The sequence below is a fragment of the Capra hircus genome, chromosome 7 (genome assembly GCF_001704415.2).
Source record: "Capra hircus breed San Clemente chromosome 7, ASM170441v1, whole genome shotgun sequence".
Taxonomy (NCBI): Eukaryota; Metazoa; Chordata; class Mammalia; order Artiodactyla; family Bovidae; genus Capra; species Capra hircus.
The window spans coordinates 101,823,494-101,927,989 of NC_030814.1; the positions used below are offsets into that span (position 1 = coordinate 101,823,494).

At 50.6% G+C, this 104,496-nt stretch overlaps 4 protein-coding genes across 7 annotated transcripts; 3 read left to right on the top strand and 1 right to left on the bottom strand.

Annotated features, from left to right (window-relative positions):
• TPM4 (tropomyosin 4) lies at positions 18,742 to 43,603 on the top strand. Of its 2 annotated transcripts, XM_005682147.2 has the most exons (9): positions 18,742 to 19,024; positions 25,225 to 25,350; positions 29,868 to 30,001; positions 33,522 to 33,639; positions 34,199 to 34,269; positions 35,253 to 35,328; positions 37,569 to 37,631; positions 37,718 to 37,787; positions 42,171 to 43,603. In XM_005682147.2, the coding sequence occupies exons 1-9, from the start codon at positions 18,911 to 18,913 to the stop codon at positions 42,251 to 42,253; spliced, it is 855 nt and encodes a 284-aa protein (XP_005682204.1). In that variant the 5' UTR covers positions 18,742 to 18,910; the 3' UTR covers positions 42,254 to 43,603. The 2 variants fall into 2 exon arrangements, with proteins under 2 accessions (XP_005682204.1, XP_017906820.1); XM_018051331.1 differs by lacking the exons at positions 18,742 to 19,024; positions 25,225 to 25,350 and adding an exon at positions 25,540 to 25,890.
• On the top strand, positions 47,732 to 66,950 carry RAB8A (RAB8A, member RAS oncogene family). The gene is made up of 8 exons (NM_001287569.1): positions 47,732 to 47,855; positions 53,188 to 53,248; positions 55,476 to 55,536; positions 59,616 to 59,693; positions 61,889 to 61,978; positions 62,536 to 62,601; positions 64,107 to 64,157; positions 66,858 to 66,950. Exons 1-8 carry the CDS (start codon positions 47,732 to 47,734, stop codon positions 66,948 to 66,950), a joined length of 624 nt encoding a protein of 207 aa, NP_001274498.1.
• HSH2D (hematopoietic SH2 domain containing) lies at positions 72,132 to 80,713 on the top strand. 3 transcript variants are annotated; one of them, XM_005682142.3, is made up of 6 exons: positions 72,132 to 72,395; positions 74,556 to 74,703; positions 76,793 to 76,882; positions 78,496 to 78,661; positions 79,125 to 79,259; positions 80,064 to 80,713. In XM_005682142.3, exons 1-6 carry the CDS (start codon positions 72,317 to 72,319, stop codon positions 80,574 to 80,576), a joined length of 1,131 nt encoding a protein of 376 aa, XP_005682199.2. In that variant the 5' UTR covers positions 72,132 to 72,316; the 3' UTR covers positions 80,577 to 80,713. The 3 variants fall into 3 exon arrangements, with proteins under 3 accessions (XP_005682199.2, XP_005682200.2, XP_017906821.1); XM_005682143.3 differs by having other exon boundaries at positions 72,132 to 72,271; XM_018051332.1 differs by lacking the exon at positions 72,132 to 72,395 and adding an exon at positions 74,257 to 74,270.
• Positions 82,907 to 93,343, bottom strand: CIB3 (calcium and integrin binding family member 3). The gene is made up of 6 exons (XM_018051750.1): positions 93,284 to 93,343; positions 93,005 to 93,039; positions 90,970 to 91,081; positions 89,672 to 89,819; positions 88,449 to 88,644; positions 82,907 to 83,038 (listed from the first exon to the last, which is right to left on the bottom strand). Exons 1-6 carry the CDS (start codon positions 93,332 to 93,334, stop codon positions 83,017 to 83,019), a joined length of 564 nt encoding a protein of 187 aa, XP_017907239.1. The 5' UTR covers positions 93,335 to 93,343; the 3' UTR covers positions 82,907 to 83,016.

Here is a 104,496-nt window from a genome sequence, read left to right on the forward strand (position 1 = left end):
AAAATTTTGTAAGTATGTCTGGTGATGGTTGGGTCTTTTTGCTTGTTTTTATTATAGTTGATCATGTTAGTTTCAAGTATACCGCAAAATGATTCCATTATACACATATATGTATGTTACGTATCAGTTATGAGGTAGGAGATAGATGGGCTCCAGGTTGGACACTTACAATCAGCCAGTCTCCTCCTTGTATTTCCTGAGGCAAGAAGAGATAGGCGGGCTCCAACTGAGGAATTTACAACCAGCCCCTTGTTTGCTTTCAGAAATGGAAGTAACAACAGAAACAGGGTAAATAGCCATTAAAGAATGTTTACAGGTCTCCTGCAAACATCTCAGCGGAAAAATTATGGCAAAGATAAAGAGAGGGGAAAAAACCTGGTCTGAGTAAAGGATAAGGGAGACACACAAGGGCTCCTTGGAGTCAAAAGTCAGGGGATAACTCCAGGCCATGAAGAGTCTTGCTCCTCCCAGAAGCCTTCACTTCAAGATCCCTCTTAGCTGAGGGGTGTGTGTGTGCCCCAGGAGAGGGTCCCAGGGTAGAGCAGGTGTGGAAGAAGAAACCAGATAACTGGCCTGAAGGAAGACAAAGACCAGAAGAACCGACCTATATAAATGACTTAACCGCCTCTTTGCTGTGCGCCTCCTCACCAAGGGGAATGCCCACACCCTTCCGTCTGGCTGTGCATCTCTGCCTTGCTTCTGTCTCAGCTAAACAAGCTCTTTCTCTCTGTGCTCTCCCACTTGTTGTGCCGCTGCTGCTGCTGCTGCTAAGTCGCTTCAGTCGTGCCCGACTCTGCGCGACCCCATAGACGGCAGCCCACCAGGCTCCCCCGGCCCTGGGATTCTCCAGCCAAGAACACTGGAGCGGGTTGCCATTTCCTTCTGTGCTATGTCTCTAATAATAAACTTTGTATCTGCATTCACAGTTTCTGCCTCCACGATAAATGCATTTGGGGACAAATATGCAGAGAAAATTATCTTTTAGCTTGTAGCCCTTGCTGGTCTGGTGGCTAGGATTCCTGGTTCTCATCCAGACTACCCAGGTTCAATTCCTGGGCAGGGAATTAGGATCTCGCTTCATGCCACTGCTCCCTGCTGCCTCATTGAGATCAGTTATACATGTATATCTATATTGTTTTAATTCTTTTCCATTATAGTTTATGGGGATGGTTGTTAACTAGACCTATTGTGGTGGTCATTTGGTAATACATACAAATATGAAATCATGATGTGCACCTGAGTGTCACCTAGGATATGTCATTTCACCCTCTAAGCTCCGGTTGTCTCATGTATAAAATAAGGGTAATGACACCTAGTGTACAGGGATGTTGCTGCTGCTGCTGCCAAGTCGCTTCAGTCATGTCCGACTCTGTGGGACCCCATAGATGGCAACCCACCAGGCTCCCCCGTCCCTGGGATTCTCCAGGCAAGAACACTGGAGTGGGTTGCCAGTTCCTTCTCCAATGCATGAAAGTAAAAAGTGAAAGTAAAGTTGCTCAGTCGTGTCCGACTCTTCGCAACCCCATGGACCGCAGCCTACCAGGCTCCTCCATCCATGGATTTTCCAGGCAAGAGTACTGGAGTGGGGTGCTGTTAGAAGGAGTGAATAAGATAATATGGTTCATGAATGACAGGCAAGCAAGGTGATTTTAGGTGTGGAATGAGGACTTCTTGGAAGTCCAACGGTTAAGACTCCACACTTCCACTGCAGGGCACAAAGGCTTGATCCCTGGTAGAGGAGCTAACATTCCATGTGCTATGCATCTTGGCCAAAAAAATTTTTTTTAATTTTTTAAAAGTGTGAAAGAGATAAACATATTTTACTTAAATGTAAATCAGGAGAAAACACAATTGGCACCTAGAGCCTGCACTATGTTGAGGCCAAAGAATTTATGTGAGATTATTTTTAATTGTCATATGGTAATAATATGGTGGTGCTTTAGTCACTAAGTCGTGTCTGACTCTTGTGACCCCATAGATTGTAGCCCACCAGGCTCCTCTATCCATGGGATTCTCCAGGCAAGAGTACTGGAGGGGGTTGCCATTTCCTTCTCTGAGGTATCTTCCCAACCCAGGAATCACACCCAGGTCTTCTGCCTTGCAGGCAGATTCTTTACCAACAGAGCTACAAGGGGTAATCAAAACAATGTAAACAAGTGTTTTACAACCACAGTCCCAACAAAGAATACCTAAAAAGACAAATTTCATTGCCTTCTCAACAGTTTGTCACTTCACTAATCATTTCTAGTTGGAGACACTTTTTTTTTAAAAACTTTTTAAAAGACGTGTTTGTTGAAATGGGATTTGCATTCAGTAAGACTTGGTTTGAAGTTTGACAAACACAGTCATCATCATAGTTAAAATGTAGAACAATTCTTCAGCCCTATAAACTTAAAAAAAATATTCACATCCCAAAAGCTGAGAACTACATTTTACTGGGTGTGAGTTTTCAAGATAGCATCTCAAGTAACCCTGAGAGAACTGCTGTGAAGAAGCAAGGGGGGAGCCAGGATATATAGAAGCTTTGCAGTGAAGGATAGGTAGTCTGAACATCAAACGGTTATTGTTGATGAAAGAAAACCAGGCATGACAACTTAGGGAACTTAGCGCTTTTCTTTGTATGGGAAGATGCAAGAGCCTGATCTCACTGAAGTCATTCATTTGATAAACACCTTAGCTATCTAGGGCCAGGATCTTGGGTTCTCACATCCTGAGTTCCTCCGGGCTCACCATAGGGAGTGGCTGTGGTCTGATGGCTGCTAGATGGCAAGTATTCTTTCCTTCCTGAGTTCCCTTAGAGCTCACCAGATCATGTTGGAGGGCTGTAATTGCTGATGACTGTGACATCCTTTGTTTACCGATATGGCAGCCAATATTCCATTTATAAGCCCGCCCCCAACCCCCACCCCAAAACCCTATGCAACCAACTCTTCCCTGATTCTTAGGGATCCAAAGAATTTTTGACAAATCCCTGATTTGTCAAAGGCATCAAGTTTAATCATTAAACTACAGGAAAAAAAAAATTGTAAGCACAAAAAACAAGTTTTTAAAAGGATCCTTTGAAACATACAATCCTTGGCATAGTCAAAAGAATGGAATTTAAATATAACCTTTGTAAATTAAAGCAGGTGACAGACTTATCTTAAGATAGTGGTGGGATAAATAGCTAAACTAGTTATTGCATCCTACTTCAGGCTGGGGTTGGTTGGTAGAGAAACTATTTTAACTAATGGAGTTGAATTCTACAGAAATTCTCTCAGGGACAGATACACGTTCTTAGATATTTGGCACCTTCTCAAAAGTTCACCCTGCTACCACCGTGAAAGGACAAATGATAACAAGCGGGGTCCTATGGGGTTCCTGGGCACGAAACCTTTCTGCTTACAGGAAATAGCTTTCATTCAGCCTCCAGCACCTTCCCCGAGGTCCAAGGCGCAGATTCAATCTGTTGCTAATTAGGGAAGAGAGGAGAGGCAAGACCAGGGAGAAATAGTCAAGAGAAACTACGGTACAGCTTTGGGGAAAGGCCCTGTCTCTCCATCAGTGGATACACACACAGCATCTTTGAGCTGTTTTGCAGATACTGAAATGCCCTCCCGGTGGGAGAAGTTAAGAATGGTTTGCTGCTCACAAGCACATAGACCCCAGACCAGTTGGAACCTGAAGGTTGATGATGCTGAGTTCTACTTACCTAACCCCCAACCAATCAGAGAAATGTGCACACAAGCTGATCACACCCTCTTTGAACCATTACTGTAAAACTTCTCATTATCCTCTCCAAGTTGGGACACATGATTTTGAGGGCATTAGCTTGCTATGGCCCCCTTTGTCTGGCAAAACAATAAAGCTATTCTTTTCTATTTCACCGAAAACTCTGTCTCCAAGATTTAATTCAGTATGGGCTTACAGAGGCCAGAATTGGCTTTACAAAGAAAGCAAATCATCTATTCTATATATATCGGTCATCACATCTTGAGATACACCTCATCTCCTTGGAAAGCTTCTTTCAAGCACCAGCCTTGAAGTTTGTCAGCATCTTAAAATTAGACTAAATCAAGTTACAAGCCGCTGCCGAAAAAGATCTAGCTGAAGCTGTTATGTTACGCTTTGTTTTAACTTTATTGAAGTGTGAAGGTGAAGGTGAAGTCACTCAGTCATGTCCAACTCTTTGCGACCCCGTGGACTGTAACCTACTAGGCTTCTCCGTCCATGGGATTCTCCAGGCAAGAATACTGGAGTGGATTGCCATTTCCTTCTCCAGGGGATATTCCAGACCCAGGGATCGAACCCGGGTCTCCCGCATTGGAGGCAGATGCTTTAACCTCTGAGCCACCAGGGAAGCCATTGACTTATAATCCTGTGTTCAGTTCAGTTCAGTTCAGTTCAGTCACTCAGTCGTGTCCGACTCTTTGCGACCCCATGAATCGCAACACGCCAGGCCTCTCTGTCCATCACCAACTCCCGGAGTTCACTCAGACTCAAGTCCATCGAGTCAGTGATGCCATCCAGCCATCTCATCTTCTGTTGTCCCCTTCTTCTCCTGCCCCCAATCCCTCCCAGCATCAGAGTCTTTCCCAATGAGTCAACTCTTCGATGAGGTGGCCAAAGTACTGGAGTTTCAGCTTCAGCATCAGTCCTTCCAAAGAAATCCCAGGGCTGATCTCCTTCAGAATGGACTGGTTGGATCTCCTTGCAGTCCAAGGGACTCTCAAGAGTCTTCTCCAACACCACAGTTCAAAAGCATCAATTCTTCGGCGCTCAGCCTTCTTCACAGTCCAACTCTCACATCCATACATGATCACAGGAAAAACCATAGCCTTGACTAGACGGACCTTACTCAGCAAAGTAATGTCTCTGCTTTTGAATATACTATCTAGGTTGGTCATAACTTTTCTTCCAAGGAGTAAGCGTCTTTTAATTTCATGGCTGCAGTCACCATCTGCAGTGATTTTGGAGCCCCCAAAAATAAAGTCTGACACTGTTTCCACTGTTTCCCCATCTGTTTCCCATGAAGTGATGGGACCAGATGCCATGATCTTCGTTTTCTGAATGTTGAGCTTAAAGCCAACTTTTTCACTCTTCTCTTTCACTTTCATCAAGAGGCTTTTTAATTCCTCATCACTTTCTGCCATAAGGGTGGTGTCATCTGCATATCTGAGGTTATTGATATTTCTCCCGGCAATCTTGATTCCAGCTCGTGTTTCTTCCAGTCCAGCGTTTCTCATGATGTACTCTGCATAGAGGTTAAATAAGCAGGGTGACAATATACAGCCTTGACGTACTCCTTTTCCTATTTGGAACCAGTCTGTTGTTCCATGTCCAGTTCTAACTGTTGCTTCCTGACCTGCATACAGATTTCTCAAGAGGCAGGTCAGGTGGTCTGGTATTCCCATCTCTTGAAGAATTTTCCACAGTTTATTGTGATCCACACAGTCAAAGGCTTCAGCATAGTCACTAAAGCAGAAATAGATGTTTTTCTGGAACTCTCTTGCTTTTTCCATGATCCAGCAGATGTTGTCAATTTGATCTCTGGTTCCTCCGCCTTTTCTAAAACCAGCTTGAACATCAGGAAGTTCACGGTTCACGTATTGCTGAACCCTGGCTTGGAGAATTTTGAGCATGACTTTACTAGCATGTGAGATGAGTGCAATTGTGTGGTAGTTTGAGCCTTCTTTGGCATTGCCTTTCTTTGGGATTGGAATGAAAACTGACCTTTTCCAGTCCTGTGGCCACCGCTGAGTTTTCCAAACTTGTTGGCATATTGAGTGCAGCACTTTCACAGCATCATCTTTCAGGATTTGAAATAGCTTTACTGGAATTCCATCAGTTGCTGTCATATAGCAAAGTAATTCAGTTATGCTTATATATATTCTTTTTCATGTTCTTTTCCATTATGGCTTATCACAGGGTATTGAATACAGTTTGCTGTGCTGTGCAGCAGGACCTTGTTGTTTATCCATTCTTTATATAACCTTTACTTCTGCTGACTCTCCATCCATCCTTGCCCCACTCCTCCTCCCTCTTGGAAACCACAAGCCTGTTCCTACATCTGTGGCTCTATTTCTGAAAAGTTCATTTATGTTATATTTTAGATTCCACATATAAGTGATATCATATGTTTTTTGTCTTTCTGACTTAATTCACTTAGTATAATCATCTCTAGGTCTACCCTTGGCATTATTTTATTCTTTTTATGGCTGAGTAGTGTTTTAATATTCTAGTTAGAGACACTTTGGAGCAGAACAGAATTACCTCCATTAAGCATCATCCATCCCAGTTGGTTTTTTTTTTACTTTGTTTTAGAATGACTCCCTCTTCATCATCTAATACAAGGTTTTTGTGGTGCTGGAAAAGACTCTTGAGAGTCCCTTAGACTGCAAGAAGGTCAAACCAGTCAATCCTGAAGGAAATCAACCCTGAACATTCATTGGAAGGACTGATATGGAAGCTGAAGCTCCAATACTTTGGCCACCCTGATGCATAGAACCAACTCATTTTAAAAAGACTCTGATGCTGGGAAAGTTCAAAAGCAAGAGGAGAAGCAGATGACAGAGGTTGAGATGGCTGAGTGGCATCACTGACTCAATGGACGTGAGTTTGAGCAAACTCCTGAAGATAGTGAAGGACAGGGAAGCCTGGCGTGCTGCAGTCCATGAGGTTGCCAAGAATTGGACACAACTTGGCAACTGAATAACAGCAAAGGTTTCTATACTCGTCAAAACTAATGACACAGCCCTCTGTCTGTACACTCACTTGCTCATAAAGTCACACGTGAACCTGAGATCTCTTTTGAAGATGATGCGCTCCGCCATCACTTTCTGAGGGTTTTGGCTCTGACCACAGCACACGATGGGCTTCCCTGGTGGCTGAGACAGTAAAGAATCCCCCTGCAATTTAGGAGACTAGGGTTCAATCCCTGGGTTGGGAAGATCCCCTAGAGAAGGGAATGGCTACCCACTCCAGTATTCTTGCCGGGGGAATTCCATGGACAGAGAGGAGCCTGGCAGGTAACAGTGCATGGGGTCACAGGGTCAGACACAACTGAGCAACTAAGACACACACAAAAGCAGTACATGATAGTTTAGCTCAGTTCAGTCGCTCAGTCGTGTCCGACTCTTTGTGACCCCTTGAATCGCAGCATGCCAGGCCTCCCTGTCCATCACCATCTCCCAGAGTTCACTCAGACTCATGTCCATCGAGTCAGTGATGCCATCCAGCCATCTCATCCTCGGTCGTCCCCTTCTCCTCCTGCACCCAATCCCTCCCAGCATCAGAGTCTTTTTCAATGAGTCAACTCTTCGCATGAGGTGGCCAAAGTACTGGAGTTTCAGCTTTAGCATCAGTCCTTCCAAAGAAATCCCAGGGCTGATCTCCTTCAGAATGGACTAGTTGGATCTCCTTGCAGTCCAAGGGACTCTCAAGAGTCTTCTCCAACACCACAGTTCAAAAGCATCAATTCTCCGGCATTCAGCCTTCTTCACAGTCCAACTCTCATATCCATATTTGACCACAGGAAAAACCATAGCCTTGACTAGACGGACCTTACTCAGCAAAGTAATGTCTCTGCTTTTGAATATGCTATCTAGATTGGTCATAACTTTTCTTCCAAGGAGTAAGCGTCTTTTAATTTCATGGCTGCAGTCACCATCTGCAGTGATTTTGGAGCCCAAAAAAATAAAGTCTGACACTGTTTCCACTGTTTCCCCATCTATTTCCCATGGAGTGATGGGACCAGATGCCATGATCTTCGTTTTCTGAATGTTGAGCTTTAAGCCAACTTTTTCACTCTCCTCTTTCACTTTCATCAAGAGGCTTTTTAATTCCTCTTCACTTTCTGCCATAAGGGTGGTGTCATCTGCATATCTGAGGTTATTGATATTTCTCCCGGCAATCTTGATTCCAACTTGTGTTTCTTCCAGTCCAGCGTTTCTCATGATGTACTCTGCATATAAGTTAAATAAGCAGGGTGACAATATACAGCCTTGATGTACTCCTTTTCATATTTGGAACCAGCCCACAAAGACTAACCCACCTGAGTGTTTCTTTTTAATGGTAGATTTCAAGAAAAAGAACAGAGAAGGAAATGGCAACTCACTCCAGTATTCCTGCCTGGGAAATCCCATGGACAGAGGGGCCTGGTGGGCTGCTGTCCATAGGGTTGCACAGAGTTGGACACGACTGAAGTGTCTTAGCATGCATGCATGCATAAAGAAAAAAAATATCAAAGAGGCCTTGCCTGGTGGTCCAATGGTTGAGAATCTGCCTGTCAAGGCAGGGTATACAAGTTCAGTCTCTGGTCCAGGAAGGTCCCACGTGCTGCAACGCAAATAAGGCCATGTGCCGCGAGTACTGAGCCTGCGCTGTAAGGCCTGTGCTCCACAGCCAGAGAAGCCACCACAACGAGAAACTCATGAGCTCAGTCATTCAGTCATGCCCAGCTCTGTGACCCTCTGGACTGTAGCCCACCATTCTCCTCTGCCCGTGAAAATTTCCAGGCAAGAACACTGGGGTGGGTTGCCATTTCCTCCTCCAGAGAAGCCCAGGCACCACAGCATAGAGTAGCTCCCCTTCTGTCAGGGAGAGAAAGCCTACACACAGGAGCAGCCAATAAATAAATAAATAAATAAAATTTTAAAAAATCTTTTAAATAGCAAGGAAGTGATAGTACCTTTGATAGACATGGCCTTAGCAGCCACTGCTGAGGACCCCGCTCTTCAACCGCTTCAGACACTTCCCATCACATGCCAACAGCTTCTGATACAGAGTGTTCTTGTTTTCATGTAGGGCTGACCAGACACACTAGGGTGTTAATGTCCAGATAGTAGCCATCAATCACTGAGGGTCAAGCGTTGGTGGGCGGGGCTTCCCTGGTGGCGCAGGGGTAAAGAATCCGCCTGGTACTGCAGGAGACCCGGGTTGAATCCCTGGTCCAGGAAGATCCCACATGCCGCAGAGCTACTAAGCCCTTTCGCCACAGCTGCTGAGCCCGTGCTCTGGAACCCCGGAGCCACACCTGCCGAAGCCTCCTGTCCTGGAGCCTGTGCTCTGCAACAAGAGAAGCCACTGCAACGAGACGCCCGTGCACGAGGAGGACGAGCCCCCGCTGGTTTCTCTAGCCAAAACTAGAGAAAGCCCAGGCACAGGGATCAAGACCCAGCACGGCCAAAACTAAATTTCAAAAATTAAATAACTTAAAAAAAGAGTTGGCAAATATTCCCAGCTTCCTGACCCGTCAGCTGGATGACTCTCAGACGTCTTTAGAGCAGATGTCAGCAGTGGTTCAGAAGATCCTGAGTGGAACCAACCCCTGGCTGCCCGCAGACTAGCCTCTCAAGAATATGCCTCCTCTCCCTGACTTCTTTCCCCACCCCCTCACCAGACTTCCAGAAACTGTTGCTGGCCAAAATCCTGGCCTTCTCTGCCCGCAGAAGCCAAAGAAAAGAATAGGGAGACAAGAGTTTGGAGGAAATAGACAGGCGCTTTAATCCTCAGCAGGCAGGGAGGGGAACACAGCAGGCTCATGCCTCCAGAGCTGTGCCCTCCCCCATCCCTGAGGCCTCTAGGGGCTTATGTAAGGCTAGGGCTTGCCGTAGGAGTCAGTGAAGAGGGAAAAAGGTGATAGGACCTTGACCGCTTCCTCTTGCGTTGTTTCAAAGACAGTCATAAACTGGCATCAGTAACCCAGTAACTGAGCCTGGCAGTTCAGGACCTCTGCACCTTCTTTCTGATATGTAAAGGGTGTTGCAAGGATAAACACCAGAGAGGCGATGTACTTAGCACAGAGTCAAAGGGAAAAAATGTGAATTGTAGCTCCTGTACAGTTGGGGGACAGAAAAGCGAACATGGTTACAGATATGCAGAGTTAGGAGCAGTTAAAGCAAAAAAAAAACTAGGAATGTTCAAGGCTGCTCACTGTTCTCTTAATCTTCTTTGTTCTCAGGAAAGGGAAAGAGAAAAACTCATTCCTCTTTTTTGCCTTTCACTGCAACAGAACCACCTCCCACACATCCTTACTTTGGGTCTTCTTTGGGAGAAACCCAGAGTAAAGCATGGACAAAAGCGTAGAGGTAATGTGGGAATGACTGAAGTTTGTAAACCCTGAAACAGCGCATGGAAAACACTCGGTGCCGGGTGCATAATGAATACTTCACTGATGCTATTAGTTGCTTTGTTGTTAATTTTTAAAATTGGGATAAAACACACAAAACATAAGATTGACCATCTTTATCTTTTGTAAGTGTACCGTTAAGGAGCATTAAGTATCTTCATGTTACTGTGCAGCCATCACCACCAACCATCTCCCGAACTCTTTTCATCTTGCAAAACTGGGACTGTCTCCATCAAAACCTTGCTCCTCATTTCCACCCCTTAGCCCCTGGCACCCACCATTCTGCTTTCTTCCATCTCTGAGAATTTGACTATCTAGGAGCCTCATGGGCTTCCAACACGGCGCAGGAGTAAATCCACTCGCCAGTGCAGGAGATACAAGAGACCTGAGTTTGACCCCTTGGTCGGGAAGATCGCCTGGAGTAGGAAATGGCAACTCACGCCACATTCTTGCCTGGAAAATTCCAGGACAGAGGAGCCTGGCGGGCTACAGTCCATGGGTCACAAAGAGTCAGACACGACCGACTGACGGAGCGCGCACACACACACAGGGACCTTTTATAAGATGAATCAGGGATTTCCCTGGAGCTCCAGTGGCTAAGACTGTTTCCCCTGCAGGAACCCAGGTTCAAGCCTTGGTCAGAGAACTAAGATCCTTCACGAATCATACCATACTTCTCCTTTCTTTGACTGGCTTATTTCACCTTAGCATAATGTCCTCAAGTGTCATTTACATTGCAGCAAGTGTCAGAATTCCCTTCCCTTTTTAAGGGTGTGGCTTCCACTGTGTGGACGAACCACGTTCTGTTCATCCATCCATTCATCAGTGGTCACTAGGGTTGTCCCCACCACTTAGGTCTTATGCATCACGCCGCCATGAAAGTGGGTGTACAGTTCCATTGTTACTTTTTATCACTTACCCATTAACTCATTCATTCATTCAAAGTTCCAGGACTTCCAACATGCCCGTGTTCAAACTGAGAGTATTGTAAGTATTCCATATAATTGGGGAATAAAACAAACAAACTAACCCCTCAAAAACAGACCCCCTAAGACAAAAGAAGGCAGCTTTTCAGTGGTAAAGAATCCGCCTGCCCATGCAGAAGACGCGGGTTCGATCCCCGATCTGGGAAGATCCCACAGGCCTCAGAGCAACTAAGTCAGTGCGCCACAACTATTGAGCCTGTGCCCTAGGGCCTGGGAACCACAACTCCTGAACCCTCATGCCTGAAGTCTGTGCTCCACAACAAGAGAAGCCACCGCAACGAGAAGCCTGAGCATCTCAACGAAGAATAGCCCCTGCTCGTGGCACCTAAAGAAAAGCTGACACCACAGCGAAGACCCAGCACAACCAAAACTAAATAAATATATATTTTTTAAGAAGGCAGATTTGCTTGATGCCCCAATGTCAGGCCTTCCTAAAAGGAGTGATTCTCAATGAGCAGGAGGATTTAACCCACCGTGGCTCAGACAGTAAAGAATCTGCTTCCAATGCAGGAGACAAGCGTTCGATCCCTGGATCGGGAAGATCCCCTGGAGAAGGGAGTGGCTACCCACTCCAGAATTCTTGCCTGGAGAATCCCATGGACAGAGAGGAGCCTGGCAGGCTACAGTCCGTGGGGTCGCAAAGGGTTGGACACAACTGAAGCAATTTAACACACGTGAAACACGCACACATGCAACACGCACGCACAAGGAACATTGCCAATGCATGGAAACATTTTGTGTTGTTAGTCCTGGGGGTGAGGGGCTAATGGCACCCAGTGGGTGGAATCCAGGGATGCTACTCAACATCCCACAGTGCACAAGATAGACTTATACTATAAAGAATTCCAGTCCAAAATGTGAATAGCACCAAGACTAGGAAACCAACCTGAAAGGATGACATGTGTTAACTCTTTACCACCCCATTCTTCATCAGGTCAGAAAGACAGCAGCAGAGGTGCTTAGATAGGCTAAATCCAGGATCCCAGGTGAGACATCTTGGTGTCAGGTAACATCACAGAGAGAGAGTAAATAGGTATCTAGAAATGTGAAGGGTCTGAGACTTTACTTACAAGCTCACAGTTTTTTTTGTTTTAGTTTTTGAGACTTGGTAATTTATAAAGTACCATATAGGCTTCCCTGGTGAAAGCGAAGTCGCTCGGTCGTGTCCAGCTCTTTGCAACCCCATGGACTGTAGCCTACCAGGCTCCTCCGTCCATGGGATTTTCCAGGCAAGAGTACTGGAGTGGGTTGCCATTTCCTTCTCCTGGTGACTCAGTAGTAAAGAATCCATCTGCCAAGGTAGGAGACTCAAGTTCAGTCCCTGGGTCAGGAAGATCCCCTGGAGGAGGAAATAGCAACCCTCTCAAGTATTCAGTTCAGTTCAGTTCGGTTCAGTCGCTCAGTCGTGTCCGACTCTTTGTGACCCCATGAATCGCAGCACACCAGGCCTCCCTGTCCATCACCATCTCCCTGAGTTCACTCAGACTCACGTCCATCGAGTCCGTGATGCCATCCAGCCATCTCATCCTCTGTCGTCCCCTTCTCCTCCTGCCCCCAATCCCTCCCAGCATCAGAGTCTTCTCCAGTGAGTCAACTCTTCGCATGAGGTGGCCAATACTCAAGAATACTCAAGTATTCGCCCCCAGGGAAATCCCATGGACAGAGGAACCTGCAGGCTACAGTCCATGAGATTGCAAAAGAGTTTGATCTTCCAGACCCAGGGATTGAACCCGCATCTCCTACGTCTCCTGCATTGCAGGTGGATTCCTTCACTGCTGAGCCACCAGGGAAGCCCCATATAATTATGTCTCTATCTTCCTAATCTTGACTATATGTGTCTTTTAAAATTGCTCACTTATTGAATTTTATTTTGAATTATATTGTAAATATTATAAATATATTTTCTTTAACTTTATTGATTATTTAATCTCTATTTTCCTTTTTTTTTCCCCCAAAAAGCTTAAGCTTTTTATTTAACCTGCTAGTTTCATGGATGTTGACAGAAGACATAAGACTCCAGGCTCAGAGATCAAGGACTTTTATTTCTCACAGCACAGCAGGCAGCATGAACTTCACGTTTTTGCTTTTTCCTCCAAGTGCCCAACAGGGACGGCCCAGGTGCACACTGGGTTTGCACCATGGCTGAGTAACTCTGAGTTTAGAAGCGTCTGTCTTTTCTGTGGACCATGAACAAACCTGTCCTACATTTATGTCAGAAGGAAGCATTAACCTTATTATATGGACAGCAAACAAACCTGCTCTCTGCTCCAGAGCAAGAAATCCTGTCTTCCAGGGCTGTTTGCTCTACAAACATCCTTGAAAAGATAGCCAGAAGGCAAGCCGTCCACATCCTTGCTCGCAAGCTGTATAGAAATACCTGGGACTCACAGAGGATCCTCTCCCGATAGCAGTAGCTCTGATACCCAATGGGCAGTGGTTGTTGTCTGTGAAGGTAATTTGGGCTGGACACCAAACATATGAGGTGGCTCTTCAGTATAGGTGATCAGCGTGGAAACTGTAGTCAGACAAGCCTAAGTTCAAATCTTGCTTTTCCCGCTTTTCAGCTGTGTGACCTTGAGCAACTTTCTTGCCCTCTCTGTGCTCCAGTTTCTCCTGCTGTAAAAATGGGACTAATAACAGCCCCTATCATAGGTTTATTGTGAAAATTAATATATGAGCTTATATATGTGAGGCACTCAGCGCAGGCAGATTGAGGGCCGTGTCAGTGTTCACAGTAATTATGATTCATTATTATGACGATGCCTTAAAGCTTGTGGTCATGCCTGTTTTTCAGCATTTGTGGGCAAGCTCTGTAACCCACACAGTTCCCTTAGAGTCAGTCTGCAAGAATTTGGGGAGGACACAGAGCCCTTTGCTCCCTCCTCCCCACACTGGCTCCTCCCCCAATGATTCTTAATGAACAAGGGAGTAGGCCCGAAGCAGTGTTGGTTTTAGAGTCCAGGGAAATCAGACAGACTCAAATTCAGATCCTGACTTTGGGATGTGAAAGCTGAGCAGGTTCTCTGCTGAGGGGACTCCAAGTCCACACAGCACAAGGCTCTCAGTGAAGGGTGAGTGAGTCCTCCATTTCTGCCCACCCCCACATGCTGCACACGACCCACTCAGCACACGCTCTGGGTCGTCTTTAGCCAGCGTCATTTCAGTCATTAACATTTTCATGTTATTACTGAACGAGCAAGACTCCATCGGATGCAACCTAAGAACATCTTTGCTCTTTTCCTTCAGTAGTCCCTAAATTCAGTCTAGCCCCTCACTCTCTCTGTGTGTCTCAAATTCCAGCAGAGATCTTGGGAGGAGCAGGGGCAACCCCTTTACAGTCCTCCTTCAGACCTCACCTCTACCGCCACCTCCTCAGGGAAGCCTTCCCTGATTTCCACCCAAAACTAATCAAGGTTTCAAAAAGACACATGTCTCTCTATGTTCATCATAGCACTACTTACAGTAGCCAGGACATGGAAGCAACCTAAATGTCCAAAGGCAGATGAATGGATAAAGAAGATGTGGTCCGTATATATACAATGGAATATCACTCATCTATGAAAAGGAATGAAATCGGGTCATTTGTAGAAGATGTAGCTGGACCTAGTGTCTGTCAAACAAAGTGAAGTAAGTCAGAAAGAGAAAAATAAATATTGCATAGTAACAGATATATGTGAAATCTAGAAAAATGGCACAGATGAATCTATTTCCAGGGCAGGAACAGAGACACACAGACAGACAGGTGGACAGGGTGGGAGGAGAGAGTGGGATGAATTGGGAGATTAGAACTGACATATACACACTACCATGTGTGCAATAGATAGTGGGAAGCTGCTATAAACCATAGGAAGCTCAGTCCGACGCTCTGTGATGGCCTAGATTGGTGAGATGGGGGGCAGGGCGGCCGGGTTCAAGAGGGAGGGGATATATGTACACATACAGCAGGTTCACTTCACTGCACAGCAGAAACTAACAGAGCATTGTAAAGCAATTATCCTCCAGTTCTAAAGAAAAAAAAGCTAATTAGGTTCCTACACCAAGGGCTTCCTTCTCCCAGCACTTATGCAGGGGCAGAGAAGCAAGGGAAGGGTCTTTCTGCAGCTGCTGAAGCTGGAGGTGGCCCACACAAAGGCCAGATAGAAGGCTGGCATATCAGCACACCCAGGGGCTGCCTTCAACTGATGAGGACGGGAATTGGATAAATGCTCCAGCTCCTTCCCCTGTTGGGTCCTCAAACTCCAAAAGGCATGCTCTCTGCTGCCCTCTAGAGGTCCCTTGTGGGACTGTGCCCCAATCTCAAGAGTGGTAACTGGCTTCCCCATAAAGGAGACTTTATCAGCCTCCTTCCTTTCTGTCCACTTTCCCACCCCTTATCTATGTGTCTTTGCATAACCTCCCAAATAAAGTAATTGCTCTTGACTTTTTGTCTCAGAATCCGCTTCTGGGGAATCCCAACCTAAGACAGAAGTTTGCCCTATCCTACCTAACAAATTCGTCAATGGTTTGCAGATATTGGTCTCTCCCCACTGGGCTGAGTCATGTCCTTGCCTCCAAACCCTGCACAGTGCCTGCATGTAGTAGGTGCTCAATAAGTGACCCCAAGTCTCAGGGATGTGGGGTCGCCAGGTGGCAGCATGGAGCGCTGCCCCCATCCCAGTCCTCAGGACCCCCAGTTGGAGAGTGAGGTTCAAGAAGGGAGCTCACTCCTTCTAAGCTATAAATGTCAGGTTTCATCCACCCCATGCCCCAGGCCACACAGTCTGGAGAGCTGGACCACGGCCTCCAGGGGCCAGGAACCCCAGATGACCCTTCCGGCCCTGCCCAGGACTTCTGGGGTGTCCCTGGGGCAGATACACAGAGAACATGTAAGTCCAGTCTTAAGGCTGCAGGGCAGGGGCCAGGGCTGGGCTCTAACACCATTCCTGACCGCCTTGTCCCTTCCTTGGCATCGGATTCCACCTGCGGGAGCTCCCTGAACAAGTGGCTCTTCCAGGGACAAGAGTCTACCCTACTCAGCACCTGCGATGAGGCTGGGTCCCAGGGTCTCCCTGGGGGACATCAGGGGTGTAGAGAGCTGACCTCTGATGACCTGCCCTGAGACAGTCAGAGGATGGGAGCCGGGGCATTTGAAGATACAGTGGAAGGGTAGGGTCTTAGGACTTCAGAGTCAGTGGGATCCAGTGACTCGCAAGCTCGAGGACCCTGCATGGGCCACTCTGGGCCTCAGGTTCCTTTTCTATAAAACGGGAATAAAAACAGTCCTCTACTTCTTAAGGTTCAGGGAGGCTGACATGTACACACTGCTGTATTTGAAATGGATAACCAGCAGGGACTGGCTGTGTGGCAAGGGGAACTCTGCCCAATATTATGTAACAACCTAAGTGGGGAAAGGAATTTTTTTAACTTAATTAATTATTTATTTATGGCTGTGCTGGGTGATTGTTGCTGAGGGCTTTCTCTTGTTGCGGCGAGTGGGGGCTACTCTCTAGCTGCAGGGGCACAGGCTCCGTGAGGCGGCTTCCTCCGTTGCGCAGCACAGGCTCTAGGCGTGTGGGCTTGGTAGCTGCAGCTTATGGGCTTAGTTGCCCCACAGCATGTCGGCTCTTCCCAGACCAAGGACTGAACCTGTGTCTCCTGCATTAGCAGGTGGATTCTTAACCACTGGACCATCAGGGAAGTCCAGGGGAAAGAATTTGCTAAAGAACTGATACATGTATGTGTATAACTGAATCACTTCGTGGTACAGCTGAAACTAACACAACACTGCTAATCAACTCCAACATGAAACAAAAAGCCAAATTCTACAATTCTTAAAAAAAAAAAAGTCAGTTCCCTAACTCTTAGGGTTCAGGGAGGTTTCAGTGAGACACTGTGAGTCTGATGCTGAGTATGGTGTCCCACACGTGGAGTACAATTAATGAGCGGTATTCCGTGATTTATCTAGTGTCTGTTAATCGTCACTCAATTTTTCAAGATGCAATTATGACGGTATGCTTCTATCATAAGGGAAAGCATTCGGCACAGCCAGGACATAGGGCTGGGTGAGATAAGGGAGGTGGATGAAGAGAGTTGAGGAGGGGTCTGGGTTGAGCATCTCAGCTCCTGAACATGGGGAGAAACATGTATTTGGAGCATGAGAAAGGTTCTAGAATATTCTGTGTGCTACCATTTTGGCCTTTGTGCCAATGGGGGTGGGGGGTGTATGCAGGGGAGATGGTCTCACCCTGATCTCACCATGACAAAGAAAAGAAAGCTGGTTTAAGAGGCAGTGAAGGAATCAGGAGGTGGCAGAGAAGTGCTGGGGACTCTAGATCTTAGCCTGACCCCCACACTCCCCAGTGGTGCTGCCTACTGCCCAATGCCTTTATTTCACTCCCTCTGCAGTCCCTACCTCTGCTCAATCCCATATAGAAGTCTTGATGCTGGGCTGGGGGTCCAGAGCTTTGTCTAGAGTATAGGAGGGCTTCCTGGAGGAAGGGGCCATCTGATCTGGGCTTTGCAGGATGAATAGAAGTTTCCTAGTTAGAGATGTGTCTGTGTGTGAATGTATGAGCGAGTGCATGACTGTACAGAGGGAACTGCTCATTTGAATTAATAAGGACTTTCTGATCTTCCAGGGGTGCATTCAGAGGGCCACAGACAAGACTCAGGCAACAGGCCTGCCCCAAAGCTGCTCACAGTCCAAAACAGATGATCAAATAATAACAATAATAAATGCCCTACTGGGGAAGCAGTGGAGGAGCTGAGTTGAGTGAGGGGAGAGCTAGGGGTGGGAGTGGGCAGGAGTCCTGAGTGAGAGGCTGAGGAGGTAAGCCACTTCCTGTCCCTGCCAGTGCTGGAGAGCCGTGGCCAGATTCTGAGCAGGGGAGGGAGAGGGCGAGAGTCAAGGAAGGCGTCCAGAGTCTGGTCTGGGCCTGCCTTGGCCTCCCAGAGATTCCCAGGGAAAGACAGCCCGGGTCCATCTAGCCCTGGTGAGTCAGATCCGCAGGGGCAGGTGAGACGACAGAGGGAGACAGAGTCGTAGAGAAAGAGACGGTGGGTGGGCGGGGAGAGACAAAGAGATGCAGAGAAAGTCCAAGGAGGGAGAGACCCAAAGAGACGGGGAGACAGGAAGAGGAAAAGGGAGAAAGACGCAGAGAGACAGAGAGACACAGAGACAAAACGAGATGGAGAGAGACACAAAGGCAGGAGAGAGAGACACGAGACAGTCACCCAAAGGAAGACAAGATAAATGCAAGGAGACAGACTGGGCAGATGGAGGTGGGAGTTATCCAGGGAGGCCTCCAGGGGTGGCGGAAGATGGGGTGCAGCCCTGATCCCCAGTACCTGGAGGGACCCAGAAGCAGCGGGGAGAAGGGAGAAAAGGAGCCTCCTCTGCCCACCTCACTCCAACTCTTACCAACCCACCAGCCCTCTTCAGCCCACCCAACCACAGATGGGGACACTGAGGCCGGTACACAGGCCAGCCTCATCCTCCTGAGCCAGCCCTGTGCCCGCTTGCCCACACGGGACCTGTATCACCAGGTTAAAAATGGAAATGGGTCTGGCTTTTTTTTTTTTTTCCCTTTGAGAAAATCCTAGGCCCAAATAAGGCGAGGGCTGCAGGGAGGCCGGTGAGCTGGCCAAGTCCTCCTGAGCAAGCAAGCAAGTGGCGGCTGGCCCAGGCGGCCTGCGTTTGGGCCTCCTCCAAGACTCACCCCGAAGCAGGGCGGCGCACCCCAGGAGCCTATAAGGGCCTCTCCGCCGCCCTGGCTGCTCACTTGACGCCACAGCCGCCGCAGCCCCCTCTGCACCCACGGCCCCCCCCCACCCAGCCATGGAGGCCATCAAGAAGAAGATGCAGATGCTGAAGCTGGACAAGGAGAACGCCATCGACCGGGCCGAGCAGGCGGAGTCGGATAAGAAAGCTGCCGAGGAGAAGTGCAAGCAGGTGATGTACCTCCGCTGGGCCGCGCCAAGGCTGCCCAGCACCCTCTCTGAGCTGGTGAAGTTCTGGGGTGGAGGGTGGGAATCTCAGGAAACCTTAGGACTTGGGAGACCGAGGCTGAGACAGGGGGTGATGCTCTGGCTGAGAGAGAGTAAGGGGACTATTGTCTTCCCTGGAGGGGTTCCTGGGCTGGGAGAGAGGGGGCCGACTGCACCCGCTTCCAGCAAGGCCAGTGGAAGCAAAGTGAGTGAGAGAGAGAGTGGGAAAGCGTGTAAGAAAGGGAGGGGCATTTGTGTGGGCTGCTTGTGTGTGTGTGTGCAAAGACGAGAGTCTGAGGAGGTGTGTTGGGGTGAGGGGATCACCATGCGGGGTGTGTTAGCAGGGGTGGTTTAGGGCTGCTGTGTGTATGTGAAAGGTATTTGTGTACATCTGAGCATTTGTGTGTCTACATCTGTTGTGTGTGTTCTGGCTGTGTGGAGACCTGAAGGTGGCTGAGAATATGTGCCGAGGAAGGCCTGAGTGTGTAGCTGTTGACAGTGGGTGTGAAAAAGTATGGATGTGTTTGTGAGTCTGAGCGAGTATTGATGGTGGTATTGCCCTGGGTTTTACCAACAGGGGAAGAGACTAGCTGTGTGTTCTTGTACAAATGTTGACATGATGTTGATGAAATTGTGTGTGTCAGGGTGAGTGTGTGTGTGTTGAGGTGACTGCATCTGGGCTGGCGTGGGTGCGTGCATGTTTGTCAGGGTACGTGTGCGCCTATCGCATGATTGTGTTTAAGTTGGGGTATCTGTGTGTGAGTGTGGGTGACAGATTGGGAAGTGTGGCCGAAGGTATGGGTGTGTGGTGGGGCAGCTGTGACTGGCTGCAACGGCAGCTGATGAGGGTTTGGGGACTGGGGTGGGTAGAGATTTCAGGGTGAACTTGAGAATCTCAATGTGTCTCTGAGGGTGCCCTTGCTGTGAGCCTGGCAGGGGAAGGTGGGGCGCCTCTGGCAGGCAGAGGCCCTGGATTCAGAGCTTTGGGGATAAGATTCCCAGGGGCTGGGACAACAGGGGTCCATTAGAGAGCCAATGGAAGGGAGCTGGGCTGGACAGTCCCAAGACCTTGGCTTGGGGCAGAGAACAGGAGTCAGTTGTCTGGGTCTGGGTGGTCCGAGCAGCCAGTAAGAGGAGGGAAGGGAGTCTTGATCCCTCCCACAGTAGCCTGCCCCACCTGGGGTCAACTGCCAGGCCCTGGGGAGCTTCAGGGTCTCTGATAAGCCCCAGGAGACGCCCAGGATGGTGACACCAAGTGCCCAGCCCTGCCCATCCTGGGCGCCAGGCCAGCTCAGCAGGTAAAAGTGCAGGCTCTGAGCTCAGATTGGCCAGGTTCACAGTTCAGGCATTGGGCATGCTTGCTGCATGCTAGGTCACCTCAGTTGTGTCTGACTCTTTGTGACCCTGTGGACTGTAGCCCACCAGGCTCCTGTCTGTGGGATTCTCCAGGCAAGAACACTGGAGTGGGTTGCCATGCCCTCCTCCAGGGGGTTCTTCCCAACCCAGGGCTCAAACCCAGGTTTCCCGCATCGCAGGCAGATGCTTTGCCGCTGGGCCACCAGGGAAGCCAGCTTCACCTCTCTGTGCTTCTGCGGCTACATGTGTGAAATGAGGAAGTGACAGCGCTGCTTCCCTTACCACCGTGGGAGGACTAGAGGTGACGAGGCAGGTGGAGCCCTTGGCGTGGTACCCGGTGCACTGTAAGCGCTCCAGTAACTCAGGATTTTTTCCTACCCCACCCTACTTCCCCTTTGGGCTCCCCATCCCCCAGTGTCCCGGAGCTACCCTAAGTGCGCCGTAACATATCCGCACAGGACAGCCCCACCCTCAGTGCTCCCTGCCACAAACCCTCCTCCCTCCCTGGCAAACACAAACGCCCATCCTGTGCTGGCTCTGAGCTGCGGCCTCCATCCATCATTTAGCACTTACCATGAGGGCTTTGCGGCAAGGCATGGCAACCCACTCCAGTATTCTTGCCTGGAGAATCCCCATGGACGGAGGAGCCTGGCGGGCTACATTCCATGGGGTTGCAAAGAGTTGGACACAACCGAGCGACTAAGCGTTCAGCATGAGGGCTTTAGCCAGGGATTCAGATAAAAGCAATTCAATGGCTCTAACTCGCACTAAAGTGTGAGTGACTGATACAGCATATTCTACCAAAGCAGTTGTTCAGTTGCTCGGTCCTGTATGACTCTTTTGTGACCCCATGGACTATAGCCCGCCAGGCTCCTCTGTCCATGGGATTTTCCAGGCAAGAATACTGGAGTGGGTTGTCATTTCCTTCTCCAGGGGATCTTCCCAACTCAGGGATCAAACCCAAATTACCTGAATCGCAGGAGAATTTTTTTACCACCGAACCACGAGGGAAGCCCCAGGGCAGACACAAGTCCAAAAGGGAATGCTCCTCCAAGCATCCCACCAGCTGCAGGGCCAAGGAGGTGGGGATAGGGTCTCTGATCTCCAATTGGATTTTCATTCTGGTTTTTTTTTTTTTTTTTTGCCCAAAGCTTCTACTAGGGTGGTTCACGCATGCGTGCTCAGTCATGTCCAACTCTTTGCTACCCCATGGACTTGTGCTCACATCCAGTCCAGATCATCTAACTCTGTAACCAGGGCACATTGCTGCTGCTCTTTCACTGAGCTCCTTCAGTGTTCTCATCTGAGAAATGGGGGCAAATGATGCCTTCTGATAGAGGGTACGTAAGATGCCAGAGGTGCAAAGCAGAAGCCTGAGCCCTATAGAGCAGATAGCCCATTCTGCCTGGGAACAAAGGCAGGAGATCACGAAAGGCTAAGCTTATTCGGAGTGCCTTATGCTTCAGGAGGCCAGAGAGCATGGGTCTTGGGCCAGCCTGACCCTCAGGGATCCTGCAGCAAAGCCCCCGTTCCAAACCCTCTCTGCACAGTATGGGAATGGGCCGGGCCTCCCTGGCCTGCTTCCTGACCACGCCCCTCGCAGGGCAGTGACATCCGCCCCAACTGGCCTTTGACCCCACATCCTGCCTCAGCCCAGCCCAAAGGCCCCATTTGCAGGGACTAAGGTCTGCCATCCATGACATTCCTGGCCATTTTACAGGCAGAGAAACTGAGGCTCCAAGAAGGAAGTGACTTGAGGGAGACCTTGGAGAGCCAGTGTGAGGCTCAGCCTCCCCAGCAAGACACCACACATCCTAGGTGCTTTGTGTGTGTGCAGTTCAGAGGGACAGGAACCCGACCCGTGTCAGCTTTATTTTTTCAGACCTGGCTCCAACCACTGAGGGACTTGCAATTGTATCATTGATTCATTCTGCAAACTTCCCCCGGGGTTCCATGGTGAACATTGAGCCCAGTTCTGTGCTGGGCGATACTGGAGCCCAGAGTGACGTAGGCCTGTTTCACTAAGGGCCCCAGCAGCCCCAGGGTGTGTGCTTAGTCACTCAGTCGAATCCGACTCTTTGCAACCATTTGAACTGTAGCCGCCAGGTTTCTCTGTCCAGGGGATTCTCCAGGAAAGAATACTGGAGAATTTCCTCCTCCAGGGGATTTTCCCAACCCAGGGATTGAACCCACATCTCCTGGGTCTCCTGGACTGCAGGTGGATTCTTTACCAGCTGAGCCATCGGGAAAATCCCTAAGGGAGACAGCGCCAAACACAGAGGCGTACCCCTGCCCCAGGGGTCAGGGTGGGGCCAGAGGGTGGGACAGGGACTAGGGGCCCAGTGCAACAGTGCAGACCACCCAGGGAAGGGACCTGGGTGGGGAGGTCAAAAGGAGGAGGGCTTGCTGGGCCGTGCGCACAGCCTAGCCTAGAGGTCAAGCAAACCAGCTTTGAAGTCAGTCTGACAAGGGTTCAAATGCCCTCTCTGAAGGGCCTCAGGCAGGTCCCATTTTCATTTAGGGACTGTTTACCCTTTTGAGCTTCCCTGGTGGCTCAGATGGTAAAGTGTCTGCTTGCAATGCGGGAGACTTGGGTTCGATCCCTGGGTTGGGAAGATCTCCTGGAGAAGGAAATGGCAACCCACTCCAGTACTCTTGCCTGGAGAATCCCACAGACGGAAGAGTCTGGTGGGCCATAGTCCATGGGGTCGCAAAGAGTCGGAGACGACTTCACTTTCACTTTCCCCTTTTGTGACACCGGCATTCTAACTGCTTCATAGCCCCCTGCCCAACTTATCACAGTCCCCACCCTTTATTGTCCAGAAAAAGTCATCAAAAACAATCTTGACACCCACCAAATGAGCCTGACGCTGTAGAATCTGCCCTCAGTCTTTCATGTTAAAAGAGCATTGCGCCTGGCACACAGCACCAAGGAAATGCTGCTATAGAAAAAAAATTTTTTGGCCACCACAGGCAGGACCTTAGTTCCCTGACCAGGGATCGAACCCATGCCCTGTAGTGGAAGCACAGAGTCTGGACCGCTGGACTGTCAGGGGAAGTCCTAGCACCTAGGAAATGCTGCACTGTACAGGGCTGGAAGGAAGTCAGGTGGATGTTGGGTCAGGCTGACCTGTTTCTTTAAGGAAACTGGCTCATTTTCTCCGTGAAAGCGGAAGTTCAAAAGCAGCTGCCAGGGTGCTGGGAGACCACCAGGTCAAGGCTTCCATTTTGCAGATGACGACAGAGGCCAGAAAGGGGGACAGGGTCAGACTTCGGGGATTTGGAGCCTTCCGGGCTCCTTGCCTAGATGTCAAGGTCAGGGCTGGTGAGCCCTGTTATAGGCGGAAGCTGCAGCCACCCTCCTCCTCCTCAGATCCCCCACCCCTTTTCCATTCCTCAGCTCATCAGTAAGACTCTCAGAAGTCCTGGGAATGGGAGGCTGGAATAGCAGCCCTTTTAAGAATATGCATGTGCGCACACACACATATGTGAAACACGTACACAACACACATAGCACCTGGCACATTTTGCACATCGTCTCAGGACTGAACAGGAGCAAGCCACGGGAGGCTGCAGAAAAGTAGGTCGGTTAGGAGGGCTTGTTCAGATGTGGATTCAAATCCAGTGCTGTGTGATCCACGGATAGTCACTCCACCTCTCTGGGCTTCCTGCTATGAGGAGGAAGCAGGAGGAGGATGCAGGGCCCAAGAGGGCTGTCTGCTCACCTTGGCAGCATGAATAGGACCAGGGGTCAAATCACCTGAGACATAAAGTCAGATCAAAACTTGAGCGGGACTGAGCACCCCAGCCCAAAGTTAGGGGCAGGAAGGGGAGGTGCAGAGGGAAGGAAGGTGACAGAGCTTTCTGAGTTGACCCTTGACTGGTGTGGTGAGGGGTGATGGAAAGGTTAAGGGGTCTTTGTATTCCATAGGACTTCTCAAACTGGGAGTGCCGGGAGGGGGCAAGACTCTCTGGATAAATGAAAAGGACTGAAAATTTGGGGAGTGTTGGGGACATTTTTATTAAACACAAGCCAGACTGCAAGAACTGAAAAGCCCTAACCTGAATCTTCCAAGAAAGTGATCTTTAAGGAGTAGCTCTCTTCCAGTAAGCTTCACAAAGTCCCAGGAGTGGGGGACAGGGGCAGCGGTTGAGCCTTTCAAACCTTCAGGGTATTTTGTGAGAACCACTCTCTTGGGCAATAGGGAACCATGGCAGGTTCCAGGTTGGCTCCTTGGGTCAGGAAGATCCCCTAGACAAGGGAATGGCAACCCACTCCAGTATTCTTGCCTGGAGAATTCCATGGACAGAGGGGCCTGGTGGGCTATACAGTTCATGGGGTCACAAAGAGTGGGACACGACTGAGTGGCTAACACTTTCATTTTTTCACCCTTTTGGGCAATAGGGAGCCATGGCAGGTTCTCCCCAGAGGTAGGGTCTGGCTGCCAGTGTTGGGAAGGTTGAGGGTAGGGGGATGGTCCAGGCCAGAGTATGAGACTCCACCGGGGAGGCTGCAAACTTGACCCCGAGTTTCTAGAAAACGTGTCGGGACTTGTTTCTCAAAAGCTGTGATAGATTCTGCAAGAGTACTGGGAGCCCCCAAAAAGATAAACACAGCTGGTCCCAGGACAAGGGAAGGATGTGAAAGCCGTGTTAATAGGTATGAGTGTTGCATTGAGTGAGTGGGGCAGAACATTTTTCTCCCTGTTTCACAGATCAGGAAACGTGGATTCTTGTGAGTGTGGGGGGCGCGTCTGCACCGCGAGGACGGGGCCCCCTAGGCTGATGCGTCCCCCGATCTGTCCCCAGGTGGAGGAGGAACTGACCCACCTCCAGAAGAAGCTTAAGGGGACCGAGGACGAGCTGGACAAATACTCCGAGAACCTGAAAGACGCGCAGGAGAAGCTGGAGCTGACAGAGAAGAAAGCCTCCGACGTACGTGCCCAGTAACGGGGGCGCCCGCGGCCGGGCCCGGCCGGGCCGGGCCGGGCAGGAGCCCGGGGGCCGGGCGGGCGGGAAGCGCTCGAGGAAGAGGAGGAGGAAGAGGAGAAGGCGGTGCCTCCCGGCGCTTTCTCCAAATAAGTCCCGAAAAGGGGCACTTTCCAGCAGCTGCGGCCAGCGGTGCCGACGTCAGGCCCTCCCCCAGCGGTGCTGACGTCGGCTGCCCGGCCGGGTGACCTCATCGCCCCGACGGCGGCCGGGCCGGGGGCGGGGAGAGGCGGGGGCGGCCCCGGTGCAGGCAAAGGCTCGGGGCCCGGGGCGCGGCTGCTGCAGCTCTTGCCGGAGCCGAGCCGAACCGAGCGCCCGCCGCTGCCCGCCGCCCGCTGCGTGCGCCTCCGCGCCATGGCTGGCCTCAACTCCCTGGAGGCGGTGAAACGCAAGATCCAGGCCCTGCAGCAGCAAGCAGATGAGGCGGAGGACCGCGCGCAGGGCCTGCAGCGCGAGCTGGACGGCGAGCGCGAGCGGCGCGAGAAAGTGAGAGCCCGCGCCCTGGCCCCGCGCGCCCGGGCTCCCGCACCCCCGGCCCCGCCGTCACCCTCCTTTCTTCCCTTTTCCCGGTGCCACCCGCTTCTCGCGCTCCCCGCCCGCCATCCGCTGTCGCCCCCTCCTGATCCCACTTTCGCACCCTCGGACCCCAGCGCTCCGGATCGCGGACCGGCTGCAGAGACCCCATCCTCCACCGCCATTCTCCTTCCCTGGCCTGGGACGGGGGGAGGGGGCGCCGCATCCGGGTCGGGCGGGGCTGGTGGAGCGGGAAATGGGGGAGATGTAAGGGGGGGGGTGCGCGATCCAGGAGTGGGGAGTGGAGGTAGGGGGCACCCTGCTGCCTTCCGACTCGCCGCCGCCGGCGCCTGGGTCCGGGCGGGAGAGGGCGGGGAGCTGCGGCTCCACCTAGGAGCGGGAAGTGAGAGTGAAAACGTTGAGCTTCCATTGTCTGGGGTTGGACCGGCCGATACTGGGGGTGGGGGTGGGGGCGCCGCACTTTCTCGCCACCTCCAGGGCTTCCCGGTTCCTGCCGAACTTTCCCAGCTGTTCCCAGGGGCGCGGCGGCGACGTGTCTGCTCCAGGCGGGGGGCGGAAGTTCAGTTCCCGAGCCGCCGGCCTTTCCCTCCCCAGCTGGTCCCCTGCGGGAACGAGGGCCGCGGGACCCTGCCTGGCTCGCGAAGCCCCTTGGAATGTTAGCTCGGGGCCCTCGACCCACGGCCGTTTTGTGTGCGGCCGCTGCAAAATGCGAGGCCTGGGGCTGAATGGGGGCAGGGGGGCTCACCGCCCTCTCTCCGTCCCTTGATGACCCTTGGGACTGGACAGGTGGTGGCCACCTCTGGAACTGGAGAGAGATCTGTATTCCAGTCCCATCCCATCCCATCCCACTTGGTACTTGACTCCTAGGAGGAGCGTGTCTCCAAAGTCGGGGTGACAATAATGCCCCCCGCTCCTCCGGAGGATTGCTGAGAGGGATTGTGGAGGAAAACCTCTCTGCCTGGCACCTACTAGGTGCTCTATTCTTGCGCTTTTCTCCCCGCATTCTACCCTTAGAGGGGCTCACAGCCTAGTGGGGGCAAGGGGAGTCAGACAGATAAGGCTGATTACCATGGCGGTGGCGGGAGTTTGTGTTCTGTTAACTGGGAGCATGACAGAAAGAACCAGCCAGTGGGATAAGCTTCAATATGGAGGCTGAGCAGTCTTAGAATAAGTAAGAGTTTGCTGGGACAAGAGACTGCAAAGACTCAGAAAGAAAGTTGGGGGAAGAGTGTGGAGGCCCAGGGTCTCGGAAAGCTGGAGTGTTGAGACTCAGGGTGGGACCCCAGAAGTGGAAAAGATGCCCAGGCAGAGGGCACTGCTGTGGGGATCGATAGATCTGGGTAAGAACCGCCCCCCACGTCCCCAAAGACTTGTTTCCGTGCTGGCTGGAGTCAAAGCCTTTAATCCTGCAAGGGCCGCCTTGGCGTGAAGAGCCCTTAGAAACCTGGTGTAAGCCTCCCAACAGTAGCTGGCTCGGCCTCTTTCACACACGTAACCGGCATAACCCTCCCTCTGATCTCATCCCAAGCCATCTCGCTGGAGGACAATTACTCCTGCTTAAAAATGGCCCTCAGCTTGGAGCCAAGACTCAGGAATGGGACCATCCAGTTGGGAGGAAAGATGTTTTTGGAAAAGTTTCGAACTTCTTAAAAAGTTCACTTTTCAAAGCATGCTTCTCTTGGTCAGGAAAAGGGGAGAAAGCCTTAAGAAGGTTCCTGGTTAGAAGGAATGAAGCCCAGGGGGGAGGGGAGGCCTTTTTCAGGCTCTTGTAGAGCAAGCCAAGAGCCGGCGTGTGGCAGACTTCTGGGTCTGCCTCCCGACAGCTGGTTTAGATTTTTGTGTGATTAACCGACATCTTCCTGTTGCTTTGCCACATGTATCTAGCAAGCCTCTTTTACCTTATAAGGAAAATCCTTTGTAGCGTGTAGAAGCTTTGATTGCAGGAAGGGGTGGAGCCCAAAATGACTAGCAGTGACTAGCAGTTTTTCAAGAAATATATATATGTATATCTGTACATAGAAGAATGTATCTCAGAACTATTTCCGTTCCAGATAGTTGAAAATGTGCCAAAAGCATGGTTGTCGGGATTCAGAATCCTCCATAAAAGGAGGGGCACTTTTAAAAAACACAAAACCTCCTCATGAATCAGGCTCCGCCGCGTGATCTGAAAAATCAGTGCCTTGACTACTGATGGGTGTGAGGTTTCTTTTTGGGGTGACAAAGCTTTTGGAATTAGATGGTGGTGTTGGTTACACAATTTTGTGAGTGTACTAAAAAAAAAAACGTTGAGGGGAGGAGTCCATTCCTGCCCCAGTTGCTGAAGGAGTGAAGATTCATCTAATTTTAAGAAGAAAAAGCACCCACTCTTTGGAAGGAGTGGGTGACATTTCTTAAAATAGCTCATCAGTGGTTTAAATGGATTCTCCAAACTGGTGTTCCGAAGGAAGCTGTGATCCGAAACACCTGGGGGAATTTCCTCTTCTTCCGCAATTAGGATAGTGGAGCTGAGAAAAGTTTCCTGAGTCTGTGTTTTTTCAGCAACTCTGGCCTCATTCTGTTACTCCACTAATTTTTTACAGCCCTCCCCCCATTCGGAGATTCTTTGTCTTGTTCTGAAGAAGCCAGGGTGACTATACTTCTCCCGTCGGTTGGGCCCCGTTTTAACCAGTTCCCAGTATTCCTAAGTGTGAGGCCTCAAAGCCCCCACAGGACCCGAGGGTGTAGATCTATCTGGCAATGGAAGAACCCTGGTCTAGGGCTCAAGAATCTGTGCCCTGCCAGCTGTGGGACACTGAAAAAGACTGTTTCGCCTCTCCTGCATCTCAGTTTTCCCAACTGTAAAATGGGTGAGATCCACGAGGATTAAATGGGGGAGAAATCATGGCAGCAAGAGCTGCCCTTTGTGGGGCTTCCCACAAGCCAGCTGCAATGCCACCCCCTTGCATTACAGTCCCCAGAAAGGTATGAAGGAAACAGCCCCTGGGATAGGCTCAGAGCAAGCAGGGAGGCTGCCTGCTCCGTGCCACACGGCCGAACGCAGGCGGAGCAAGGATTCTGACCAGTACGTTTCGATCCTTGAATTGTTGCTCTTATGCATGCCAACGTATTTATTACCTTCCTTGTAGGTGAAAAGCCAGTAAAACCGTTCCGCCATCTCTCTGTGCCTGTAACCAAATTTGCTTTGCTTTCTTGTATCATTTTGTCCCCACATCTCTCAGCCAGCCTTGATTAAGGATGGAGTTCCATCGGGCTGCCCCTACTCAGCACCCCAACCCCCCACTGCCCCCACTGTACGGTCAGCGTATAACTGAGGCGTCTAGAGTCTTGCATTTGTCTTACCGTTCAGGTGGCTAGGAGCAGACCTAACATGACAGTGAGCCCGTTGATTGGTGGCCTTGCTCTCTAGAAGTCCCATGGAGAGGCCAGCACCATCCTCTTGGAAGATACAGCTTACTTCTCTCTCTGTCCTGTATTGACTTGAGTGTTGGGCTCACTCGTGTTCAACTCTTTGCAACCCCATGGACTGTAGCCCGCCAGGCTGCTCTGTCCATGGGGATTCTCCAGGCAAGAATCCTGGAGCGGGTTGCCATTTCCTCCTCCAGGGGAGCTTCCTGACCCAGGATTGAACCCACGTCTCTTGCATCTCCTGCATTGGCAGATGGGTTCTTTACCACTAGCGCCACGCCAGGGAAGCCCGTAATGACTTCACAGCCTGTCCTACTGTGGGGAGTGTTCACTGACATTTGGCAGAAAAGATCATATGGAAAATTCACATTGTCCAGAAGAGACAGTCTGAATTCCTTACCGCCTGGATTCCTGGGTGGGCTTTGGCGGGGGAAGCGTGTTAGCTGGAGAAAAGCGCGCTGTGTGAGTGGAAGGCTGGCTGACCTGTTTCCTTCTTAACCTGGTCCCACCTCTTACCTCCCTAGGCCGAAGGTGATGTGGCGGCTCTCAATCGACGCATCCAGCTCGTCGAGGAGGAGTTGGACAGGGCTCAGGAACGACTGGCCACAGCCCTGCAGAAGCTGGAGGAGGCAGAAAAGGCTGCAGATGAGAGTGAGAGGTAAGGGCGCTTTGAGCCCGGTGGCATGAGCGTTTACTGCAGGGACATTAGGGTCCTGCCATACTGCCAACCTCCCGGAGCTGGGGTGAGAGTCAGTGAGGTCCCAAGGACACACGTGTGTACACATACATACAGATGGGCAACCATACCTTGTAAACCATCATGCTATGTGTGGAGGCATTTGATGGGCGGTTATGAAGGAAAACTACCACCAGAAAGAGGAAGGCAAAAAACGGGCAGATGTAAGGCTGTAGCTGTGACTGTCGTCGGCAGTCAGTCTGCAGAGCGCTGTGTCTCCTGTTCTGTCTGAAAGTCACTGTGCGTCTGGTTGTCAGCATTCTCAAGACATCGGTTTCCAGGGTGACATGAGAAGACGGGGGATGAAAACTGGGAATGGGCTGTCTGCGTGAATGATTATTAGCAGTGCTTCAGGCCTTGGGTCACTGGACTGTGTATCAGGGACATGCACAAACCACTCCGATTAATGTATTTGCAACTGATAGCACTTCTTACCTCCAGGGCATTCTCCTGCTGCCTCCAGCAGGGTGCTATGTCCTCTCAAGCAGCACGCCTTGGTGCGGGCTCTGGAGGACTATGGGCAGATTGTGTAATTCACAGAAGTGGCCGTTTCTGTGTGATGGTCAGTGGGTTCCTTGTGTGGTGGTGGTGCAGGCTGGGCCAGTGGTCCTCACATGTCTGCCACAGCATCACACCAGAAATCTCACTGGACTCATCTACCATAGTTTTCAAGTTTGCCAGGTGGTGCTAGAACCCGCCTCCCAATGCAACTGATGCAGATTCGATCCCTGGGTCGGGAAGGTCCCCTGGAGGAGAGCATGGCAACCCCACTCTAGGATTCTTGCTTGGAGAATCTCATGGACAGAGGAGCCTGGCAGGCTACAGTCCATGGGGTCGCAAAGAGTGGGCCCCGACTGAAGCAACTTGGCACTCATGCACCATAGTTCTCTGGTATAAACTTCTCCCAAGGATCCATTCCTGATGTTTCTGTCACACCCTTACACTGGAGGGGCTAAACCAACTGGAGAATCTTGGAGACTGACTTTTGGAGTTGTCTAAGTGGGAAGTTTCTTTGCAGTACAGTAGAATGGCCCTTAGGGAGGCCGCAGCCACTTCATAGAGTGAGAGGGCGGTAGCTCAGGGCAGCCACGTGGAGGTCTGAAGGATCCAGTCACAAGTTGCTCACGGCTATGCCAGGGGCCTCAGCTAGGTGCTCCCCTTGTTCACCGCCAGACCGGCCTGGCCAGGTGTCTCACTCACTTCTCGCACCTCCCCAGGTCAGAAGGCCCCTCGCTTGTTGGTATCATGTTACCAGTAGCCTTTGATGGCACCCTTGTTAGAGACTGCTGTTTAGGTGGAAAGAATTCTGTACTTGGGAGCTGAAGAATCTAGATTGAAGTCCTTCCACTGCCATTTACTATGGGGCCTTGAGCTAGTCCCTTTGGTCGCTCCTTGACCGCAGAGGATTTTCCAAGCTTGCTGATCTCTGGGCCTGGTACAGGCGTGCATGCTCAGTTGTATCCAGCTCTTTGTGACCCCATGGACTGTGTAACCCGCCAGGCTCCTCTGTCCATGGAATTTTTCAGGCAAGAATAATGGAGTGGGTTGCCGTTTCCTATACTAGGGGATCTTCCCAACCCAGGGATCGAACCCAAGTCTCTTGCGCCTCCTGCATTGGCAGGCAGATTCTTTACCACTGTGCCACCTGGAAAGCCCATACGGGCCTGGAGAGCGTTTTGATAGTTAGCTGAGAAGGGCAGTGACGGTCGGAATGGAAGTGTTTATTAGAAGTGTAATAATGGTCCTCTGCTGTGGGCAGGCCTGATACACACTGATACATTATACTCAGTTGGCCTCTTCTTTGGAGATATCTGAGTTCACCGTGTCCACTCCGCACAGTGCAGGCCACAGTAAGCTCCATTTCATGGTCAGAAGTTGTAGGGCACTTCCAGCTGTTCCCAGGACACCGTCCTTCTCCCCAGTGGATGTATCCACTTCAGTTCAGGCCTTCCTCACCCATCACTCTGTGGATATCTGCCTCTTACCTGCTCTTCCCACTGAAGTGCCAGCCATCATTCTGCTTTCCATTCACCCTTGTTTTTGAAACCTTCCTGTGGTTCCCTGTTCCCTCGGTGCAAAACCCTTAGCCTGTCATTCAAGCGGCCTGTGGTGCAACCACCCTGACTTCCCTGCCATAGTCTTTCGTTCCTCTGGGGCTTTCTCTTTTTTTGTACTTTTTATTTTGTATTGGGGTATAGCCAATTCACAACGTTGTGATAGTTTCGAGTGGCTAGCCAAGGGACTCAGCCCTACATATACATGAATCCATTTTCCCCCAAACCCCCCTCCCTTCCAGGCTACCATGTAACATTGAGCAGAGTTCCCTGTGCTATACAAAAGGTCCTTGTTAGTTATCCATTTAAAATTTAGCAGTGTGTGTATGTCCATCCCAGACTCCCAAACTATCCCTTCCCCCCTAGCAACATAAGTGTGTTTTATAAGTCTGTGAGTCTCTTTCTGTTTTAGAAGTTGATTTGTATCACTTCTTTTTAGATTCCACATATAAGGGGCGTCATACAGTATTTTTCCTTTTCTGTCTGACTTCGGCTTCCCCTGTGACTCAGCTGGTAAAGAATCCACCTGCAATGTGGGATACCTGGGTTTGATCCCTGGGTTGGGAGGATCCCCTGGAGAAGGGAAAGGCTACCCGCTCCAGTATTCTGGCCTAGAGAATTCCATGGACTGTGTAGTCCATGGGGTCACAAAGAGTCGGACACGACTGAGCGACTTTCACATCTGTCTGACGTACTTCCCTGAATATGCCAACCACTAGGTCCATCTATCTTGCTGCAAACGGCATCATTTCATTCTTTTTAAAGGCTGAGTAATATTCCATTGTATGTGTATACTACATGTTCTTTATCCGTTCTCTGAGGCTTTCTTGTATAGCTCTCTCTCTCACTGAAGAATACCTTTCCTCTCCTTGTTCACTTGTGGACTCTCTTCTGGGAAGCCCCTTGTGACATACAAATACACCCTCCCTACCCCACTCCCCACCCCAGTGCAGCAGAATTCATCGTTGCACAGCCAGGCCAGCCCAGACCTTTGATCAGATCCGGGTAACTGTTGGCGTACAAGTCCCCCTCGTTACTAGTTAGTGAGAAACTGTAGGCGTGTGGACTCCAGAGCCACATCAGCAGGGTTTGAATCCCAGCTCTGCCTCTTACTGGCTGTGTAACCGTAAACAAGTTACTTAGCTCCTCTATGCCTCAGTTTCTTCCTCTGTAAAATGGGGGTACTGTACCTATTTCTAGGGACGGGGGTTGTGACATTTAAAAATGGTGCCTGGCGTCCAGCAAAGATGCACGTGAGTGTGAGCAGCTCTAGTTTCCTCTTTGGAGTGTGGTTCTTGGTAGGTGTCAGTGAAGTGTTTAGATGAGCAGATGCCTGGAAGTGCGCGGTGAGGTGGTGATGTGTGTTTGACAAGTTCTGCCCCTCGCAGGGGGATGAAGGTGATAGAAAACCGCGCCATGAAAGATGAGGAGAAGATGGAGATTCAGGAGATGCAGCTTAAAGAGGCCAAGCACATCGCCGAGGAGGCCGACCGCAAATACGAGGAGGTGAGTGGCGGGGCGTGGGGCTGGTGGATGGCAGTAGCAGGAAGCGGGGAAGAAATGGACCTGTGATAGGGAAGACCCTGGGGCCGCCTAAAGGAAGCTCTTGGTCAGCTCAGCTGTCCTGCATCCACATCTGTTTTTTTCCGAAGACAGCCACTTGGCTAGGAAACCGTATCTTCCACGATGCCAGAAGTCCTGGGAAATTCTGTGACACTCAGACAAGTGGGGACTCAGACTTAAAGGGGAAACGAAGTGATCAGATCCCCTTTCTTTGTCCTCCAGCTAGGCATTAGGCTAAAATGGGGACTTGCGGTCCCCGGCCATGGGTCTTCAGACCACAAAAGCTCAGTTCTCCTTCTGCCTGCCCCCATGGCCTCATCTCTTCCTTCCCCTTCCTGGGGCCCACAGGAGAGAATTTAGGTTTGGAAATTAGACTTGGAGCAGCAGCAGAAAGCCCCAAGGTTGCTGGACGTGGCCTTGCTGTTTGCACCGGGTAGGGATGGGGTATCCTATTAGATGTGGCTCTTGGGGGTGTCTTAATTGATCCTTCCTGTTTCTGCAGGTAGCTCGTAAGTTGGTCATCCTGGAGGGTGAGCTAGAGAGGGCAGAGGAGCGTGCCGAGGTGTCCGAACTGTGAGTGGCAGGGCGGGGTTGGGTGGTGCCCAGCTCAGCTCTGGATATGGTGGATGCGGGTTGGTAGGGGAGCTGGGAGGGAGTAAGTTATGTTGGGAATTGGTATCGACCAGGGCCTCTGGTCAAGTGGATGGGTGTCTGGGACTCATCCATCAGTCCCTCCTCTTTGCTTCCCTGGCTGACAAAGAGTGACAGGCAAATGTTTGTTCTCACCACCCTGGGAAGTACCGCCCACGTATTGACTCTCGCCACAAAGGTATTGGGAAATACAAATGTCGGGCAGTAGCTGAGAAGCCCAGAAGTCCCATTTTCCCAGAGAGGCATCCTCAGGAGGCTGTGCCTTCTTAAGGGAGCACTGAGGGCAGTCTGCCGTGTCTGTGTCTAAATGCCTTGTTCTTGATGTCATTGTTTGGCTAGGACACATTCTTGGTGGCGAGGAAAGGTGACAAGCTTGACCAGAGTCCCCATAAGCTCCCCTCCCCCCCTGCCACCTCAAAACCCCAAAAGCCTCTCCCCTCAGACTCGGGTGAGGAATCAAGCTCCCCAGAGCATTCCTGCAGTGCTGAGAGAGATCTGGTTTCCAAAATCCGTTCCAGGCCTGCTTCCTGGCGTGTCTGGTGTAAACTCGGATTGCCGTCTCCCAGCCTCCTGCACTGCGTCTCATTCTTAGACACCTTCCGGAGTCAGCCTCATCAATCGTGGATTTCACAAGTCCCTGTTGCCTCAGACTTGGCGGGAGCCCAAATCCCAAGAGCTTTACAAACCTCCCAAATACTCCTCGGCCTGCCGCGCCTTTGCCTGGCACGATGGGGTTTTGACGAGTACCCAGCACTGTGTCTCAGAGAAAGCCATTAACATTTTTCCCCACATTCCTTCTGGGGGCCCCTGACAGTGCGGATTCCTCCTTTTGAAAACTTCTTTTAGGAGACTGCAGTTTGTGCAAAAAGATAAGACACCAAAAATCCTCTTTTGTCTTTGGGCAGAAAATGTGGTGACCTGGAAGAAGAACTCAAGAATGTCACTAACAACCTTAAGTCACTAGAGGCTGCATCTGAAAAGGTTGGTGGTTGGCTTGAGCTGGAGGGTGATTTGCTGGACTTTTTTCTTCCCCCAAGGAATACAGGAGCATGCCAGCGTAGTGGGGATCTGACCTGTATTTGCTAACAGTAGCTTTGGCACCCAGCAGCCAGGTTTTTTTCCTCCTATAGAAAAGGGTGTCCGATGGCTAGATTTCCTTCTCTCATAGGGTCTTAATGCCAGCTTTTATCTCAGCCTCCTACGAAGGTGGACTTATTTATCTATTTATTTATTTTGGCCATATCAGGCAGCATGTGGGAACTTAGTTTCCCGACCAGGGATCAAACCTATACTCCCTGTAGCGGAAGCGAGGCGTCTTAACCTCTGGACCACCAGGGAAGTCCCCTGAAGATGAATTTAGAATCTGAGGTCGAGACCTGGTCAGGCTCATATTAGGGAATTCGGAGCCTCATATAAATACAGAGCCTACAGAGCCTCTCTCTCAACTGAATCCCCAGGTTCCTCCAGAAATACTTTCTAGAAGGTGGAGCAGCAGTCACAGTTGGAGTTGGGCTTTTTTGTTGTTGCTGCTGAAACAGTACCCAAAGCAGTCATTACGGGAGAGAGCATTAGTCATTACAGGAGAGAGAACGCACAGGCCCTTCCGTGACCTTCCTTCCCTCCCCTCCCAACCTCTGCTGTTGAGTTCCCCTTTCTCAGCTCTTCCTCACTCTCCCTCCTCCTACTCCCCTCCAGTTGCATTGAACTTCAGTTTCACAGACATTCCGTGTTGGTCACTTCCAGTGCTTTCTTTGAACCTTCTGTCCAGGCAGCCTGGAGTGGCTGCTGCCTTTTCTCTCTGCTTGGCAACCCCCTGTTCACCCCTCCTGGATTGCTCATCGAGCTTAGGTATTTCTCAGCTGCATAGCCCCACCTACTTCTTTCCCTATCGTGAGGGTTGATCACATTTATTATAATTAATTGCATGCCTTCCTCGCTAGATTGTAGAGACCGGGACTCTGTTGGTCTCGTTTAGAGCTGTGTCATTAGTCCCAGCATGGTGGCTGGCGGGTATTTCATGCTGGGATAGTTGGTGAGTAAATGTGGGCATGCCAGAGACTGGTCACTGGGAGAGACGCTGCAGTGATCTTCTGCTCTTCAAGAGCTTGTAGTCTAGTTGAGTAGAAGGGTGGACAAAGTAAGTAGGGTGTGGTAGGGCTTCCACAGAAGGACTTTGGAAAGCTGGGAAAGGGGTCGCAAGGAGGTGACCTTAGAAAAGACCGTAGCGGCTTCCCTGGTGGCTCAGTGGTAAAGAATCCGCCTGCCAGTGCGGGAGACAAGAGTTTGACCCCTGATCTGGGAAGATTGCACATGCAGCTACGTTTATGCACCACAGCTACTGAGCCTGCGCTCTAGAGTCAGGAGCTGCAAGTACTGAAGCCTGAGCACCCCAGAGGCTGTGCTCTGCAACACAAGAAGTCACCGCAGTAAGAAGCCTGTGCAGTGTACCTAGAGAGCAGCCCTCCTCACTTGCTACAACTGGAGAAAGCCCTCATGGCAAGGAAGACCCGGCACAGCCAAAAATAAATAAATAAAATTATTGGGGGGAAAAAACTATAGAGCAGGATGCCGGCCAGGAGCTCATATTCCAGAATCAGGTTCCAGTTGTGGCTTGGTCAGGTGGTAGCCATGTGACCCTTGACTAATTAGAAAGCTTCCATGACCCTTTCCTAATCTGTACACTGGGATTGGTGCTAACCACACAGCTGGCAGATGATAAAGGTTGGCTAAAACTCACCTGCGTTGAGCCTTAAAAGACAAACCTACCTTCTGACAGACAGCAGTGAGGAATGGGACGTTCCATGCCTGGGGGCCCAGACACAGGCAAGGGCTGGGACACCACAGAGTGCTCAGAAGAGGGTTAGGAAGTGGTGGGAAGCTGGTGGGAAGTGGGGTTGGAAACACAGACTAGGCCAGCTGCTGTGGAGGGCCTTGAGAGGCATGTTTCCATCATTCAGCTGCCTCCGTCTTCATCACACGTATATCTCGAGTTGTCAGCTCAGGTCTTGAGATCAGGCCCATCCCACAGGGATCCCCTCCCAGACTCTCTGTTTCCCACACATTTCATCCACCTGGAAAGGTGCCTGTCTCTACTTTGCTTCTTAGGCAGGTTCATAGCTTCAAGCATGCGCTTTTCTCCAAGCATCGGGGAATGTGCGTTCTCTTGTGCTTTCCTCCCGCTCCCTCCATTTTAAAAAGTAGTGTTTTGATCTCTCCCGCAGTATTCTGAAAAGGAGGACAAATACGAAGAAGAAATTAAACTTCTATCCGACAAACTGAAAGAGGTGAGTGTGAGTCCTACCCAGCTGGCTCAGGATTCTCCTGGGGTTGGTCTTGCAGCAGTCCTGGTGACTCCTTCCTTCTGCCCTAGGCTGAGACCCGTGCCGAATTTGCAGAGAGAACAGTTGCAAAACTGGAAAAGACAATTGATGACCTGGAAGGTATGAAATCACCATCTAATTGTGTTTGCTCTGTCTCCCCCTTACACGACACATCCACAGTCGGGGGAAATCTGGAAAGGCTGGTTTGGGCTTCATCCACGTCAGGAGAGCAGAGTGATGTCACTTCTGGAAGTCTGGAGCCCTGGGACGGGACAGTGCAAAATCAGATTCAAATTAGGGTTGCCATTTTTCCAGAACTAAAATATTTCTGCGTAATTAACTCCATATGTAAGTACAGAGATCCAAATATGGCTGATTTTTTAGCTCTTTAGAGTTTCTTTCAATTTGCTCATTTCTGAGATGCCTCGCATTTTTTAAATGCCTTGCATTTTTTATGGAAACTCTCTCCCAGAGAGCGCAAAGCTTATCACAATATGAGAAAATGGAAATTTAGAGACCGTAGAGACCTGAATAAAGACTCCAGTCTGTGAGTCTGGTGCCCACGTATCCCAGAATTTCTTGAAGTGTTTCGTCTTTAAAAAAAAATTCTGTCCTGTGCTCTTCGCGGAGTAACCCGGAAATTCCAGAATCCTGGAATTTCAGTTCTCCCAAACTGCCTGTCCCACCCAGAAAGGGTACAGAACTCGTTCTTCAGACCGTGTGTCCCAGTGTTTGGTTTGGGAAGTGAGGTTTCCATATAAGGCAAAATGCCCCCATTCCAAAGTATGACCTTTGGACTGGATGACATCACTGAAAGTCAAATAACCTGGGATGGGAGATTGGCGGGGAGAAGCTCTCACCATTTTCAGTCGCCACTCTTTCTAAAGTTTCACTATGGCTAATCCCCTGCAGAGCTTCACTCCACCTAGAAATCACCCTGTAGGGCTTACGTTTTCTCGTTTGTTTCACGTGAGACGCAACCCTGTCCTAGTTCGTGCTTTGTTCTCGAAGTTGTTTTCTTCGGCTCAACGTGTGGCTCTCCGTTCCAACCCTCACATTCTACCCCCTGTACCTCTTCTGAACTCTCTCCTTGGGGCCCTCTGCCCTCCAGACGAGCTGTAAGCTCAGATGCTCACATACAAAGCTGTCAGCGAGGAGCTGGCCCATGCTTTCACCGACACGACCTCTTTCTGAGAGGCAGCTGGGGTGCCACCCTCTGTCCTTGCAATACTGAAGTCTGCCTTCTCACTGTGGTGCGTCCACTCCTGTGGGCTTCTAGAAGCTCCAGTTTCCTGCCTCCTGGTTTGATCTTTCAAGCCTTCTGCTGCTGTGTCTGTGACTGTGTGACTGAAATAAAGACAGGCCGTCCTCATCTTCATGCCCTCTCATTTCCATTTTCTCCACTTGCTGCCTTTAAGCCGTAGCCTGAAGCCCTTGACCGTGATTGCAACCAAAAGTGAGTGGTTCACATGAAGAGCTGGTTTCAAAAAGAAGAAAATTATGCTCATGTGATTCTTCTCTGACAACATAAAAACAAAAGCCAACTTGGCCTGAGCTCTCAAATGCATTAGCTAACTGTATCTGCATGCCACTAGCAGTTTTCCCTTACATAGAAATTGTTTTCAATGGAGACTCATCCAACCTCTTGAGCAGCTTAAGAGAGTCAGCAGAACATGCAAAAACCAGCAGGCTTATCTCTAAACAGAAGCTACCTTGGGATGGAACTGCATCTGCGGATTCAGACAGCGGCAAATGGCATTTTGGCCTCCTTAGTCCTTTTCTCTTGTTTTCTCTGTTATACTTGAAGAATGGTGTCTGGGGTTCCCCATGTCTTCACTGTTCACGAAGCACCTCTTCAGCTCCCACTTCTGGGAGGCAGCTCACCAGAGAAGCTCACCTCTATTCCCTACCCTTAGAAAGCAACTCAGCAAGGAATTAAAGGGCGTCCTGTAGCAGGGCAAGGGAATGGAAGCTGCTAGAATGCCGAACAAAGGAAGTGAGGTGATTCTTGAGTTCCAAGGCAACTTTCCTGAGCAACACGTATCTCCCCTCATAGTTAACTAGAACCAGGAGCTTTGGTTTAGTGAGGGCTCATGAAGTTTGTGCAGAGAAGGCAATGGCACCGCACTCCAATACTCTTGCCTGGAAAATCCCACGGACGGAGGAGCCTAGTAGGCTGCAGACCATGGGGTTGCTAAGAGTCAGATATGACTGAGCGACTTCACTTTCACTTTTCACTTTCATGCATTGGAAAAGGAAATGGCAACCCACTGCAGTGTTCTTGCCTGGAGAATCCCAGGGACAAGGGAGCCTGGTGGGCTGCCGTCTATGGGGTCGCACAGAGTCAGACACGACTGAAGTGACTTAGCAGCAGCAGCAGCATGAAGTTTGTGGGTGGGTGTTAAAAACCTCTAGCAACCAAGAGCTCATCAGTTTCCCCAAGAGAATCCACAAATTTCAAATAATCTATCCGGTCCTCCCCTGTACCCCACCACCACCTCAAATTGTCCCAGAAACACTGACATTTTGAAGTCCAAGCCATCTTCTAGATTGCTCCTTGAACCTGAAAGTGGCATGAGAACCTCTGAGTAGATCATTTCTTTTTGGTCACCATAACTTATTCCTCATCTAGTAATTTTTTATTCAGGTGGGAACCTTTGTCACAATTCTTTATGTTCATTCCTGCGAAATAGAACTTTACTAAACTACCCACACCCTTCCACCCCCAACTTTCCTCTGTTCCTGGCTTCCCCCCTGAACTTCTGCATAAACCACTCCCCTCACATATTGCCATGAGTGTGACCCTGGAAAGATTAAACGGTGTAGCGGTGGGTGTTTTTTGTTTGCTCTCTCCAGGTATTTGTTCCTGGGATTTTTCCAGACATATGTAGCCTCCACCCTTTGAAATAACTGCAGCCCTGCCTATCCAGTCATTCCACCTAAGCGCCTAGGTGGAGCTTCAGAGATCAGGGCTATGCTAGATCTACTGCCTGTTGACAGTGTGATGGGGTGGGTGGACGGTGGGCTTTGCTGTCACCGTTGTCAAGGGCAAGTAACACTTTAACGGACTCTTACTTTCTCTCAGACCTAATAACAAAGTAGATGCCAGGGAATCCAAGTAGCAAGGTGAAGTGAGGTTGGGATTTGGAGTGGGGATACCTTGCTTTGCACCCCAGCTCTGCCATTTGAGCTGTCTAGCCCTTTCCTGCCAAAATAAAAGTGATAGCTGAGTTCTTGAGGAATAAATGTGATAACTGAGAACTAATGGGTTTGCATGCAGTAGGCACTCAGTTACTGTGTTAATCCAGACTCGACGGGCCCAGGTCACTATTCTCTGACAGAATCCTCCCAGACCATAAGTCACTAGTTTTTTCTTAAAGTATCACATCGCATGAAAGCTGCAGTAGTTGTAGTTGAAAGGTGGCCATCTTTTGCAGTCGATTTCTTTCTGAATATTTCGAAGCTGATCATATCACATTTTATGAGACATTTTGCTTTCCTCTGGTATTTTAATGAGTCTTGGCCTAGTCCCTTATCAGCTATCACTCCTTGCAAACCAGTTTTCTCTCCTGCTGTGTCATGCATCGCTCTGGGTGGCATCTTAGAGTTTTGCTGATTTGTTTAGTTTGGGAGGGGTTGTTTGTTTTTTCATTTGTTTCATCAGCTCAACCATTTAATAACATACCACAGAGTGGGACACGACTGAAGCAACTTAGCAGTAGCAGCAGTCTGGCTTAAATTTCAGTCATTCTGCATTTACCTGGAGTTTGACTGCTGTGGACACATAAATGGACATATAGGAACAGTAACACAGTTATTCCTGGAATTTGAACAGCTATTCTCAGAAGCTCCAAAGGAAAGATGGGTTACAGGATTATATTGCCCTTCCATAAGCTCAAGGACTAACCAGCACTGGAGAGAAAACGTATTAACACGTCCATATCTCAGACTAAAAGCTTTTGTTTGCGTAGCGTTTCCTAAGTTCTGAAGCATTTCTCATTTGTTTCTCATAATAACCCTCTGCCACACAATGGTGTTACCCTCATTTGACAGATGGGGAAACTGAGACCTAGAAAGTTTTAAATGACTTAGGTTAAGTGGCGTTTACTTCACGGGGCTTAAATCCAGGTGTTCTGCCTCTAGGATTGCCAGATTTCACATATTAAAATAGAAGGCACCCAGTTAAATTTTAATTTCAGACAGGCAGTGAATAAATTTTGAGCATAAGTGTATTTCAGGCAACATTTGCAATACGCTTCCATCAAAATTTTTGTTTATATGAAATTCAAATTTAACCGAGCACCCTGTATTTCACTTTCCAACCCTATCTAACTCCCAGATTTGGTATGTAGTATCTAGAAGTCCATGGTGTTCTGCTATGATTAGAATGCAGAGTACTTTCTCTGTTCTTTCACTCTGACAATGTAGAGTTTAAAAACTGCCCCCCCCCTTTAATAAAGGTGCTTATCAATTTGTTTTTCCCTCATTCTTAATTTTCACCAGAAAAACTTGCCCAGGCCAAAGAAGAGAACGTGGGCTTACATCAGACACTGGATCAGACACTAAACGAACTAAACTGTATATAACCGAAACAGAAGAGTCTTGTTCCAACAGAAGCTCCAGAGCGCCGTGTCTTTCTCTTCTCTTGTAAGAAGTTTCTTTTGTTATTGCCTCTTCGCTTTGCTGGAAATGTCAAGCAAATTATGAATTCATGACCAAATATTTTGTATCAGAGAAGCTTTGAGCACCAGTTAATCTGTTCCTTCCTGTTTTTCAAAATGACACGTTTTTTCAGCTCTATTTTTATCCTTAAATTGCATATATTCCTAAGGTAGGCAGGGTATTTCCTATTGAGCATACATACTCTCTTTTAAGACTGAGGGCATTTGGTTCCTGGGAGAATAGACAACCCCACACTTTCAAAAACACAGATCTGATGTCTAGTCATGGGTCAGTTTAAAAGGTTGGAGAATGTCCACCGTTGGTCATGTGGTAGGAGGCCAGGGATCATCACATTAAAATGGGTGGGGATTTTCCATCCAGACCAAAAAAGGGGGGGTGGGGTTACTGTGGGAAGTCATAAACCGCGGAGAGGTTAACTTGATCATCCCGGATGTTTTCCGCACTCCACCGTGCAGAACAGAACAGACATCCTCTGAGCAGTCAGCATGAGAATGCTTAGAAAAGAGTCAATTAGCCGAATGTGTTTTGACTAGATCCTTGATATGCTCTTCTATATGTTTCTTTCAATCTAAAGTTCTCTGAGGAGCTGACGTCTTATTCCAATAATGATCCATGCTTATCTGCTCTGATAGGAGGCCATCCACTCAGGAGGAGCGAATGTTGGAGCAGTCAGTCCTATTCAGAGAAGCAGTCTTTTTCAGAACCATCAGTAACTGAGCAAGACTGTTTTTCTGTGAACAAATATTAGGCAGAATGGCCCTCTCAGACAGCAAAGTAAAAACCAAAAAATTGGCGTAACTTCATCTCTATACTCGAGAGAATGGCAAATTGGAGATTTACTTATCTAGAATTTTAATTCCTTCAGGACCAAGTTAATGAAAGACCAAGAAACTCCTGATTAAACTGGATATGGAGTATTTTGTACACAGGGCTGCACATAATGTGTTGTATTTTGTTATATTTCTGCTTTCTCCGTTAACATCTCAGAGCTGGAACATTCCACATTCCCCAGCAGTGTGGGGGCCAACTCAAGTTTACAATTCTGACTCAAAAAATCACCCTGCTTCTAGCTTATCTGAATCCTCTGACCCTCACTCCTATTTATTAAGCGCCACACTACCCAGGAGATACACTAGCAAATTGTGCAATTGAATAAAACCCACACTTTCCATTTAGATTCTTGCAACTGTATCATATGTAATAGTATCACTTTTTCTACATTTTGGTCAAATAAATTTTTACATAAACTCCAATTTGTGTGAATTTTAGAATGTGTGGGGACATAACACAGCATTTTGGTTCAACCAATGTGAATGGGAAAATGCCAACAATTCAACAAATGTCATTTATTTGCTGTTTACATGACTACCTGATAAAAGGATTATGATCTCTATATTACAGGGGAGAGCTCTTTGCCTTAGTAACTCAAACCTCTGGTCCGCTGTCATCTCCAGTCCTGCCTGCACCAGACTAAAAGGATGAGAAAGGTTTTAGTAGGTAAGATAGCAGCAGGAAAGATGGTCCCTGTCGCTTGAGTCAGGAAAGCACAAGGCCGGCCTGAGTAAGGTTTTCTCTCTGTTAACACATATAAAGGAAAGGTGTAGGAAAGCTGGAAGGTAGGCAGGGTCCACGTTGATGAGAGCCTGAACTTAATTTGGTCAGGAGTGGAGAGCCACTGATCAGTAACCAATAAATTGAAGAAATTGCTTAATCATTACTTAGGAACATCCACTTAGCATTCATTGTCAGAGGACTAGAGTGAGGGTAGACTAGAGGCAGGAAGATCGGCTAGGACAATATTTCAGTTAACCCAGGATATAGTGCTTGCCATAACAGAAGAAGAAGGGAGAAGTGATATGAAGGAAAGTAACTGAAGACTTAGTTTATCAGTTGGCAGGAACGTGGAGAAGACCATAAAGGTGAAGACCCTTGAGAGTCCCTTGGACTGCAGGGAGATCCAACCAGTCCATCCTAAAGATCAGTCCTGGGTGTTCATTGGAAGGACTGACGCTGAAGCTGAAACTTCAGTACTTTGGCCACCTGATGCAAAGAACTGACTCACTAGAAAAGACCCTGATGATGGGCAAGATTGAAGGCAAGAGGAGAAGGGGACAACAGAGGATGAGATGGTTGGATGGCATCACCAACTCGATGGACATGGGTTTGGGTGGACTCCGGGAGTTGGTGATGGACAGGGAGGTGTGGCGTGCTGCGGTTCATGAGGTCGCAAAGAATCGGACATGACTGAGTGACTGAACTGAACTGAAAGAAGAAAAGGTCCAAGATGACTGCAGTTTCACTACCTGAATTGCTTTGATATTTGCTCTAAGATCTGATCTTGAGGAAGGAGAATAGGGAATCAAAAGGAGAAACGAAAGCCTTTAAGACATTAAGGCAAACAATTTTTTTTGTCACCTAGTACAATCAAAAACAACAGTTCCGCTGACACTGAGCTTGTTAAGCTGGTAGATCGAATGAAGTATAATGCAGTCCTCTAAGTGCCCGACCACTGCTAGACTGAAGTTCCTCATCTCCCCCCTCCCCCCTTGGGCTGTAATCTAATCTCAGTGTACCGTTTTAGTCATCCTGGTGCTTCAGCACTTAATACAACTGTTTGTTAAACTGACCTGTCTCAGCTCTTGGGGAGTACCCAATCCCATGAAGTGTGAGTGGGACAGAAGGTGAGGTTAGGACCAGATTGTGAGGACTTTATCCTGCCGATAGACCATGGATGGATATGGGATAAATGTTTTAGACTAAGCACACTGAAGGGCAGAATCTGGATTAGACAATGATCGGGGAGACTAGGGGAGAGATGTGATCTGACAAGCAACAGAGATAGAAGGACAAGGTTTAAGAGCCATTTAGAACCTCTAAAAACCAGGCTGTGAAGGATGAAAAAGTATCAAAGCAACTTAGGTCTCACTCAGAAGACAACTCAAGCTAGTATGAGTAGAAGATGACAAGTTCAGTTGTGGATATGATGAGTTTGAGGTATCTTTAACAGATACAAAGGCAGATACCCAAAAAGTAGTTGGGATGTGGAGGGATGGTTCAGCTCTGGGCTAGAAAATCACCCAGCATGGAGATAATAGGAGCCAAGGAAGTAAGATCACCCCGGAAGCAGGAACAGAGAGAGAACCATGAGGAACAGCAATATCTAAGAGACAAGCAAAAACCCCTCCAAAGACTGCAATGGACTCTGAGAAGCAGCACCCAGAGAAAACGCGGTGTGGGTAATAAAAAGAAACGGGGAAATAAAATGGGAACAGTACCAAGAAGAGGACCACCGGAGGATGTGGTCAATAGTAGCAAACAACACAGGCAGAAACCTGCGAAGTGGCCAATGGCTCCGGCTGAAGCTCTTCCTAACCATAGGAAGATTAGCAGAAAAATGTGCTGCAGTGGGTGGAAGAGGTAGGGGCCATCTTTTATAACTTCCTTGGGCAAGTCTCTAGGCATGATACCCCTAGAGCGACACCTAGCGGTGGCCATGCGAAGTGGTATGTGAGTGAGTGAAGTCGCTTAGTCGTATCCGACTCTGAGCCCCCGTTGACTGTAGCCCGCCAGGCTCCTCTGTCCATGGGATTCTCCAGGCAAGAATACTGGAGTGGGTTGCCATTTCCCTCTCCAGGGGATCTTCCCAACCCAAGGATCGAACCCGGGTCTCCTGCATTGCAGGCAGACGCTTCATCCTCTGAGCCGCCAGGGAAGCCCATGGCTCATCTCAACGATGCAGGAAAACATCGTGATCAAGACCGCAGCCTCCAGACTTCCCTGGCGAGCCAGTGGTTAAGGATCTGCACTCCCACTGCAGAGGCATACCCGGTCAGGGATCCAAGGTCTACACACGCAACATGTACGTGTGTGTAAGTTGCTCAAGTCATGTCGACTCTGTGCAAGCCCATGGACTGTAGCCCTCCAAGCTCCTCAGTCCACGGGGATTCTCCAGGCAAGAATACTGGAGTGGGTTGTTATTTCCTCCTCCAGGGGATCTTCCCCAGCCAGCGATCTAACTCAGGTCTTCCGCATTGCAGGCAGATTCTTTACCGTTTAAGCAACATGGTGGAGACCAAAAAAAAAAAAAAAAGACCTCAACCTCTGAAGCTGGTCCCTTTGAGTTCAAAATCCAGCCTACCTGGTTAGGACCCTGGGAAAGTCACTTAACCTATTTGGCCTCGGTTTCCTCATCATAATACCTACCTCAGTGGGTTGGGGTGGGGATAAAGTGAAAGTGAAGTCTGTCAGTCGTGTCCGACTCTTTGCGACCCCAAGGACTGTAGCCCACCAGGCTCCTCTGTCCATGGGATTTTCCAGGCAAGAGTACTGGAGTGGATTGCCATTTCCTTCTCCAGGGGATCTTCCCGACCCAGGGACTGAACCCGGGTCTCCCGCATTGTAGACGGACGCTTTACCACCAGGGAAGTCGGGGTGGGGATAAAACACTATGAAAATGCTGACAACACTGGCAGGCACAGAGCCAACGCCTGTTAAGTATTCCCTACAATTCACACTGCGCTAACTCCTTCAGAGGGTTCCGAAGCCCCCAGGTGCGCCTCAAAGAGCTGATTGGTTTGCCGCGGGCGAGGCTCCGGGTAAGACTTGGTTCTAAACAGGTTTGTGGGCCGGTCCTGAGGAGTCCTGCAGGCCTCAGGGCGCAGCTTGGCGAATGAGGTCTGGGTATCTCTAGGTAGGTCCCCTGGCCAGCGCCGAGGTCCCTCAGCAGGTCTCCAGGGGACCTCGCTTCGACTATCACTGCGCCCCTGTTCTCCTTTGCTCTTTGGCTCCCCTGGAACGACGCCGACGTCTCCACTCCGCACCATCACAGCCACGCTGCCTCCCAGCACTTGTCCGGGTACCAACTGAGGCTGCGCGGGTCTTGGAGCGCGGGCGCCAGAGACCCCACGCGCGTGCGCCCTCTGCTGGCACCAACGGTCTTCCCGGCGCGCGTGCGCACAAGCTCCAGACCGGCCCCTGGTTTGAGGGCGCGCGAAGCCGTTGACCAAGCTCCCGGCTTATCCCCATCCCATCGTGGGGCGGGGTCGCCCCAGAGTCGAGGGAAGAAGGCGGGGACAGGGGATGCCACGCCTCCTCCCTGTCCGTATTTGAAGCTCCTTGACGTCTCACCACTGGCCAATCGCAGCCCGCCTTATCCTGAGCGCCGGCCAATGAGCGGCGTGTTTGGGTCGCTTCCGGCTCTGCGCCCAGTTCGCCCCTTCCCCACGTCTTCCCGAGGCGGGCGGGGGTGCGGGGGCTGGCGTCGGCCGCGGTGACGCGGGTCGGGCCAGGAGCCAATCGGGGGCGGGATCGGCGCTGATGGACGGGGCTAGCGGCCAGTGGAGAGGCGCTAGCAGCACTTCCCGTCGGGGAGAGAGTGTAATATGGCGAAGACCTACGATTACCTGTTCAAGCTGCTGCTGATCGGGGACTCGGGGGTGGGGAAGACCTGTGTCCTGTTCCGCTTCTCCGAGGACGCCTTCAACTCCACTTTCATCTCCACCATAGGTAGCGGGGCTGGGGAGCGGCTGGGGACGCGAGAGGCCCGGGCCGGGCGCGCCCCTGAGGAGCTGGGGCTGAGGGAGCGGCCGGGCGGGATGGACCAGGGATCTCAGAGGATCTAAGGGAGGCGTAGGGTTAAAGAGCAGTCGCCTGCATTATCGTTTGGGGGTTCCCCGGACATGGGAGGGAATGGGGACCAGGTGCCCATTTTGCAGATGGGAAGACTGAGGTCCCAACCCTCAGCCTGCTCAGGGAGTATATGTCCTGGTTGAGGTCTTGGCCCCCGTCGTCTTGTTCTGTCTTTGCAGCAGCCCTTGAAGCAGTTTTTGGTTTCCTCGTCTTGCTAATTGGAAACAGGCATGGAGAATTTGTCCATGGGGAAAGGACAGCAACAAGTGACATCTGACCTTATTATGCATTTACTGTGTGCCAGGCGCTTTATGGTGCATTATCACACTTCCGAATGCTCTGTATTAGGTGCTGTTACTAGTTCATTTCACAAATGAGGAATTTGAGGCTCACAGAGCACACTAGACTTGCCTGTGGTCACACCGTCTACAGGTGGCAAAAATGGTATTTGTTCCCAGATATGTATGAAAATCCCATGGACGAAGGAGCCTGAAAGGTTACAGTCCGTGGGGTTGCAAAGAGTCAAACAGGACTGAGCGGCTTCACTTTCACTTTATGTCTGAACCCAGAAATCAAGGCTCAACCATCCCAGAGAGATGTGAGCACTCACCCCCAGGACAAGCACAGCTGATCCATCTCAAAGCCAGGACTCCAACCCAGACATCTCTTCTTTCCTCTGGAATATTCAGGGGTTGCACCCCTCTCCCTGACCTGTTTCCCCCGTGGATGAATTTCTTCTAGAAGGAATGGTGAGAGGGAGTGCAGAGACTTTCCCTGCCCGTGCCCAGGCTTCCATCCCACTCGAGGGTGACAGAAATGGCAATTGATAGCTGTCTGCTCTGGGACCTGTCATCTCGAGGCGGATGCCAGATAAAAGCTTCAGTGAGAAACCAAAATCAGCCGCTGCCACTGACAGCCCTGACTTCCCTATCGCTCGGCCCAGGACACTGGTTGTCACTTTGCAGAACAGCCCTTGCCTGCGGGGCCAACCCACATTGTGGTGGAACAGAGTTGTTGCTTCTCAGTTCTGACGTCCATGAAAGTGGAGCTGGCTTCTCCCCACCCCACCAAAATGACTGTTGTCCACATGAAAAGGTTTGACCTGAAAGTAACATCCATCAAGCCCATGGCCTGTAAATTATGCAGCCTTGCTGTAGGGTGGGGAACTGGGAGAAAGATCACTAAGCCCAGGGGTTGGGGAAAAAAACCTAGGAAATGGGCTTTGCTTTACCCATGTGTGCCCGATCTCCCTAATCCCCATAGTGAGCTGCCGATTCCATCTTTGCCTTCCTCCAGAGCTGCACTTTGCAAGACTCTTAGCTGCCAAATGGAAAGAGAATTGGACTGGCACTCATCATTCTGATGTCCAGGTGCTGTTTGCCCTTGAACAAGCACTTCACCTCTCCGAGCCCTGTCTATTCAGTTTAGGAGTGGTGTCTCTGTTTTGGCCAGCACCGGGATGGTGGAGGATCAGAGCTGTCCAATGAATAGCGGGCTTTCACCACTGTCAGTGGCCATCTAGAGGAAGCAGTGTCTCCTACCGTGACAGCATCCTTCCCTGGACACAGGTCCTTCTGATTCCTCCCCTTCGCTAACACCAAGGTCAGACTTTGGGGTTTACCTTTGCATCCCCACCAATCAGGAAGTGGTATTCACTCCTGGTAGACTGTGGCTCGCTCTCAGCCCAGACCTCGGTTTCCCAGAGTCAGAACCTTCCTAGTGAGAATTTGGGGGTTGAGTTTTTTGTTTGCTTCTTAGTTCTTGACGGGAAAACCCAATCTAGTCTCTGAGGAGGCCAGCCTCCACTTACAGATGAGGATGTCACTTGGGCAAGGTCATCTAAGGCGGTGGACGTGGCACTTAAACCCAGAATCCCGCCCCTGCACCCCGGGATCCTTATTACATGTGTAGCCTTCCTGCTGGCCTCTATTTTCTAGGAAAATTTAATTCCCCATGTCCTTGAAGTTATGGCCTCATAACTCTTAGGCCTTGTAAAATTTACACTTCCTAATTAAACTTTGTGTGTTAGTAAAACCCAAGAGGCAGCTAGAGTGGTGCTTTGGGTTCTGTCGATTGGACATTGCTTCTTGATTTCATACATTCATTCCCATGTATGTGGGCTTTGCTGGTGGCTCAGAAAGTAAAGAATCTGCCTTCAATGCAGGAGACCTGGGTTTGATCCCTGGATGGGGAAGGTCCTCTGGAGAAGGGAATGGCAACCCACTCCAGTATTCTTGCCTGGAGAATCCCGTGACTGGAGCCTGGAGGGTTACAGTCCATAGGGTCGCAAAGAACTGGACATGACTGAGCGACTCACACACGCACGCATGTATAACAGGAGTAAGGGATGTTTTAGGAAGACTTTAAGAATGCTTTAAGAAGCCACTTGCATGTGGCTTAGTCCTGAAATACAGCCTAATGCATAGAGGCGATTGGCACTGAGCGTACCTCTGTATTTTCTTTATAGATTGGGGATTAAGTGGCTGTTCATTTTCTGCCCAGGTTAACTTTTGCCAAAGCCTGCTCCCATAAGCTCCATCGATCATTTGTGGTGTAAACTTGGCCCCGTGGCTCCTGGAGTTAGCTCTCCCCAGCCTGGCTCAACCCCTGGCTTCTCCTTAGAGCCCCATTCATTCATTCCTTCAGGGAGATGGATGATGTACGTGAAAGTGCTTGCCAAACCACGCAGGACCACGTAGATCTATTGCTCTTCATTTTTTTTCACGCAGCCATCTTTTCCCCACTGCCTGCTGCGCACCAGGCATCTGGCTTAGTGTAGGAACCGGAGGGATGACTTGGATGGATCAGGAGGAAGCAGAACTGTTAACTAACTAGGCCTGCAGTCAGAGTTTGTGTGCAGGACTGGGTGATCAGCTTCTAGCAAATACGTACTCAACCCCTGCTGCACTTGGTCACTGGCAATGCAATCATAAATAAAAGAGCACCTGCCCTCCTGGAGCTTATGTTCTAAAGGCCAGTACTCAGATGCAGGCTTACCTTCCCTCTCGTCCACAGGACAGCTCCTAAGGCAGGCAAGGATGGGATTAGCGTGCCCCTGTGGGGTTCTAGGCTTCCCAGGTGGCTCAGTGGTTAAAGAATGCGCCTGCCGGCGCAGGAGACGCAAGAGACCCAGCTTCAGTCTCTGAGTCCGGAAGATCCCCTGGAGAAGGAAATAGTAACCTACTCCTGTATTCTTGCCTGGAGAATCCCTAAGAGGTATTCTAGCAGGCTACAGTCCGTGGGGTCAAAAAGAGTCCGACCCCAACTGAACAGCTGAGCACACGCGCATGAACCCTAGGTTCTAAGGAGTCAAGCTAGGCCTCAATCTCAAAGGTTCACAGGCGGAGATTAAAAATATATATATATTGATTGATTGATTTGGGTGTACCAGGGCTTAATTGCAGCATGTGAACTCGTAGTTGCTGTATGTGGGATCTAGTTCCCTGACCAGAGATCGAACCTGGGTCCCCTGCATTGGGAGTGCAGTCTCAGCCACAGGACTCCAGGGAAATCCCCACAGGTAGAGACTGAGAACAAACTCTTAGGGGCAAAGACTGCACTTAGCTGTTACTCCTCCACACAGGCCATTCAGATCATCATGTTTTGCTCCTAGCTTCATGGAGTGAATAAACAATGTGAGGGACAATACATGAAGAAGAGGAAGCAGGTTGGAGGAAAGAGGATGGTTAGGAAGGCTCCTCGAGGAGGTGACTGGAACAGAGACCTGAGTGAAGAGAGAGGGGAGCCAGGTGGCCATGGAATGAAAGAACATTCCCGGAGGGGAAAGAGCAGACCTAGAAGCCTTGTGGCTGAAACATGCTTGGGTGGTGTGGCCAGAGAGGAGGCTGAGAGCCATGGGTGCTGAGGGGGCCAGGTTAGAGCACTTGGGCAACTGTCTTCACTTTATTCTGGGGCCAGGGAGTCAGTGGGGAGCCACTGGAAGGTGTTGGGGGAAATTTTTAAACAGTCTTGCTTTGTGGAGTTCCCTGATGGTCTGGTGGTTAGGATCCCAGGCTTTCATTGCTGTGGCTCATTTCAGTCCCTGGTCGGGAAACTGAGATCCTGCACGTCATACGGCATGGCCAAAAAAAAAAAAAAGTTTTATTGACATATAATTCAACTCACCCATTTAAAGTGTATAAGTCAGTGGCTTCAGACCCATTTCCAGAGTTGTGCAGCCATCATCACAGTCAATTTGAGAACATTTTCATTATGACAGAAAGACAGCCCACACCCGCTGGTCAGACTTATTCCCCCACACCCATGGGCAACCAGTAGTCTCCTTTCTGTTGCTCTGGATTTGCCTTTTCTGGATGTTTCATGTGACTGGAATTGTATACTAGGTGACCTTTCCTGTCTGGCTTCTCTCATCCAGTGTCATATTTCCAAAGTTCATCTGCATAGCAGCGTGTGTCAAGGCTCCATTTCTTTTTATGGCTGAGTAATATTCCTCTGTAGGGACGGACTACGTTTTGTTTATCCACTCATGTGCTGGTGAACATACTGGAAGGTTTGGAGCCGAGGTTAGCTCAGTGACATGGTTGAGTGTGTGTTTGGGAAGCTAGGGAGGGGATTGAGGGAACAGTGGTGGGAGAGCCCGGAGGGCAGTTAAGAAGGCTGAGAGGTCGCCCTGATGCGGGGGAAAGGGGCCTAGGGCAGGAGGATGGGAGAGAAGGAGGGCGGGGTCAGGAAGGCTTCTGGGGAGGGGGCCTTTCCGCAGGTTTTGTCAGGCTAACTGGCCGGCGGGTGGGGGCCGCTCACAGGGAAGGGACTATGCGTGTAAATGCCAGCACTTCGTCTGCATCGGGCGCATCTCGGCCCAGCGCCCGTGTGCGCAGAGGGCCAGGTACGGGTGGCGGGAAGTGGGGGGCTCTGGCACCCACTCCATGAGGCCGCTGACCAGGGAAGGGAAGAGAGCAAGGCTCTGGCACCTGGGCTGTCTGGGTTTGCCCGCCAGCCCTGCGCCTCACCAGCTTCCTTCTGTGCAGCTCCGTTCTGTCCTCCGAGCCTCAGCCTCCCCTTCTGTGAGAGGAGAAAGCTCATCAGGCACCTCCAGATTTGTTTGAGGGCTGCAGAGATCCTGCGTGCCCGAGCGCCAGCAGGGCCCCCGAGGCCGCAGCAGCTGTTCTGGCACAGGCTGGCAGCGCCTGCCGTAGATGCAGCTTGGGGAGGAGGCTGACGGTGATGTGCCTTTTCTCTTTTCTCTCAGGAATTGACTTTAAAATTAGGACCATAGAGCTCGATGGCAAGAGGATTAAGCTACAGATATGGTAAGCATTGTGGCCTTCATCAGCCCCTCCACCAGCAAGTGCTTTGAGCTAGAAGCCCCTGGTTCCCCGCCACCCACACCCCCCAACCCCATGCCCCCCGACCATGGCCCTCATCTCTTTGTGCCTAGCCCAAACACTTTGGGCCTTCTTCAGAAGACCCAGGTGAAGGGACTTCCCCAGTGGTCCAGGGGTTAAGACTGCACTTCCACTGCACGGGACGTGGGCTCGATCCCTGGTCAGGGGACTAAGATCCCACGTGCCCAGAAACGTGAATGTTAGTCGCTCAGTCGTGTCTGACTCTTTGCAACCCCGTGGACTACTGCCCATGAGGCTTCTCTGTCCATGGGATTCTCCAGGCAAGAATACTGGAGTGGGTTGCCATTCCCTTCTCCAGGGGATCTTCCCGACCCAGGGTTGAACCCAAGTCTCCTGCATTGCAGGCAGATTCTTTCCCATCTGAGCCACTAGGGAAGCCCCATATCCCCAGGAAAAGAAAGGAGGAGCCAACAGAAGCCCCAGGAACAGTGCTCTGCTGGTTGGTGGGGCTTAGAGTCGGTGTCCACCCCCTCTGAGGACATAGCCACCAGACCCAGTTCACATGTGGGCACACACTGCGCCTCAGAGCAGCCGCTCCCCTGAGCTCACAGAGAACCCTCGTGGCAGCAGTGAAGGATACCTCTGCCCGGCCTCTCAATGAGCCCTTCAGCTTGATGAGGGAGGCCTAACATCACTTCCTCTTTTCTCTCCTGGGGACACCCGGGCCTCACTTCCTAACACGCAGACCTGAAACCCCAGAACCGAAAACGAGCTGAGGCCAGGCCCAGCAGGGAGATCTGTTTCTGTTTGGCTCACCTGGGACTGACTTCCTGTGCTCCATAAAATCAGAATTTGTGAGTCCCCATCACGGATTGTGGTCTGTAGGCCACCACCCTAGGAAGGCTGGGCTCAGGTGGTCAGATGTAGGAGGGCCTCGGCCTGCAGCCCCATCACAGGGGAAACGCAAACCCTGAACCACACAGAGAGAGGTCACATTGGGGAGGGCAACTCGGTCCTTCCAGTCCAAGCACGTGCCTGTGTGTGGGATGGGGGCTGTGAGATGGGCTGTGGAGCCCCCTCCCTGCAGCTCCTCTCCCCAGCTCAAGTCTCAGATGCTGAGCGCTGCCCCACCCACCTAGCGGGTCCCCTCAACTTCAGGGGTCTCTACCTCTGAGGCCGACTTCAGAACTGAAATCTGGGTGTGGCCTAACTGATCCTCCTGAGCTCGGGAGGCAGCCAGTCTCTGGCCGCCTCGTAAGTTACAGGCCGTTCAAGTTCCTCTATTTTACAACACGTTGGCTCCCTGCAGCCTCAGGGCCCAAGTTCAAAGGGACACTGCACCAGCAAGCAGAAGCTTTGCTTTCTTTTCCCCCCCTCCTCCTGCTTCTGCTCTCAGCAGTCACAGTGGGGTTAACGACTCTTAAAACTCCTCTAGAACAGTCGTAAAATAACCAATCATAACTGCTAGCGTCACCTGCTATTGGCGGCCAAAAGTCAGCATGGCCCCAAACCAGGTGTGTCTGTCTGGTCCGGACATGCCGAGCCCTGAGCAGAGGGTGGTGCAGGGTCGCAGGAGGAGCCCTGGGCCCAGAGACAAAAGCTGTGGTCTAGCCCTGGCTCTGCCACTGGCCAGTTGTCACCTTCAGACAGAATACTGAATACCCTCCGTGCCAGGAGTTGGGCTGGGCAGGGGCATATCTGACCCAGGTGTCGCCACCGTACCCACAAGGAAGGCCTTTCCCCTGGGGTCTCCACCAAGAATGGTGAGCAGGGATCTGCTTCCTGAGCTTCTCGGGGCTCCCCTAACTCAGCCCACCAACGAGGGCTGTGTCCCCCTGCCACCTGCCCAGCCCCTTCCACACACCTGGCCCGGGATTTTCACAGATAATACCACCCAGCCTTGGCTCTTCTGTGGCCCAGAAACCCTGGGGGAAATCCCCAGGAAGACAGGGTATGGAAGAGGAGCCATTCTGGCATATCCCCAGCCAGGAGACGTCAGACAGCTGCCCTGGCCGTGGTTCTTTCTCTAATGATGGGGGCCAGTACCCCGCAGCAGAGTAATGAATCAGAAGATGATGACCCACGAGAAAGCTGGCTGTCCGTCCTGGGTAAATGCCCCTCATTCTCACTGTGACAATTGTTCTTGTTCTGCATCACCGCTAATATCCCTTCTTCGCCTTCTCATCGGTAGGGACACAGCTGGTCAGGAGCGGTTTCGGACGATCACAACGGCCTACTACAGGGGTGCAATGGTATGTATTGGTTTGCGTGGGGTTTGGGGCTTTTCTCCTTCAAGTCAAATGAACATCTCGTCCTTAGACACTGACACCTGGAAGTTTCTGAAGAGCCCATGGTCTGGCTCCTCGGGGGTCCTTGGTCCCAGGTTAGTTTTAGGAAAAGGCTCTGTGCCCTACCTCCACCCCCTTGTCCATGCATCCCCTTCCAGCTCCAGAGACAATGCAGGGTTCAAGGAAACCTAATTCCCCAGGAGTGAAGGAAGACGCAGGAAGCCGGTTCTTCCAGGTGAGGTCAGGTGAAGCGGAGCTGGCATGCCCCAGCGCTGAGGCGCGCCCACGTGGCCCGCGTCAGTTTCTGTGGAATTTGCTACCGAAAGCTTGAAGATCTTTCAGGAGCTGACTTGCTCTGGGTTGTTGTCTGTTATATCTGTTTCCTGGGCCTGAGGCAGGATGAGGCGATTGGGGGGACTCACTCTTCATCCGTCAAATACTTTCACCAAGCACCTTCTCCAGGCCAGGCCCCAATCAGATGCAGAGGGCAACCTGTCCTGGGCCAGGGTCCTGTCCTCACGATCTGCAAACAGGTCCCACACCTGTGAGGAGTGTATACAAAGCAGGGTGCCCAGGGGCTGCGGGGAGTGGGAGGAAGGTCCCCAAGACCTACTCAGCCACCTGGGTCGCTCTCTGAGCACGTTCTCCTTACTTGGAAAGTGGTATAGAGAACAGGCAGTTGTGAGCATAGATGGCCAGTTCCCTGTTTCCAGCTCCAGCTTTGCCCCATCAGTCAGCTGCTTAGACCTGTTTGCTCCACTAGGCCAAAAGCTCCAAGAGGGCTGGGCTGCCTCTGGGTTCCCAGCACATGCCCAATGCCTGGGACCAAACTGAGGGTGCCAGGAGCTTGGGAAGTGCCGGCAGACAGCAGCAATGAATAGAAGCATTAAGTATTTAGAGCATCCTGCACAGCATCTGAACATAATAGAAACTCAATCATGTGGGATGCAACTGTAGTGCTCCTCATTAAAATTAATTTACTAATTTTCCCCTCACCTTGCTGTGCTGTGGTACAGCGAGGTCTTGGGGCACTTGGGTCCTGGGGGCACTTTTGATGTGTGGCCTCAGGCAGACCCTGTCCTTCTCTGGGCTGAAATAATACCCCCACCCACCATCCACTTGCCCCATTCACCAAACCCTTCTCTGCAGCTGGCAGGGGGCCTAGATCTTGACCATAAAGCCCTGAGTGTAAGTGCCATGATCGTCCCCATTTTACAGATGAGGAGCCTGAGGCTCGGCACCATTTCAGGCCCTGCTTAAATTCACACAGAACATAAATGTCTGGGCTGGTAGTGAGTGACTGGCTCTTCCAGCCCTCATGTCCTCAGCGAGCTCCCGACGAGGCAGGACTGAGCCATCTGTGAGACCCTGTCCAGTCCCACGGTGACCATGTCCTCCCAGACCTACGCTAACTCATACAGAAGCTGCCAGCTGAGTGTGGCCATTTGAATCTAAATCTGTTAACGCTGGCGACCCAGGCCCTCAGTCCCGCCTGCCGCACTTCCGGTGCCCCAGAGCCTTGTACAGCCAGGGGTGACCGTAAAAGATAGGGCGGGGAACGTTGCCACTGCTGCAGCCCTGTCATCACCTTCTCTTTGTCCTTGTGGCACTAGACCCTTGGGTCCAAAGTTTGGGGAGCATCGGACATCCGGTGTCCAGTTGTAAGCTTGCAGTCAGATCTGGGGCGCTGTGCCCTAACAGGCCAGGAAGATGCTCACTTGGAGCCTTGAGGGGAGCATCAGGGAGGACCAGAGATAGAGTGATCTTGTGTTTTGGGTTTCCCTGGTGACTTGGCGGTGAAAAATCCACCTGCCAATGTAGGAGACGCAGGTTCGAGCCCTTGCTTGGGAAGATGCCCTGGAGAAGGAAATGGCAACCCACTTCTTACACGAAAGACTTTTACCTTCTGTGGGAATGTAAGCAGGTCTTGCCTGGGAAATCCCATGGACAGAGGAGCCTGGAGGGTTGCAGTCCATGGGGTCAGAAGAGTCACACATGACGGAGCAACAACAGTTGCTTTCCAGGGCCTCCTGTGCCTTCCTGATAGAGTTGTATTCATATCCCCCACACCCCCCTCCCCGCCAAGCCCCTGCAGGTAAAAATCTGGACCTTGGAACCTTGCATCCATGGCACCAACCTAGCAGTGGTGGCAGCAGAATCCTAGGCCATCAAGGGGCCAGTCCCTGAATAAAGAGGCAGAAAGGCCTCCCAGGCCTGTGGGGTTTCTTGCCCCGTGGGTAGAGGCCCCAGTGATGCCCGATTCAGAGTGTCCACCCGCCGGAGTCGTCTTCTCACGCTCACCTTGGCTGGAGCGTGGCACACATCACAGCCACCAAGAGCTCCTCCAAGTCTTCTGTCCACAATCTCCATTTAGTCTCCGCAAGAGACCACTGAGCGAGGGTTGCCAGGTGGCATTTTTGAGAAGTCGTGGCTGTGGCGGGCTATATGGCCACTTAGGTGCCTCACACTCACGACGGGGATTGGGCATTGCAGCAGCTTGCTTGCCCTCTATGTGGTTTTGTCACAGCCTCGCCCTGTGGTTATCTGCCCAGCACACATGGCCCGCGTTCTTACTCTGCAAATTCAGGCAGCCTTAGAGACATCTTGGCCAGCACCAGAGCTTGTGAACGGAGGGTTTAGGCCCCTGGAGCAGGTGGTGGTTGTTTAGTTACTAAGTCGTGTCTGACTCTTTGCAACCCCATGGGCTGTAGCCCACCAGGCTCCTCTGTCCATGGGATTCTCCAGGCAGGAATACTGGAGTGGGTTGCCATTTTCTTCTCCAGGGGATATTCCTGGCCCAGGGATCAAACCCACGCCCCTGCGTTGCGTTGCAGGCAGATTCTGACCCCCCAGGGAAGCATGTAAGGTGAGGGAATGGAGCGTGCTGGGCCTCGGCAGGACAGCTGGGGCCGTGTGCCTTGGAACCCGGGGGCCGAGCCGCACAGGGGCCGGGTATCCTGTTGCAGGCTGGCTCACCACGTGCCCTGTGGGGATGTCCAGGGCCGCAGGGGTCCTATCGCAGGGTGGTCCTGAGCACTCCTTGATCCTGCGGAGGGTCCAGGGAGTTCCTGTCATCAGCTCCATCAGAGCTGGGTTGGCATCGTAAAGGCCACCTCTCTCTGCACTTTGGTTTCCTCTTTTATCAAGTGGGGTATTTGTCCTTCTCGGTGGCAGATTGTAGGCTCAAGCGGAGGCGGGTTCACTTTGCAGCTGTTTCAGAACCCATGGACCATCTCCCAGTGGCTCACACGTGGGTTACAGAACCACAGAGGCCTCAGCATTGCCTGCCTCAGGGCTTGAAGCCAGCCCAGTAATGGTGGGGTTGCCGGAAGGCACATGGGCGTCAGGGTTTGCCCCCCTAGGCTTAGACCCCAGTTGTGGCCTTTATTTTCTTGTGTGTCTGGAGAGAGGGACCTAGCCCCCCTCCCCCCGCCCCCACTTGCAGCCTCAGGGTCCCCATTCTCACAGTGGGCACAGTGGGGCACCCAACCCAAGCCTGTGGGTCTCAGGGAGACCCTGTTACAGTGCCCAGCTCATGGTGGGCACTAGATGAGGGGTGATGCTGGGATGAGCAGAGGAGGCAGCCCTGGCTGAGTCTAGGAGACAACTCGGCAGGGTGTGGGGTGAGAGGGTGTGGAAGAGGCCGAGCATCGCCAGGGGTGGCAAGAGGGGGAGCACGGTGGGCATCAGGATCACGGGGCACAGCCTGTAGAGCAGGGGCTGCAGGGGGCGAGGTTGGGGGGCCAGCCACTGGGACCTCGCTGGCTGCCAAGACGTGCGGGCTTGTGTTTCTCCCGCCGCAGGGCTCCTCTGTGAGCATGAGGGTAGTAGTGTCCGGCCTTCTGGAGGAAGGGTCACATCGGTGGCCAAGCAACAGGACTAGAGCCGGGGCCACCAGGGAGAGGCTGGTGCCGGAGCTCAGCAGGAGGAAGGGGCCGGGAGGGCGTCCTGTCGGGGCCCCTGCTGCCCGCCTTGCTGGGTCCTCCCGCCGGAGAGAGCTCGCAGCTTGTCCAGAGCCTATGTGTCTGTCTCCCCCTGCTCAGGGCATCATGCTGGTCTACGACATCACCAACGAGAAGTCCTTTGATAACATCCGGAACTGGATTCGGAACATTGAAGAGGTAAGTCTCCAGGAGCGCCCTGGTTTACCCGTGAGATCCCTGAGCACAGAGGCACCTCGAAGTAGCTCGCTAGGAACAAAGCGGGACGGGAATTCACACAGTCAATCCTGGAAACCACCCACGCGTGGCTTTGTCACAGAGCAGCCCCGAGAGGCCGTTCCACCAGCTGGGTTTGTCTGTTTTTTAACCCCGAGATCATGGAAGAAGGAGACCCAGGCTCCGTGAGCATTCTGCTTTCTAAAGAAGGAAGGGTCTCCAAGTGGCGTGACCTTTGTACTTGGAGGGTGTGGTGAGGGCGTGTCAGGCCGGACTTTGAGCTGCCGCAGAGCGGGCTGTGAGCTGGGAGGAGGGACCCATGCTCAGGCCAACCGTGCTGGCCCCACAGCAGCCCATGGGAGGAGACCTAGAACCCCAAGGGAAGAGAACCCCAGGCCCCCCTTCCCGCCCCACCAGTCCCAAAACCAGAGTGGTCGTCATCCTGCTCTCCAAAGAGCTTGCCCTCACCCCCAAAGCCTCTCCCAATGACAAACTTGTGGCTTTTGATGACTCACCGGGTGAGGCTTCCGGTCTGAGAACTTCATGCACCTGTGAAGCCAGGGCTGAAGGTCCCAGCACGGTCGGCACCTGTGGACAGGTGCTCTGGGCTGAGGACCCCACGTGTGCTGGCAGGAGGGGCCTCACACCAGTCTCTGGAAGTTCTCCATTCCGACCAGTGGGCAAGAGAGCCTTCCAGTTAGTAGGACATTTGGGAGCAGCAGAGAGCGTTTTTCTGAAGCCAGATCTAAGCTACAGCAAGAAGAACCTTTTCTTTTTTTAAAAAAAAGTGTATTTACTTATTTATCTGCAGTAAGAACATTAAACCCGTTCTTTGCGCGAATGAAAAAGCGCACACACTTTTTGAAAAAGAACTATATCTTTGAGAACAGAAAGGTTCTGTTTGCTTTAGTCACCTTTGACCCACCTTATATAAAGATAAGAAACATTATCACTTCATTTATAACACCAAAAGGGAGACCAAGGATCAGAGTGGTGAAAAGCTACACTGTCAGTGGGTGGCAGAGCTGAGATTCAGGCCCTCCTCTGCTTTTCTGATGTCTCTGATGTAAAGCAAGTGGCCATGAAGTCAGCCCACCCTTTTTCCCTCCTTGAGAAACTAAATAAGCTCGATCGTGGGTCTGGATAACTTTCCACTTCCTGTGCTTTGAAACCCTCCTGTAATAGCTTGCACACTGGTGTATCTCTAAGGGCCTCTCATGGCCTAACCCTTCAGGAAGTGAGGCCCACTGTGGGGTGTAGAGGAGAGAGGGAAGAAGGAACCATTTTCAGGCATGAAGTGAAAGTGAAACTCACTCAGTCATGTCTGACTCTTTGCGACCCCGTGGACTATAGCCTGCCAGGCTCCTCTGTCCGTGGAATTCTCCAGGCCAGAATTCTGGAGTAAGTAGCTGTTCCCTTCTCCCGGGGATCTTCCCAACCCAGGAATTGAACGCAGATCTCCCACTTTGCAGGCGGATTCTTTATGGTCTGAGCCACCAGGGAAGCCCAAGAACACTGGAGTGGGTGGCCTATCCCTTCTTCAGCAGATCTTCCCGACCCAGGAATCGAACCAGGGTCTCCTGCTTTGCAGGCAGATTCTTTACCAGCTGAGCTACCAGGGCAGCCCTTTCAGGCATGAGGGCAGAGTTACGGAAACGCCCTTAAGGCACAGCACCCAGGGCTGCTGACTGCCAAGGGCTAGGACCACCCGGGGCACAGCCTGTGTCTGGAGCCCAAAACAAGGGAGCTGGCTAGAGCAGCGGCTGACGCCTCCAGCCCAGGAGCCAGGGAAGGAGAGAGGCGACCAGGAGTCAGGACCCCAACCTCACTTGCCTCCCATAGGCCAGACACCGCCAGGAGTCCAAGGACAAGCACAGTAGCCTGGTTGATGCAGCCCATAGAGAAGGCGTCCTTGACCGCCAGAAAGCGTGCACTTGGTCGGGGTGGCAGGCAGAACCCTGCGCTCGGCCCTGGCACTGGCTCTCAGACACGGGACGGGCCCCTCAGCCTCTCTGAGCTCCAGCTTGCCCTGTGTTCAGGGTGTGTCTAGCCGTCCGGGTCACGCTGCTCTGACCTTGGGCGCGGGTTGGCAGCGGGCCTACAGTCCAGTCTGCCTTACCCCTCCCCTTCCCCCCCACCCCCGCCCCACCTCTCCCCAGCACGCCTCTGCAGATGTCGAAAAGATGATCCTTGGGAACAAGTGTGACGTGAACGACAAGAGACAAGTTTCCAAGGAGCGGGGAGAAAAGGTGGGTGTGGTGACCGGCGTGGGCCTGGCACTGCCAGGTGCCGGGGGGCAGAGGGACCTTAGGGTCTAGAGTCCCCTGCACGGAGGCCAGCCCTGCCCTGCCCCACATGGGCCCCCCGATGGGGTTGGGGGGCAGGCTTAGAAGGGGAGAATCCCTCACCATCTTTATGAACAAAGATGACCCACCCTCGCGGGATGCTAGGCTTAGCTAAGGCACACAGTGGAGTCGGATGTCAGTGGGCATGTGCCATGGGAAGGGAAGGGGGGATGCACGTGCCTAGCCAGGCTTCAGCCTAAAGATTGAAAGCAGCGAGGGCTTCCTGGCACGCCTTGCTGCCCCACCCAGCGTCGCGTGGGTCTCCGTGAGGCCGGAGGGGCAGAGAGCAGAGCCATGGTTTGAGCCAGGCCCCGCGACCCTCCTGCCAGGGACGCCCACCACCTGCTCTCCGCCGGGGGCTGGAGGGCGTAGGCCCCCTCACTGTTACCCACTTAGCGTGCTGTGTGGGGGTCAGGGCACCCAGCAGCTGATGTTCACATGTGTGTCTCTCTCCCTCCCAGCTGGCCCTGGACTATGGAATCAAGTTCATGGAGACAAGCGCAAAGGCCAACATCAACGTGGAGAACGTGAGTCCCAGGCTTGCGGCACCAGCCCCTTTGGGCCAAGGGTCAGATAGCACCCTCCAAGGAGGCTGTCTCGGGGACTGGCCACAGGCTCCCGCGGCCTCTAGACTGATGACCGTGAGTTTCTCCTTGGGCAGCACCACGTGCCAGGCCCCTTGCAAGGCCCAAGCAGTCTGGGGAATCGCCCCCTTGTTCTGACGCCAGCAGGGGCCAGTCCCAGCTGGGTGCCTGGGACAGGATCTCACTGGCTCTCGGGCCGTGCTGGGGAGCAGGCGCGGTTTTGTGGGTGGGGGACCGAGGCGCAGAGAGTCCTCCAGCGGCCGGCACCCAGGCCCGCCTCCAGATGTGCGCTTTCATTCGCAGCGCCCACCTATCCAGAGCAGGGGCCCTGCCGAGACTTGGCCCAGGCAGGCCTTCCCCTCCGCTCCACCAGCCCGGTAGCTCCCCTGCCTTCTGCTGCATTACGCCACTTCTGAGGTCTTTCCAGAATGGATCTTCCACGCCACTCCCAACCTCAGCCACCTACAAGAGGCACAGAAAGCCGTCCCTAGCTGGCCCAGCCAGTGTGTGTCGCCCATGACTCAGGCCTCAGCCACCTCTCTCTGTCCCTGGCCCCCTGGGCCGTGCCGTCTGCCAAGCCTTTACCGTGGTCCTGCCCCCCTTCCCTTTCCCGTTAGGGACGAGCCCGTGCGGCCCCTCCCCCAGGAGCCCTGTGCCATCCCCCAAGCCCTTAGGCCCACCACTTTGGGCATCCCTAGCACCCCGAGACCCTCTCCACAGCAGAGCTTGACCACATCAACGTGTCTTCGGTGAGACTCTGTCTCTCCCCAGACCAGGAGTCCCTCAACAGCACGTGCTAAGGCTGATTCATCCCTGTATTAGGCCTGGGGCAGGGCTGGTGCCAGAGTGGGGTTTGGAAGTGTTGCCCAGATGAGGGAAGAGAAGAAATAAACAGTCAGGAGACTGGGACCAGCAGCAGCCTGGGGTCAGGTCAGCTCGAGCCTTCACCCATCCTGGGAAGATGAACCTTTGACCCTACCTACCGGGCCTTTGGGGGCAGCGACCCGAAATGAAGCTTGCTTGGCCAGGGAGCCAGCCTCTTGTCTCTCTGCCCTGCCTCTGACTGTTAGAAGCAGGGCAGAGCAGGCAGGCAGAGCACGGGGGTCGAGGACGAGAGCTCGAGGAGTCGGTGAGCCACTGGCCGCCTCGGGACAAGTCACGTGGCCCCTCCAAGCCTCAGTTTCCTGTCTAACCAGTCAAGGGTGATCCCACCTCCAGGGTCATTGGCTCAGGGGAAGTGGTGGTCTGGGTGAGCGGGGGTATCCCTGCAGCCACAGGAGATAGATGAGGATGGACGGGTGAGCCCCATGCCTGGGTCTCTGTCCTAACACCGTTCCCCCCACTGGCTCCACCGCTGAGCCACACGCATCGCTTGGCAGGGGCCAGGAACCAGCCAGCCCCCATCTGCCTCCCACTCCCAGGGTGCTAACTGTGTGCTTATTCCACAGGCATTTTACACTCTCGCCAGAGACATCAAGGCAAAAATGGATAAAAAATTGGTGAGTGGGTGTCCCTATTGGAACTGGCCAGCATCGCCACCAGTGGTCAGGGCCCTGCTTCTGAGGGCTGCACTTAGGAAGCGGGGCCAAATTAGCAGGTGGGGTGGGGGCATCCACCCTGAGCTTGCTCATCAGCTTCATCTTTTTTTTTTTAAGAATGACATAGTTGTTTTGTTGTTTTTAATTTGTTTATTTTACTGTTTATTTGGCTGCACTGGGTCTTTGTTGCAGAGTCAGGGGCTACTCTAAATTATGGTGCGCTGGCTTCTCATTACAGTCGGGGGCTTCTCTTGTTGTGGATCACGGGCTCTAGGCTCGAGGGCTTCCGTAGTTGCAACGAGCGGGCTCGGTGGTGGTGCACGGGCTCCGTGGCTCCACAGCATGTGGGATCTTCCCAGATGGAAGATCGAAGCCATGTCCCCTGCGTTGGCGGGCGGATTTGTATCACTGTGCCACGAGGGAAGTCCATCGTGAGCTTCATCTTTCCTCTGGCCCAGAGCTACTCAGTAGCACCCACTGCTCACTAACCCCACCAGCTGGCTGGGGACACAGGGCCCTTTCCTCCCCTCTCAGGAGCCAAGCACACAGGAAGATGGAGGGCCTTCTGCAGAAAAACCCGCCAGGCAGGCTTAGAACCACAGTCTACCCAGCAGCAAGGCCCCCAAGCAAGGCTTGTGTCTTGACAGCTGCTGGTTTTCCATCCTGACAAGTCTGGCAGGTTGATAGCCTTTTTCCTTCCAGCCTCTGTCTGCAAGTTGTGGCAACCTTCAGTGCATCCCAGGGCTCTGAGGCTTCTAAGAGGTCCTGCCTGAGTCCCTCCTCATACACCCTTTCACTCATTTCCAGCTTGTTGGTTTACCACACGAGCAGTTTCATAGTCCCAAGCATTCGGCATCACTAGCGCTTTCTTGGTGGAGTCTGAACGCTGAACTGTGTTCTGGGCATGTTTAGCACCTACATGCTGTCGTGAGTCTTGGCTCCAGGGCCTCTGTTCCAGGAACCATTCTTTTTCTGCCGAGTGATGCTTCCTGTTGTCTGATACAAGAGCTTGAAGCACTCTCTTTATGACCCATTCTACATCTGGTCATTAATTCTAAGATGCTGTGAATTGAATTGCAGGGCGCATGATGGATTGAGTAGCAGCTCTGTAGCCAAAACAGGAAACAGTCTATGTAAGCCAACGTACTTTTAGAAAAATTTTCTTACAGTTGCAATTTCTTAGAATTCTTTTCTCTTCAATATAACCATAAAATTTTGATTCTCAACCATCGTTCTGACTCACTTGGGCCCACTGGGAGTTACACTGGGCATCATGACAACACTTTATGCTTTTATTTTTTTACTTTGTTGTACGATTATTATTTTTTATTTCGGCTGTGCTGGATCTTTGTTGTGGCACATGGGCTTTCTCTAGTTTCAGCGCGTAGGCGTCTCGTATGAAGCGTGAGCTCTGGAGTACACAGGCTTAGTTGTCCCATGACATGTGGGATCTTAGTTCCCTTACCAGGGATCAAACCCACGTTCCCTGCATGGGAAGGTGGATTCCTAACCGCTGGCCCACCAGGAACCTCCCTGCCTGTGCTTTTCATACAGGCCTGTTGGTTGCCCCCTTCTGAGGCATAGATTATGAGATGCTGATGCTCAGCGATAATCTGTGTAATTTTTTTTTTTTTAACTAAGTAGCAAATCACCAACAGTGAAACTCTGTCCAGTTCTTACTACCTTTGTTTATGTTCAGAGTGGCAGTCCCAGGTCATCTCCTGTCGGTCTTTTTATTTTTTTTTAATGTAATTGAAATGGGACATTGTATAAGTTGGGCATTGTTATAACATTCAGCAGTTACTGTTGAATAAATTCAGATTTTACCTGAGAACTGGAAGGTGAGAAGAAATTAGTCAAAGAAACAGCACCTGCACCCTTCCAGACATGTCAGGAAAAATAGGATTTCAGATGTCGGCTGGCAGGGGCCAGATCAGAGGCTTCAAATGCTGGGCAGCAGCACTGATGGGTTTTCACAAGGGCTCGAGTTTGGGGCGTGGCTCACCTGCAGCAGGGCGGAGGGTGAACCGCGGGGAGAGGTGGGAGCCAGAGCCTTGCCACAGGGACAGGGAGGCCGGTGGGTGTGAGTGGCAACGGGACCTGGAACCCAGCACCTCCACATCCCAAGAGGCAGAGCCTTTCGCTGCCCCTCAGCTGCCTCTCTGATAGGAGACAGAAAGGAGGAAAGGATGGGTGACTGGAAAAAAGAAAATGGGGGAGAAGAGCATGAGATGGGTGAATCAGTGGTTGGAAAGATGTTGGAAAGGGGTGGATGGGTGGATGAATGAGTGATGGAAGGAACCCCCGGTTAGAAGGAGCGATGGATGGCTAGTAGATGAAAAGCACATCTGTGGGTGTTTGAAATTTGAGTTGTCAGTTGGAGGGGACAGCTGGAAGGATTGATGGATGATAAGAGGGGATGGTTGGGATGGTTGGTTGGAAGGAGATGGATGGAAAGAAGGAAGGGGGTATATGGATGATGGATGGGAGGGAGTGGGTGGGTGGATGGAAGGGGATGGACGGATGGTTGGATGGAAGGAAGGAAGGAGACGGGTGGACGGTAGGTTGGAAGGTGACAGATGGATACACTGGCTGGTTGATGGAGGGACGTAGAGCTCATGTTGCTTGGCTGTAACCCCAGGAAACCCCTTGTGATTTCAGGAAGGCAACAGCCCCCAGGGGAGCAACCAAGGAGTCAAAATCACCCCAGACCAGCAGAAGAGGAGCAGCTTCTTCCGATGTGTTCTTCTGTGAGGAGTGCCGCCTTACTCTGAGCCTCGCTCGGCCCAGCTGACTGTGCCTGTCCTGAGTGAGCCCCTCACTCAGCCGGGGCCCTCCCCCCTCCAGCACCCCCCGCCACGCCGCGGCCACTGGGCCCACGGCCACCAGAACACAATCGAGAAATTGTTTATTTTAGCAACTGCTCTTTTTCAACTCTGGAGATGGAATGAGTGGAAAGAACCTGCTGTCTTTCCTGCGACGTCCGCTGAATGGTTCCACACCGTGTGTAACTAGAGAGAGAGAGAGATGGAGTCCAGCGCGGCCGTCAGTAGCAGCCCACGCAGCAGGTCGCCACCTCTGGGCCTCGACAGCCAGAGCCCCACTGGGAAGCCCGTCCACCATCCACGTCCCCCTGTGGCAGAAGCGAGGCCCCCCAGAGGCTGGCGATCACTCCCGGAGCGCCCGGCTCTGCACGCTGAGCGCGATGACCCACGTCAGGCCAGGAAGCACCTGCCCTGCCCATCCGATGCCCGCTGTCACCTCTCCTCTCAGTTTCTGGACAAGGGACAGAAACCATTATCCCCACCCCCGCCCCATTCCCCTCATCCCATCTCATTTTAACTGTCAAACCAAAGGGAAGCACAAATTAAGGAAATCCTGAGGAAAGAAGCAGCATGGCGTGGCCTTTCCTGTTTACAGCCAGGTTTGGCCCCTTGGTCCAGCCGGGCCTCGGGCTCGGCCGGTAGGTTTCTCCCGCAGCCCCCACCTGAGCACCGAGGGGTCACGTGTGTGCCTCGGGGGCCCCACTCAAACACCGTCTCCACTCGGCCCGCCCTCCGCGGGGGTGCCCGCTCCCCCTCCTCCCGTCGTCTCCAAATTGGACGTTCTTTCTAGAGATTTTTATTTTTCCAGATCCGTAGTGTCAGGAGGTGATTCCGTCTTTGATTCACAATGGCAGGCCCAGGTGATCTATCAGGAACACACACACACCCTTCCTGTGCCGAGAGCTCAGGGTGGCCTGCAGGGCCTGGCTGCAGAGCAGTCTGGGTGGGTTTTCAACTGCCGTCGTCGCCCACTGCTGTTTCAACAGCTCAAGTTCCCGGAGAGACGGCAGTCAGGACCAGGTCACCAGGTCAGAGGGGTGTCACCAGGGAGCCTTTCTCTTTCTTTTTTGAATTAAAACCAACATACCAGCAATAGTCTGCTCTCCCCTGGAAATCTCTTTAACCTGCTCTGTTTACGTCGATAAATGCACTTACAGAAAACAAACAAATTAAAGCTCGTTTCAAAGCTAACGGATCTTTATGTCCGCATTTTCCGTGTAGGTACACGGATGTGGCCAGACGTTGGGTTCACAGGACACCTGCTATTTAAAACGCAGCCCAGGTCAGCAGGGGCCTCGGGTCCGGATGGGATCAAAGTGGAGGCGGCAGGTTAGCCCAAGCTGGAGGAGAAGGTAGCCCCAGCTCTGAGGAGGTGACACAGTTATAAGAAGACTGACTTGGGAAACTAGGCTTTCCAGCACCCCCAGACACACACACACACACAGCATAGGGAAACAGGACGCTCGCTGCCAGCACCGTGCCCTCTGCTGAACCCGCTGGGTCCACATTGACCCTAGCGTGCCGCCACGCTTCTCTTGGGCCTTGCTGACACCTGTTTTGCCAAGCTGAGCACTCCACTGTGAGCCTCCTCCTCCACCTATCAGGAGATCCTGCTTCAGACCCACCACTCAACCAGGGGCTGAGCCTCAGTTCCCTCATCTGCAAAAGGGACATTGTCATGGTCTCCCACCTCACAGGATGGCTCTGAAAAGCCCATGAGAGGGCACATCCCCAGCCAGCTGCTAAGGCCTCTGTTGTCATCTGATTCGTGACCATTAGCATTGTTACTCATCTCGCAAGAGAAAAGCTCACCTCTTGTTTTACATCTTGTCTAACAGCGATGGGTCATCCAGGTTAACAGCTTTGAGCTGTAAAGTGTTTGCTCCGTAATGCCCCGAGTTTTCACCGGTCGCTCCCAACCAGGTCAGGTGGGATCCTTAAGCTCCTCAGTCCCACCTTGTATCAGCCTCTTGCTCAGAGAGTCATGATTTTTCCTTGTTTCTAAAGATCTTGATGAGGGGCCAGGTAGAGAATCAGCTTCTCAGCTCCCGTCTCCCCCCTGTACTGAGACACATGATACCTTGGCTCTTTTTAGGAACAGCTTTTGTTGTTCAGTCACAGTTGTGTCTGAGTCTGTGACCCCGTGGACTGTAGTACGCCAGGCTTCCCTGCCCTTCACCATCTCCCAGAGTTTGCTCAAACTCAGCGTCCACTGAGTTGGTGATGCCATCCAACCATCTCATCTGCCGTTCCCCTCTGCCTTCAGTCTTTCCCAGCATCAGTGTCTCCCAGCAACAGGTCTAGTGAGACGTAATTCATACACACAGCATTCACCCACCACAGTGTGCAGTTCAGTAGTTCTGACTAGTCACAACCATCACCACAGTCAGTTTTGGAATGTTTTTATCACCTAGTACCCGTGAGCAGTCACTCCCCGTTCCTCAGCCCCCAGCAACCACTAATCTGCTTTCTGTCTCTATGGAGTTGCCTGTCCTGAACATTTCATATAAATAGAATCGTACACGGTGAGACCTGCATCTGGCTGCGTTCACTCAGCATAGAGTTTTGGGGATCAGTCATGCACTTCACACCTTTTTACAGCTGGGTGATATCCCACTGTGTGAATGGACCGCATCTTTTCTGCGTTCACCCGTTGACGGATGTGTGGGTTGTCTCCACCTTTTGGATACTCTGCCTGTCTGCTACGCAAGCCTGCCAAGTTTGTTCCTCTCCCGGGACATTTCCCCTGCTGTCCTCTCTCCTGCCAGCCTCTCCGGCGTGTGGACTTACATGGCATCAGTCTCCTCGTGGACCATAGTGAGCTCCAGCAGGACAAGAACAGAGTCTCTCTGGCCTTCTTTCCCAGCATCCAGCGTGATGCCCACAGGGGGGGCTCGCCAGTGTCTGTGGAGTGAACGAATGAATGCTAGGATGGAGACAACGGAGCACGAACCTGAGAACCGTGACGCCACGTGACGCCCAGAGTTGACAGAGCCTAGTTGACAGGGCTTCCTCAGCCCTGACGTCCACAGCCCAGCGTGTCCCAGGGCTGAGACTCCCTTGTGGCCACTGCTACCGGGGAGCCACGCCACACGGGGTCCACTGAATGTCACACCAGCTGAGGCCTCCAGTGAGGATCCCAGATCCTAGAGTAAGGGGCTGACTTAAGCGGGTGGACAGGACTCTTAGAGCCCCCCGGCCTACTGTCTCCCTGCTGGTGCCCTTCTGGAATGTTCCTCTGAGGGCCACGTGTCTATTCACAGGTTCAAAGACTGGTCACCAAGAGGTGGGGGTGATTCTGTTGTGACAGCCTCAGGGGAGTTCTTGGCCTGTGAAAGAACACATCCCCCACGCAGTCAGCGTCATCAGGGTGGCGCCCTTAGTGGTGGGGCCTCAGGGAGGTGGCCTGGAGACTGAAAAATGTCTTGTTTCTCGAGACTGAGCTTCATGTAAATGAGGTCCCCGATGGTCAGACTTTGTGTGATAAAGGTCTGTTGGTCGATTCTGTCCGTCCCCAACAGCATTGCTCCTCTCCCCAAGGCTGGGAGCACATCCACCGGGCTGGGGAAGGCATAGAGGATCCAAGAGATGAAGTGAGGAGGCCAAGCTCGCGTCTCGCTCAGCCAGGAGCAGAGGCTGAAGAGTCCCCGTGTTCCCCTTAGTTGAACGCCGTGCTGTATGCTGCCAGGTTGTCTCAGCTTCTCATCATGTGGCTAAGGAGGGCTGACCCTGTGCCCACTTCACAGATGCGGAAACCGAAAGGGAGTCTGAGCGACTCACGCAAAGCCACACAGTGAGTGAGTGAGTGAGCGCGCCCCCTGTTCGAGCATGATGGGCTCCAGGACCAGCACCCTCAACCCCCGTCACAACCCCTGGTGCAAGGGGCCAGTGGGAGGCTGGAGCAATCCCCCTGGAGCCTTCAATTGGGGGTGGGGGTTGCGGGGAGGCAGCTATCTAGACCAGCTGTACCAGGGCGATAGGTCGCAGGGAGGCCGCAGCTCAGTCGCAGGGATCTGGGCCGTTTCTGCCTGAGAAGGTCGGAGGAAGTGGTTTTGCCGGGGAGGGGTGAGGCAGCCAGCACACATGGGGCTAGCTGACCCGTTAGCCGGGTTCCCACCCTCGGGGCCCACACTGTGTGTGGGATGCCCTCAAGATGTCTTAGTTCTGTTTATTTTTTTAATGAGAAAAAAAAATGGGTACAATAATAATATATAAAATGTATCCAGCCTGGGCTGCTTTGGTCTTGCTGTCAAGGCAGGCATACAGAAGAATGCTCCATGGGTGCTTTGCTTGCTGCTTACAGAGGAAGGTAATGGAGCCCTGCTTACAGTGAGGCCTTTGCCTGTGCAGGCTCAGTCCTGCTGCCTCAGGCCCTTTGCTTCTGCTGTTCTCACCCCGCCCTCACCCAGAGCATTCTTTCCACACAACAGTCCCCCAGTCGACTCCAACCTGCCCCTCCCTAGCCCTTCCTCCAGATCAGTTTGGCCTCCTCTGGGGGTTCTTGCAACACCAGCTCCCCCTTCCTAATAGGCTGTCCACTTTAAAACGACGACATGAATCATTTCTCACTCCTCGTCATTGCTTGCCAGGTTGTCAGTGCTGGGAGGGCAGGGCCTATGCCTGTCTTGGGGTCACCTCTGTGTCCTCTGAGGATCTAGCACACAATAGGTATTCAGTAAAAACCTGTCAAGGTCTGGGCTTCCCTGGTGGCACAGTGGATAGGAATCTGCCTGCCATTGCAGGGGACAATGGTTCGGTCCCTGGTCTGGGGAGATCCCACATGCTGAGAATCCGCGAGGCCCGAGAGCTACAACTACCAAGCCCACGCACTGCAGCTGTGGAAGCCTGCGCGCCCTGGAGCCCATGCTCTGCAACAGGAGAAGCCAACATGAAGAGCAGCCCCAGCTCACCGCGACTGGAGAAAACCCATGGGCAGCAACAAAGACCCAGCCAAAAAAATAGTAAAAAAGGGGAAAAGACTTGTCAAGGTCTGGGTGGAGGAAGGGTGTCCGTCCACCTGCACATAGTGCAGCGGCTCGGCTGGCCCCGCAGATGGGGGCCCGAAGGTGGGGGAGGGGCCAGATGGTGCCCTAGTCCCCGCCCAGGGCTCACCTACTTAAGGAAACAGGAACCACTCGGGGCAGAGTGCCCCGCCCTGCTGACGTGCAGACCCTAAACCGAAACCCAAGGCTCCTGTAGTTGACGAGGCACAGCCAGCGTGAGGGCTTTGGGCCCCACAGGGTCTCCCAGGTACGTGCCTATTTCTGTGCCCACCCCGTGCTAGGTGAGACACACATGGGAACCAGGCTGGACCAGAAGGAGAGCCAGAGCTGGCGGGGTCCAGAGAGGCAGGACGAACCTTCTGGGGGCACTGGTAGGTGACCATTGGAAAATAGAGCTGGAATTTGGAAAAGAGCATCCCTGACAGGGGCACAGCCGGGGCAGAGACATGGAGAGGAGAGACAGAGCTTGGTCAGTGTGGAGCAGAGGAAGGATGTGGGCGATGAGGAGGTGGGGGAGGCTCCAAAGCCGTGGTCAGGAGCTTAAAACTTAGTATGACTTCACTCATCACCCTGCACCCTCCCTTGTGCCACCCTCTCAGTGCCAGGTGATGCTGGGGACCCAGAAAAATCCCAAAGAACCTAGCCCTGGACCCGATCCCCAAGACCTCCTAATATGGGAGAGACAGAACCAGACACAGATGTTCTAAGAGGCAAGGCTAAGCCAGAGACGGGAATGATAGGAAAGATGGAAGACAGAGATGAATGCCAGGGCTTTGTCCTGGAGAAGAGGCAAGAAAGCTGCCTGGAGGAGGGATATTCTTGCTGGGTCTTGAAGGATAAGTAAGAGTTCTCCCAGGTAGCAAAAAGAACAAGCCTGTGAATATTTCCTCATTCTAGGTCACTACTGAATTCATGAATATTCATCATATGCATACATGCTGACCTCTGTGCTAACTCGGGCAATTACCATCATTAGCCTCAAATGGCAGATGACAATTCAGGCACAAGGAGGCTAAGTGAGATGCTCAAGATCACACAGCCAAGCGGGAGAGCTGCGGTCTGAACCCAGGTGGTCTGGCTCTGATCGGGCTCAGTTGATTTATCACCCTGCTTTATTAAACATTTCTTAATAGATTTGTTTAATTTCACTCACTACAGAGTTTCTTTGGGTTCTTCCCCAGAGGGTGTGCTTGGCATCTGTCTTCTGGCAAGAGAAAGTCAATATTGACTGGGTTGATAAACACACCCTCCCTGTAGAAACAGCTTGGTAACAAAGACCTTCTGAGATATTGAAAAATCAGACCAGTGGGGGACGGGGGAGGGTTGAGCTCTGGCGCGGGCACAGAATTAAGGGTAAGAGTGAAGGGTCACGTGTGGACAACCAAGCAGGGCACAGCCCTTTGGCTGGTTTTTCACTGACTTAATACCATTTCGCGAATAGCTGGTGTTTTCTTTCTCTGTTTTCCAGCTTGGTGTCATTGCCTCATGAAGTCCATTGGTACCTGAGCTTAAAATTGTTGAGAACGTGTGTGAACTTGTCATGCACTTGTCAAGTTATAGCTGTGCCATCTGTAGCCACCACCCTTGGTGACAACAGTGGCGGAAGCAGCTGTTTGGGGCCACATCTCTGTAGTGTTTAAAGAAACCATGGCAACATTTTATGACACCCACTGTGTACCTGCTATTTCATTCATTCACTTATTATTTTGCCATCTCTACATCCCTCCTGGGAAAGAGATGGTTACTAAATTTAATCTTTACATAAATTTGGACTTCTCTGGTGGCTCAGATGGTAAAGAATCTGCCTGCAATGCAGGAGGCCTGGGTTCAATCCCTGGGTCGGGAAGATCCCCTGGAGAATGGACTGGCTACTCGCTGCAGTATTCTTGCCTGGAATACTGAATTCCATCCAATTGCTGAATTCCATCCAACTCCATGAGACAGAGGAGCTACCATCCATGGAGTCGCAAAGAGCCAGACATGTCTGAGTGACACAAGCTTGGTTCTTAAACTTAAATGGTGGTGGTTTAGTTGCTCAGTCGTGTCCGACTCTTTGCAACCCCATGGACTGTAGCCCACCAGGCTCCTCTGTCCATGGGATTTTTCTAGGCAAGAATACTGGAGTGGGTTGCCATTTCCTTCTCCAGGGGATCTACCCTATCCAGGGATTGAACCCGGGTCTCCATGCATTGCAGGTGGATTCTTTACCAACTGAGCCACCAGGGAAGCTCTAAACTTCAGTACATGTATGTATAAAAGAGGCTTTCTAATATTTGTAGTAATGGTACACATAATAAGAATAAAAGGAAAAGGAAGAATCCTTGGGAGGGGGTTTTGGGGGATGAGTCAGTGAATGAATGTGCTTTAAGTGCCAACACATAGTAGGTGCTCAAGAAACAAGTCGATTTCAATCCTGTTGCTCTGTCCAACCTGGAGGACTTCTCAAAGGAGGAGGCACCATGAACTGCATGAATGAAGCGAAGGTGGGAAGTGGACCACACATGACTCTCTTTCCTCCTTCCCATCGCCAGGTCAGCCCTCACCCCTGGAAGCCATGACTGAGGCCAGAAGGCTGCCCCCACCACTGCCTCCACGACTGGACTGGTTCGTGCAGACACAGGTGGACCAGCTGACCTGTGAAGGGGTCCCTGAGTGGTTCCACGGTGCCATCTCAAGAGAGTAAGGACACAGCCACACCTTCCACCCTGCCCTTCACCTTCTTTCCTGGTCTACCCCACCCTAGGCAGGTTTTGACTTTAGGAGCCTGGGCTCAGCTGCGCTACATGAGTTAAGAGAGTTAAATTCTGCCTCCTCCATGGACTCACTATGCGACCTTGGGCAAGTTACTGGACCTCAGCTCTCTCTATACACGTGGCCACCAGAGCAGTCCTGCCAGGGATCTGACAGGCCTCTTCCCCTCACCTCGCTCAGGCAGGGCTGCAACCTACTGAGTCAGTGATGGTGAAATGCAGCTTCAGAATCTTTCTTAACACAGTGCCCCCCAGGCAGCTGCTCTCAGTCCATTAGGGTTTAGCCAGAATGCACTTTCTACACCCGACTGAGCTCCTAGGACACGAATAAATCCACCTAGTCACCCCCAGGGGCTAACTCTAAATAAACAGCGAAAAGAACATTTATTGCCACATTCTAAATGCAGGAAGTTGAGGAAACCTTGTGAAAGCCACAGAAAGGAGGAATTGGGCATGGTTTCTAAGTTCTGGGGTGCACAGCAGAAGCATAATGTAAGCCATACACTGTAATTTTATGTCATTTTAGTAGCTTTATTAAAAGAGGTGAAAGAAGTAGAGTTAATGTTAATCATATTTTTTATTTAAACCAGTATATTCAACATGTAATTAGCCCTAAGTCCTTATAATCTGGCACGTATTATATGCTTTTAGTATATCTCGATTCCTACCAGCCATAGTTCAAGTGCTCAGCAGCCACACATGGCCAGTGGCCTCTGTAGCAGATGTTAGTTACTCAGTCATGTCCGACTCTTTGTGACCCCATGGACTGGAGCCCACCAGGCTCCTCTGTCCGTGGAATTCTCTAGGCAAGAATACTAGAGGGGGTTTCCATTTCCTTTTCCGCTGTAGTAGATAGCTCAGGTCCAAAATCCCCCTTCTGTCTCCTAGAAGGCTACCTCTCACTAGGTGTGAACCCAGGATAATAGTAATAATAACAGTGAGCACCTTGTGTGTTCCTACTAGCTGGCAGTTCCCATATTCACACCATGTACATTTCTTCTGTCCTCCCATGGGCCCTGGGAGCTAGGGTTTACTTTCCCCTTAAGGAAGCTGACGGTCAGAAAGGGACTGACCCTCCCCAGGGGTCACACAGCTAATGAAAAACAAATGCATTTAAAACCAAATGCATCTGGGGACTTCCCTGGTGGTCCCATGGCTAAGACTCTGCACTCCCAATGCAGGAGGCCCAGGTTCAATCTCTGGTCAGGGAACTAGAATCCACAAGGCTCAACTAAAGGGTTCTCAGGTCACAACAAAGATGGCAGATCCTGCGTGCTGCAACTGAGACTGGCGCAGCCAAATAAATATACAAAAATGTTTTTTAAATTTTTAAAAATCAAAAGCATTTGAGAATAGCTCCTGCTTTATTATCTGTGACACCTTGATCTACCCAAAGCTGTCTTTGATTTGCCTTCCAGTTGTTGGGAAGGCAAGCAGGGGCTGTGAGAGATGATCAAGGTCATCAGAGACTTCCTACCACCTCTGGGAGAACATCCTTGTCTCTGAATATCCCAAGGTCTGAAACAACCAAGAAAAGAAGTGATTTTTAAGCTGTTTGTTCACTTAGAAAATGGAAAACCATATGTAAAATAGATGACCAGTGCAAGTTTGATGGATGAAGCAGGACACCCTAAGCTGTTGCTGTGTGACAACCCAGAGCGAGAGGGTGGGGAGGGAGGGAGGAGCAGTATTCAGGATGGGGACACATGTATATCTATGGCCGGTTCATGTTGATGTACGGCAAAAACATCACAATACTGTAAAGTAATTATCCTCCAATGGACAGAGGAGCCTGGTGGGCTACAGTCCATGGGGTCGCAAAGAGTCGGACACAACTGAGCAACTAAGCCACCACAATTATCCTCCAGTTAAAATAAATAAAATTTTTAAAAAAGAAAAGAAAAGCACAGACCACTGTGGCTTGGGGGCTGGGGGGGAGGAGTGTGCCACTACTGGATGACTGGTATACCAGACGTCTGGCCAGTATGTTTATCCATCTCTTTGTATTTGCTCTCCAGGGATGCTGAGAACTTGCTGGAGTCACAGCCCCCGGGATCCTTCCTCATCAGGGTCAGTCACAGTCATGTGGGCTACACACTCTCTTACAAGTAAGGCCTGGGGTAGGGGCGGGGGCAGGGGGACTCTGGGGCCTACTTGGAGGGGGCATGGGTGCTTCATACCATAGCTTCTCAGTGAGCAATCGCGATGAGGGTCTGGTGGAATCTAACTGAAGAGTGGGCGGCTGCAGGTGTGGCTGTAGCCAGCAGACTTGGGCTTGGTGGTAACTGAGACTGTGTGATAACAGGGATTGCGTGAGACCCAAGAGGAGCTATTGCCTTTTCTCTAACTCCCTCTCCCCAGCCATTTACATGGCAACTCCCTGGACTTCCCCGTGACTCAGTGGTAATGAATCCGCCTGCCGGTGCGAGAGCTGCAAGAGACACAGTCTCGATCCCTGTCTGGGAAGACCCCATATGCCGTGGAGCAGCTAAGCCCGTGTGACACAGCTACGCTGTAGAGCCCAGGAGCTGCAACTACTGAGCCCCGTAACTGCTGAAGTCCAAGCTCGAGAGCCCGCGCTGTGCAATGAGAGACGCCACAGCAACGAGAAGCCCGGGGACCAAAAGTAGAGAGCAGCCCCCGGTCACTGCAACTAGAGAAAAGCCTGCCCAGTATAGAAGACCCAGCACAGGCAAAAATAAAATTATTAAATAAGTTAACTTAGAAATAAACAAATAAATGGCAACTCCCTGACCTCCTTGGGGACATGTTACAGAAAACCAGGACAGCTCAGCTCCGTTAAGTTTTCAACGCCTGATCTGGCATCTCAGTTAGAGGAGTTAGTAGCACAAACTACTTTTCAAAAGGATTCCAGGCCAAAGGAATTTTTTAAATGGTCCTATTACAGAGTTACCCACAGAGGGAAAAGCTTACGCCTTCAGTCACTTAGGCAGCCCAAGGCTGCCACGTAACATGCTGTGTGATCTTGGACAAGTTACTCACTCTTTCTGTGCCTCCTTCCAAGCCCTCACCGCTAACATAAAAGTGCTAAAGTTAATTCAGAGTCTTTATGTGAGGACTAAACGAGACATAACAAGCACATGCTTGCATTCATGCTAAGTCACTCTAATTGTGTCCGACTCTTTGCAACCCTATGGACCATAGCCTGCTGGGCTCCTCTGTCCATGGAATTTTTCAGACAAGAATACTGGAGTGGGTTTCCATGCCCTCCTCTAGGAAGATCTCCTCTAGATCTTCCTGACCCAGGGATTGAACCCGTGTCTCTTATGTCTCCTGCATTGGCAGGCGGGTTCTTTACCACTAGCACCACCTGGGAAGCCCAGTAAGCACACAGTGGCCAACCAAGTAAATGCATTCATTCATTAATAATGAAACATTTATTGAGTACCTATACCAATTTTCATTGTCATTTCTATTGATCAATTACCCTTGCCAGGCATGGAGCTAAGCTTTTACCTGCAGTAGATTTTTCCACCTTCACAAGAAGGCCTGAGTAGCCTCCCATTATAAAGGGGGAAACTGAGGCACAGTACAGTCACCTGCCACATGTCACATGGCTAATGAGTGGAGGAGCTTACAAGGGAATCTAGACAGTGGGCTATAGCCATGATGCTCCCAGCTCAAGAGCGGGGAGGAGGGGTTGGGTTGGGAACCATATGATGGAGAATGGGATAGCCTAACTCCAGCCGTGTCCCCACAGAGCTCAGAACTGCTGCCACCACTTCATGGTGAAACTGCTGGATGACGGGAGCTTCATGATCCCTGGGGAAGAGAGGGTCCATGACTCTCTAGATGCTTTGGTCACCTTCTATCAGCAGAAGCCGCTGCGGCCACATGGGGACCTGCTGATGCAGCCCTGCCCACAGGTGAGGATTGGGACCCCCCCCCAAGGGCCAAGCCCCCCAAACTCTTGCTCCCGCATGCCCCCTTTGCCTCTTGAGATCCCATCATTCTTGCAGTTTCCCCTGGGGCCCCGCCCCTCCTGGTCCTTGTTCCCTGGGTCCCCAGGCTGTTTTTTTTTACAGGGATTCATGTACCAGGTATAACCTTGGCTGACCTACCCAAATAGCATATTTCCTTATAAGCCTCAGTGGGTGGGGCCTAGCCCTGAGAAGCTGCTGTGAGAGGGATATATCTCCTTATAAGGATTGATGGGTGTGGCCTAGGCCCCCAGAAGCTGGCTGTGAGTGTGGCATAGTCCTTATAAGGCCCAGAGGGCTAGCCCAGCCCTCAGTCATTGCTGTGGGAAGTTTTACGGGTGGGACAGGACCCCAGCCCATCCCTGTCCCCTTCCTTGGAACTGAGCTATAGGTCCCCTCTGCCCTGCAGAAGGATCCAGTAAACGTGGATTATGAAGATCTCTTCCTTTACTCCAACGCCCTGGCAGAGGAAGCCTCCAGCTCTGCTCTTGGCTTCAGCGAACATCAGATTCCCTCCTCTTATCCCATGGCCCCGCTCAAGGAGGTATGTGACACAAAGCTGGCATCTCCGATCTGGAAAGTGGGAGGTGGGGTGGCAGGATGCAGGGGCAGAGGTGACCCACAGCTGCCGGAGGAGAGTTTCTAGAATGAAGATTAGATCCTGCTGTTATTCAAGTCCCTAAGTTGTGTCTGAGGGTGGAGCTTGCCAGTGACTTGGAGGTGGAGGGTCAGCAGGGAAGAAGGTCATCATCCTGGTTTGAATCCCCATGCCTGCATGCATGCTCACTCACTTCTGTCGTGTCTGACTCTTTGTGACCCTATGGACTGTAGCCCTCCAGGCTCCTCAGTCCATGGGATTCTCCAGGCAAGAATACTGGAGTGGGTAGTCATTTCCTCCTCTGCCTTCTGCGTGGCCCATGAGCTAAGTGCAACTTTCGTGTTTTTGAATGTGTGAAAGAAATCAAAAGAAAAATAGTATTTCATGACCTGTGAAAATCAGGTGAAACCCACATTTCTGTGTCCGTATTTTGGGAACACATTGACTATAATCTCTGGCTGCTTCCCATGATAGCAGAGCTGAGTAATGAAGCTCAGACTACTGGACTCTCAAAGCTGAAAACACTGGCTCTCTGAACCTTTATGGGAAAAGTCTGCTGCACGCTGGGGGAGATAGTGAAGCCCTTTACTGAGACAGGAAGGATGGGGTGTGGGATCAAGTTTAGGGGGGTCTCTTGGGATCTTTCTCCATCCCAGGGCATCGGGGTGGGACCTGGGTCCCAATTTCTGGGGGAGATTCAGCACTCTGGTGGGTGAGGTGGCCCCAGGTCTCACCCGTTCTCCATTTCAGGGCTCTGCAAAGCCAGGCCTGCTCCATCGGTCAAAGGAAAGGAAGCTGTCACCAAGGCTGGAAGGTGCATCCATGGAGGGTCCCCTCGAGGAGGCCTGTCAGAAACTCTGGAGGAATCTCAGGATGCTCCCCAAGACGGGCAGGAAGGTCCAGCAGCAGCTGAAATCCCACCTGGGGGCTTTGAGCTCATCGTCAGTGACTGGTGGCTCAGAAACTGGGACAGGTGACACAGCCTGGGAAAATAACGTCGACAAGGACCCCTTTGTGGCCACATCCCTCGCAAGCCCCCCACAGCCCCAAGCTCCAAGAAACAGACAGAGCCCCTCCAGGAAAACCTCAAGGTCGGTCAGCTGGAGCGAGGCAACCTCGAAGGTCAGGGACTGGCACCAGACGGTGGTGAGGTTCCTGTCCATACAGGCATCCAAACCAGGCCCAGCAGACTTGAAAGAACCCCAGGACTCTCTCCCTGAGGAGTACCACCCCCCACCACCCTTCGCCCCTGGGTACTGCTAGGTTTGCCCTAGCTCTGGGACCCTCACTGCTGGGGGCTGTTCACGCCTGGGCCTCTTGCTTTCTGCCGCAACCCACTAGCCCTCAGGGACCTGAGAAATGTAATAAAACATTGCTTGGGTCTGGTCCTATGATTGCCAGTGGGGTGACCTGGTCATTTTAATGATAATAATGAGGACTTCCCTGATGGTCCAGTGGTTAAGACTCCACACTTCCACTGCAGGGGGCACAGGTTCAATCCCTGGTTGGGGCACTAAGATCCCACCTGCCATGTGGCACAATCAAAAAATAATAGTAATAATAACAATCAGTTGTAGCAATGGGGCTAGGACACCTACTGTGCGCCAGGCCTCACACTAGACCCTCCACATTCGTTATTTCTTCCACGCCTCTCAGCAGACCCAGGGACTTCCCTGGTGGCTCAAATGGTCAAGAATCTGCCTGCATGCAATCTCTGGGCCAGGAAGATAACTTGGAGAAGGGCATGGCAGCCCACTCCAGTATTCTTGCCCGGAGAATCCCATGGACGGAAGAGCCTGACAGGGACCAATACTTTCACTTTTTTTCACCTTCTGTGTCGGTCCACCAGGCAGGCTCATTCTGCATATTTTAAAGAAGAGGCAGGGGACTTCCCTGGCAGTCCAGTGGTTAGGATTCTGCTCTCTCACTGCCAAGGGCCCAGGTTTGATCCCTGGTCGGGGAACTAAGATCCCACAAACCTCGAGGTGCAACCAAAAAAAAAAAAAAATTAAATTAAATTTAGAAAATAAAGAAGACAACAGGTTCAGAGAGGAGAAGAGCTATGGCCAAAGTCACACGCACGGCTGGGGTGTCAGCACCAGGACCTGCAGCCAGGCCTTTGATCTCTTCCTCCACACCCCCTGCACCTGGTCAGCTGTTCATGCCTTCCCCCTGGGTTTTTGTGCAAATGGAGGAGATGAGACTCGAGGGAAGGTTGGCACAGTACCATTCCTGACATCAGCGGCAGCTTTAGGAGAAGCATGGGAGGCCCTTTGCTTTAAGAAGGGAGAGGCAGCCCAGGGCTGTGGTTGGGAGTGGGCTCAGGAGGAAATCTTGGGTTGTGGGGCTGTGTGACCTTTGGTGCGTCACTAGACCTCTCTGGGCCTGTTTCCTCATCCAGAAAATGAGAAGAGCAATTCCCCTTTTCTCAGGATGAACCAGCAGAATGTGAATAAAACCTAGGCTTTGGCGCACAGTTGGTGCTTAATAAATGGGGATTAGGATGGGAGGGGGCACCCTAGAATTATGCACAGTGGAGGTGTCTGGGAAGGCCCCTGGAGTCTGGTTTCAGTCACAAGAATGATTACTCCTTGGATGGATCAGAGCCATGGAATGGGCCCCCAGATGACTCTAGGTGGAGTAGAGCACTGTGCTGTGATGTGCTTAGTCGCTCAGTTGTATCCAACTCTTTGCGACCCCGTGGACTGTAGCCCACCAATCTCCTCTGTCCATGGGGATTCTCCAGGCAAGAATGCTAGTGGGTTGCTATGCCCTCCTCCAGGGGATCATCCCACCCCAGGGACTGAACCCAGGTCTCCCACATTGCAGGCAGATTCTTTACTGTCTGAGCCACCAGGGAAGCCCAAGAATACTGGAGTGGGCAGCCCATCCCTTCTCCAGGGGATCTTCCTGACTCAGGAATCGAACCAGGGTCTCCTGCATTACCGATGGATTCTTTACCAGCTGAGCTACCAGGGAAGCCCAAGCGGGATAGTGTGTGGCTTCCCAAATCTCCAAGGTGTAGAGGTTTGGGATCTGGAGTGAGGTGGGCCTGGGCTCAAGTCTGCCCCTGCAAATGACTTCAGGTGTGGCCTTGGGCAAGTCACTCCCCTGTCTCTGAAGGAAGTGGGAGTGCTTCTCTGCCAGCCCCGCTGGGATGTCACAGCGATGCAATGGCACAATGGCAGGTGCTTCGTGACTATAAAGCACTGTGCCAGCCTCAGGGAGTGACATTCCTGCCCAGAGGCCTCCTCTGGCAGTTCTGATGAATCGACGAGGAGGTGAAGCTTTAGTCTCCTTGAGAAATTCAGGGATTGAGGGGCGAAAGGGGGACTTGAGTCATGTTCCACCCCTGGGGATGCCCTGGGGCGGGACAGCAGGGGCCTCATCTCCTCTGCCCACCAGGTGAGTCACTTCCAGCCCTCACAGCGGAGAGATGTCCAGAGTCAGCCCTTTCCTTGTACAAATGGGAAGATGATGGCCCACAGAGCGTGCAGCCAAGCCAGAATCACACAGTGAGGACAGAGGTGCGATCCCAGGCTGCCTCCCTCTGATCTCCCCGGTTTAGGGGGGAAACACATTTTCCAGGCAGCTGTGACTCAGTGACATGTGTTTATTCCCACAGCCCAGGGAAAGCAGATTTCACAGCAGGATGAGGGGTCACCCCAGCGTCCTCTGGCCCAGCTGCTCCTCATTGGTGCCCTCAGATGCGGATGTGGAAGGTGCTGGGTGCAAAGAGGAAGGAGTCTGTCAGCAGGCAGAGAGCAGCCTCCCTTCATCCCCCTCCCCAACACTCCCACCACGAGTCCCCAAGGCAGGCAAGGAGCCATGGCGGGGGCAGGGTGGGGTGAGGTGGAGATGGCCCCTTCAATAAACCCTAGGCCATGGTCTTCCTGGCCCCTACAGGGGTTAAGAGCACATCATTTTGGATCAGTGATTACATCCTGGCTCTGCCCCAGACTCTAAGGCTACCTCTCTGGGCCTCAGTTTACTTCCCTATAAAATGAGGATAATGGCAACCTCCTAAAAAGGACTCATTACCTACCAGGTGAGTGTAGCAGTCATTGTCCCTGCCATAGTTTGACCTCAGGCCAAACTACAGGGAGGGAACACAGCCCCACCCATCAGCAGAAAATTGGATTAAAGAATTATTGAGTGTGGCCCCGCCCACCAGAGCAAGACCTAGTTTTCTCCACAGCCAGTCCCTCCCACTAGGAAGTTTCCACAAACCTCATCCTCATCCATCAGAGGGCAGACAGAATGAAAACCACAATTACGGAAAACTAACCAAACTGATCACATGGATCACAGCCTTGTCCAACTCAATGAAACTATGAGCCATGCCCTGTGCAGGGCCACCCAAGATAGGTGGGTCATGGTGGAGAGTTTTGACAAAATGAGGTCCACTGAACAAGGAAATGGCAAACCACTTCAGCATTCTTGCCTTGAGAACCCCATGAACAGTATGAAAAGGCAAAAAGATAGGACACTGAAAGATGAACTCCCCAGGTCGGTAGGTGCCCAATGTGCTACTGGAAGAAAGTGGAGAAATAGCTCCAGAAAGAATGAAGGGACGGAGCCAAAGCGGTAACAATGCCCAGTCTGGAGGTGAAAGTCAGATGCTGTAAGGAACAATATTGGAAAGGAACATGGAATGTTAGATTCACGTGTGCTGTGCTGGGCTTAGTCGCTCAGCCGTGGCCAATTCTTTGCAACCCCACGGACTGTAGCCACCAGTCCATGGGGATTCTCCAGGCCAGAATACTGGAGTGGGTTGTCATCCCTCCTCCAGGGGATCTTCCCAACCCAGGGATCGAACCCAGGTCTCCCACACTGCAGATGGATTCTTTACCATCTGAGACACCAGGGAAGCCCATTAATCAAGTTGAAAGTGGTCAAACAGGAGATGGCAAGAGTGAACACTGACATTTGAGAAATCAGTGAACTAAAATGGATGGGAATGGGAGAATTTAATTCCAATGACCACTATATCTATCACTGTGTGCAAGAATCCCTCAAAAAAAAAAAATAAAAGGAGCAGTCCTCATGGTCACAGCGATGCAATGGCAGAATGGCAGGGGCTTCATGACTATAAAGCACTGTGCCAGCCTCAGTGAGGCCTCCTCTGGCAGTTCTGATGAATCGACGAGGAGGTGAAGCTTTAGTCTCCTTGAGAAATTCAGGGATTGAGGGGGGAAAGGGGGACTTGAGTCATGTTCCACCCCTGGGGATGTCCTGGGTGTCCAAAATGCAGTACTTGGATGCAATCTCAAAAATGACAGAATGATCTCAGTTTGTTTCCAAGGCAAACCATTCAACATCACAGTAATCCAAGCCTATGCCCCAAGTATGCCCCAATGTCACAGTAATCCAAGCCTGAAGAAGCTAAAGTTGAACAGTTCTATGAAGACATACAAGATCTTCTAGAACTAACACCAAAAAAAGATGTCCTTTTCATCATAGGGGACTGGAATGCAAAAGTAGGGAGTCAAGAGACACCTGGAGTAACAGGCAAGTTCGGCCTTGTACAGAATGAAGCAGGGCGAAAGCTAACAGAGTTTTGCCAAGAGAACGCACTGGTCATAGCAAACACCCTCTTCCAACAACACAAGAGACAGCTCTACACATGGACATCACCAGATGGTCAATACAAAATCAGATTTATTATATTCTTTGCAGCCAAAGATGGAAAAGCTCTATACAGTCAGCAAAAAACAAGACCAGGAGCTGACTGTGGCTCAGATCATGAACTGCTTATAACAAAATTCAGACTAAAATTGAAGAAAGTAGTGAAAACCACTAGGCCATTCATGTATGACCTAAATCAAATCCCCTATGATTATATGGTGGAAGTGACAAACAGATTCAAGGGATTAGATCTGATAGACAGAGAACCTGAAACTATGGATGGAGGTTCATAACACTGTATGTGAGACAGTGATCAAAACCATCCCCAGGAAAAAGAAATGCAAAAAGGCGAAATGGCTGTCTGAGGAGGCCTTACAAATAGCTGAGAAAAGTACAGAAGCAAAAGGCAAAGGAGAAAAGGAAAGATAAATCCATCTATACTATATGCAGACTTCCAAGAAAGAAAGGAGAGATGAGAAAGCCTTCCTAAGTGAACAATGGAAAGAAAAAGAGGAAAACAATAGAATGGGAAAGACTAGAGGTCTCTTTAAGAAAATTGGAGAAACCAAGGGAACATTTCATGCAAAGATGGGCACAATAAAGGACAGAAATGGTATGGGCCTAATAGAAGCAGAAGATATTAAGAAGAGGTGGCAAGAAAACACAGAAGAACTATACAGAAAAGATCTTAGTGACCTGGATAACCACGATGGTGTGATCACTCACCTAGAGCTAGATATCCTGGAGTGCAAAGTCAAGCTGGCTTTAGGAAGCATCACTGTGAACAAAGCTAGTGGAGGTGATGTATTCCAGCTGAGCTACTTTAAATCCTAAAAGAGCCACACTCAATATGCCAGCAAATTTGGAAGACTCGGCAGTGGTCAAAGGACTGGAAGAGGTCAGTTTTCATTTCATTCCCAAAGAAGGGCAATGCCAAAGAATGTTCAGACTACCACATAATTGCACTCATTTCACATGCTAGCAAAGTCATGTTCAAAATTCTCCAAGCCAGGCTTCAATAGTACGTGAACCGAGAACTTTCAGAAGTACAAGCTGGATTAAGAAAAGGCAGAGGAACTGGAAATCAAATTGCCAACATTCGCTGGATCATAGAAAAAGCAAGAGAGTTCCAGAAAAACACCTGCTTCTGCTTCATTGGCTACTCTAAAGCCTTTGACTGTGTGGATCACAACAAACTGGAAAATTCTTAGAGACAGGAATACCAGACCCCCTTACCTGCCTCCTGAGAAATCTGTATGCAGGTCAAGAAGTAACAGAACCAGACATGGAACAATGGACTAGTTCCAAATTGAGAAAGGAGTACATCAAGGCTGTATATTGTCACCCTGCTTATTTTAACTTATGTGTAGAGTACGTCATGCAAAATGCCGAGCTGGATAAAGCACAAGCTGGAATCAAGATTGCCGGGAGAAATATCAATAACCTCAGATATTCAGATGACACAACTCTTATGCCTGAAAGCAAAGAGGAACTAAAGAGCCTCTCAATGAAAGAGGAGAGTGGAAAAAGCTGGCTTAAAACCCAACACTCAAAAAACTAAGATCATGCCTCTGGTCCCATCACTTCATGGCAAATAGAATGCCAAGGAAACAGTGATAGACTTTATTTTCTTGGGCTCAAAAATCACTGCACACAGTGACATCAGCCATGAAATTAAAAGACACATGCTGCTTTGAAGGGAAGCTATGACAAACCTGGACAGCATATTAAAAAGCAGAGACGTTGCTTTGCTGAGAAAGGTCTGTATAGTCAAAGCTATGGTTTTTCTGGTAGTCTAGGATGGAACAGCTGGACCATAAAGAAAGCTGAGCCCTGAAGAATTGATGCTTTTGAACTGTGGTATTGGAGGACTCTTGAAGAGTCCCTTGAATACCAGGGAGATCAAACCAGTCCATCCTAAAGGAAATCAGTCCTGAATATTCATTGGAAGGACTGATGCTGAAACTGAAGCTCCAAAACTTTGGCCACTTGATGCGAAGAGCTGACTCACTGGAAAAGACCCTGTTGCTGGGAAAGATGAAGGCAGGAGGAGAAGAGGAAGACAGAGGACGAGATGGTTGGATGGCATCACAGGCTCAATGGATATGAGTCTGGGCAACCTCCAGGAGATGGTGAATTACAGGGAAGCCTGGCGTGCTGCAGTCCATGGAGTCGCAGAGAGTCAGACACAACTGAGAGACTGAACAACAAAATAAGGGTAACAGCTATCCCTCTTTAACTGAACTGTAACGAGTGGAAAGTGTTGAAAGAATGGAAAGAATGGAAAGTGTTCGTCGCTCAGTCATTTCCAATTCTTTGCGACCCCATGGGTTGTAGCCGCCCAGGCTCCCCTGGCCATGGGATTCTCTAGGCAAGAATACTGGAGTGGGTAACCATTCCCTTCTCCAGGGTATCTTCCCCACCCAAGGATCCAACCCAGGTCTCCTGCATTGCAGGCAGATTCTTTAACATCTGAGCTTCTAGGGAAGCTTGGTGGCTCAGACAGTAATGAGGGCTAAAAAGAGGCAAATACACAGAGCAGGACGCACATCGGGTACTCAGTCAGTGGCAAGGGACTCATCGTGGTGTCATTATTCATGTCTCAGTGGCCAGGAGACCAGCCTTGCTTATCCGGGGTAGAGGAAGGAGGTCCTCTGGGCATGAAAGGCACAACAGTAACAATAGCACACAGTTATTGAGCACCTACTGTGTGCAAGGAACTGCTCTAAATTCTTTCCATGTACTAGCTCAAGGTCAGTCAAACTTTTTTCTGCCATGGGCCAAATGATTGATATTTACAACTTTGCACAATGACTCAATGTCACCTTAAAGCTCAAAAGCAGCTGTGGACACTGTGAACACAAATAGGCATGGTTGTATGCCAATAAAACCAGCAACGGACATGGAAATCTGAGTTTTATATCACTTTCATGTGTTGTGGAGTATGGTTTTTTCCCCCCAACCATTTAAAAATGTAAAAACCATTCCAAGCTCACGGGAGATATAAAAACATCTCCCATGTATTCCCACCCACCCCCTTTATTAACTCATTTAATCTATGCTGGATCCCCTGGAGAAGGAAATGGCAACCCACTCCAGGATTCTTGCCGGGAAAATCCCTTGGACTGGCAGACTGCAGTCCATGGGGTCGCAAAAGAGTCGGACACGATCAAGCGACTGAACAACAATCCTCCCTAGAGCGCTGATTCTCCCTAGGGTTGCCAAGTACAGTTGTCCAGTCTGTTCACTGCAAAATGTTCAGGCAAGTGAGGGCTGAAGTTCCAACCATGTTCTACTCACCCAAAGAGCGTGTCCACCCCCAAGAGGTGTCCCCAGGGTCTCTAATTAGCCCCATTCAAAAGACACAGCCTGAGGCCAGGGAGGTCAGGAAAGTTCCCCAAGGTCACAAATGAAAAAATGGAGGAAATTTCAGAGTCTGTGGATCTAATCCATGAGCGCTCCTTTCATACATGGGAATGGATTGTGCAGGGTGGAGAGGAGTATCACCTGAGGAAGTCTGGTGCCCGAAGGATCATGTTCCGGAAGTCTTCCAGGGACAGCCGCCCATCGTGGTCCCCATCGGCTTCATCCAGCACCTTCTCACATATCAGGCTCACCTCCTCAGTGCTCAGCTCCCCCCGAGTCAGCTTAGTCACTGTCTGCTCCAGGTCCCACGCACAGATGTAGTCATCATTGTTAAAGTCTGCAAAGCAGGACAAGTGGGGACATGGGGGTGACCAGACAACAGGGACCAGGCAGGCTGGGCCAGTGGTGAATACATCTTGTCCCCATGTGACAAAGGAAGAAACTGAGGCACTGGAGGGAACCCAAGACCCTGGGCTAACAGCCAGATCTTGCTTTGGAATTGGGTAGGTAACTGCTAGGAGGTCATTCACTCACTCAAGTATTAATGAGCACTTACTATGTGTCAATCTCTGGGGGCCCAGATGGTAAAGAATCTTCCTGCAATGCAGGAGACTCAGGTTCAATCCCCAGGTGTGGAATATCTCCTGGAGAGAATAGCTACCCACTCCAGTATTCTTGCCTGGAGCATCCCATGGACAGAGGAGTCTGGCAAGCTGCAGTCCATGGGGTTGCAAAGAGCTGGACACAACTAAGAGACTAACACTACTACGTGTCAAGCAACTGATAATTTTTTTCATACACTCCCTCTTTCAATAAGTATTTATTGAGTGCCTACTTTGTGCCAGGCACTGTGGTAAGTTTTCATTCATTCATTCAACAAATATTTACTGAATACCTACTATGTGCCAGAGACAGATGGCAAACCAAACACTGTCACTGCTCTTGGGTCTCTTCAGAGAGAAAATCAACAAGATGTGAACAGATGAATGAACAAGAAGTTAAGCAGCACTGCTCCATGCTAGGAGAGAAATTGCATGTGGCATGGGCAGTGAGGCAGGGACTACTTTGGACCGAAATATCAAGGTAAGAAGGAACTAGCGGAAAGGTATTCTAGACAAAAGACACAGCAGAGGCAAAGGCCCAGAGGCAGAAAGGGTTTGATGTGTTGGGGAGACAGCCAGGCCAGTGTAGCTGGATGGAATTAGCAAAGGGATAGAGTGGAGGGGGAGGCACCAAGGTGGGGTGAAGGGCAGGGCCAGGCAGGGCCTCAGAGCCCTTGGTGAGGCATACGCGATGGCCATGCAGTCCCTGACCCAAGACCTGGGTTCCTTCCCACTTCCCCACCCTGGGGTCTGCGCACACACCATAAATTTTAAAAGCGTAGTAGGCTTTGAGGTCACGGGGAGCCATTTCACTCATCACAGAAAACATGTCCAGGAAGTTGTCCAAGGTCATGTGGCCATCCCCATCCTCGGAGAAGACCTGGGCGATCCTCTGACGGAAGGGGTTGTCCTAGAGACAGGAAATCCATCCCTTACCAGGTTTTCTGGGGCTCCGTGTGGTTTCACCATCAGCCCCCACCTTCCTGGGAACCTCTGAGTACCCTTCAGCAAGACTCTCTTCCTCCTATGATCCCTGGAGGGGACTCCAGGCAACTCCAGTCTCCTCCTCTATGGCCTGGGTGCCAGTTAACCCCCGTTCTGGCTTCAGAGGCAGTCACATGACCCCGGTGAGGCCAATCAGGGATTTCCATTCACCTGGCAATGGTGATTGCCTCTCGGATGATCGTGACTCCAGATGGCCAATCAGAGGCTGCCTCGGGAGAGTTTCTAAACAGTTGGGGTGGAGGAACCTCGTTTCTGCTTGTTGCAGAGCTGATGGGAGGAAATCTGGGGCAGCTGGTGTTTCCCTTCACTACCTCAAGAGAACAGGCTGCCTGAGACTGAAGACTCGTCCTGGGAGAAGCTGAATAATGGAGGGGGATTCTGAAGCACAGCACTTTCTGTCCCTCTTGAATGAGGCTTCTGTCCTTGTGATAAAATAATCCCTATTCTCTGTCACCCCACAAGTCCCCTCCAGAGTCACAAACTAGTGTCAAACATCCTGCTGAGAAGAATCTGTCTTTAATGGCTTCTACTATGAAAAAGAAGAACTAATGTTCCTGAGTGGGCCTCCCAGGTGGCGCAAGTGGTAAAGAACTTGCCTGCTCGTGCTGGAGACATAAGAGACGCAGGTTCAATCCCTGGGTTGGGAAGATCCCCTGGAGGAGGACACAGCAACCCACTTCTAGTATTCTTGCCTGGAAAATCCCCATGTACAGAGGAGCCTGGTGGGCTTACAGTCCATAGGGTTGTAAAGAGATGGACATGCCTGAAGAGACTCAGCGCGTACTCAGCACAATGTTCCTAAGTACTTGCCATGTCACAGGCCCTGTGCTAAGCCCTTTACCTGCATTATCTCATCTCATCTTTCCCACAACCCAGAGTTTGAATTGTCTCTCTCATGTCCTAGCTGTGTGATCACAAATAAGTGTCTCAACCTCTCTGAAATTCAGTTTCTTCACCTGTAAAATAGAAATAATTGCAATAATCACCTCATAGAAATACAACAAGGGACATCCCTTCTATTTTTTCCCATGCCTGCCCCAGGGCCCTGGGCATACCTTCAGCTCAGGCATGCTGCCAATGAGCTCATAGGGCACCTTCACATCAGGGCAGCTGGTATAGTCGAGAGGGACAAGCTGAGGGGCCAGGTCCTGGTAGCGATAGAAGAGCCTGGTATGGGGAGGGAAACAATGAGAAGGTCTGGGAGATGAGTGAGGGTGGGCTTGTCTCTACTCTCTCCCTTTCACAGATGCTCACTCTACAATGAAGGATGCTGAGCCTTCAGCCCTGGGCCCAACCCTCACACACAGGGACACCTTTATCTCCCTAGGGACAAAGCCAAGGTAAAGACAGGACCCCAGGGACTTCCCTGGAGGTCCAGTGATTAAGAATCCACCTGCCAATGCGGGAGACACAGGTTTGGTCCCTGGTCTGGGAAGATCCCACATGCCATGAGGCAACTACTGAGCTCATACACCACAGCCACTGAAGCCCACGCACCTGTGAGCCCATGCTCCCAAGAGAAGCCACCACAGTGAGAAGCGCACATATCACAACTAGAGGGTAGCCCCTGCTCACCAAAACTGGAGGAACCTCCACAGCAACCAAGACCCAGAGCAGCCAGAAAATCAATTCATTGTTTTTAAAATGTTAAAACAAACAAACAAACAAACAAAGCTAGGGGAAACTGGAGTGGGGAAAGTAAGCCAAGGAGAAGGAAGGACTTCCTGGAGGAGGGGGCATGGGTGCTAGGTGCTGGGCTTTGAAGCACAAATAAGAGCTCACCAGGCAGATGGGGTTGACAGAAAAGAGAGTGCTTAAGGCAAGGTCATCTCACACTGAGCATTCAGAGACTCTGAGTGAATCTACGATTTGCTGGACATCATCACACTGTTGGCAAGACCCTCATCCTCACACTTTCCCTCTCTGCCTCCATAATGGGGGTTACAGTTCCCTCAAGGTGCCAGAGACAAAGTCTAATATTCAGGTTTCTCCAAGGGGTAAATGAAAGGCATTTTGCAAAACAGCAAAGGCCATACACACTGCCTAGATGGTGGGGTCAAGTGTCTACTCCAATGCCTGGTGATACTGTACCGTCACTGGAACATGCTGAGCAGTCACCTTGTACAGACTATCCTTGATGAGCCAGAGATCCTGAAGTTGTTAGGGATGCCTCAGAAGGGGATAGAAGCCTCTGGGTCATATGATGGCTAGGAACTGGAAGAGGGGGGTATCTGGAACTTCACCGCTGGGTCCCTTCAGAGAATAGTCTGGGTTTGGGTTTCTATGTGGCCTCGAGTAAGTCCCTCTTCCCCTTTTCCCCCTTTCTGCTCAGTAGGTCTGTGTGAGAAGCAAGAAGCTTGAGATGCACAAAATGTTAGCCTCAAACTCTTTGGGGCCCTACCCATCTACCCAGGGCTCTGAGGTCAGCCTCCTCTGTGTGAGCCTCAGTTTCCCCATCAGTAATCTGATCATGATGGTCAGGGTGACCCTGTGAACTGTCCTCGCCAAGACGGTGGGGCTTACTGGTGGAAATTCTGCCCATCAATAATGGATGTCCTGCACCCACACAATTGGGACCTTGGCCCTGATCACTCTGCAGTCAAACCCCAGCCAACTTGGGTTTCACAGGTCAAAGTTCATGGGTCCGGAATCTGGATAATGGTTCCATGGGCTGAGTGATGCTGTAGGATAGCCCCTCCATGCCCGTCTCACTCACACCAGGAACCTGCAGCAGCCTGGGGCCACCTCTTCACCCTCTAACCTTGATGTCAACACCACTGCCCAGAGCTGGCTCTAGACTCTGCCCCCTGGGGTCCCAGCCTGTTCTCACTGGGCCTCAGGGGGAAGTTTTGATCCACATCGCCCCTGCTCACACACTCTCTATGGCTCCCTGCCACCTTTCGTAGAAAGCCCAAGCCCGTCAGCCTAGAGATGTGGCAACAGGACCAGATGGGACTTCTCAGCAGCCTTCCCATCTCTGCATGCATCCACCAACTGAGCACACAATTCCCCCATTAAGCATTGAGGGCAGTCAAATTGCAAAGCATATAGAAAGTGCCCAGCTCTTCTTCCCTTCCTCCTCAGACTGACCTCATGATTTCCTTTCTCGTGAAGAAGGTGCAGTCCTGTGGAGAGAGATGTTGGCTTAACCCAGACCCTGCCTGATGCCGGCGGGGGAGGGGGGGGGGCGCCTCCTTCCTCTCCCACAAACCATCGCTGCCTGAATCCACACACAGAGCCACCCCAGGACCTCTTGCTGACTGCGCCCCCCCCCACCCCCCCAGGATGAAGGGATGCTGTCCCCATTTCTTCAGCCAAGAAAACAACCAGGCTGCCAAACCCACCGATGGCTTGGTCCATCATCCCTACCTGATAAGCTTCCAGTTGCTCGTGAGTGAAGACTGTTTGCTTGTTGCCCATAGTGGAGACCTCTGCCTGGACTCTTGAACAGGCTCCCAAAGCCCCCCTGCCCCTATCTCCTCAGGGCCACACTGGTTGCCAGGCTGCTGTTCACCAGTGTCTGGGCAAATCTCCCTGCCCTGGCTGTCACCTGCCCACCCTCCTCATCACCCCCAGCCTGGGTGAGACTCAAGTTACAGCCAAGCTCTCTGGGCAACGGCCTGAGTATATGTCCACAGCCATCAGGGCAAGGAGAAGGGCTTAGGGAGGTCACAGGGCAGCCCTCAGTGGGAGACCACACTTGCCATCACCAGTGAGACTGGGGGTGTGGGGCATCTTTGAGAAACGGGCAGGGTAGGGGAGAGGCTGCCAGCACACTTCAGGCCAAATTCCAGCTCTTTACCCACTAACTGTGTGGTCTTAGGGGGGTCACCTGGCCTCTCTGAGCCTTGTTTGTAAGATGGAAATTATATTAGTACCTACCTCATAGAGTAGTAAAGAATCTGCCTGCCAAAGCAGGAGACTTGGTTTCAATCCCTGGGTCGGAAAGATCCCCTGGAGAAGGAAATGTGAGATTATTCACTCAACTTCCCCAACCAAAAAAAATATTTTTAACCATTGAATTTAAGCCAGTTCTAGACACATGATAGTGAACAAGCTAGACGAGGTATGCATTGGAGATGATGATGAGCATGTTATGGCTTGAGAAAAGCAATCTAATGTCTAAGTTTGGGTTAAATTAACACCATAGTTCTTTATTGCCAGACTTGTCAGGCCCTTTAATATGTTAATGTGCACCATGTATTCTCAAGGGGTAAATTCAGTAATTTCCCCTACATATTGAATGAATTTCATTCCAAGAGCATGTTCTTAAGTCCAATTCATTCATTAAGTCCAACAAAGTTCGTCGAAGCACTCAACTAATACAATTGGCTTTTTGTACTATTCATACAGTAGCAATACTTTTCACACAAATTGCACATAAAAAGCAAACACACAAAATACAACATTTCAAGTCCTACAGCACAGTACCTTGAAAAGTACAGTAGTACAGTACAATAGCTGGCATACAGGGGCTGGCATCAAATGAACAGTCAGGAAGAGTAGCCGACTGGAGGAGGGAGAGGAGGTGAGATGTGGTGAAGCTGGAGGACTATCAGCAATAGGAGATGGAGGGCAAGCTGCGATCTCACTCCCGTCTGACATCCATGGCACCGATTCTGATTCCTTGCTGGAGCCAGATGCGTGTCCACATCTTTGAGTTTGTAACTTGAAGTTTCATATGTACAGAACTTACTGTACAATGTAGCAGCTGCCAATGTTATTAAGACCCAGAATCCTCCTGGGCAGAAAGTTTGGGAGTCAGTTCCTCCCAGCCTCTTACTCCCTGCCCTTCTCACTCAGGATCTAGCCTCCTTCCACTTTCCTCTCCTGCCTATCCACTTCCAGCCCCACACCCTAGACCCCCTGAACCACCCTTGAATCTTCCCCTTCCCTCATCCCTGCTTTCCATGGCATGAACCATCACAGTTCCTCCCACAAGGCTCCTCTGGCCCCTGCCTCAGCTTCCAAATATGTGAAGCCATCTTATAAAGTATGACTATGATCAAGCTTTAAAGAACCCGTGAGGATGATTTTTTTGGGGGGGAAAAATGACAATACCAAATATTGACAAGGATATAGAGCAACTGGAACTCTTATACATTGCTCATGGTGATGCAAAATGGTACAGCCACTCTGGAAAATGAGTTGGCAGGGGTTTTTTTTATAAAGTTAAACAGACACTTATACATGACAGCAATCCCAGTCCTGGGCATTTGCCCAGAGGACATGAAAACCTATGTGTACACAATAACCCGCGCGTGCCCACAAAACAGAGACAACATTTGCCAGTCACATAACTGGCAAGGGACTGGTCACCAAGCCACATAAAGAACTGTTACAAGTCTACCAAAAAAAAAAAAAGAAAGAGGAGAAGGAAGTGGCAACCCATTCCAGTACTCTTGCCTGGGAAATCGCACAACAGAAGAGCCTGGCAGACTACAGTCCATGGGGTCGCAAGAGTCAGACACTACTCAGGGACTACACCATCACCACCATCACAATAAAAAGGCAAATAACCCAAGTGAAAAATGGGCGAAGGTTAAGGGGAGGGAGAGATGAATAGGCGAAACACAGGGGATTTTTAAGGCAGTGAAACTACTCTGTATGATACTATAATGAAGAGTCTGCCTCATTACCCTTGCATCATTATACATTTGTCCAAACCCACAGAATGTACAACACCAAGAGTGAATTCTAATTTAAAACGATGGACTCTGACTGATTATGGGTCAACGTAGATTCATTAATTATAACAGATGCACCACTCTGATGGGGGGCGTTGGTAACGGGGGGGGGGGTGGTACATTAGTAGGGCGGGAGATGTAAGGGAAGTCTCTGCACCTTCCTCTCAGTTTTGCTGTGATCTTAAAACTGCTCTAAAAACGTCTATTAAAGCAAAACAGTTAAAGGATCTGAATAGACGTCTCTCCAAAGAAGATGTACAAATGGCCGATAAGCACGTGAAAACATGCGCCACATCACTAGTCATTAGATAAATTAAATGCAAATCAAAAGCACACTCACTAGGATGGCTATAATAGAAAAAGGCACACAATAAGCAGTGTTAACCAGGGTGTAGCTATATTGGAACCAGCATACACTGCTGGTGCGTGTTCATGCATGCGTGCTGAGTCACTCAGTCGTGTCCAACTCTTGGTGACCCTCTGGACTATAACCCGACAGGCTCCTCTGTCCATGGGATCCTCCAGGCAAGAATACTGGAGTGGGTTGCCATGTCCTCCTCCAGGGGATCTTCCTGACCCAGGAGTGAACCCACGTCTTCAGTGTCTCTTGCACTGCAGGTGGATTCTATACCACTGCCCCGCTGGGGAAGCCCTCACACTGCTGAAGAGAATGCAAAATTATGCAGCCATTTCGGGACTCAATCAGGCAGGTCTTTAAAAAGTTAAACTTAGAGTTACCATATGACCCAGCAATTTTTACTCCTAGGTGAAGAGAATTGAAAATCTATGTCCTCATAAAAACTTGTATGTGAATGTTCACTGCGGCATTATTCAAAATGGACCAAAAGTAGAAACTACACAAATGGCCATCAATCAGTGAATGGATAAAGAAACCGTGGTCTATCCATACACTGGAATATTATCCAGTCATAATAGGGAATGACGCATTTTGAAAAATAAAAAGACAAATGGATTTCAGAACATTTAAAGGATTTATTGTGCTACTTTCTTAAGTATCAATATATAAATACTAGGCATACTGATCAATACAAATATGATACATATGTATGCATGTAAATACAGGTATATATAGTATATACAGGTATATACACCGCGGATGAACCTCAGAAACATTGTGCGGAGTTAAAGAAGTCAGATACAAAAGGCCACATGCTGTATGATCCCATTTATTTGAAATGTCCAGAACAGGCAAATCCACAGAGACAGAAAGCAAATTCACGGTTGCCAGAGGCTGAGGGAGGGGGCACGGGGAACGATCGTTAATGGCACAGGGCTCCTTTTAAAATGTGCTCTTTATTTCTGCCTGTGCTGGGCCTTTGTTGCTGTGTGCAGGCGTTCTCTACTTGCGGCAAGTGGGGGCTACTCTTTAGCTGCAGTGTGCAGGCTTCTCACTGAGGAGGCTTCTCTTGTTGCTGCTCTCAGAGTCCAGAGCGCAGGCTCGGGAGTGGTGGCACAAGGGCTTAGCTGCCCCACAGCACGTGGGATTCTCCCGGACCAAGGATTGAACCCGTGTTGCAGAATGTGTCAGAATCCCCATTCTTTTTAAGGCTGAATATTATTCCATGGTATGGATCTACCATGCTTTGGTCATGTATTCATCCACCCATGGAGACTTGGGGGTTCTTTCATTCACCTTTCGGCTATTGTGAATAACACTGCTGTGAACACTGGTGTGCACAGCAGTTAGGGCCTTTGTTCTGTTGCAGGATTCCACATTGTGTTTAATCACCATGTCTCCTTAGGCCCCTGATCATCAGTCTGTCATTTGGGGTTTTGGGGAAGTTTGGTGGGTTTTTTTCATTACTTTGAGAGTCTGGATCAAACTAGTCAATCCTAAAGGAAATCAACCCTGAATATTCATTGAAAGGACTGATGCTGATGCTGAAACTCCAATGTTTTGGCCACCTGATGCGATGAGCCAACTCATTGGAAAAGACCCTGATGCTGGGAAAGATTGAAGACAAAACAAGAAGCGGGTGGCAGAGGATGAGGTGGTTGGATGGCATCACCAACTCAATGGACGTGAATGTGAGCAAAGTCCGGGAGATAGTGAAGGACAGAGCAGCCTGACGTGCTGCTGTCCATGGGGTTGCAAACAGTCAGACACGACTTAGTTACTGAACAACAACAACAACAACAGTCCTGAGGCGTACTAGTCAGATCCTTTGTAGAATGGCCCTCATTTCGATTCATCCGATGCTTTCTTATGATTGGACTGAATTTATGGGTTGGTGGAGGAAAGACCTCAGAGGTGATATACCTAGCTCATTGGAACTGAACCAAACTTGGGTCTGACCCCCTGCCTGCAGTAAAGCCAATCTAATGACACCGGATTGTTCAGAAGGAAATTTCAGCGTTTGTGGCAAGGTGCCCAACGCAGAGCCAAACAAGAAGAATGGGCAGCTCATGTTCAAAAGACCTGAAGACCGTAATGCTCTTCAGGAAAGGGTTTTTAAAAGCAAGGTGAAAGAGCAAGTCACAGGGTGAATGATCAGCTCTTGTACGTCCTTTTCATTGGCTGGTGGTGAGGTATCAAGGTAGATATTTGGGGGAATCTTGATCGTCAACCTTCTGATTCCAACCAGTCTGGGGTTACCTGCTTGTGGGCAGCATACAGTTAACTTCTTCCACCAGCTGGCGGTTTCAATATCTGCTGTGTGTGCTGTGCTTAGTCACTCAGTCGTGTCTGACTCTTTGGGACCCCATGGACTGTAGCCCACCAGCCTCCTCTGCCCATGTGGATTCTCCAGGCAAGAATACTGGAGTGAGTTGCCATGCCTTCCTCCAGGGGATCTTCCCAACCCAGGGATCAAACCCAGGTCTCCCACATTGCAGCCAGATTCTTTACCATCTGAGCCATTAGGGAAACCAAAACAGATCAATTAGGGCTCAGAATATCATCTGTAGTTTTTGAGGAGGAACTAAAGGTCTTTTACTATGTCAATGACTAAACTATTACTATTTTGTTTGCTTGACTGTTTTCCTTTCTTTCTACATTTTCTCACTTCTCTGATTAAGTTCACTCTTCAGAACTTGGGACAGGCCTAGGACACTAAAACATTTCTAAGAACAAAAGGTAGAAGACAAGGGGGTCTGTCTCAGGCAAGGCCCTACAGGGTTCTGCTCAATTTCATTACCATGTCATACCAGGGATTACTTTTGGGGGGCCTTTTTTTTTTAAAGTCTTTACTGAATTTGTTACAATATTATTTCTGTGGTGTGTTCTGGTAGTTTGGCCATGAGGCAGGTGGGACCTTAGCTCTCTGATCAGGGATCCAAACTGCACCCCGTGCAGTGGGGGATGACGTCTTAACCACTGGGCCACCAGCGACGTCCCACCAGGGATTACTCGAGGGCTGTGCCACATTACCGACAACTTTGTCTTGCTTGGAAGGCACTATTCCCCCTGTTTTCCTGCCATACCATATGTGTTTTTCCCCCTTTCCATACCTTAGTCTTTGAAAACAATGCAGATTGTCTTAAAGAAATGCTCCTTGCAAGAGTCCTTGACAGCACAGAGGGAGATGTTATGTGATCAAGCAAAGATATTGACAACCTGGAAAAGTTGGAAAGTGATTTTGAAGAATATACTCTGAGGATGAAGACGTTGAGGAAGCCCTAACTGATTCATTGTATTTTCTTTGTTTGTAGACAAAGCAGCAGTTATATGATGAAAATCTTGAGACTCTTTCAGTTCAGTTCAGTTCAGTCGCTCAGTCGTGTCCGACTCTTTGCGACCCCATGAATTGCAGCACGCCAGGCCTCCCTGTCCATCACCATCTCCCAGAGTTCACTCAGACTCACATCCATCGAGTCCGTGATGCCATCCAGCCGTCTCATCCTGGGTCGTCCCCTTCTCCTCCTGCCCCCAATCTCTCCCAGCATCAGAGTCTTTTCCAATGAGTCAACTCTTCGCATGAGGTGTCCAAAGTGATGGAGCTTCAGCTTTAGCCTCATTCCTTCCAAAGAACATCCAGGACTGATCTCCATTAGAATGGAATGGTTGGATCTCCTTGCAGTCCAAGGGACCCTCAAGAGTCTTCTCCAACACCACAGTTCAAACGCATCAATTCTTCAGCGCTCAGCCTTCTTCACAGTCCAACTCTCACATCCATACATGACCACAGGAAAAACCATAGCCTTGACTAGACGGACCTCAGTCGGCAAAGTAATGTCTCTGCTTTTGTATATACTATCTAGGCTGGTCATAACTTTTCTTCCAAGGAGTAAGCGTCTTTTAATTTCATGGCTGCAGTCACCATCTGCAGTGATTTTGGAGCCCAGAAAAATAAAGAGAGTCTTTAAGAGGATATAAATTAAGGGGTGGTGGTCTAGTCATTAAGAATTTGCCTTGCAATGCAGAGGACTCAGGTTTGATCCCTGGTGGGGGAACTACGATCCCACAGGCCTCAGAGCAGCCAGGCCCACGCACTGCAACTACTGAAATACACACGCGCTGGGGCCTGTGAGCTGCAGCTACTGAGCCAGCCTGCCACCACTAAAGAGTCCATTCACCACACCAAAAATCCCGCACAACTAAGACCCGACAAAGCCAAACAAAATACAAATTAAAAGAAATGAAATAAAAAATTTAGGTGATCAAAAGCATTGTGTCATAGTTTATTTGCCACGTTTACCCCCTTAGAACACAAATTATCAGTGAAGTTAATACTACCCTCAAGAGGATGAAAATTGGTTCAGGAGTGGGGGACAAGAAAACAAATATTTTAATAGGTCACAGAGTGGCCCTCCAAAGCTTAAATGTCCCTGACAAAATCTTAATTCACTGGTATTAAACATTCTCTTTAAATTAAATTAAAATGGTCTCTTTAGGAGGTAATAATGGGGAGTAAAGGTTGAGAAACACTTTCCTATGATTTATAAAATAATGCATAATTTTTATGAAAAGATTTATAAAAATAATCCTCTTATTTGAAAGGATGGCCTCATAGTGGGTGACAAGGGCCGAACACTCAGTATGCACTGGATTACATTTGTGCCTTAGTTTCTATACCTATTAATATAAAATTTGGATGTTAATTAAAATTAAAATTAGGGTTAGGGTTAGGGTTTTATTAATATATAATTAGGATGATCAAACCAGTCAATCCTAAAGGAAATTAGTCCTGAATAGTCATTGGAAGGACTGATGCTGAAGCTGAAACTCCAATACTTTGGCCACCTGATGCGAAGAACTAACTCATCAGAAAAGACCCTGATGCTGGGAAAGATTGAAGGCAGGAGGAGAAGGGGACAACAGAAGATGAGATGAGATGGTTGGATGGCATCACCGGCTCAATGGACATGAGTCTGAGCAAGCTCCAGGAGTTGGTGATGGACAGGGAAGCCTGACATGCTGCAGTCCATGGGGTTGCAGAGAGCTGGACAGGACTAAATGACTGGATTGAACTGAGGATGATTTACATAAAAGGGTGAGTGTGAGAGTAAATGAGGTTATCCATATGAATTCATATAAGCATTACCTGTTGTTGTAATCATCATTCTCATTTTAGGAAAGAGGGAAAAGAAATTCAAAGAAGTCAGGCCACTTGCTCCAGGGCACACAGCTTTGGAAGTGACAAAAAGGGGGCTCCTAAGCCGCTGGGTTGCCTAGGGGAGAAGATCTTCCCACCTGAGTCTGTCCTGCCCCTCCCTGAGAAGTTGGTGCTACCTGGTTGCTCGCATCCACTGTCATAGGAAAGCTGTTCCTTGGCGATCTCATCAACTCCAGCTAGCCGAAGGGTGAGCCTGTGGCTGGAAATTGGGCAGTCGTTTGCTGCCCCCTGCAGGTAGAATGGGAAAAGGCGGACATCTCGCCCTCTTTCGTCAGGCCCCCTCTAGATTTATGGGAGCTTGCTTCTTGCTTCTTTTCACTTTTTCTCCCTCTCCACACTGCTAATCCCCTCCCAAAAATGTCCCTGGCACAGTTTGGGCAACAGAAATACAAGCTGAAATGCATAAACGCAGATACTTTTGGACTCAGCAATTCCACTGCTACAGATTCAGTTCAGTTCCAGTTCAGTTCAGTCACTCAGTCGTGTCTGACTCTTTGCGACCCCACAAACTGCAGCACACCAGGCCTCCCTGTCCATCACCAACTCCCGGAGTCCACCCAAATCCATGTCCATCGAGTCAGTGATGCCATCCAACCATCTCATCCTCTGTCGTCCCCTTCTTCTCCTGCCCTCAATTCCTCCCAGCATCAGGGTCTTTTCAAATGAGTCAGCTACTTGCATCAGGTGGCCAAAGCATTAGAGTTTCAGCTTCAACATCAGTCCTTCCAATGAACACCCAGGACTGATCTCCTTTAGGATGGACTGGTTGGATCACCTTGCAGTCCAAGGGACTCCCAAGAGTCTTCTCCAACACCACAGTTCAAAAGCATCAATTCTTCAGCACTCAGCTTTCTTCACAGTCTAACTCTCACATCCATACATGACTACTGAAGAAAACCATAGCCTTGACTAGACAGACCTTTGTTGGCAAAGTAATGTCTCCGCTTTTTAATATGCTGTCTAGGTTGGTCATGACTTTCTTTCCAAGGAGTAAGTGTCTATCAGCCACTGTTTCCACTATTTCCCCATCTATTTGCCATGAAGTGATGGGACCAGATGCCATGATCTTCGTTTTCTGTATGTTGACCTTTAAGCCAACTTTTTCACTCTCCTCTTTCACTTTCATCAATAGGCTCTTCAGTTCTCTTCACTTTCTGCCATAAGGGTGGTGTCATCTGCATATCTGAGGTTATTGATGTTTCTCCCGGCAATCTTGATTCCAGCTTGTGCTTCCTCCAGTCCAGCGTTTCTCATGATGTACTCTGCATAGAAGTTAAATAAGCAGGGTGACAATATACAGCCTTGGCATACTCCTTTTTCTATTTGGAACCAGTCTGTTGTTCCATGTCCAGTTCTAACTGTTGCTTCCTGACCTCAAGAGGCAGGTCAGGTGGTCTGGTATTCCCATCTCTTGAAGAATTTTCCGCAGTTTATTGTGATCCACACAGTCAAAGGCTTTGGCATAGTCAACAAAGCAGAAATAGATATTTTTCTGGAACTCTCTTGCTTTTTCCATGATCCAGCAGATGTTGGCAATTTGATCTCTGGTTCCTCTGCCTTTTCTAAAACCAGCTTGAACATCAGGAAGTTCACGGTTCACGTATTGCTGAAGCCTAGCTTGGAGAATTTTAAGCATTACTTTACTAGTGTGTGAGATGAGTGCTATTGTGCGGTAGTTTGAGCATTCTTTGGCATTGCCTTTCTTTGGAATTGGAATGAAAATTGACCTTTTCCAGTCCTGTGGCCACTGCTGTGTTTTCTTAATTTGCTGGCCTATTGAAAAATTGGCAAATTTGCTGAAATTGAAGAAAGTGGAGAAAACCACTAGACCATTCAAGTATGACCTAAATCAAATCTGTTATGACTATACAGTAGAAGTGAGAAATAGATTTAAGGGACTAGATCTGATAGACAGAGTGCCTGATGAACTATGGATGGAGGTTCGTGACATTGTGCAGGAGACAGGAATCAAGACCATCCCCAAGAAAAAGAAATGCAAAAAAGCAAAATGGCTGTCTGAGGAGGCCTTACAAATAGCTGCGAAAAGAAGGGACGCAAAAAGCAAAGGAGAAAAGGAAAGATATTCCCATTTGAATGCAGAGTTCCAAAGAATAGCAAGGAGAGATAAGAAAGCCCTCCTCAGTGATCAGTGCAAAGAAATAAAGGAAAACAATAGAATGGGAAAGACTAGAGATCTCAAGAAAATTAGAGATAGCAAGGGAACATTTCATGCAAAGATGGGCTCAATAAAGGACAGAAATGGTAGGGACCTAACAGAAGCAGAAGATATTAAGAAGAAGTGGCAAGAATACACAGAACTGTACAGAAAAGGTCTTCATGACCCAGATAATCATGATGGTGTGATCACTCACCTAGAGCCAGACATCCCGGAATATGAAGTCAAGTGGGCCTTAGGAAGCATCACTACGAACAAAGCTAGTGGAGGTGATGGAATTCCAGTTGAGCTATTTCAAGTCCTGAAAGATGAGGCTGTGAACGTGCTGCACTCAATATGACAGCTACAGATTCAGGCCACTTGCAAAAGTCAGGTAAAATTTATGGGCACGTAGATGGTCATTGGAGAGGGACTCAGCCACCAGACATGCAGCTTTGAGAAAGGTGGGGCAGAGGTGTACCTGCTTTCTTGTGAAGAGTTTTGAGACATTTTGATAAATGAAGAATCTGGGACAGAAATAAAAGAACATCACACAGACACACAGACACAGACACACACACACAGACACACATACACATGCATATACACACTTTTAGCTTTCCCAGGTGGCTCAGCAGTAAAGTATCTACCTACCGTTTGTGAAATGTGGGTGCCATCCCTGGGTCAGGAAGTTCCCTGAGGGAAGGAAATGGCAACCCACTCCAGTATTCTTGCCTGGGAAATTCCATGGACAGAGGAGCCTGGCGGGCTACAGTTCATGGGGTTGCAAAGAATCGGACACGACTTAGTGACAATACAGCAACCAACACACATTTCTGTGCTGTAAAGAATCAAAATGAACGTGTTAATTGGTTTGGAAGGAAACGGGAAGTTTCTACTCTTTTGTTTTTTTTTTCTACTCTTGTTTTCCTTTCTCTTTCTTTAACCTTTTCTGTACTGCATGGTTTTCTTACATGGAGCATGCGCACATATGTGTGTGTGTATATATATATATTTTTTAATGTTAGAAAAATTATGGGAGATTTTAGGTTTTGTCCCTGTTTTCCTCAGTATTAAAAATTCAACAATAAAATTAACTGAATACATGAAAAGAAAAAAGAAAATAAGTCTATAAAAGCAGTCATGATATTCTGATAGAGAAAA

Bases quoted from the DNA above. Each gene is read 5' to 3' on its own strand.
- TPM4 (XM_005682147.2), top strand. From the start codon at position 18,911: ATGGAGGCCATCAAGAAGAAGATGCAGATGCTGAAGCTGGACAAGGAG. The intron at 19,025-25,224 runs GTGATGTACCTC...ATCTGTCCCCAG, and splicing joins CCGAGGAGAAGTGCAAGCAG to GTGGAGGAGGAACTGACCCA. The intron at 35,329-37,568 runs GTTGGTGGTTGG...TCTCTCCCGCAG, and splicing joins TAGAGGCTGCATCTGAAAAG to TATTCTGAAAAGGAGGACAA.
- RAB8A (NM_001287569.1), top strand. From the start codon at position 47,732: ATGGCGAAGACCTACGATTACCTGTTCAAGCTGCTGCTGATCGGGGAC. The intron at 53,249-55,475 runs GTAAGCATTGTG...TCTCATCGGTAG, and splicing joins AGGATTAAGCTACAGATATG to GGACACAGCTGGTCAGGAGC. The intron at 62,602-64,106 runs GTGAGTCCCAGG...CTTATTCCACAG, and splicing joins CCAACATCAACGTGGAGAAC to GCATTTTACACTCTCGCCAG.
- HSH2D (XM_005682142.3), top strand. From the start codon at position 72,317: ATGGGAACCAGGCTGGACCAGAAGGAGAGCCAGAGCTGGCGGGGTCCA. The intron at 72,396-74,555 runs GTAGGTGACCAT...TCCCATCGCCAG, and splicing joins CGAACCTTCTGGGGGCACTG to GTCAGCCCTCACCCCTGGAA. The intron at 76,883-78,495 runs GTAAGGCCTGGG...GTGTCCCCACAG, and splicing joins GGCTACACACTCTCTTACAA to AGCTCAGAACTGCTGCCACC.
- CIB3 (XM_018051750.1), bottom strand. From the start codon at position 93,334: ATGGGCAACAAGCAAACAGTCTTCACTCACGAGCAACTGGAAGCTTAT. The intron at 89,820-90,969 runs GTATGCCCAGGG...TCCTGTCTCTAG, and splicing joins GCAGCATGCCTGAGCTGAAG to GACAACCCCTTCCGTCAGAG. The intron at 83,039-88,448 runs GTGATACTCCTC...CTTTGCACCCAG, and splicing joins CGGGCACCAGACTTCCTCAG to CACCTTCCACATCCGCATCT.